This window comes from Astatotilapia calliptera, chromosome 14 (assembly GCF_900246225.1).
Source record: "Astatotilapia calliptera chromosome 14, fAstCal1.2, whole genome shotgun sequence".
In the NCBI taxonomy this organism is placed as follows: Eukaryota; Metazoa; Chordata; class Actinopteri; order Cichliformes; family Cichlidae; genus Astatotilapia; species Astatotilapia calliptera.
The window spans coordinates 12,072,248-12,212,034 of NC_039315.1; the positions used below are offsets into that span (position 1 = coordinate 12,072,248).

Here is a 139,787-nt window from a genome sequence, read left to right on the forward strand (position 1 = left end):
TTATACTATCAGATAAGAAATGTTTCTAATGATATTTGGAGTATTCACCAAAAATTAAGCATTCCAGTTTCCAGTTTAGGTGAGGCAGTTGGAGGTGTGGTGTACTCAGAATATAGCTATCCACCCACAGTGAATATTTTAGTGGTATATTTCTAGTGATAGACATTAAATATTCCAATGTGTTCCAATGTTATTTTGGGCAGAAAAGGAAAGAGATGAACAGGACTTGTACAACCCTGAATTGTACAAGCAGGAGAACATGGATGGCATCTTATTTTTGTGCACTGGACATTTAAAAAACTCTGCTCCTCTGTCTTTCCTACCTGGAATATTTTTACCCTATTATGTACTGTCATCTAGGTATAAATTATGCTGTGAAAGAGGGTCCTTTACACTCCTATGCAGATTTCATGTATTCATATTTATTATTCTTTTAAACTTAATTATTGCCATTTTGCATAAGTGGTTCCAGTTCATTCAAGACTTCTTGATGCTTTAATTAGCTATCGTGGTATTAAATTCTTTCTTATTACACAGAAACTGCCACAGGTGTTTCTTAGTAATAATCATGGCCTTTTAAACTTTGCTTTAATAGGTTATTAATATGTTTTTAAATAAAAACAGGCTGCTTTGCATTTCGCAGCTCTGTTTCCTGTTTATTACACAGAAACTACAAAAGGTAACTGAGTGGTAATAACTTAGAAATTAGTAGTAATAAGGTAACAAGTAGTAATTGTTACCTTATTACTACTTTATTACTGATCTGTACTTCCATATTATTAACCCTAGTTTTGAGGCTTTTAGTAGCCAATTACTTAAATTTTAGTGTAATATTGCTCAACTGTTACCACTGTTGGCACCACGATAATACTTGGACTTTAAGTGGTTATTACTTTTATAATTAAGTAGTAATAACTTTGAAATTACCACATTATTACTTGTTTCTGCCTTGTTACGATACTATTATCACTTTATTAACAAGCTTTAATAGAAAATGCTACCCACGTTTTATGTTGTCATGGGCTAAGAGGGCGCAGGTGAAGACAGAAGCCTCTGTTCCAGAATTTATACCTTCAAGCTCGACTGAAATTTGCAGCTGCCCACGTAGACAAGACAAATGCTCTCTGGAGAAAAGTTTTCAGGTGACACAACAGTTTATCCGTTTGACCACAGTGACAAGAGGAATGTTTGGAGGAGTAAAGGTGGGGTTTTCAAACTGAAGAACATTGCACCAACTGTGAAGCATGGTTGTGGTAGCATTATGCTTCAGAGCTGGTTGGAATAAAGAAGAGGTAAGAAAACATTTATGGTCCTGCGCTTGTAACCCAGCATCTTCAGTTATGGACTTTCTGGTTTTGTATTCTTTCATGTTTTTGGTGATTTTGACATGTTGCCTGGGTCTAGAGTAATTTGAGTTTTAAATCCTCTCAGTATTTTTTGATGGGCTTTCATTGTATTCTGGGTTTTGGTTCTTGTCTATTCAGGCCCTGGTATTCATTTATCCTTCAATCAGTCCCCTTCAATTCTGGACTCCCTTTGTTCCCATAGCTGTCTTGTCGTCTGGTCTGCGTGTTTTTTTACCTTTCTATCTCCATGTCAAATCCATGTTTCTGTGTCCATGTCTAGTTCATGTATGCTAGCCTGTCACCTGTTCTGTTACTTCCTGTCCTATTTTGGGGGCCCCTTGTCTCTGTGCATCGTCTGTGGAAGTTTGTCTTGTCTCCGTGTCTATTTATCTCTGGTCCCTGTGTCAAGTTCATTTGTCTTAGTCTCGGTCTCAGTCTGTGTTTGTCCTGTCAGTCGTGTGTCTTGTGTGCTTGGGTTCAGTTCTACTTCCCCTGTTTCATTATTCTGCGCTTGGTGTTAGCTGTGCTCCCACCTTTTTCCTCTTCCCTCATTACTTGGAGTGTGTATATATTGTCTGGGTCTCTCCATTCTTGGTTGTGATCTACCTCTAGCTGTGTGTGCCCCCGTTCTGTCTTTTTGCCACTAGTTCTTTTGCAGTTCTCACTCAGCCCTTCTTTTTTATTTGGTTTTCCTGAGGCATTCCAGCCATAACGTTGCCTTTAAGTTGAGCTCTGTTTCCAAGTCCTGCATTTAGGTCCCCACTCTGCCTACCACATAGCAATAGATAACGAATAGTGCCAAATTATTAAAGATGTATGCTGTACAATCATTCCACCATGCAATGTCTCTGGTGTGTCTGTCCACCTTTACTGTTTGACTGTTTTTGCTAACATTTGAAATAAGTGCTCATAAGTGAAAATAAGTGAAAGTCATGACAACAGAAAGATCCTTTGCAGTCTTACATACCGTACATTGTTTTCCAAAACCTCTGTTTTCCCTGTTCAAAGATGAAAAGCCACTGAATACACATATGTCTATTTACTTTCTTTCCTCACTTATCCCAACTCATCCCCCCTTTTCCCCAGGCCTAACCCATAGAAGTAGTTTGGAGCGGTTAGGCAAAAGCAGGTCGAAGTTCTTCCTGTACAGCCAATGGACAGAAGGAACCACTGCTGGCCCTCGGCCTTCAGGGGTGGAAAATATGTCGTAGGCTGTGCTCCCACCTCCACCTCCCTGCCTGGGAACGGAAGCTGGGAGCCACCAGGGAAAACAAGCAGACAATCAGGTAGGGCCCGATCTGGGAGAGAGAAAGAGAGAATAGAAGAGGAGGCGGACCTGCTGGATACGTCAGGTCGTGAAAGCCTCAACTGAAGCTCTAGGAAAAGCACACAAATGTAATGGGGTTTGGGATGGAGGTTTTGTATATTTGTTTGTGTGAGCATTTCCTCATCTATCAAAGAAAGTGAAAGGATGTATGTGTTTTCAGAAGAACCAGCACGCGGGGCGTGTGCGTGTGTTTGTATGTCACACACATGTGCATCATTTAATCCGATATTAAACTTCAGAGAGTGTTTGTGTAGTGTGTGTGTGTGTGTGTGTGTGTGTGTGTGAGTGAATGAGTGCATCCTTGTGTGCATGTTTGTGTTGTGTGTTTGGTTAAGGACAGTGGCCAGCAGGGGACAGGGTGGGTTCAGAGCAGGAGAGAGGAAGATTATGGTGTTCAGTTTCTACTGGGGGGGTCTTGTTGGCCTGCACGTAACACATTGTGTGTGCATACGTGTGTGTGTGTGTGTGTGTTAGTGGGTGGGGGTCATGGACTATCTCTGACTCTCATAGGCACACACACAGAGTCATGTTTTGCTTCCATCACTTCGGAGGACATTGCATTGACTTGCATTCATTTCCTGGACGCTTGCCTTCTAATAATTTCCCTGCTCCAGACCCAGACCAAGACTTCATACTAAAATTTATTGAGTGATTGAGAAAATTTTTTGTTCCCAAAACACAAATGGGTCCCCATAACGTGACTGTTTAGAAAGATTTATGTCCTTGCAGTGTTTACTCTTATACCGTAGAAGTACACACCCACATAAACAACAGCTAATTGAAGCAGAGTTCTGCGTTTCACAAAAAATGAGCAGAATGAAAATGTCCCTCTAATGGTACTTTGAATGCCTTTGGAAGTGGCAGTAAAGGACAAGACTGTCATTGTCATTTTAGTGTTATTGTGACAGAATGGTTTAGAATTGACCTTGTATTGAACTTGAACTTGACCTTGTAATTATTCGTCATAGTGAGGTGTTGCATCAGTTCGCAGCACAAATTTTAATCACGATGTTAAATAGCTATGCAAATGTTGTCATTCACATACTTGACTTCCACTCATCGATCTTTAACATTATTGCAGACCTTTCCTTTTTAGCGAGTGTGACAGAAAAAGTAAACATCTCCAGGTCAAACACCAACCCTGAGGAAGAAGTGTCAGCCGCTCACCACCACACCTCACTAATGAGTTTAAAAAGCTTGTCAGTTTTAATAACTCTCCACTCTGAGTCAAATGTATTACAGGAATGACACATGATATCCAAGTTAGGTTACAAAAAACATGACAGTTTTATATGTTGAAAAAAGAAAGAAACTGATGCTCGCCTCTCTGTTCCTCTGTATCAGCAATTCACAGCAATTTTATTAGTTTGAGGTGGCCCAAAGAGGTTGAACGTGTTCGAGACCTCTTTATGGTCACACTGGGCCGTAAATCTGTCATTTACTTCCTCCCAGTAGTCACACTGTTTTTAAGACTGTATTGAATACTGTTAATAGACTAACTCTTGACCAGAAATCTGGCTATTTTTTCCTAAAAAGGCTTATAAATGAGTAGCTTATGATCCAAATGGAGTTGTAAGCAGTGATGACTGATATAAGCAAGCACAGGTTAACTCTCTTAGGTTTTCAGTTACTCCACTCTTGTTATTGTGAGAGCGTATTATTATCAGATCAGCAGTTGTGGATGGTTAGGATATTCTGTGCAGTGAGGTACAGAGTTTTAAGAAGTGGTGAGGTCACTGGATCCAAGAAGAGTTTTCTTCTTGTGCTCCTTATAAACACCCCCCCCCCCTTTTTTTTTTCCCTTTAATGTAAAGTGTGTGGAGAAAAAATGAATTACATAAAACAATAAACAGTTTATACAGTGCTATGGGTTTTATTAAGAATACGTATGAGTATGTGGTGTGTCCGCATAGTTGCCTTTTTGTCTGTGTTTGGTACGTGCTCCATTGACTGTCCTGGGTCACAGTGGGACACCAGTGATTGAAGCCGCATTGAGAAAGGGGAGAGAGGGGACAGACAGAGGGGAGCTGGGGGTGTGGACGTGACATCTCCAGCTGGCCTGTGACATCACTCCAGCACGGACAGGAAGTAGGGGAATTGGGAGGGTATGGTACAGTAGGTGACATCAGGGCTCTGTCTTGGATCTTTTGGTCTTCCAGCTGAGTAAATTTGACAGAGAGAGACCCCCTCCCACAAGTTCCACCCACTCATCCCCCAGCTTCATCTCTCTTGTCTTCAGCCAGCCACCTTTTCAAATCCTCTTGTGTCTGTGATTACGTTTGTGTTCACATTATTTTCCTTTCTGACCTACACCTGTCTATAATGCCATGTGTTTCCTCATGCTGTCTCGCCTTTATCTCACTCTCTCTTTTAAGTTTGTGTCTGTATTTATGTTTACGTGTGTGTCTGCTCTGCATCCGCTCACTCTGACCTTGCATCCCCATTGAATGTCTTCAAACAGCACTAACTCCCTGCTGACATTCATGTAGGCACACATGAAACCATTGCCCTTTTCTTTAATGACAGTGTAAAAAATAAAAATATAGTTTAAGTAGTTAATGATTTTTGCACAGCCAATATTTTCAAGTCTAGATAGCCAGTCTCTAGCCATTAAACAAGTATACAACTTCATGTGTAAATTAATTCACTTCAGTAACTTTGCAGTCACCTTTTTAAAAAACGCAACACAATTCGTGAACTAATTTACAGACACAAATATTTTAAGATAACATAAAACATTAGCTAGTTTACTAAAGTGAGTAAACTGTATAACCAGCAAGTGTGACTAGTTTTAGATATTTCACTTAGAATGACTGTGCATATGTTGAAACCCAGAAGAGGGGAAAAGCCAACGTAAGACCCCTACAGATCTGACACTGATTAAATCAGACAGAGCATAAAAAGGAGGAACTACAGTCGAGCTGGGCTGCAAAGCAGCTTGCAGAGGCAGAGCAATTGACTAAAGCAGCTCAAATGCCACAGCCTGTCTGGACTAATGCTTAATATTGTTTTGTTGTAACAGAGTGATGACGTGCATTATATTTTCTACAGGTTACAAGGTACATGGCAACAATAACCAAAAAGAACATGATGTTTGCCGAACTGAATGTTCTGAATTAAACAAAGCAATTGAAATCAGCCACAGACACAATTTAAGACTACACTCAAGAAAGTGGTTATGTCACAGTGTTACTGTCAGGTCCATAAGCATTTGGACAACAACACTGTTTTCGTAAATTTTGCCTATTTTAAATAGGCGATTTAAGTGTAAACGTTCAACTAAAATTCTAATTCAACTATTTAGGAATTACACCCATTTTTATGCATAACGACCTGTTTTCAGAGACTTAGAGCTTATTGCAAAATTTACTCACAAGTAGTTTCATGTCCTGGTGAGGTCTGTTCCCTCATTATTCCATGAAACGTAAAGCAGACAGAAAATCTGGAGTCAATTCCAAGTGTTCGACGTGTTTTATAGTCTTTCACCGCAATTCTCAATGTGAGGTCTAAAGAGATATCAGTACAAGTGTAGGAGGAAGTGTCATTAGGCTGAAACCCCAAAATAAAGCTATCAAAAAGATAACAAAAGCAAAAACTTTAGGATTGGCCAAAACAACAATCTGGTACATTCTTACACATAAGGAATGCACCTGTCAGCTCAAGAAGACCAAAAAGCCTGAAAGACTGGAGAAGACAACTACATAGAATGATCACAAATTATTTCATTGGTTAAGAAACACTTTTTCACATCTAGCCAAGACGAGAACACTCTCAAGGAGGTAGACGTTTCATTGTCAAAGTCTGCACACAACTGGTCACACTGGAGAACAAGAAAACCTGATTAGACTTTGGCAGATATAAAAGAAAAACATTCTTTGGACAGATACAATCAACATCAACTTGAACCCAAACGATGTGAAGAGAAAAGTATGAAGAAGAAGGAACACCTCATGATCTAAAATGTACCACATCATCTGTCAAACGTGCTGGAAGCATTGCTATGGCATTGCCTCCACCATGTTTGGTCGCCAGCAGAACTGTGTCGCTAAAGTTTATTGATGATGTGACTGCTGACAGAAGTAGCAGGATGAATTCTGAAGTATACGAAGCGATACTTTCTGCTCAGATTCAGCCAAATGCTCCAAAACTGATCGGACAGGACTTCATTGTACAAATGGATAATGACCAGAGCATACTGCAAAAACAACCCAAGAGTTTCTCAAGGCAAAGAAATTGAATGTTCTTCAATGGCCAACACAGTCACCTGATCTCAGCCCAACACAGTGTGCTTTTCACTTACTGAAGACAGAACTAAATGCAGAAAGAACCACAAACAAGTAGCAACTGAAGGTGAACTGAATTAAGCGGTAAGGAGAGTATCTCAAGGAAACTTCAGTTCAGACAGTTACTGACTGCAAAGAAATTTCATCCAAGTATTTAAAGCAAAACTGCCATTTAAAATTTGTGTTAGTTTTTCCGATTACTTGTAAACTTCTGAAGATTGGAGGTTTGTATTTAAAAGGACTGAATAATTTACCAACAGGATTTTTTTTTTTTTTTTTTTTTAATGTCTGGACATTCACGATATTCATCAGTTGAGACTGGTCCACTCTTTTTGTTACAGAAGTGTGCCGGTTGGTCTCTTTTCTTGTAATACAAAATGCAAACACAAAGGCATGATCCTGTTTTGTGGGTTCATTTCTATGACTACACAGAGAGAGAGAGCGAGTGAGAGAGTGGGCTGCCAGTCACACAGAGTGGTTGGCCGTTGGTTTGCACATCTCCGCATTGAATGTGAAACACATGTTAATGTGTGGGTGGGAGTCAAGAGAATAGAGGAGAGGGTATCCATGTCTCAATATGAAAACACCCTGTCTGTCCATCTGCAGGAACATTTAATAAGACTTGCACACCAGCAGACCTTTTTTCCACCCTCCTTCTCTCTCTCTCCCTCTCTTCCTTAATCTCTCCAGTCTCAAACTCTCGTTATCTTTGATCTCCAACCTCAAATTCTTTTCTATGCAAACTAATTTTTCTGGAAACTGAAAGAAAGTGTGTTTTGGTAAAGTTGTGAATGTTTGCACCTGTATAATGTTTCACTTTTCACTGTGCTTTCTGTTTGTTTAGGTGTATAAATGTTTGTGATATGAACTCTGTCATATGGTAGAAGATTTCCTGTGTGTGTGTGTGTGTGTGTGTGTGTGTGTGTGTGTGTGTGTGTGTGTGCTTGCGTGCGTGCGTGTGCGTGCGTGTGCGTGCGTGCGTGCGTGTGCGTGCGTGCGTGCGTGTGCGTGCGTGCGTGCGTGCACTATCTACAGCATGTTTCACCATATGTGTTTGCTTGAAGAATGTGATATTGTGAGGCTGAATGTACAAGAGGGACCTGAGTGCATGGCAGCCCCCTGCCTGCCCCCCTCAGTGGTCTGGTGTGTCTCAGTGCTCTGCCGTGGGTTTATGATGTCTGGCAGAGAATGTAGAGAGTGCAGATGGCAAGAGTGAGAGAGAAAAGGAGGAGGGAGGGAGGGAGAGGTGTGTGGCTGCATTAATATGGTCTGCAATTCTCATTAGTGCTAATCAGGGGCTTCCTGTACCGAGAGTAGCATAAGTTCACCTTCCCCAGTACCCTAGCACCACACACTTATATACAAATAGAGACACATGCAGGCACACCTTCAGAAAATCTGATATACACCAACGCACAAAGGCAAGTACATGCACCCACACCTGCAAACTCTCTGTCAATCCTAATGGCTCAGTCACAACGTACTCCCTCTTGTTGAATGCGGTATAGAAGGCCCATCTCTGTCTTTGTGTTTCAGATCCCTCTCCCTGACCATTTATTCCTCTCTGTTTGTTTGGCTCCTCACGCTCTGAAACTGGCCATAAAATGAGTTGGAAAGAAGTCCAAGCAAAAGTGGAGTTTTTCCACTCTCGGGGTGACTTACCATATGCTAGAGTCACGTGAGACCGCAGCGAAGAGTTCATTCTCCCTGAGTAAGGGCCTGTCCCAACATGAACTATGAGGGGTCATGAACTTCAGCTGGAGTGCAGGGGGAACTGGCACTGAGGGCGGAGATCCACAAAGAGAGGCTAGTTGGCATAAAGGTAGCACAGTCGACATCCTGGAATGTGGCAACACAATGACACACTCATAAGCGGTAAATCACATGCTGACATTGGCATTTTACAGAAAAAAAGCATCTAAGCCTGACAGAAATCAAGTCATCTGCATGCGCACAAAGTGTGTAATACCATCTGTGACCGTTTAGCAGCTTGGAGCTTGTGTGGCCATGATGGCATGTGGAATCTTTGGGCAATATGTTGACCATAGAAACAATAGAAACAAGATTCCACAATGAAAATGTCATAAGTACCCTCGCTCCTTTTCCTCTCCCTCCTCCCATCCCTTCCCTTCCTTTCTCTTGACTTTAAAAGAGCCTCAGGGTAAGATAAATTAATGTATTTAAGATGTGGAAATCAGATATTGAAATCTTTGCCCTCACCATCCTCCCCCTTCTTCCCCTGCTTCTCCCCAAACCCCCAGCCTCCCGTACCCCTTCTCTCTGCACTGCTGCTCTCTTTAATAGAGTTTAATAGTGCACAGGGAGACAGTGTGATAGATAGACTGAGAGAAACAGAAGAAATTCAGTTCAAACTAAATTCTTTTTTTTCACAGTGCACTTTTTGTGTCAAATCTTTTTTTTTCTTTTACTGTGCCCTGGGCTTTGCAATTGATAGCCTCCTTGAAACCACCTCCCCTTCCCCTTCTCCTACTCCTCTTCTTCCCTCCACACCTTCCCTTCCCAGCCCCACTGAAACCTGGCCAGCCACAGCTGCCTGACCAGATGTGAAAGAGAAAGAAAGAGAGCAGAAGAAGAGATGGAGGACAGGGAGAGGCCATCTCCTGCGGGGAATGAGGATTGAAAAAGAGAGTGGAGAAGAAAGAGATGAAGAAAAGAAGAGAAAAATAGTATATATATATATATGTGTGTGTGTGTGTGTATGCGTATAAAAGTTGCAGTACCGTAGCTGGGAATCTAATGTGAGAGAGCAAGCATAAATTCTCTCTCTTCAGACAGTGACTGGCCTTGTCATTAGAGACCACCTACCCAGACCACACCATGGTCATCAAATAATGGCAAATTCATTATTTCTGCTGCTTCACACCTCTTTTCACAGCTTTAATCACCACGAGGACTGAAACATGATTGAAACCCCCTCAAAAAGTCACCAGAAAGGAATAACACTTTGCAGCTCCATCACTGAGTTAGTGGAGTCCGCATGTATCAAGGTCTCTCTATGGGTAGAGCTGATTTATGAAGCAGCTCAGCACTCTAAGCCCCGAGTCCGCTCTCACACCGTACTCCTGGGGACTGCCTGATTAGAGATGGGGGAGAGAAACCATGCACTCGCACACCCCACCATTTGGTTCTTATTACACACATGTACATGTACACCCAGGACACACACACACACACACACACACACATTCATACATGCACACATAAGCACACTCGCAGCTATGCAGATGCGGACTTGTGCAATTTCTCACAGTGCCATTTCTAATTTACCTGTGTATTGTGAAATTGGACATTGGCAGCTGTAGTGCTGGATACATGGTGCAACAATAAAATCTAGAAGTGGAACGGCAAAAAGAAAATAGCATCCCATTAAGAAAGAATGCAGCAAACTTTCCACACAATATTTATGATGCACATTTGAACCAATTCATGATCTAAAAGCATAAACAGTGTTCTCCTCCACTAAAGTCTGGATTTCATTGGTTCTACATCTCCACTTTGAAAATGTCCTACTTCTCCATTTTCTCAGTTTTCATTTCTCTTTAAAACACTGCTTCATCTGTTTAAAGCAATAAATAAATATAGGCTGAGGTAGTTTATTTAGACATGCTCGTCCTGCCTCACATAAGCAGATACGTGATTTTGGCAGGTACCATCAAGCTGATGGTGTCAACTCTAAGCCCAATTCTGTGCATCTGAAAAAAGCTAGTCCAGGATGGTACCCCATGCTGTTTAACACAAGTGTTAATATGGGAGGATTGTAAACACTTGGCTGTAATCACAGACCACAGCATGAGGTGGCTTTGAGTGCAATACGATGAGGAGATGCATGTAATAGAGGTAGAAATGAGAGAGACTGGGTGGTGCAGAACTAATCTACAGCATGAAATGCTGATTTTAACAGCTGACCAGTGTATGAAAACCCAGACGGGGTCTCTGAGATCCAGTGTAGTCTGTTCTGTTCTGGATCACGGGCCATTTGTAGCATATCATTAAAACCTTGTTAAAACTGTGTTCCCCAAGCACCCCTACCTCTTAAACATACACTGTCTCCTAACTCAACATGAGATATGTCCCTCTCCATGCTCTCCCCATCTTTGTTATGACAGACAGTGCCCACTAGTTTCCACTTCGACTGAATCCCCTTACGGGGTGACATCAGAGCTCAGCAATGGAAGGAAGCACATTAAACACGTAGCTTCACCGGCCTCGATGTGCCCCTCACCAGGTCAAGGATATGACAATGGAGCTGAGATTGGTAAACCAGATGCACACAAAGACAAACACACGCATGCATAGCAGAGACACACACAAAAACATAATAGATCACCATTTCAGAGAAAAGAGGAAGAAGATGGAAGGACAGAATCTGTTGTAAATAATTAACCCTTCTCTCCTCGTCTCTCATCTAACTATTTATTCCAAAGTTTGAACTATAAATCTATTTAAAAGCTACACAGAGGCTGTCTCATATCAGTAAATGCACGATTAGTGCTTAATTAATATTTCAGATAGCCACGACAGTGTATTTTTTTAGGTTTTATAGCACTTATTTATGGAGAAAAACATCTACTTTCACACAGTATCCTAGACATCAAAACATAACAGCCACAGTGACTAAATTAAATGCATTTCTACTCTCTTGGATTACTCAAAGTGCTCTATACAACATGCCACATTCACCCAATCACACACTTTCTCTGGACTGAGTACTTCGTAACTACATTCATTCATCAGTAGGTGACCTGCTCTACCGCCTGAGCTACAAGCACCCAGTGGCAAAGATGTGTAAATTGCCTATAGGTTTTGGATAAAGTGTACACTCACAAACCTGTCAAATATGCATTTGGAACTTTGGCTACGTTGGCAGTATAGTATTGCAACATGGCATTTGGGTCTTTTAACTAAAATAGGAAAATAGGAACATAAACAGTGGCATCATTGCCAGACCTGGCCCACATCTGGTTGACATACACCCTGCCATGACACCAGTCACTCAGAAGTGACAGCTTGATGCCAGATCCGGGCCAGACCTGTTTTCTATGAGCCTGGGCCACATAACCCAAACCACAATCGGGCCAGATGTGGCATGCCATCCCATAGACAGTGCCATCTATGCCAGGTCTGGCCCACATCTGGATGCCATACATCTTATCATGCCAGAAGTCAACTAGCAGTGCCAGCTTGATACCAGATCCGGCCCAGACCTGCTTGCTATGTGGGGTGTCAAGCCACCCTTTTACATTGGTTCCTTATGTGTACCATGTATGATCACTCCTATTTTCCTTTATTATTTCAGATTCCCCCATAATTTCTGAAAGACCATAAGGTACCTCTTTCTACAGGAACATGGATAAATATGTTGGAAACAGACAGTTCATGTAACACTGTCAACCCCCCCTTGAACTTTGCCCCAATAAGACAAACACTCAGACATGGGATGTTCAGGTTCACAGTTTCAAAAGTCCATAAAACCACCATTTTGCTTGAATATTTTTGTAAGAAAGGAGACATTACATTTTATTTGGAATTTGCTGTATGAGCAAATAGGGTACATTTCAATATATCTTTGGTTGCGTTTTGTTTATTTTCGTGTTTAAAATCATTTATTAACTTACTTATTGCTATTAGTTTTAGTTATTTATATGATTATCCATCAGAGTTATTTTTTTACACTGAAAAGGTTATTCTCACAGGAACTTAATGAGATGACATATATTATTTTTAAACTTTCTGACACTTGTGTTATAGCTAACACCTGTAGACGGCTGCCATCTTTTCAGCCATGGTCCCTTGTGACCATATTCAAGTGTGAAAAGAACAATGAGGTGGACAAAACTGCATAAGAGGATTCTGCGGGGGATGTAGTGGAGACATATCACGCTCTCTCTCAAAAGGGGTGTCCCTGCCTGACAGGAAGTGTATAGGTCAGTCCTAGACATGGATGTGTGTGTGCTTGTCTGGGTCTGTGTGTGTGTGGCCCAGTCCACACCAGGAGGTCAAGGCTTTACAGCTAGCCAGGAAATGACTGAAAACATGCACATTAAGACTTAACCCTGTATGTACTGTAATGTCTTCTTAACCTGAGGTTCTTATCCAAACAATAATTATTACCAGAGATTTCAGTTTTTGAGTAAACGTCTCTTTTTGTATCTAAAAACTGATAAGTACTGTGTAAAGTGGGGTAAAGTCTGAATAAATCGAGCAGAAGTTTTAAAATCACTAATCCTGGTCTGGCATAATGATGTAATTCTTGGAAACAGATGAAGTAACAACCTGTATACGTGAGCAACCAAATATACGTAAGAATATTTGGAATACTTGAGCGGAGGTGCTCTAAATTTAGCCTCTCCTTGACTTTCCCTCTCCCCTCCCAACACTTCTGCCTTCCAGTTTGAAACAATGGACCCCCTAATGTCCCTCCTCCATCCTCCCCCTCACCAAACACACACACACACACACACATGCACACACACACAAACACTGCGTGCCATTATTGGACATGCTGCCTCTCCCTACTTAGGTGTGTGTCCACTTGGAGTCCATCTGGCCTCTGGAGTCCCATAAGGAAGAGTACACTGTTTAGCAACTCCTGTAGTCACTTTGCAGTGTTGTTTCCGTGGCGATAGGGACACTATGCCTTGGCGGACAGGAAGTGACTCTAAGGGGCGAAGAAATTCTCAGACAGTAAGCTCTAACGGAAGCACAAAATATGTCACTGGAACCAAGAGTATGAAATTTTTGGACTGGATTTCTCTGCCTGTCAGCAGACACGTTTACATAAGTCCCGTCCAACTCTGATTGACCTATTAACTCATCAGGTTATGTAAGCACCGCTCTGAAAATGAAAAAGGTATTGAGTTTCAGCTTGGAGTGCCTATCTGTGTCTTATCCTGCTGCCACTCTGTAAGGGCATAGTCTACAGCAGCCTACAAACAGGAGTTGGTGGCGTGATCTAAGGTTCATCCTGTTTTGGAGAATGAATGCAACCTTGAGAGTTTTTTTTTCTGGAGTATCTTGGTAAAAAAAAAAGACATTTGTTATCATCCACTATTTGTAAGGAAGCCTTGCTGGCAGCTCATTAGTTTATCCTCCCTCTTGGTCCTTTCTCTTTCCCTCTCTTCTCCGCTCTCCTCCTCCAGTTTTTCTATTCTTACTGACCACTCAAAGCACTTTAGACTACAAGCCACATTTGCCCATGCATTATATATATTATGTACTTTATCCATATCCAATCCAATACCAAACCTAGCGTGCACGTCCATAGACTGCTGAACCCCAATTTCACCAGAGGAAATCCACATAATAAAAAAATGGACAAAATATAAACTCCAGAGAGAAAAATGACCTGTCTAAATAATCAAATCTTCCTAACATTTGCTTAAACATTGTTTATTAATTAATTTATAGATATTGTTTGCTTAATTTAAAAAAAAATAAAGTGAAAAGACACAGTTTGGTGTTTTTGGGTTAGCCGTCTTTCCAGAAATTTCCCTGAATGCCTAAAAGTCTGTTTCGAGCTAAGAAATATTGGAATGACCACACAAGATGACATTTTCAGAGTTTAGTATGAATAAGAAACCTTTTTTCTGTTTTCGTAAATGGAGCATGTTACCATTGTTGTTGAACTGTCTTGGACAGAGCCAGGCCAGCTGTTTCCCTGGACAGACTGAGACTTACAAGCAGCCCCGGAGTTTGACCCAGGGCACATGAAGACAATGCAGTCCCTGGCAGGATTGTCTTATTTCAGTAAAGATAACATTACTTAATTAATATCTCATTGTAATGTTTATCATATCAGGGGCTAGCTACTGTTACTAAACATAGCTAAAGGACTTCCTTTGAACTTTTTCCCTGCTACTTCATCAGCTATCTATGTGGAGCATGGAAACCTACACCTCGTATCTCTTGTCTGACATGAATGTGACCAAGTTAGGCAAAAAACTTGTTGCAGAGAGAAAAAAGGAAAGCTCAAATTTAAAAGCAGTGTTTTTCCTTACCATTGTATGGCTGTGCAAATGTTATCTTAGATCTCTGTCCTTGTCCTGTAGCCATGCTCACCTTGTCCTTGATTTTCACTATCCATCCATCCATCCATTCGCTTCCGCTTATCCTTTTCAGGGTCACGGGGGGCGCTGGAGCCTATCCCAGCTGTCATAGGGCAAGAGGCAGGGTACACCCTGGACAGGTCGCCAGTCTGTTGCAGGGCATTTTCACTACTGTACAAAATTATCTCAGTATGCAATTCAAGTTATAATACTGAAAAATAGTAATGAGCAGTAATGATAGTAGCAATAATTATAATTTTGTTTCGAATAATGTCTAAAAACGAGTTCAAAATGTTAAGAAAATCTAGGAATATGCAGGAATTTGCAATGACAGAATGTCTTAAAAGGCAAGCAGTCATCTACATCATTTTAGCTCTGTACATCACTACAGTGGATTTCAAGTCAAACAGTCAAGATGAGAAACAAGAAATGCTGACATTCAGCTTCAATTCAAAGAGGTTAACAAAAGTACTGCATTAACTGCTCAGTAACATGACAAATACTGGGGTCATGGTCAACTGGTCCTCAGTAGTTCAGAATATTAATAGGATAACTTCCAAGCCAACCATATGCCAACTCCCACTGACATTTCTGCTATGAATGCTTCTATTATTATTTGTACCAGCTTTGTGTATTTCTACTGCATCAGATCTAATTTAATTAAAGGCAAAATGTGCACAATGCAACATGAACTATGTTGCATTACAGACATCATTTTACATTGCTCTTCTCAAATTCTGAAATAGTTGATATCTATGGAAAGTATATCTCCCAGTATAAAGCTAATAAAATAAACTTTTGTAAGCTTTTACTGCATAAGTTTCCTAATGACTGTGCCCACGGAAACCAGCTGCTTGGGTTTTTTAAGAAAGATGCTTCTCAGAACTCTTTGGCCTTGCTTTCCCTCATCCCATACTCTCCAGTAACTCCAGTATCCTTGTTCTGCTCTCACTGTACAAATGTGTGCGCACGTGGTTGTGTGTGTGTGTGTGTGTGTGTGTGTTTGCGTCTAAAGCATGTGAGTCAGTGTCCATCTCTCCATGGCAGCATTCCAGTAAAACTGAGCCAGTGAGGGGTCTCTGTCTCACATCCCTCTTCAATCAAACACAAACACACACGTCCGGCCAGCCTGGCCCACGCTATCTTCCCCTGCCTCCCTGTGCCAGATGCACACACCCTGTGCTCTCCCTCCTCTTTCTCCTCTGCTTGCTTTTCCTCCTTCTCCTCCCCTCCAGTTCAGCACCCCTGTGCATCACATTGTCTCCCGACTCTTCATCTTTCCCCACTTCCTGTGTCCTGCTCCTTGTGCCCCTTACACCCCCTCCTCCTTCCTACCCCGCTTCTCTCTCTCTCCTCGCGACGTGACTTTTTGCACAGACAGTGGGGCCGCTGCCAGTAAACTAGGGCAGAACTGGCTGAAGATGTGCACTCACTTGGTGTGGTGTCCATGAGCACTGAGACATAGTGAATACATCCAGACACCTCAACACAGACATAGATATGTGGTTAGCACCAAATTATATTTGGCACCTTCACTTCTGCCTTTTCAAGGACAGATGGATGATGCAAAGGTAAACATTTCTTGAAGAGACTTTGCACTCATTTACTTGTATGCAATTACTTTTTCATTACTTTAGATTAGCCATGGTTACTTTAGCAGATTTGCAAAGATAAGACAAAAAAAACTAGCAGCTCCTCAAAGCTGGCAGCTGGTTTGCTGACCTTAGAATAAGACTAGAATGTGAAAGTTTACAACTGACCATGTTTTGTTTTGCGTGCAAAGCTGAAATATAAAAATTGAATCATCAGGTCAAGAAGTGGCTCACACTTGATCCAGCTTGAAACCGCAACCTGTAGTTTGTAAAATGTTGTTTTCAGTATGGATTAAGCCAACAAAACATATCCTGTTAATCATTGAGGGCACAGGTTTTTTTTTAAACCTTTAAATGTGTTGAGGTGGGTGTTTCCCCCAGTTTCCAGTCTCTTTATTCTAAGCTCAGCAAACCAGCTGCCAGCTGTACAGCCTCAGATACTGCACAGACCCACAAATGACTTCCTCATCTAACTGTCGGCAAGAGCGCAAATATGCATTTTTCTCAAAAAAAAAGAAAGAAAGAAAAAGAGTGAAAAAAAGTTTTTTAAAAATGTAGATGATTTAACAGATGGAACAAGACCTCCCTCAGTAATTTGATAAGAATGAAAACTTTGTGAATTGCAATGACCAGAACTCAGACCAGCTAAAATCCTATGGGAGCTCAACAACACACCAAATTAAGCAATATTGTTTAGAAGAAATGTGTTTATTCCCATCTGTAGAGCTCCAGAGGCTTGTAGAGTCTGTAAATATTCTTTTGGCTCACGGGCCAACCTTGCTTTATCACTTTATGTTTGTTTTTTTTAATGCATGACTAATTTAAATCAATAGAGCCTCACTGGACAACAACAACATGTTTTGAGTATTTACTATAACTCCTATATTTAGGTGTCTTACAAGAAATGCAGTTATTTTTAATTCTATTCGGTGACTTTTTTTTCCACTTTAAACCACCAACAACTGATAGGAGCATTGTGCTCATGACTCAGCTGACAAACACTTTTTTATGTGATCATGGGAATGAAAGAAAATTCAGATTGCCCTGAAGAGAGCAACAGGGAGAACGAGGCGGGGAGACGAGCTGCAGCTGGTACAGGAAGTGAGGAGGATGATGCCAGTGGAGGGCATGAGAGCAGTCCACAGAGCAGTCTCACTGGAGACCTCTTAGTCCACACACACTCACTATGTGAATAAAGAAAGTCTGGTTGCCCAGACATGTTGTTGTGTGTTTGCAAGTGTTATCGGGAGATTGAGGATGGAGAAACAAGACGTCGAGCCATCCCTCCCTCTGTGTTTATACTCAGTCTAAACAGCAGACCAGCCACTGAGGCTAATGGGGTTCTAATCTACAGCTGGATGACACACACATGTCATCCTCTGCATTTCTCAGACAGACGAGTAACCCCTCCGTGCCACATGTGCATTTACACATACTCTCACTCTTACCTTAATGTACTTTTTATACATTTTACTGGATGCAATGACCCCAGCGTGGAGAAGTGATATGTTTTTCTGGTCTGCTTTTTTTAAATAAGTTATTTACATTCCATTCATTTGGCAGATGCTTTTTCCAGAGTAACTTACATTTTTCACCCACACAGAAAACAATTTGGGGTTTGTGTCTTCCTTGAGGCTATTACCAACATATGGGCAGGAAGAGCAAAAGATTAAACCAGCAAAGTTGCAATTAATAGCAAGCCCAACTGAGCTCCTTCGAGAGCTGCAGTATTCCCCTTAGACCTTTTTGTTAACTGGAAATCAGTGTGACACTTGGAGATAAGATGTTCACACATAAATGAGCAGATACACACAGAGCCAAACTGAAATAACACTTCTGCTATCTTCTCACCTTTCTGCCATCTACGCCCATTTACTCAAGCGCGCGCACACACACACCGCACACACACATACACAAAGTGAAAGTGATGAGGCACTTGATAATTTATTACCCTTGTCAAACTGAATGGAATAGTAATGGACTGCTTTTAAGTGTGTAACTCCATGCTGAGAAGGTAATGGACACTCTGTTCTTAACAGGTCAGTGAATTTCTCTGTTCTGTGACACAAGGAAATACTCACACACACAAACACACACTCACACACACACAAAAACACACACATGCTGGGCCCCAGAGCGTGTCACCATACACAATAGCGTCATAGTTCCAGCAACAGATCCGGTATTCTCACCTTCACACTTTGTGTGATACACAGAGCACATCTTACTGCCAACGCTTTCACATGAAGTAATTCTCAATAAATCAAAGGTCAAAGCCTGTACAGGCAAACACGTAGAACCTATATGTGCCTCTTACAGCAACACTCACGCTTTCTAGTTCACCTTGAACTGCAGTTGTTTGCATGCCAGCTCATTAGTTTGTTAAATTTGTTTCCCTTCAGGCCTACATTATAAAGGCTCTTTCTGCCTTTTCCTTAATAGATAAGGATCTCATTATTGCCTTCAGTGTTTGGGTTGCCTTTATTTATATGCATGTATATGTGTATCACCCAGCCAGGCTGGCCGTCAGCCTCTCTCCCCCAAGGCCAGACAACTTTGTCCTGGCTTGTCTACCCGATGGACCGCTCAGTGCTAGATGTACAAAATTTATGATGTAAAGTTCCTGTTTAGTTTAATGTGTGTGCTTCTCGCTGTAGCTTCCAGCATCTGTGAATGACTAATGCATGAGCCTCTTGTACCAGTTTATATTTTCAGTGGGCTGGTATGAAACACAAAGTTTCAGAAACACTGATCTCATTCTCAAGATCCGCTAATAGATGATATGAGGTCCAGATGCACAAATTTTATGTATGGTTTAAACATCTTTTTGTGTGTGTGTGTGTGTGTGTGTGTGTGTGTGTGTGTGTGTGTGTGTGTGTGTGTGTGTGTGTGTGTGTGTGTGTGTGTAGTTTGTGCTCGCTGCATGTATGTACAGCAGCAAAGAGCAATGCATTGTGAGCTGAAAGAAACAGGATGGGTGGATTTGTCAAGGCAGGTGCCCACATGTTAGTCAATCTGCAGGCAGGAAATTGCACTGGCATAGACACACAAATACACACGTTGCCCACAATATACACCCAATTTGTCACCCAGGCCTCCACGGCAGCTGAAGCAATACTTCCTTCTTGTACTTCTCTTGACCTTGCACTGCTTCGAACACTGTCTTCAGTTCTCTAGAAAATTGATTTCATCTTGTGATGTAAACACCTTAGAGAGAGACCAAGTTTTTAACTACTGCCACCGTAGAAGTGACAGTAGGGACAGAGTGACGACACTTCAAATTTCCCTTTATTTCCTAAGATTATGATTATTATCATGATTCAACTTTAAAAATCTGGCCTTTTAAACACAGCAAATATTTATTTACTTTTAATAAAGAAAGTTTAAAAGCATTCTCTTTGCTGTCACAGCACAGCAATAAAGATCAAAAGGATAGTAACTGACTAGCTGGTCAGCTTAATGGAGCATTTAGCAACTGAAGAGCCAGATATTTCTATCAGGGCTAAAAAGGCAATAGGAACTATAGTAGTCATTTTTTATTCTTTGGCTTAGAATGAGTTCTTTTATTTGTGTTGTTTTACTCAGCTTTCCTCATTTTGTTGTTTTCTGCTATGTTTTTATCTTTTGTGATTATTTTAGACATACGTCACTTTGGTCAAGAGCTGTTGTTTCTAAATGTGCTACATAAATAAATTGGACTCAACTAAATGTGCAAGCAGATAACACCAAGTTGTGTGACAAATTTTTAAAAGAAAATGGACATCAAGTGTCTCACTAAGGCATCAGGTCACATCCTGTCACCAGAACACCTTCAGTGCACTTTAGCGTTTTGCAGGAACAAACGTTGTTCTTCCAAAACACATTGCCTCATTTGGTGTTTTGATGACGGTGGTGGAGATTGCTGTAACACAATGGTTCACATGTTGAAAGATTTCAGGATTTCATCATAGGATGAAGAGGTCAACTAGAACAATTTTGCACTTTGACACTTCTCTCTCAGCTGGGTTCAAAATGCCCTCCGCAGTTAAACAAATCCCTCAGATGACCAACACAGTCAAGAGTTGTCCTTGGCACTGTTTTTCTTGTCACAACAGTAGTGGTCAAAGTTTTTCCTTTAATTTGTCACCCATCCATACTATCATAACAAGCTCACATTAACAACTTCCTATGTACTTTTTGTGTTACCCTGTCCTGAGACTGAATTGCCATCCTGAATTATGTTTTGTCGACAGCAGACAGACACAGTTATCAGCTGGCTATCATTAACAATATGTCCCTGAGGTTTATTGGTTATAGTGTGAGTACTGGAAGTATTACTAGTAACACCGATAGCATCAGAGATGCTAAATTGGTTTTTAGGGATGGTGGTTCAAAAGACCAATGGCCACAGTTAAATTTTTTCAAAGCAAACTTTGATACTTTGAAACAACACGCGCTAACATGCATTTCATCCGAGCATCCCACTAGTCTACAGTGCGGTTTGGTGTAACCTAAAACATATTATTGTTCTTGGGAAATCATAGCAGAGTTTTATGAGTGTTTGTCTTCACACGATTCATCGTCTACCACAGCAGGTGAACTATGGGTATCGGGGCAAACTAATAATTCTGACACATTACTCTGTATTCATACTTGGCCATTCAGCTCAGCTGCATTATATCTTGGTGCTTTTCAGCTTGTCAAAAGCAGAACCAGCCATAACAGCAGAGTATCACCAGGGAGTAGGGTTGGGAAACAAATTCACAGAAAGGAGGAGAGGGAGAAAGTGTACCATATGTGGGTGAGAAACATGTTCTCATGCAGGCTGTTTTTCTTTTGTTTCAGCTGCACAGCCCCACCTTAAATGAGGACAGGGAGCAGGGGAGCGCACTGGACAGAGAGGGGAGAGGTAGATGGGAATTCATTGAAGAATTGGGCATAATGTGCTCTGGGCAGTCCCCGACCCAGCTGTTTTCCATTCAGTGGGAGTCTTAAGCGGTGAAATGTAGCAAGGGTGGGATAGACGGACAAAGAAAGAAGTGAAAAAGAGGATGAGGAGGAGAGAGACAATAAAATATGACGTGAGACACTTCATATCAAGGTCATGATGGGGGCTATTTAAGTGATCTGTTTGTCTCCTTTTTTTCCTTTTTCCCGATGTTGTCGTATTTTTCTCACAAACCTAATTGGAGCATATTTCAGAGTTCGGATCTTGAGTTTGAAATTCCTAGCCCTTGAACGAACGGTTTTCTTTTTTATGTAATATGGGAAAACAATGTACTGCCTTACAATTCCTTCATCCACTTCATGTAATAATGAGAAAGGCAGCAGCGCAAAAAGAGACCGGGGGAGCATTTGTTTTAGTTATTACAGCAGACTAAAGCTTCCTAAGTCAGACGTGTATATATGGTGATAATAAATGCCACTTCAGCAGTGGTTTAAAAGTTATAAGCTACTGCAAAAGTACAATTACCAACACAAACACAGCATTCCCAGTGATAAACTAAAAGCATCAACTAACCACAATAAAATTATAAAATGCGAAGCAGTTAAATAGCCTTTTTAACCTGAGAGTGAATTCAAAAACTGTGGACACATTTCTGAGGTCAAGTAAGAGTCAGACATAACTATTGTGCAAACTTTAGTAACTAAACATGTAAAGAACATACTAAACAAAAGCTTAAGCTCCGCTCCTGATAAACATTAAGCACTGTTTTCATACCATCCTACTCAAGCACATAAATGTCTCACTTGTTTTCTCTGCCATTCATATTTGAAGCCCTCTGCATATAGATGTCACGGGGAGTTACTGGCAGGACTTTCATAATCAGTATCTGGCCATCCTGTTCTGAGTAAAACAAATATCATAGGTCTTTAAAAAAATTCTGTGCTACACTTATAGAAAGGGCATAGTATATACACGATAAATAAATATTTAAACCCATTTGCTAGTTCTCTGGTTTGTTTCAAGTTTGCCAGAATCACTTTACAGCTAATAGGTACTTTATATTGCTGGTACATTCTTTATTTGAACACACACAAAAAAAAATCAGAGAAAGATGTCAATCTTAAACTCATTACTTATTATATGGACAACAACCAACTGAACTATCTTGCTTTGGTTTGATTGCTGGCTCCACTGAGGTGTGACTGACAAAAGAGAATGCCTGTCTGATTGTGGGCTCAAAGGACAGGAGCTATTGAATGAAAATTTAATTTGAAAGAGGAAAAAAGCAGATGTCAGTGAAGCAAGAAATAATCCTATCTCATTTCAGTTTTTTGATTTCTGAGTGATTGCATATTGCTATAAAAGCGGGACTGAAACTTATGTTGACCTTTTGACAGCTCCAGAGCAAACTTTAGATGCAAAAATGTGTCATAATGTTGGAAACCGTATTAGGAGTCCCCAAGCAAATTCCTGGAATTTAAGAGAAGCTGCAGAAGTGTATGCACCTAATTTAAACATAAGTCATTTCTCTGTAATGGTATAGATACTTACTCTCTGGAGCACAACTACAGTTATGATTAAGTCCCTTAATGTGCCCACAGCAGACAGTCCCTGACTGTTTAAATGACTCAGCAGTCAATACCTTTGCCCTTCTCATGTCTCACCTACTGAAGAATGTTTGTGAGAAGGTTACGCAAACTTCCACTGGAAACCTACTGATCATCCACCTTATCTATTTATGTTTTTCCACAATTATCCCAGATCAGGGTGAAAAAGGTCTAGCACTTCTTCCAGTGTACATTTCCCCCCCAAGGAGGGCAAACATCCGTAACATTTCCATCACTTAGATGACACAGAAGGACTGACAATCTCTCACATTTTTTATTAACGTCTGCGAAAATTTCATTGACTATGTTTTGTGGGAGTAAACCAAAGCAAACTTAAGGAGAAGGTGTAAACTCTACACAGACTAGCGTAGAGTTTACAGCCCCTGAGCTTCTGGTAGTTTCTCTGACAGAGGGCACTGAAAGCTCAAAGGGATGGTGGAGTTTCCAGAGCCTGGCACCCAGTTTCTGTCACCAACTGAGGGAAACCAAACACCACAGACCTTTGCCATTTAATATGCAGTGTCTCTGAATGGAAGAGTGGCAAGAGACCAGAGTGGCTGTAGGCCACCTGCCATGAATATCCTGGTTTCTCAGAGTGAGCAGTGGGTACCAACTGCCCTTCAACTTTAGACCTAGTGCACCTATCTTCTTTCTCATGGACACATATAGCTTTCTGACTATGTGTGTCCACACAGAGGAATTTTTGCCAACATAACTATGTTTCAATTTTAGGCTGAAAGCACAAACTCTATCATTGCTTTGAATGAGGCTATCACACTTATTTATCAAGCACGCTAGCACAGGGCCAGACTGAACCAAGCTCAAATTCTGCCGTTCCTCATTATCACAGCTGCTTCATTAGCCAACGTGCATGCAAACACTGCTAAATATATACTATTCATTAAAATAAGTTTTAGAATTATTCTGCATAAAGGTATAACCTGCTATGCATACATTTTTGGCCACAGATAGGTTTTTGAAAAGTCCTAATTTATCACACAGGTTGAACTTCCTGGAAAATATTTCCTGTCTTACTAGTATCTAAGGCAACAAGCCATCACACCGTGTAGTTTTTTGTTTTGTTTTTTTGTATGCAGGGTTGTTCTATTTACACAATTACACTCGAATAAAGCGGTTTAGATAATCTGGTTAAACTGCCGGCAGTCTTTATGACCTGTCTTCTGTTCTGAAAGTTTGTGCCTCATACGACCTACATGTAACAGGGCCATTTGATGACACATCTAAATAATTCACTGAGGAGTTTCAATGCATATTAACAGCTAATAATTGGGAAATGTCTGGGGAGGGGGAAGCTGTTAAGTTAGACATTCTGTTAATATTTTTGCTAAACATGCATACAATGACCGTAACTGATTAAACAGTACGTGGATTGTAATGTGAGGGGATTACCATGAGAGAAAAATGTTCCTGTTCCACGTTTGTGTAGCAGAATTGTGCGAGACTTGTGATAAATGTCATGCTGTTCCTTTTGTTTTCACCCACTGTTCAAGCAGCATAGAGCGGATGATGTCTGTCATTACACCTGGTGAATATGATCTCTCAGGAAGCACCTCCAGCTCATGAATGTTGATTTAATGCACCTGAGAGAAGAAATGCTAATTTCTTTAATGTCAAGAAGTAATTTGTGGCAAGTTGCTTGAATTATATAAAACATCTGGAAGGCACTATGATTTCTTATGTGCTGGTGATAATAAGGTGATTTTCACACAGTGGAAAAGGATGTGTGTGTGTGTGTGTGTGTGTGTGTGTGTGTGTGTGTGTGTGTGTGTGTGTGTGTGTGTGTGTGTGCCTGCCTGGCTGGCTTTGCTCCTGCTGACAGAGTAATGGATCTGTTCATTGTTGCATGTGGACTGTGTGTGATGTATGAGATTCATTTGAAATTCTCTGTCTTAAATGAGGCACTCACATGTCTCCATGTGGGAGAATACAGACCTGAAGGCCAGCGTGTTGTAGGAAAATGAACAGAAGTCGTTCATTTTTGCGGTCATCATTGCTGTGAAATGGTCTCCGCTGTGGTCTTATGTCCCATTCTTTCTTTTAATGTAAAACTCATTTCATGCAAAATAAATTTTCCAAAAACACAAATCATTGCAGTGGTCTACAACAAGTTTTGTTATGAGAGATTTTGCACTGCAGTAATCAAGGGTAATTAAATTAATAAAAATATAAATGTGATCATTTACTGGACTATTTGATTTGGATGTGCAAATTAATTAAATAACTTGACAAACGTCCGTGTAAATCCGTTATGCAATTCATTTTATTGCCAAGTTGATTTCGAGTATAGTAACAAACAAACAAGAAAAGACATTTTTCACATTGGCTTTTAAAAAAAATAAAAGCCTTATCAACATTTTATCGAGACACCATAATCAAATAAAATGATAAAAACCCACAATAAGAATTTACACAAAAGAAATTACCTATAAAACTTTTGACATGCAATAAATACATTCATTTCACTAAAGCAAAGTAAGATCAATATAGACACTGAAATACGCAGAATGCACAAAGAGAAAATACTGTTTTGGTTTAAGTGTATTGCTTTTACTTGTCATTTTGGTATAAAAGGTAAAACCATGTAACAAAAACACCGGACGCTGCTGATGCTTCTGGCACGCCTGGTTCATGCCTGCTGAAATATGATCCTGTCGTCTACTAAAAAAAAAAAAAAAAAAAAAAATCTAATTTCCATTGTAAATTTGTGATGCATGTATTCTGCCATGCATTTTTCCATTTATTCACAGCTACAATTGTCTACGTGGCAGCCTGTGTTCCTGCATAACATATTTGTCCCTGAACCACAGTCGGGCACAACCACCTCAAAATGTCAAAGTGGTCTTCATTAGATCATAATCCATCATTTCTACACTTCTCCTTACCGATTTTCCAAAACCAAAATAGATGCTTGTGCCTTTTTGTACGTAAGTGTGTGTGAGGACCCTGAGGCTCTGTAACATTTTGGCACAGGTTTCAGCGTGTGACGGGTGAAAGCCGTCAGTGGAATAGCCTTTCTTTAAAAATGGGTTTTTCTACAAGAAGCGACACTCCAAACGGAGCAGAGCAAGCTAATTAAATCTGACCTAATCTGGAGCAGCAGTCTGCCATCCAGCTGTGTGTTTATGTGTGCGTGAGCAGGAGTGTGTTAGAGAGATATACAATCGAATATTCTCCCCCGGCTGACTTTCACTGCACCAAATTCCTGCTTGTTTTGTCCTAGCTCTCTGTTTGTCTTCAGATTTAAACTTCTGGAGCAGAAGTTGTGCACTGTAAACTAAGCAATTAAAGCCAAGGTCCACTCAGTGGACTTTGTATGTGTTCAAGGTAGAGAGAGAAAAAGAGATCCAAACAAAACAGATGCAGGAGGATATGGACAGACAGAAGCCCCTTCACTATTTCGCTACAAAGAGCCTACTGTAGGTCATGTGCTGATTTGGTGATAATTGCTAGGCCTGGAAAGAGGGTGTCATTTCCAATGTCACACTGACATGAACGTTAAAATTAAAAACCTGAAATTGACCTGCAGTGATAAAAAAAGAAAAATAAAAATAAACATGTCCTCATAAGATTAAATTGGAAGCGGGTGGAAAAAGAGTGGTGAGCAGACACACACAACGCTGCCAGCTTTCCTTTGTTATTTACTGAAGGTTAAGACTATCAAGCACAAGCTATTTTTCTCTCTGTTTCTGCTTCTTTTCCTCTCAACCCTCTCTCTGTTTGTTCTCTCCATCTCAGCGCATGACTTGGCTGGTGCAGCTGAGGCCCGACTCAATTGTGCAATTTCATACATGTTTACTTTACTGGCATCTTTCTGAGCATATTTTCCCTGAACATTTCCTCTCACATTATTCTGCATTTCCTCTACAACAATAAGATGTCTTTAATCTCTCCTTTGTAAGCCATTCCTTGGCTTGAAGATCACAACACAATAATGATGTCAAATACAGGGTTTTTTTGGGTCCGTCATTTGTTGTATTTTAACACATGCCACAAAGTTCATTTTGGAAATTGATCAGGGCTTAAAGAAAAAGAAAGTAGCTCTTCACATAAACATTTAGACAACTGTCTTCTTCAGCATGAAAAACAGCTGGAAGTAAGTGGATCATGGGAGAGGAGGGGAGGCAGCGGGTGCTGTGGGTCAGCGGTTTGTGTTAAGTGTAAGAAGAGAGAAGGCACAGAGAGAGGTGAAGAGGGAAGCTGTGCTTTGAGGGTACGAGGGCGGTGAACGAGTGTGGCCGAGCTCTGCACTGGAGGGAGGAAGAAAAGGAAGCAAAGTGCCAGAGGAAAGGCAATTGTGGGACTTCTAGGGGATCATAAGAGCAATAAAAAATCACAATACAATGATTTTTCCAGAAAAGTGCAGTTCAGAGAAATAAATCAAAAGCAGCTGCTTGTAATAAAGAGCCTCGAAAGTGTCAGGTATCTCCCTTGTACTTCACCCTGCTACACTGTGGGAAAGGCATTCAGACATGTAGATGGGCAGGTGCATTAAGTAGCCACATCAGAAACCTCCCCATGCTACAGTCGTACAATTTATTGCAGGATAACTTCATACTTTTTATACCGAAGGCACGTTTGAACTGACTGACTTCAGAGTCAGTTTTCCCATTTAAAGGACAAGCTTAGGCTTGAATATCAATATCTGACTCTAGCTTATATTTAAACATAAGTGCTCATAAATAGAAAAATATGTACTGTACACAGGACAATAGTAACTTGTGCTCACGTTCTCACGATTACCCACACTGATAATGACTTTCCTAACAAGGTAAAGATGGTTACAAGCTAAGCTCACCGATGCAAACCTCAACGTTTGTTGCTGAGTTTAGTTTTGTGCATCTGCGATGTCTATCGAAAGCTTCAGTCTTTTGTGGCACACCTTGCAAAATATAATAAATGTCAAACAGTGGTATGATTTCAGACTGTGATGCCGACAGGCGGCACAGAGGTGACCTTGGCCTCCTGCGACTGGAAGAAAGCTTAAAGGCATGCTTTGCATTTTTTAACGTTAAAGCCAAATCCTTTTTTGGTCCACGAGATGCTACTGCAGATCATCCAGAACCCTTTTAACTTCTATAATGTTAGTGTTACAAAAAGTTACAGGACTGGGATGGTTGCCATAAAAAAAGAAAGAAATTAAAAAAGGGGAAATGACATGACAAGTAAAGTACAAAAACAACCCACACCTAATTTTTTGTGGCTTTTGTTAGTGCATTCATTTATATTTGCATTCACTCATTTGATTCTAAAAATTCATTTAACTAATAAACTCTTTAGATGCCTAATTATGTTACGCTCCAAACATCTTCATCAAAACCACTGTGGTGGCAATAAGAGTTTTGCTGGGCTTACTTGTCATATAAATAACATTAACAAAGGCAAAGGGCATAAACCCCATGGGGTGGGTGGCTACATCAGTAAATTGAAACAAGGCTCTTCTAATTAGACTAAGTGAAACAACCACAGAGCAAAGGAAACACTGCCAAGTTTTTCAATTAGGCTCTACAATACACTCACTGGGGTCTTCCTATTATTTAGTCTTGCCTCAAATTTAAATAAAATGTTCAAAATATGGATATATAGCAAATAGAGGGGAAATTTATTTTAAAAAACCACGAGGATGCCAAAAGTATTGAGTCTACAATATCCTCAAATTCTAACAAAGCATCTAAATGTCTCACCATGCAGCCCTTGAAAGCCTTCAATGCAACATCACTGTGATACTGAGCAGAGATTTATTCCCAAAAAGCAACAAGGGGAAGGAAAAGAGAAGATACAGACTACTTGTTTTCTGAATGGAGAGTTTCAGAAGTGTGGACAGGCTTTCATATTAGGACAATGGCTCGCATCCACCCTGCTGTGCTCTCCCTGCTCCTCTCCCTCCCCGTTCTCCGTCTTTCTATCTGCTTCTGAGTAGAAACACACGGCACATCCTGCTCAGCACAACACACCAGCCAAAAGTTCACTTCCTGCTCCTCAGCTCTTCTCCTTCACACCAACCCTATTCCCAGGACATGCATTACCAGGCCTTCATGCGCTTAAATAGCACAGGGACACACAAACAGACAAGCAACTGCTTCCCCTTTCTAAAGACGTGAAACGCTCCCCTCCAGTAACATTCGCACATAAATGAAATTAAGCAGATTTCAAACAGTGCGCTTCCTACAGAAATGCTCGGGCATTATCTTGGTCTTCCCTCTTATACAGATTTGGTGTGACAGTGGAAGCGGTATGTTATTTTAACTAGTGAAGGGGAGTGTGGAAATTCTCACGACTGCCTCTGCCTGTTTTTTAGGTTTTGAACACATACACACACGTTTGTAGATGAAGCCTCTACTGGTTTTATTTTTATTTTTTCTGCTATGTTCTTTTCCTTTTTTTCTTTTTTTGCAGAGCACCAAACAAAACAAGCTGGCTTCCTGTGTGCTTGTGTGCATGAGCGACCTCCGTCTGACTCTTGTCAAAAGTTCACTAACCTCTGAGGAAAAGGGGGCCAAACAATACGAGGCTAGCTTTCATAGTCAACCAGCAAAGCCACTGCGTGTCTGTTTAAGGAAGTACAGATGATGCATCATGTCTTTCACAGAGAGAGCAAGAGAGGGAGAGAGACACAGAGAGAGAGGGAGATATTTCACAACACAAAGCTTGTCAGCTCAACTTTACTGTAATATATTGATCTCGCTGCCTTCATACTTACTAAACTGTGGTTCAGATATCGACAAGCACTTAAGGTACAAGCATAAATGGCTTTGCCTTATGTTACAACAATGGAACTGGTCAGACATAAATGTCATTGAAGAAGACAAAATAGAAAAAATGTATACCACGTACTATAACAAAAATGTTAATACCACCTTATCTCTCCACAACAAAACTGTAACAACAAATGGATAAACAAAGAATTAACCACAGGTTTAACACAGGACAACAATCCTGTTAATAAAAAAAAAAAATACTAAGGTGAGTGTGGGTGAGTGTGTGCATGTATGTGTGTTGATACTGTTGATCTATAGTTTACAAAAGATTAGCATCTCCACGCTGGGTTCAGTCCTGAGGTAAGCACCAATTTCACGTGCGCTGCTTTCAGTTCAAATTAAAATGAAGAAAAGTGACAAGAAACAACATGTTTGATATGATCATATGCTACAGAAAATAAGCCCTTAAATTATCGTTACATTTAAAAAGAAAAAGGAAAAGTAAGTAAGGCACACTGTATGATTTTTTTTTTTTAGCCTTTATGATTCACTACGTCTATCACAGTGTATTTATGGCTTTAATCTTCACATTCACCCTCTGAGGTTGGCATCGGCACTATAGTGGTCAAACATTTCTAATCTGAATTGAGGACTAGTAAAAGTGGACAAAGACCCAAAAAAAGAAGAAAAAAAATGCAACTTCTTTTTTTTTTGGAATAAAGATTTACAAACAAAAATGTGCCTTCAACCCACAATCTTTAAGTGCTCTTTTGTTTTCAGGCTGCTCAGCCAACACACAAATCAGTCATTCATTGTTTCCGCATTTAATACCAGCAGGGCCGAGAGGCAAGGCCAGGACACATTTGCTAGGCTGGGATCTAATGTTAATAAGTGGATCAGAGGGGTACAATGGCAGGCATGAAATGGGACATCACGCCAGCGAGCAGTGTGAATTGTCCAGGAGAAAGTGAGATTTCACAGGGATTACTGAAGCACAGCAGCTGGGAGTGCTACTCACCCGCTGGCTTCCAAGGAAGACCCACAAACCCCTTCTTATGTTCATATCACTGACAGATTAGCAGCTTGCTGTGTGTGAAGGGGGAGCGTATATGCATCCGGTGTTTGGAGTGCTTCTAAGGCAAAGGGCTGAGTAGAGCACTCACTTTGGCCTGTCAACAGTAGCGGGGCTCCCAGACAACAGACTACAGGGGAGGGAGGTCAAATGAGAGGCCGGACGGTGGAACAGAGAAGCATCCAACAAAGCCTCTGACTACTGCTGCTCCACGATTAATCATCAGATTAATGAATGGTTTAACTGCTGATGACAGTAAATGACAGATTTCTGTGTCATTAAGCCCATCCTTACCCCTGCCTCTATGCTCAACTGTATCCATAATTGTAATAATTGCACAATGTCAGCGGCAACACCCATGCTTCATGTACACCATAAGATGAAGCTCCACTGGCCGTGAACGGGGATTAGTGTGTCATCAGTTGGGTATGTGCAATCATGTCCCAGTTATGAGATCACAGGGCTGTGCTTGCTGCATCTCAATAACAACTGAGCGCAAAGGGGTGGTTGTCGAACTGCACAGGAAGTTTCGGCTCATAAGTGGTTGAAAGCTGGGCATAAGGTGGATTCAACTGCTGTCATATAGTACAAGCCCTTTATCCACACAAATATGCAGAGTGGTGAGTGGTGTTACTTTAAAATAAATGGTGATTGGGGAATATATTGCCCTGGTGACTATCAAAATGCTCTTATCATTCAGTCATTTCCCAAGATGGTGAGAAGCTGGAGAGCGAGATACATAAATTGTCCAGTACCCCAAAAACAGGAAATTAAAAAATGAAATAATAGAAAAAAACAGACGAAATGTACTCCCATTCCTTTAAAGTCCAGGTGAGTGGCCTTATTCATATTATAAAAGTTCTGGACAAACCCTGAAATTTGTCCTTATGTGCTTTTTCTTTCTTTCTTTTTTTTTTTTTTTTACAAAGTTGAATAGTACACAGGTTTAGGGTCAGGGATAGTTTTTGTTTTCTTTGGATTCCACCATAATAAAAAATAAATAAAACAATTTTCATTTTGGTTTTCAATTTTTCACTTTGGCTCAATGGCTGTAATCATAGGAAAAAAAGTTTCTTTGCATACACTGTACATAAATACTGTACTTTTTTTTTTAAAGTGAGTGTCCCTTGGTCACGTAATAGCACGAAGCTCCTTTATGAAGGAGGTCTTTAGGATACATTAGATGCATAGAAAGGCACTTACAGTCTACACATTTTGGTGTGCATTAGCAGACCAATTGTTTATGGCCTGAGTCTGAGGTGCAGAGATATTGAGTTGAGGTGAATGGAATAAGGATACTGCAAATTGTGTGTGCACACAGACTTATCGGTGATATCACATGTCTTAACTTGGTGAGTAGCGGTCGATGGTTCGGGCGTCAGAGAGGGCCTGTGGGGGCAGTGATTGGCCCAGGATGTCCATCTTGTCGTGGGTGAGGCCCAGGTGTTCAGAGGCCAGTTTGGAGAGTGGATACAGGCTCTCCATGACCTTTGCATCAGCCACCAGTTGCTGCTGCGCTTGGATGAGAAGCTCACTAGCCTTCTCTTGTTTGAGTCCAAGATGCTCTGCTGTGTATTTACTCAGAGGATAAATGCCCTCTGCAAAGTCCAGCTTCAGTTTCCCATCTGTGGTCAGGCTCCCTGCAGTCCCTCCACTGCTGTGCATCTTCATGTGGCTGATGAGATTGCGCTGCTGAGCGAACTTTCCCCCACACACCTGACATTCATAGGGCTTCTCACCAGAGTGAATGCGCATGTGCTCAGTGAGGCGGTACTGCCGGGTGAAGCGCATGCCACAGGAGTCACAGGCAAAAGGTTTGAGGCCCAGGTGGCTACGCATGTGGCGGGTCATGGTACCGCGCTGTGTAAATTTCTTGCCACAAATACTGCAGGGGTAAGGCCGTGTCAGCCAGTGGGTCTTCTCATGTTGGCGCAAAGTGGCTGGATCTTTGTAAGACTTGTCACAGGTGGAACAGCGGTAGGGTCGAATCATCTCCCCGATGCTCGCTGGATTCAGCTGGCTCGACTTGGTCTCTAGGTGTGACAAACTGTTCAGAGTGTTGCTGCTGTTGAGGCTTCCATAACCGTTTGTGTTACTGCTCATGTTTTTGCTGCTGCTGTTATTGCCGTTTCCTATGTCCCCGCCTGAGTTGCCGTACAGCTCCTCTTCCGTGTGTGTCTCCACATGTGCATTGAGCTGCTCTGAGCTTGGGAAGCCTTTGTCACAGGGAATGCACACATACAGATTGTCCCCGAAGCTCTCCGGCTCGTACGGCATGTGGAACCTCCCCATTGGTCCAGTCGGGGATGGGCGACCCTCACTGCTGCCTGTCTCTTCTGTGCCTGACCCGCTCTTGTCATCTGCTCCTTCACTCTCCTCCCCAGTCTTGTGATGGTTATGATGCTGATCTCCATTTTCACCCCCTTCCTCTTCATCTTCGTCCTCATCTTCATCTTCAGCTGTGTATGACAGCGGTTCGTGTTTTACCCAGCGGTAGATGTTGCCCATTTCTCTGCCTGCCTCTCCGCCTTCCGTGGGGGTGTCCGGACTTGGGGGGCATGGGTAGCGGTCTGTCCCCTGGGAACCTGAGCGATGCAGGTGGGGAAGGTGCGGGGCTATCGGTTGGTTGAGAGGTGGAAAAGGTGGCGGAGTGAGGGAGCCTCCCTGGTCAGTTGATTCCATTTTTTCTGAGGGGAAAGCTCTGCCATTCATCCCATGGATAGGACTTGTGCGGTCACTCAGAGTCCCATCTCGCTCCTCGTCATTATGAGTGTTCCCCAGATGGGTCTGAGAAGGTGTGAGCTGAGACTGAGAGGTGGGGCTTTTCTTAGAGAGATCAAGGCCGAAGCTGGGTGAGCAGTTCCTGTCGGATAGGGCTGCACGCCCAAGCTGAGAAGGCAGAGGTGACTGCAAAGAGGGGAACACCTGAGAGCCCTGGGTGGAGGTGGGAGCATACAACTCTCCTGTATGAACAGCTAGTCGATGTGGAACAAGCTCCTCTGGTGGTAGTGCCCGGGGTCCGTGGCTGTTCAAAATTCCGCCTGGAGGACAGGATTGAATGACAGGAGTAGAAACCCTATACCTGCCACCACTCCCTAAACCCATGCTATTTGGCCCCATCTTTGAGTAGGGTAGAAATGCTGGACTTGGGCGGGGAGGGTACTTGCCATTTCTTCTTAGCTTCTTTTTGCACAAAGCCACTAAGTCAAGCAGTTGAAGGTAGCTGGCTGCTGCCAAGACAGCCCCTAGATTTGGTTCATTTGGAGAAGTGGGGTCTCCATCACTAAGGCGGCCTGTGTAGATGTAGTCCAGAATTACCCTGAAGACCCCTGGACTCACCATCTCGTGATCGAGGTTGATGAGATTGTCATGGACCACCAAAGACTTCAAGTAGAGGCTGCTGGCAGCCAGAATGTTCTTGTGAGCTCTGAAGAGGGCGTTCTGCACCACGATGATAACATCACACAGGAAGCCCTTGGTGCGTTGGCTGTTGAGTTGCAGGAGGAGATCCCTAGCATGACTTGGAACTTCCATGGCATCCAGCATTGTTTTCAGTCCACCACCTGCAACAACAGATATCTGTAAAACGTCATGCAGCAGTCATCATTTCAAGTCACAATAAGCCAATTAATGTGCAATTTTCTGCACCACTAAAAGTATTATTGATGCATTTCATAATCACAATCTATCAAAAGTTACAATAAACACATTACATTAAATAAGAGTATATTTTCAGAAGTTTGAGTGCCAAAAGCTTTAACAGCAAACGGGCTAGTAATGTAAACCATTAAAAAAAAGACCTCGCATATGGATGCACTTATTAAGATGAATTAACCGCTGTCAGATTTTCTTTTAAAACATAAACAATACTTAAATACGTCTTAATGGAAGCTCACAGTTACGCTTTTATGATTCGCTTATTATTTGCGTAACAGCTATTTAAGCAGATTGACCAGCTTTGACAGTAAAGTGCAAAACTTATGTGTGGAAAGTGCACGGAAAGGCCACTCGGTAGAAGTGAACTTTTGCAAAAGGTGAGCAGTTGCAGTGGTTTTCTCATTATAAGAAATTCAAGTCTTTGCATTCACTTCCTCTGCAGCAAGCAAAAAAAGAGAAAGAGCTCAAGAGAGAGAGCCACAAATATATATTTTGTAATTGCTGGCTTCCTGATAAAGTATTCCAGAAGTGCTGCACACAGTTTTAAACAAAGCTTAGGGACAAATGTTTTGCTAATATGACGAAGAGCAGGTATAAACCTGTGGGGGAAGGACACATCCAAAAAAAGATCGAGATTTCAGCTCCCCTTCTTGCCCAGTCATATAAGGAACACTGAGCACACGGGATGTAAATCAACATTAGGTGTTTCAATACGCTACGTTGAGGTAGGTTTCAAAGATCCAGTGTGCGCCTACACACACGCGCACAAACATGCACATCTACACGCTCAAATCCCGACAGTAATTGTTCCACCAATCTTAAACTATATTGGCTGCACGAATGAAATCCCACGTATTGTTCAATCAGTGGCATCTGAGCCTAGTTTACTTACAAGATTAAACGTCTCAAACTGTCCCTAAAGGCTCAGTCTCACTGATGGGAAACAAGCAGCTAAATAAATATCGTGTCATCCATCTGATCGCTGTCTTCCTGACACCAGCTCATTCACTTCTTGTTTATTTCATTAAGTGTACACACTCAGCATAAGAAGGGAGAAGTATGAGTTAAAAAAAAAAAACCTGACAAATGAGTTACTGAGGAATTATGACAATTCCCGAGCAAAATGTGTCAATTTTTTCCTCCAAAAATCTTCCACAGCTAAGACTGAGCATTTTTAAAATGTTGATTGTTCAGCATTAGAGCTGCGAAATCAGACAGAAATGTCATCACTCACAAAATGGAAAATGACAAGTCACAGTCAAGTCCAGCAAGTGATCATCTGATAAGCATCATGCGATAAATATCAAAGGAAATTTCTGTTTTTAACAACAAATGCCATTTTAAAAAAAATAATTCATTTTGAATTTTTTTAAAAGGTCATGTCGTCATTTCCACACGTACAGCTGAACTATTGTATGATCGGAAGTATATCTTTTAAAAAGACAGTTCTAGTAAGGGTAGTACGTGGGCTCACACTCCATCCTGTTTCCAGCTGACATGTGAAGTGCATCCACCGCCGGCTTCTCTTCTTTTCGGCTTTCAGCGGACATAATTTACTAGAAATTTTCATGACATCAAACGAGTTTAAGATCTAAGTAAATATGAAGAATTGACCGAGTAATTTCCATAACTTGCTGAGCTGTTGCAGTCTTCATCGCACTGAGCTGATTACTTGTTACTCTGAACCGTATGTTAACAGACTGTGTACATTCTCTCCTGTATGTGGTTTGTAGTGCACATTTAAGCATTAGAATTTCATCAGAAAGCCTGGCAGAAAACTAAGCCTTCTTTATATCCTGACTTCTGATTAAATACTTCTTCACAGTACATAAAAATCTTTTTCTTAATTGACATATTACAACATCTATGTGCACCTGCAATGTCCTGTGGATACAGCCTAACAATTTTTTTTAGTAATGTTTTGTGATAACAACAGGCACAGTGTTTGTGAGTTTACTATCAAGACAACAAAGACCTCTATGCTTTTGCTCTTTGAGTTGTTTGACAGGCTACAACTTGCCCTTTAAATAAACTCTCGACTTACTATAGCCCCTGACAAAAAGTGAAACATTACAGTAAAAGATGTAATACAAAACGCTTGATCTTGAGGCCATGTGTAAGCTGGCTGCATCCTGTTAGGAAGCTATCGATGATTGCAATATTTAGTCAGAGAACACATCTTAAAGAGAACCTGCTACATGCCGTGAACTTGAAAACACATTTTAAGCCTATAATAAGCCACAAAAACTGCTTGTTTTGTTATGTTAAACATGCGCTGTAATGTTATTCTTCAAGACTGCACATACAGTGCAGTTTCCTGAGGGAAGCTTACAGCTCCCTCGTAGATTGATAGCTTTCTTCTAAAAGACCCCTGAACAGGCTAGAAAATCTCTTATGATTGTTATGTAGTTTATGGCAATGACATTCACCTTTTTGCATTAGATTAATAGTCATTGTTTCTAAGTTTTGTCTGTTTTGTCACTTTTGTGGTTTGGGGTGAAGCAAGACTAAACTTCCTACCTCTGCATACAGCCTCAGTCATATAAACACGCCACACATCTGCTTAAAACGTTGTGCTGATGTTTTATTTTCTTTCTTTTCAATTTGGGACCCATATTCCTATAGCCTTGTTTATTTTAGAATAAATACAAAGTCAGTGTAAATTTTTCGCAAAGACTTTTACCGTACTTTTTTACAACTTCAGCCCACCTAATTTATTTTGTCATTTTTGTGACTCAATGGAGGCTAACTGTTTTAGAGTTTGAAGTTTGGGAAAAAAATGAATAGACTGGGTGTTTGCAGTGATGATTAGTGATTATATTTGACAGTTTGGTTTTTTTTTTCGTCACATCAGTAAACAGGATGGGCAGTTAATCATTTTCCTGTTTGATTTCTATATTTCTATAATCCTAAAAATCATCACAAATTTAGAAATAGACTACTGATAAAGACATGAGGGTGACATCTTCTTCATGTAGATTGTAACTGAGTTAACAATGAGATAACGAGATGGTCATATTAACCATGACATTATAATAATCCAAACTTCTATGCTAGTATTACGGAGGTAACCTGTTTGCTTGTTTTTTAAATGATATACTAAAGTTTTCAAAGCAAGTCGTTCCTTTTTTTAATTTCCTTTTTTCCCCTAAGCAATTATCAAAGACAATATGTATGATAATAATTTCTGCAGCTTGCTTGGATGCAGTTATTATTATTGTTTTCCTGTGCGATTATTAAGGAGTAAATTCTTAACTTCGGTGTTGGCTTTGATTTCACTGTTAAAATATACATGTACATACACATCGGAATACTACATGTCGCAAAACAAAAAGTCGTGTCCCGCCTTCGTGAGTCGCCGAGAGGACCCGACCTCTCGGTTTCTAACGTTTTAATTTGCCCTTCACACACTGAGCAGTAAACCGAGTCACGAGTGAATGCATCTCCTCTGCGCTGCAGCGCCTCATCTACCCTCTGCTTCTCCTTATCTCCGCCAAAGAAGAAGAAGAAGAAAAAGAAATGAAATCATCTCCAGAAACAGGCCGATTTCACCTCATTGCGCTACGAGGTGTATCACACAGCTGTTTCTTATAGCAACTCTTTTTTCCCTTTTCAGACCTGTCAGCAGCATTGAGAGAGCATCTCTTTCCGGGCAGCTGTGTAAAGTCTCCACTTGTACAAAGGAAACCAGAAATTTATACACTGCAAATCACCCCCCACAAAAAAAAAAAAAATTCATATAACGCTCTCCTGCGTTTGTGTCCTCACCTAAGCTCCGCACTGCTGTTGTTACACATAAAGACAGATCCCCAGTGAGGACTTTGCTTAAGGATTTTGTTGCAGCATCCCTGACAAATTTATAAGACATTTATTTTACTAAATACAGCTTTTTAAAAATGTATTTATATTTTTAATTCTGAGTTTTTAACGTTTTTAAAGTTTTTTTCAAATACACTATCAGTCAATATAAAACACGTTAAAATCTCATTTTACAGAGGGATTTTTTTTCTTGTTTTGTACTCGAAGCGTGTCAGATTATTTTTATTTGAAAACCGCCGGTTACATCGGCGTGATCTTGAAGAAATATACAAATTACCAGCTTCCTCTTTACGTGACAATTTTTTATAACGTAAGGAACAAGGTATTAAACAATTCTATGTTTCAACCAATGCGAATTAAATGCGCTATAAAGAACATGTGCAATGTTCCGTGTCCGAATTAAAACAGGATTTAAAAAACAGAGAAAGACGCCATATGTTGTAAAACAAGTTCCACTAATATCTCATCGACTCCAGGAAGTTTCCTTCTGAAAGCACGCACAGAGTTCAGTCATTATTAATAGAAATGTCATCCTTCCCCTCTTCTTGCCTCTGTACATATCAGCTCTTACCTGCATGCCCGATGTCTTCTGCCATCCGATCTAAGTCTCCCTTAATGATCATCTCAGCAGTCTCTAGGAGTCATATCTGACGTTTCAGCTTTGAACTGCCAGCCTCCAAAAAACCATGCCAGTTTTCCGAGCTCGTCTGCCAGCTCTTTTTTTTATGATTATTAATTGATATGAATTTCTTTTCACTCCTTAGGTCCGTCCTCCCACCCACTTTCCTCCCTCTCCCTCTGTCTCTCTGTCTCTCTGTCCCTCCTCTCCCCTCTTTCTCGTCCCCTCCTATAAAAAAAAAAATACGTGCTTAGTACAGCATCATTTTCCTCCCTTTTTTTCCAAGTAATTTCCTTAGCTATTTTTGAGTTGGAGCAATAACGCGCACAGGGATGATAATGGACCCTCTATGCGCCCTAAGTGTTTTAGCGCCCCGTGTGATGTCAGTCTATAATAAAACTAAAAGGTAAAATCGAGGGCAGGAACTTCATGTGACCCCGACTTGAACTTCTCAACACATCGTCTTAAAGAGACAGGCAGCAATTGTATACATATGTGTGTGTTATACCTATGATCCTTAGGTAGCCCACCTTAATTTTAGACAGAAGCGTAATGACGGAAATAGCTTGGACAGCGAATCAATAACATGTCAGGAGCTTAAAGCAGTCAGACTTCTTCCATAACGACGCTGATTTTATTTTTATTTTTTTCTTCAAAACTCAGCTCAAAATTCAATCAAGTTCAATCACAAATCACTAAGGGAATAAATGTGTTGATATTGTATAATTGAAGCCGTTTCATTGAATAAATCAAAAAAACGGTTAAAATAAAAGTGTCCGTGTCCTTTTCTCCAGACTTCCCCTGACAAAAACCTGCCACAATACGAGCCTTAAAGAAAACAATTAGCCTCCCTTACAGGGAAAGTTAAAGCAGGTTAGATAAACTTTGGGCACCTTAAAATTCTCTCTCGCGCGCGCGTGCGCTCTCCCTCACCCGCTCAGGTAAAACACCTGTTGCGCAGTTAAAGCCCTCGATCATGACCCGGATTGGTGACTGAACCAAACACCAGTACGAGTTTGGGATACAAAGGGAAACTAGCAACTCGATGACACGAGGGCCTTTTCTTGGCTACTTAAAAATAATCAAGCTCTTCCTCTGATGTCATATTTTTAAGATAAGTAATGAAGTCAAAGTTGTGCGCCCTCGCAGGTAGTGCCATGATGACGGTTTTTAGATAAACAGAAATTGTATTTCCCTTTTCTGAAGAAGTCCTTTGCAGCTTCTCTATAAAGTATTTAAATTAATTACGTGAAACTTTATCTAATATCTATTACAGTTTCCTATTCTGTGCCAGCACAACGTTTTTTCACCCCGTTTCCAGTTTAGTTGAATAACTTGCATGTTGTTTGCCAAATATCAACAGAAAACCTAAGTCTGAAATATTGCATATCAAATGAGCGGTGGTGCTATAATCCAGATGTTACCGTCTCTGTCAATACGGGTTACATCAATCTGCTCAAAAGGAAAAGACCTGGGGAAGCATACAGTAATTGGATCAACTCATCTCTGTAATTCAATAAAACTGCTCATTCTGACACGTCTGCCTGTGTGCCATCCCCGCCTTTCTACCCGTTTCTCAATCTTACCTCGGACTCATGTCTGGTGCTCTGGCCGTATGTCTTCTCCCCTTTTCGGCATTCCCTCAATAAGATCTCCGCAGTTCCCTCAGTGTCCAGCTTTCTCTCAAAAACTTCTCTTCCGCGTAAATTTGCAGCCCCCTCTCTCCCGGTCTCCCCCTCTTTCACCTTCTTCCACACACTGAATTTCTCACGTGTTAACAAGACTGTCTGACACTTCAGACTGTGTTGAGGTCCGTTCGGACCAAACCTGCCGGCTGAGACTTTACGCGCACAGCGACACCCAATGGCAGTGAGTCCCAAAGGCCTTATCGAGAGTGGGACGCGGGTTGCAGTGATGTTGGGGGGATGAAAAAGTCGGTAAGCGCTGGCCTCTAATTTGTGAACGCCATATGACAAGCGTACAGTAACTTATAAACCAGTTATATTGATAAGATAAGATCAGCCACGTCGTTCGCCAGAATGTCAACGAGAGACGGCTGCATATTAAGGGTAAGCACAGGGAGAGTGCCATAGTCATTGTTCATTTTCACGATAAAATGCGTTGTTATGTAAGAATCATTCAGAAGTACAAACACCCCCCAGCAGCTTCCAGTTAAAAATTACAACAAAAAGCTTTAGGTACTTTTACTTCTAACAACTATATTACATTGTATGATTATCTTGTTGAGTCATTAACACGTTAAAAGGTCTTTAATGATGTAATGACTCGCATTTGAGTCGATTTTAAGTGCTTTATATGCTGCATAACAGAGTATTTATATGTGTGGTGTACTAATGCTTAATTTAAGAAGCGACTGCAGTTGCCAAATGTAGCTGACTACAAGTACAGTATGTCTCTCAGGAGAAGCGTAAAGTAGCAGTAAACGTTTAAGTAAACGCTGTACCTTAGTATCTTTTCACGCAGAGTAGTTGAGCTGAGCATTAGTGAACATTAGCAGTAGACTAATAAAAAGCCTTAGACTCCCTTTGTATCAGTTGCACTCTGAGCTGTTATTACAAATCAAACAAAACATGTGCACAAAAATGCTGTGTTTTTATGGCTCCTAATTAGTTTCAGTACCTTTGAAAAAGTACATTTTGATTCTGCTTGCAAACTATAACAAGCAGGAATCATCACCTTTAACTGCATTTGGACGGATTATGTTATTCAGGCCTCAAGCCTTTCTATAACCATCCAAAAGCTTCTTGTTTTTTTAAGACCGCAGACTGAAATTGATGAAACAAATTATTTTGCCATCATATTGAGAGAGACAGCCGATGTGATTCGGTGAAACACTTACCAAACTGAGGCCGATTCATGTTTGTTTTGATCACAGCAGCAGCATCTGACAATGTCATAAAGCACACAGGGCCTCTTCCTCTTTAAATTATCCAACCTCAAGGTGCTGGTCTTTCACTGAAATGCTCTGCTTCAAAACTTAGTGCCTGGTGAAGTTGGGGAAGGTATTGTCTCTGACTTCCATGTTCCCTTGATGAACTGATGATAACCTCACAGACAGAGAGAGACAGAGTTTTCTGTAGGTGGAGATAAATATCTTCTATCAAGGATATGACAGTGTTTCAATTCATAGTCCAAAATAGTTTCCACCAAAGGAAACGTTGTTGTGATGTCATTTTGTCAGGTAGGCTATATGTAGATTTAAAAAGGAGTATAGGGCTGGCAGCATTTTTACCCATTTAAATCCTAATAGTCTCAATATTTACACGATAACTGTCTCTGATTTTTATTAATTCCAATTATTTGTTGGCAGAAAGCATTTAAGATGACAGATTAGACATATGCAGGCTTTACATTTGCCTAGAAAATTTCAGTTGCTATATGATTTTTTTTATTAAGGAGTTATGACACATCTGTAAAGAACAATGAATAAAGAACAACAATCTAATTGATGCCTTCAAATGTAAACTATTTTTTAAAATGCTCTAATCACAAGGCTAGAATAGGTAAAATCTAAGAGTGAATAACAGCCGTTTAACAATCAGCAAACTGTGATGCTGCCTGTTAAGGAAAAGTCTCCGGTTTTGCAAAATTGATATAAAAAGAGACACAACCTTTTAATCTTAGCAGTATTAAGCAGCCTATCATTCACTACGTGCAATACTCAAAACTAGTCTTTTAAGGACAGGGGAGGGTGGAGGGTGGGAAGAGTAACTATAAATATGCAGTAAATATGTAAATGTAGTAGTTTCATAACCAATAAATGATACAAGAACTTGAATAGTTCCAACAATATGCATTCAATCAACTTTTGACAGGCTTTATTCAAGCCAAACTGGAAGTCTGTCTTCAAAGCCCAGGGTCTGACCAGTTTACGGATGCATCATAACCAATTAATATCATTTTTTTAATATCACATGTTTCTGAGAGCGCTATAACAACACGCATGATCTCGTTTGTTGCTTGCAAACATATTGATACGCTGTCTAATAGTGAGCACCCCAGAACAGCTTGGACAGATGAGATTAAAGGCAAATACAGTGGTTTTGATATGAACAACAGTGGCATGTGCTCAGTCTCTGAGGAAAGAGTCATCACATGACAGCGCGGTCACGATTTCATTTGTAGCTAGGGACTTGTGTTGCTTGTCATCCTCTGTCTTTCCCTCTATGTTTTATGCCTCTTTGTTGCTGACTGTCCAATAAAAGCAAATATGCCATAAATAAACCATTTTTCCCAAATATAAAACTACATAAAAGTTTCTTAATTTCAGTTGTTTTGTGTGTCTCTAGGTACAACTATTGTCTTCCCAGACAGGCGTTATCTCTTTAATCAATCAGCCTCCTGAGGCTTGTGCTGGACATTAAACTTCAGCCTGTCAAAACACAATTTAACATGCCGTAATCTGGAGCACAGCAAACCTGAATGGCTGAACTTTTAATGAACTGAAAAGGCCTCCAAATTGCTGGTTGTAAGCAATGATTCAATTAAAGTTGCAAGCGCAAAGGCCCAGACACAGCCCAGGGAGCACATCCCAAAGCCTGTGCCTGACTACTTTCCCAAAGACCAACACTTGGTCAGGAACCAGAGCTGGAGATAAGGCAGGCTGAACAGCTAAATCCCTTAACATTTTGCTGTCACTCTCTAAATCACACACCTTTCCCACAGTTTCTCCAAGTGTGAGCATTGCAAGTTGTACATGTGACATATCTCACCGAAGATTGGTGGATATGGAAACACAGTGAGGCGTTGAATAGTCTGAACGACTGCAGCCAACTTCTTCAGACATCTTCGATCAGATATGTTGCAGGGTCATCGTGTCTCTAAGGCCCAGTCCACCTTGTTTCAATTAAGACTTTGAGTGACGAATATTGCAATTACCTTATTATTGCTCCATTTCTGTCTGCCAGCACAGACAAAGCAGGTCTGGACAATAGACAGGACAGTCTTAAAGTAATTTTAACACTTTGAAACAGACTATCTGAGTGTAATCTTCCACACTTTTCTCAACTACTAACATCAGGTCTTTTGCGCGCTCTCTTTTCTGTCTTTCATTCTCATCAATCATCTCTCCGTCCGTCCTTACTTTCTTTCCTTCCTTCCTTCCAGTGGACATGGCCACACATATCTCCAGATGCTGGCTGTGGCCGCCTCACCATACCAGACGCACACCCCTCCAGCTTCAGATTCCCTTCACCACCAAAAATTGAATGGTAGGCTCAACATTTACACACAGACCTCTCTTAATTCATTGTAATGAGCAGTTGCACGACAGCTTTAGTACATAGGCGTGCAAGGCATGTCATCTGAATAAGCAGAGTTGTTGTGTGCGTTTGGCCTCTATTCTGGGTTGCCCATCTGATGGTGATGCACAATTATCTTGCCATGATTAGTGCCAGATAAGAAATACTTGAAAGGCAAGAGTGGTGTGGGGGGATGAATAAATGCAAGATAGTTTCTGGGTTGAGAACACTCACACCATAGCATATTTTATTCTCTAAACATTTTCGACTATTTGACCTTCACAGTTTGTTAATGTATCCAGTCAATTAATATAAATTAAATTAAAATATACAAAAATATTGGAGCCACTTAAAATAATAATAATAATAATAAACAAAATTTATTTTGCATTTTAGGAAACTGGATTTTTCACCTATTCTTGCAATCATTGAGATAAGAGCATTAAATAAATAGTATTAATTCTGTATGGTAAACAGACTTCGTTTAAACGTTAATAATGGAAGCAAGGCAGCTTACATGTTGAAATCTTTTTTGATTGTACATATTAGATATTGCAGTGAAATTGTGTTTTAAAGGTGCAAGGAGACATTCTTTGGGCTACCATAGAGGTAAAAGCACAATTTCAAAATGTTCATTTAAGGTCTACTTCTGAGCTTTAACCTGAGCTCTGTGACTCTCCCTCAACTGAGGGAGTTTATCCTGTTGTTTATGTAATTATAATTCAAATTTCCATTTTCTTACACTTGAAGAATCGAGAAAAATCATGTGAAACAAACATAATACTGACACTGATATGGCATCCATCCAGTGCTCACTCTCCGTTTAGCTGCGGTTGGGTTTCCACCGCCTCCTCAGAGATGCATATGTATCTAGCACTTTAGCAGTTAAATGCTCTATTATCACCAGATAGTTGCCAACTTTTTCTACAGTTTGAGGCTGAGCAGGCATGCAGTTGGTTTTTTTCTCTTTTTTTTTAATGAACATTTGCCTTCAGGACAGTAAAGTTGTGGCAAAAAAGAAAAATCCACATCATGAGCTGAAAGATGCTAAAATGCTCTTTAAAGCAGATTAACTGCTTTTAGGTTGTACTTTTCTGCCCGCGTATGACTGCCAGACAGTTATGTGATCTGGTGTTAAAGGGAGATTGAAATGGGAACATATTTTTTCGACTGATACTGAAACTGAGTAAGTAGTGCAACACATATCTGGCCTCCTCCTGAACTGCAGTGTGGGTATCAGTAACTATGTTAAAATCTGTGTATCTGTGTGTGCGCACATGTGTGTAGGCCAATCCAACGGGCGCCTGTGCAGCACATGGCTGTCCGATGCATGGTCTCTGCTCCCTGGTCTCTCCTCATTAGCCTCACACAATGCAAACATTCCCCTTCCCTCCCACTCCGCCACCCCTCCTCTCTCGCTTTCTCTCTCTACCTTCTACTCACAGTGCACACAGGGGGAAGAGCAAACCTTTTGTTTTCTGTGTCCAACCTGTGCACAGCTCCAGCCCTCCTCCTTTTTTCTCCTTCTCCCCTCCACTGACTAAATCTCTTTTCCGGCTTGATACTGCCGAAAACCATATGGTGTGTGACATCATCAGGGCAGGAAGCAGGGAGAAGGGAATGATAGAGCTGGGGAGAGATTGGCTTGCCAGGTCTCTGTGCAGTGATATCAGCAGAAAAGCACTCTTGGAGGCCCGTTGGGGGGTGAAAGCAGAGCAGGTTGGAATTTATTCTTTTCTTTTTTTAAAGATTTCACTCCCACCTGGATAATCAGAGGGTGAAGGAAGGCAAGTAGAGAGGCAGTGTGCACCTTAAAGGGAATATTGATGACATTTGTTAACATCCGAGGTCATGGATTGTTGGCCTTGTGAGCCTATTATAAATTGGTGTGCAGGTGTTGCTGCAGCGCTTTTGTTAAAAAATGCCCCAAACAATCTGGATCAGAGGGATTTCAGATTGTTGCAAACTAGGTTTGGACCATATTTAGATGCTTTGGACTCATCCTGTTATCCTTAAAACTTCTGCAGATCATCTGTCTACCTCTTCCTTTTCGTCGCTGGCAGTCCCAATCTGCTCACCAGGCTTTATGTCTGTCAACCCCCTTCCTCCTCCTTTTGTTCTCTGGGTGAACTCTCCGGCTTTGTTGTGAGATCCTGGTCTCCATACCATCACTCCGGACCCATCCAGCTCTCTATCAACACACACACATAGATACACAGAAACACTCAGTTAGACACTCACACAGTCAGCATCTTTGTCTTTCACACACAAACACACATGCACTAAAATACCCTTTCCCTTCTGATTAATGGAAGAGCTGGGGAGTGTGCCAGGTGAGAGGGTGGGAAAGGAAAGGAACGGAACGGAAAGGAGAGGAGAGGAGAGGAGAGGAGAGGAGAGGAGAGGAGAGGAGAGGAGAGGAGAGGAGAGGAGAGGAGAGGAGAGGAGAGGAGAGGAGGGGCTGCTGCTGCAGCTGTGGTTTTGGAGTCAGTCTCAGCACCCCCTTGCTGCCCCCTCTCCATCTCCTCTCTGGCTCCTCCGGGGACACGAGCCTTGGCCAAGCCCCAGGAACCAGGGAGTCAGGACCAGGCTAAGAGGGAGAAAAAGGGGAACAACAGAGGGAAGGAAGGATAACACAAAAGAAAGAGAAAAACAGAGCTGACCTAATATGCAAGTATTGTCAGGCAGCACCTACAAAAACAGGGGAGCATGTGAGATGTTCATCAAACGTTTATGAAAATGTTACAAAAAGCATAATTTTTCCAAAACATTTGATAAAGTGTGTTTTTTAATTTAATACTGGTGCTGTCATTTGGTTTTACAATGCATCAAAAACATACTCAGCTCTGAGTTGGCACAATATTAATATTACTTAAAAGCCGGATAATCTTTTTTTGTTTTTTGAAAACATATTAACATTTTACTGGAATGTTTTTTTAATCGTTTTTAGGCATCTGCATTGTGTTTTTGATCAACAAAAGCATGCGTGAAAACTCATTTATATTTCATATGTACGGTAAGTGAGCTTCAATTTATTTATTTTTTGTGCTTAATACTTTATAAAAATTAGAACACCTGTGATATGCTTCAGCTTCTCTGCAAGCTGCATTTGGACAAGGGGTTAGGAAAATCGATGGATGGAAAATATTTAAGCAAAAATAAAATAATTAGTCAAATTTAAATATTCAGATGTGCGAGCGATAATACACATAATAACAATAACTTTATACTAAATCTCACTATTACTCAAGCAAATAAGCTCCATAGCACGTAGGCAGCATTGTTTCTAAAGAGTGCCTTAGAAATTTGTGCCAAAATAATTTTTGCCAATATCTACTTGATTACAGAACATTTTTCCCCTGTAAACACGCAAAGGCAGCTAATGACTGCCTCATATCCCACTTTTAAAATTTTGCTGTAAGTAAAGTTTAATTTGCAGTAAACCATATGTACTGTGTGCTGCTCAGAGTGTAAATAGTGCCATATGTATACACAGGTCATCTAAAGATGCTTGCCAATTACTGTACACGTATGATAAACCTAAGGTTACTAATCAAATATATCTGTGCGCAGAGTGTGTCAGCAACACTCTCTGCTCCATTAAAACTTAAATAGGCCTACTTGAGGCAAATTATTGCAGTCATATTGTTCATTCTCAGAACTGTAACTCCAATGAGTTTGGCAAAGAAATAAAATAAAACAAGTACAGTTTCTCATTTTTTTAATAAGCATTTTTGCTTGGACCAGATCCAGTGAGGTTGGCCTGAGGATGGCATGAGAAATGGCAAACTTTACAGGATGAGCCTATGAGAAAAACCACGAGTTGAACACTTTTGGTCTACACTTGGCTAGCTTGCTGCTCCTTTGTACTGTATAAACTAAATTTAGCATTAAGTGCAGAAGTGGAAAGTTTTCTGTCAACAGAAGAGATGGTGTGACTTGTCATAGTTGATGGGTGGGGCAGATAGAGTTTATTTACAGAAAGCTCATCTTTTGTATCTGAGATAAGCTCATCAGCTCCGAGCTTTATTAACATATGACTTGACCCAAGCCTGACTCTTGCTTGGGTCTGCTTGTGTGTGATTGCACCCCAAATGTAATCTGCTCACCCACTCCGCAACGCAGTCCCGGCTTAGTGTGCGTTTGAGGCCTACCTTCTCTTTCTCTCGTTCCCCCCACTAGTCAGTGTTTTATGGGCTGTGTGCTGCGGTGCGGTGACCTCGCTCTCACCCCGGTGCCACCCAGCCGGTGCAGGATTCAGGCGCGCATGGCCCCTGCCAAAACCCCATAGCGCCACATCTGCAATCCATAAACGCCAGCCACTCTCGCTCTCCTTACTCCCTCGCCCACACCGCCTCAGACTCTCACACTCCTCCATTTCACTCTCTCTCTCACTGGCTCTCTCACCCACTAATGTTTTATTTTAATTTCCAAATTCTATGCATCCCCCCTTTTTTTTTTTTTAACATTCCTTTGACTGCTTCCTCCCACCACTTCTGGCTTTATTCAGGCAGAACATCAACTAGTTCTTCCCTTATCTCTCACTCCCTCGCTGCCCCTTTTCTCTCCTTCCGTTTCTTTATCCACATCCAACGGAAAAATCTCTCACCCATTATATCTTCTGTGAGAGCCAACTGAGTGTGGTGGCAGTGAACTGGGAACCACAAGACATTCCTGATCCAAACAGCACTAAGTCACCAGCATTCAAGTCTTCAGAGGGTGGCCTTTGCCAAACACACACTTCACTTATGGGCTGGATTCAGTCTTACCACGTCGCAGTTGGTCCCCAAACAGCTAAATGTTTATCTGTTTCAAATTGATAGTGTCAGGGAAAAATGTAGTGCACGCATCTAAATACAGTTCCATTTTTGTATGTGTTAGTGTAAGAGCGTTCTCCATCATCGGGGTATTGAAGTCCCCCTCCCCTTTAGCGGCAGAGCATACTCTCTGCCTCTCAGCCTGAACAAGATGTGTTCAACACATCACTGTTGCCGTGCCCCTGTAGGAATCCATAGTGAGGTACTAAATATATGAAGTGTTACCTCAAAACTGTCCAGTGCTCCCACCTTCCCTGGCTCCAAAAATAGTAGGGACATTTGTCTTTCTTGCATTGTCTTTTTTTCAATTTATGTAATTTTTTTTCCACTGTTCTCAAACAAAAATGCTCAGGGTGAACTTTTTTGCCTCCCTCCATCTTCTTTTCTTGGATCATGTTCTCCACTTCATCCAAAAGACTTCACCTTCAGGTTTCCCAGACACACTGGCATGCCTTTATGGTGCAATCCCAACAGAGTCCACGGATGAATCATGTTGCTGCAGGCATGCAGGAGCTCAGTTTTTTACGATAAATATTGCAATTCATAAATCAGCGTTCTCCGAAGAAAGAAAGTACGGCGCAGGGGAGGACGCAAAAGTGTAGAGCATTTCAGCTTTAGTTTCAAATTAACAGGGGTTATGATCTGTGTGTATGTGTGTTGACTAGAACTGAAAAGAAGGCTACAGGTCAGGGCAAGACCACCATGAAGAGCCAAACTGCCAGAGTGTGTGTGTGTGTGTGTGTGTGTGTGTGTGTGTGTGGGGGGCTAAACATTGCTGGTAGGAGGCACAGTCTTATCAGTGCTTTTATTTTTGAGTGCTCATACAATGTCATGCACTCGATTCGTAAATTACATCAGGGAATTATCATGTACAGGAAAGTGTAGCAAGAGTGAATTTTGTGGAGATCAATCAACCTTTTGGCTTCTCACTCATGTAATGGTGGCAATTCGTCTTCTATTTTGCACCATTGTTGTTTCACTCTGTGCTAAAATTCAAGTCATTTATTAGTTCTTCAGCCTATATTTTTTAAGTAAACTATACTGAGGCATGTGTATGATAAAAGATAACATAAATAATGCTCAAAGCTGTGATTTTTCCAAATCTTAAACAGCATTTCATTAAGCGATTACAGAAAAGAACGTTTCCTTAAAAGTGCGACTTGGGAGTTCTCTTTCCATGATTAAAGTTCCTCACGTATCTCGGTCATTATCAATACATAATTTCGTCCTAGCTTTCTACATTTTAATGTGCGTAGGCATTAAGCCACACATGCATGACTTCAAAGAGTTGCCCATGTAATGAGCTCGATACATGCCTAATGTTAAATTACTGAACTCACCCAGTCGTCGTGGTACCAGCTCTCAGATTTGTTTAATCATAAAGCACTCAGTGCAACTCAACTATTTGTTTAGAGGCAGTGACTCAAATCTTTTTTACCCATTTAGGAAAAAAGAAAAAGTGAGATGCTCTACAAACACGTAGGAAGCTTTATTAATACTTATCCATTCCTGCCATCTAGTGGTCAAAACAAACTCTGCAGCATGTTTGAGGCTTGGATGCAAAATGGAACAAGAAAGCTTAACTTTGGATCAAAATAGATTTATTTAATACGCATTCCACTCTTTTAAAGTGTCCTGAAACCACTTGGATGTTTCTGTTATTACATGGCTTGTCATTCTGTCCCTCCACTATTCCATATCCAAGTCTTCCATTTCCACAGTGCCTTCTCTCTTCACCCAAGTTAAAGGCGCGGGCACATAGGGGTCATACGTCCACCGAGGATACACTCTCTTGTACAAATTCATCAGCACAGTGTCTTGAGAGCGTAGCTGATTGTCAAACACGCATTTCATGTGACCGTGTGTTCCTGAAAAATAAGAAATGGCAGTGAGAATCCACAGCAAATAAGGCACAGAGACACAGACACAGGGTTTTATTCTTAAATTTTCTCACCTAAGGCCTCCTTGATGTGACCTCTCCGACCCCATTTTGTTCGCAGCTCCACTGGCTTGAACCACATGATATCATCTGTAAAAGAAAGTCAAGAAAATTTTAATGAAAAAATTAGGAATTACAGTGGGGCAAAAAAGTATTTAGTCAGCCACCGATTGTGTAAGTTCCCCCACTTAAAATGATGACAGAGGTCAGTAATTTGCACCAGAGGTACACTTCAACTGTGAGAGACAGAATGTGAAAAAAAAATCCATGAATCCACATGGTAGGATTTGTAAAGAATTTATTCGTAAATTAGGGTGGAAAATAAGTATTTGGTCACCTCAAACATGGAAAATCTCTGGCTCTCACAGACCTGTAACGTCTTCTGTAAGAAGCTTTTCTGTCCCCCACTCATTACCTGTATGAATGGCACCTGTTTGAACTCATCATCTGTATAAAAGACACCTGTCCACAGCCTCAAACAGTCAGACTCCAAACTCCGCCATGGCCAAGACCAAAGAGCTTTCGAAGGACACCAAGAAAAGTATTGTAGACCTGCACCAGACTGGGAAGAGTGAATCTACAATAGGCAAGCAGCTTGGTGTGAAAAAATCAACTGTGGGAGCAATCATCAGAAAATGGAAGACATACAAGACCACTGATAATCTCCCTCGATCTGGGGCTCCACGCAAGATCTCATCCCGTGGGGTCAAAATGATCATGAGAACGGTGAGCAAAGATCCCAGAACCACACGGGGGGACCTGGTGAATGACCTGCAGAGAGCTGGGACCAAAGTAACAAAGGTCACCATCAGTAACACACTACAACGGCAGGGAATCAAATCCCGCAGTGCCAGACGTGTTCCGCTGCTGAAGCCAGTGCATGTCCAGGCCCGTCTGAAGTTTGCCAGAGAGCACATGGATGATACAGCAGAGGATTGGGAGAATGTCATGTGGTCAGATGAAACCAAAGTAGAACTTTTTGGTATAAACTCAACTCGTCGTGTTTGGAGGAAGAAGAATACTGAGTTGCATCCCAAGAACACCATACCTACTGTGAAGCATGGGGGTGGAAACATCATGCTATGGGGCTGTTTTTCTGCCAAGGGGACAGGACGACTGATCCGTGTTAAGGACAGAATGAATGGGGCCATGTATCGTGAGATTTTGAGCCAAAACCTCCTTCCATCAGTGAGAACTTTGAAGATGAAACGAGGCTGGGTCTTCCAACATGACAATGATCCAAAACACACCGCCCGGGCAACAAAGGAGTGGCTCCGTAAGAAGCATTTGAAAGTCCTGGAGTGGCCTAGCCAGTCTCCAGACCTCAACCCCATAGAAAATCTGTGGCGGGAGTTGAAAGTCCGTGTTGCTCGGCGACAGCCCCAAAACATCACTGCTCTCGAGAAGATCTGCATGGAGGAATGGGCCAAAATACCAGCTACTGTGTGTGCAAACCTGGTAAAGACCTATAGTAAACGTTTGACCTCTGTTATTGCCAACAAAGGTTATGTTACAAAGTATTGAGTTGTATTTTTGTTATTGACCAAATACTTATTTTCCACCCTGATTTACCAATAAATTCTTTACAAATCCTACCATGTGGATTCATGGATTTTTTTTTCACATTCTGTCTCTCACAGTTGGAGTGTACCTCTGGTGCAAATTACTGACCTCTGTCATCATTTTAAGTGGGGGAACTTGCACAATCGGTGGCTGACTAAATACTTTTTTGCCCCACTGTATGTCTGCAGTGACAGTAATAACAGTATGAGAACGTCCTCTCACCCCTGTTAAAGAACATGTAACGAACAACAGCAGAGCGCCTGTTAATTTTGAATGGGTGTCCACTCAGAACAATCCTCTTCAGCACAACACGCTGAGGGTCACAACTGAGCAGACTGCCTGTAGCCACAAGGTCCTGGATGCCTAGAAAGACACAGTAAGAAGAACACGTGCTCAAAGGCCAGTACAGAATTTGCTTAAGTGGATAATTAATCAAAACCACCAACAGGATGAATGGTCTAAAGTTTAACTTGAGGGCAGCCAGGCCACTAATTCAATTTACTCGTGTTGACGTAAACAGGACTTTCCATCTCACCATCATTCCTTTGCTTAAAAAGCAGGACTCCTGAAGGGGGGAAGGTGATGGGGGCATACAGTGACACTACAATGGGGGCATCTGGTCTGAGGAAGCGCTCCATCTTATGCTTGTCAGCTAGAAAAAAAGGTGGAGGGGAAAAAAAAAGATTTTATTAATAATAATAATAATAATAATAATAATAATAGTAATAATAATAATATATCCAACAGATATCTTGTTTCCAGAAGTAGCTTTTAAGATCATTATACTAATAAAGTAACTTGATTAACAGTTCTTGTTTTGTAAAGAACCGAAAGTCGACCTTACATGGTGGAAAGACATTTTTCAGTTTCTGACTTTTTCAGCTTAAGATCGACACATCTTAATTAAAATGTCAATAATAATAATAATAATAATAATGAAAAGGTTATTTTAATAATAAAAAGGTTACGTTTATGTTTTTTACTGGATGATACCTTTTTATACATTTTTTTTCAAAAGAACACAGCATAGCATTATAACAACAAATATTACAGTAATAGCACTCCCGTAATGCAAATGCATAGAGGTGGTTCTGTTTAAGGACACCGTCTCAACATCATAAAAAATAAAAAAAAATCAAGTGGTACAATGAACCCACCGAGTTCCAGGTGACCCATCATAACTAAATTCGTGGAATAATAGATACTAGATTAGCACCAGGTGTGTTTCAATATTACAAGATTTACTTGTAATATGAACCAGATGTTAAAACACTGCATTTAGTCTGCATGTTGGCTGGTTATGATATCTGATTTTTTTTGTTGTTGTATTTTTTAACCGATTTTTGCCCTCAACTGCAGTAAGTTACAGGAACTTCTCTCAGTGAAACAAGTGAAAATAAAGTGCTCTGCTTTTGCAAAGAGGCAAAACGACCTGCTGTACATCCACCTTTATCTGACATATTTTACCTTGGCAAACAGAAGCAGGTACAACATATTTATATAACAAAGCAAATGTCAGGTTCTTGTATAATTTTCAAGTGTTTATAAACTCACCAGATAACAGGATATCCTTTTCTCTCATCTCCATAATTTTCGTCATAACTGGTTGGATCTTTTGCTCATACCGAGGCTGCTAGCTTGCGGCTAGCTCTAAACTCTGGATAGTTTTCGCTTTAACCACGTTACTTTGTTAGCTTATTTAAAATGCCCATGTTCAGCTCGGTGAGGGCGATTTAACTGTTTGATTTGGTTTGTTGTTACAAACATTATGGCGGTTTGTGACTTAGTTTGGCAAGCTTTATCTCTTCTTGATAGCTATAGCCAAACAATAAACGATATGTTAGTTAGACTGATCAGTCAGTTACCGGTCAGTCAAGAATGCAGGAAGTTGGACGTTACAAGCCCTTAGCCCTGAATTGATACATCTCTGGCAATGCGTTTGATTTAAGTTTGTTTATGTAGGATCACTACTGCCGTTTGTTCTGATGAATGTACTGGATGAATTCAGCAGGTTTTCTACCTGATGTGTGTTGAGAGAAGATGGGAGAGGCTCGGAATCTCCGAAATCCACAATGGAACACAAGCTCCTCTTTAGATTTGATCGGTTCTGTGTTACTGGGGTGTCTCTGCACCAAAACATGCATGACTGACATCTATGCACAGAAGAAAAAAACATGAGGTCAGCAAAAATTATTCTGTGTAGCTGGTGCAGCTTTTCTTACGAAAAGGAAACATTTTCAGATGTGAATACCTTCTGTTCATGGGGCAAGAGAGACACGAGAACCAGAGGTTTGCCTGACTGGACACTCTCCATCACAGAAAAAGGCACATCAATGATGTGCAGGGTCACATACCAGCCATCCTGAAACGTGGAGGACAGCAGAGTGAGTGAAGCCAAAAATCATGGTTAAACATGAGAGCATTTACAGCTGAAGACAACTACTGTTGTCTACTTTACCATGGCTCCATCCTCCTCAGCTGCAGCCTCAGCCAATATGCGGCGGCGAGTGCGTTCAAAGCTCTGGAACTGGAATATACGCGAATAGTCGAGGGGCAAGTTTTCCATGGGGTCCCAAGGTGACGAGCGGAAACTTTTTAACCCCCTGTAACGCTGGAACCTGCGAGAACAGGACGGCAACCCAAACAAACAGGAAACAATAAATATTCCATCCCAAAAGGAAATGTAAAAGAAACAAAAAGCATAAAAGAAACGCTACTGACCTGATTCTAGCTGGAGTGTCGAGGGGCGTGTCCACCTCATCGGGGAACATTTCATTGGCTCGAGCGTCACGGTAGCGTTTTAGGCCTTCTTCTTCGGCAGCTTCATCCATATGTTCATCATAGCGCTGATCTGCACCCGCTCGCTCTGTGGAGCACACCTCTTCCTCCTCCTCCTCTTCTGAATCACAGCATGAACCTGGGTCCTGGGCAGAGAGGACACAGGACAAATTTAGTACAAGAGGTTTGAACAAAGAATGCAAGCTGCTCTCTGACCATAAACACAACAATCATTGTACTCATTTTTAGTGATCAGTGAAGAAGCTTTGATGCTTTGGCATTTACTAACAGCAAATGCAGTGACAGAGATAACACTATTGGTTAATTCAAGGAAGGAAGGAAGGTCATGGGCCACAAGGGGAATACGGCTAGCCTCACAGTAGTTTTAGTTTGGTTGGCCTTGACTTTAAGACATCTGTCTCTGACATTTTTGCCACCCAAACAAAATTTTATATGGAATTTTCTGTGCCAAGGCCAAATTTCAGCATTATATAGTAGATATAACTCAGATAACAAACAAACTATATTTTCAAATTACAAGACCACTGAAAACATGTTTAAATAACCTTTTACCAGCTGTGAGTCTGGCTCCCTCTTTTTAAAACCCTGAGCTTCTAATCCTAATATACTGAGTTAAACAAGTGTCCTGGGTAGGCATGGGCGATATATTGAATATACTTCATGTATCAAAAGTTTTTCCACGTACGATGGTTAAAATGGGTCTATCGGAACCATTGAGTATGAACTGCCCTGGCAATATTAAGCTTTTCAGAGGTTTTTTTGGAGCGACTGCATGACTAATCCTCCCTCCAAAGCAGAAGGTTTTCTGCACGGCACACTGCGCTGAGCATGCGTGTTTATATTCTACCTTATAAGAAAAAAAATATGGTGACAGCCGGAGTTTCAGACGAGGAAATGAATGAGACTGTAACTGAAGACGAGTCGGACAAGCTAGTTCCAAAGAGAAACATTTACTGGCAGTGGTTTGGTTTTCAAAAGGAGCATGTCAAACAAAATGCCATAATTTGCAAAACATGGCATAAAACCATTGCCACAAAAGGTCGCAGCACCACAAATTTATTCCACCACCTGAGAAGTCATCCATTGCAAAATGAAGAATGTTTTAAAGTCCGCATGTCAACATCTCCCCACACACCACAGAAAACTCTAAATAAACCGACCATGACGCAGATGACACTGGCGTCTTCGTTTGCCAAAGTGATCCCATACGACAAAAAAAAAGGTCTGTGTTGACCACAGACAGTGACTGTATGAATGATATATATGGTTGAATATAACATTTGTTTTTGGAGGCTAGTTAAACATATCGTGGTATATATCATATATCATGATATAGCCAAAAAACAAAATCGCCCAGCCTTACTCCTGGATAATGTTCTCTTGCTGTAATGTAATGTACTATATTGTTGTCCTACTGTTACCAAACACTTACTTTGTTAGTTGCTGCCAGTATTAACAATAACCAGACACAAATGGCAGGAAAACAAATGACATCAAAACGATCCTAATTATAGAAAATATTTATGTAACATAACCAACAACTCCGCCACAATAAACAAACAGCACCGAGGGGCCTTGTATGTGTGAATGGGATAAGCAATTGCCCGAATTCAAACTATGGGAATCCCTGCTTTGCATACATTTGAATTCAGTGTGTTACGTAAAGACACTCTCCAGTGCAAGACATCCACTCTTAAAACAATATCTAGAAATTGAGCATCCAAGGGCAACATATTTGGATAAGGAAATGAATCATCAAAGAAGACATGCTTTGCTGTGCTCCCTTGGCTGGCAAATTACAGGAGAAGCCAGACGCAAGAGCGGAAAGCTCTCAGCATGCGGCTGATACACAACCTTTCCAACATCCTTGCTGCAATAGTAATAATAATCATTATCATTTGAAGTACCCTTTCCACTATTGTTACCTTCGTCTAGATACGTATGCCTGTGCGCTAACCTTGACATCAAATGCATGCTAATAACAATCACAGATCGTAATGAACCTGTTGCATAAGGAAAGTTTCCCTGACTTCTTTTCAAGCGGAGTGGGAAATAAATAAATGGCCAACCCCTCCCTTCGTCCAGACAGGAAGTTCTGTTCACAAGACAGGAAGACAGGAGGCTTCTCTTGGGATTCCTGCTCCAAACACTATTGTTGTGGTGAGCAGCCTGGCACTACACGCCAGAGTCAGACACTGAGAAAATAAACAGTGCCTCTCAGCAGTGAGGTGCACTGCCTGTGGGTCACGTATGCACCGCTTCAGCCCCGGAACCGCCAACACTTTATTGCTTCTTCACAAATTACCATCCTCATCATCCTCCACAGGACTGCACCGCCTGACCTTAGCTACCGGTACACTGTTGCTATGACAACACGACCCCGCGCAACAAAATAACCATAAAAGGTATGTTCTGGCTGAACTTCTGGTCAAACTACTAAATGAGAAATGAAAGAAAAATTCCAAATATAACAACATTTGTACAATCACTGACACACAAACCCTCTACATCATCCATACTAGAATGAAAAACCTGTCGTAATCAAGTCATCTGAATCCTGTAGTGAGTCTCTGGTATTTTCCATGGAAAGCGTTGTTATCTAAGTAATTGGTAACTTACTGTACCTTGTTTTGCAGTAAAATGCTGTTAAACGTTTTATTAAATATGATACTACGGACTAAGGGCTTCTCTGAATTATTCAATTTTAGCATGTAAGCACGCTTTATTATTCTTACCACAGTGGTAAATTATCCAGCTTTAATTTTTGGTGGTGCGCCCACAGGTAGGCAAACTCGTGTGTTGTTTTTTTTTTAGTCTGAGCCTACTCAGGCCTCATGGCTTGAAACAGAGCACTTCTTCAATCATGGCGTGTCCACCCCAAGTTAGGAACCTGCCCCATTGAGAGCAAGTATCTTTAAATCTTGCTCACAAGTCAGGGAAGAATTGAGCAACAGGTTGAAAGATGATTAGTGCAGTGTCTGCACTGAAACAGACTGCTGTTACGAAGAGAGCTAAGCAGGAAGGCAAAGCTGTAGTTACTGAAACAGTAAGAACAGGGATACAGGCACGGGAAATTAGTTTCCTCCAAAGGGGGTCTCAGCCTTAAAGGTAGGGTGAAAAGCAGAGTCACTCACAGTCGTGCTGCTTCTCCCCTCCATTGAAAAGAGCTAGCTGACATGGTGAGGGCATGAGCCTAGGATATCTCCTGCATGCTTCCTAGGTGAGTTGAATGTCCAACCCAGGAAGAGACCAAGGTAGACTAAGGACAAGCTGGACAGACTACATCTTGGCTGGCTTGGGAACGCCTCGTTAACAAACCAGTAGACCTCAAGACCTAGCTAGACAGACGAGCTGGCTAAACAAAGAGATGTCTGAGCATCTCTGCTTAGATTATATCCTGACCTGAGCTTTATTTTAAAAAAAAAATACACTATTTATGTCCATTTCAATTAATGCCCACTTTTCAGTGTATCGCATTTTACAAGGCTAGGCTGTCATATCATTATAAACTTTATACCCGTCTTTTTTGTGAAAAGTTTTAAAAAAAGGAAAATTTAAACTGATACTTGCATTTTATTTATCTTCTGCTTCACTGTGTCATTAAAGACTTATGTCAAAATTACTTTAAATGTGTACCTGAGAGTCAATCTCCCCATCTTCTTTATCCATGGCTTCATCCATCATGTCATCATCATCATCGTTGTCACTACTTTCTTCATCCATGTCGCCATTCTCCTCCTCACCTTCATCAACAATCCACGTGGCCTGATAGTCTGATGTTCCTTTAGGGACCTTCATTACACGTTTTTTCTTCCTGGCTTCTAAAGAGAGAAACATCAAAAAACAACTTTGAATCCTGTGTTTTCCTGGCACGATAAACTGTATACTCTTGCATCAAGAAAAGCACATTACTCATTTCTATTTACTAGAAATGACTGAATTGCTTCAGCTATGTGTAACCATCCAAATTTTTACTGTACATCAATAACATTATAGCAAAGTCTTTGTTTAACTGGTTTGTTGTGTCTATTAAAACTGTCAATTAAGTTACATATATTTACATCAGTCAGACAGTTTCCCACTACTTGAAAGTATAAAGTGATATAGTTGTAACTTCAAATCAAGTGTGACTGTTCTAACACAAGATCTGTCATTTTGTATCTTAGTCATCATCATTTTCTGAGAGCATTATCTATAAATTCTGTTTCTTCACCTTCAGCTTCCAGCAGTTCTGATTCTGTTGGCCATGTCTGCTCTCCGTCCATGGGATCCACCTCAGCCTCTGCCTGCAGACTCTCCCTGTTGGATGGGTCCGCTTTCATGAGCACCCTCACAGGGGCCTCATTTTCCTGTGGGAAATGCAAATGAGCAGGTAAATGTGACCCATATCAACTAACACTCCAAAACAGTTAAAGGTGTTAAAGTTTCACTTCGCATTTAAACCAACTGACCACCATTCATTATATTCACTTTGAATTAGTTTTAATGGTTAAAAACAGCGTGGGGAAAATGCACAGAGTTTTAGCAGGGGTACATTCCAATTGTTATGCAACAGTAATATTACATTGATAAAAACAGATGCTGACAGTTGTAATGGATTACCTAACTTAAACAGGTTTCCATGCTTCAAGTTTGGAGCTATGCTTTGTATAGTGTGGAAAATGCATGCCTGAGTCCACAAGTGAGAAACAAATATCCATAATACAACTTATCAAAAAAGTCCAAAGCTAGGTAAAACTCCCCCAAAAATTTTAATTTTGGTGATGCAGTAGAGCAATAAATGAAGTCATTTATATAATTTATTGTTTAATAAAGTGTACGCTATCAGGTCTGCATGTACATTTGCAAAGTTAAAGTATTAAAAAAAAGCAGCAACAACTACCTGCATGTCAACATCTCCTCCTTTGCTCGGCTTCAGTGGTCTGGACACTGTTAAGTTCAGAGGAAGAGGGTCTACTGGGGCATCAATCTGGCTGAGCTGAAAATCACCATGACCACTGATGTGTACCAGTCTGTCAACCCGCAGAGGGCGGCCACGGACATACCCGGACACACAGAGTGTGCCCAGGCCAGTGGCTCCACTTGTACTATCAACAGGGTTGTTGGGTGTAAAAGTGACATGTTGAGCAATGAGATGTGACCGTTTGGAGCGGAAACCCAACTTTCTCTGTCTCTGAGTCCCCAGGTGTCTGAGAAGTAGTGTGGTATCTTGCTCGGAGTCCAGCGGGAAGAGACGAGCATCAGGAAAACGGGCCTCTGTGATCTTTGACAAAGCTCTTCTGGACTCAACCCTCTTCTTCACAGGGAGCTCAGACACACCCTGACACACCAGTGCTATGTAGGTTGAATATGGGAGAGAGACAAGGGCTTAGTAGAGGCACATCAGAAACGAAGTCAATTAAATTAAAAAAGAAAAAAGAAAGAAAGATTTATAATTACCATAGCTGGGGAGACCCTGAGCAAAGACGCAAGAGAGACAATAGTCTCCATAGGTGTCCCAGCCTTCAGTAGAATCCAACACAAATACAAGGCTATCTGCAATCTTTGTCACATCCAGTAGGGAGTGCATGTCAGCTATAAAAAGAGATTACAGAAGTGTTAAAGACACACACACACACAAAAAACAGAGTACATTTTTAAAATATTTGTTTTAGAATGTCATTTACTGAACACAACATCAATTTTACAACACAAAATATAAATAGATAAAAAAAATCGTATCTAAAGTACAGTAACATATCTGACTTAACTTCTTATTCTTCTATGGTATTCTACAGTATGTCACAAGTGTGTCAGCATTACCAGGGATGTTTACTTATTCTATGAACAAAATTCTCAAATTGTAATGTCTTTTACATTTGATAAACTAAAATTACATCAATAGATATCACAGAAGCAACACTACTTGTGCTTCTGGCTCACTTTTTTTTCCCCAAAGGAAATCTCTTTTCTAATGCTTACCTGTACTCTGACTTAGAAAGGTGAACCTCTGTTTAAAACGAGGCAGAATCAGCCCAAAACTGTCACTGACACCACTGATGCACCGGTCGTGATGTACAATGCCCCCAGCGCCTTCTCCACGAAGCAGCTTAGTGATGGCTCCAGCATCGGCTTGAGCATGTAGGGACACCACAACAACCAAATGAGGAGGACCATCCCTGCTGCCAAGACGTCGCTTTTCTGTCAGGACCTGGGAAGAGAGAAAGAAACTCAAGCAACTCCAGATTCGTTACATTAAGAATTTAAGAACAGCGATCCATCATGTGATATTTTAAATTACCATGTCTTTCTTATTCTTGCGCAGCTGGTTGGCTTTGTGCCTTCTGTCCATCTTCTTTTGCTCCTTCCTCTGTTTTTTGGTAAGGACTGTCACCGACACTCTGCCTGTGAGACATTGCAACACAAGTTATTTATTAATTTATACAATGTGTATAGTATTCTTTTAATATAGGCCTTACTACAACCCACAACCTTGCTGCTTAGAAAGAACTTCTATTCTAACACACACATATGGATCATGCTCCACTCTGCTGCACAATGTTAAAGCAGCTGAAGTCTAAGATGTCAGTAAATCTCGGCAAATACAAAAACAGTGTGTGAACATCGGCCGTTTGATTTTTACAATATCTTTGCTGCTTTAAAACATATGCTGGCAAGACAACCAATCAAAAACACCTGCAGAATGAAGTTCAAGTCAACACAACAGCGCAGCTGTTGCAGCAGACAAAGCTTCCCCACCCCCAGAGGGTCATGCTGATATAAATAAAGTAAGCAAAAGACCACACATTAGACAACTGGACTAAATTTTATATGCACAGTACTGATTTGTTTCATAGTCAATGAATTCAGTAGAAATGGCACTATACTTTGTTAGAATATTTTATTTTTTACAGCTATGTGTCAAACCTTATATAACAAGAGATAAAGCAGACTCTATAGACAAGAAACAGTCATTTTTCTTCCAAGAGTTTTCTGGTTTTCATTTGTATCCCACTTGTAGTTGAAACTGATATGCTGGTTTCACCAGGAGCCCCCAGAAAATTGCTGTTGTCCCCGCTGGCTAAAGTCTGCAGACAAGACTGTAGTGCTATACTCTGATAATCCAATAAAAAGATTACTTACATTAAACAGTCCACTTAAATTCTTGTTTAGCTTTTAAAGCCAATTGCCTACTGTCAATTATGCATTACTGCAGATGTAACTGATAAAACATATTACAATACAGACTGTACAATGACTGACATTTACCATTTAGTATTAGTACACATGTGCATCAGTGAATGAATAATAATGAATTTCATATTGAAGACAAATTATGAACAAATCCATACTCATAATAATCATAAATATCAATTAACTGAAATAATTTTTCATTATGTTGTTCTGTTTATGTTAAACTATTTTTACTAACCAACTTTGATACCACTGCAATACATACAAGCATCAATGAACAACAATGAGACGAACATTCCTTTGTTGTTTTTAACTACCACACTGCCTTATATGTAAATATATTTTTCCAGTTTGAGACTGGGGTTTATTTATACCTGATATATTGATGAATGACACATCACTGCTAAGGTCTGACAGCATATATGATGTTGAATAACAGCACAAGCCGGCTGGATGATTATCCATCAGCCATAATACATAATACATTTATTCTCACACATTAGTGGAGCGCCCTCTGTTGGAATCCAGTTTAACTGCAGTGCAGACACTTCAGTCATTTAAATCAACATTCCTGGCTTTTATTGAGCAGTGGGGGTTATTGTGTGTACTCTTTAGGGCACGATTGCGTCATCTGGCTGTATGTTAATCACGTGTGCTCAAATAATTTTTTATTAAAGTGTCCACGTTACTTTGTATCTCAGACATTCCAATAAATGTAAAATGCCGACAAATTCACTAATCCACAAAATTTAGGTTTGTTTACAGATATAAGACTTTTGCCTGAATATATTTGTTTAAGCTACAAGGTGTCCAAATGTGTTTGTGTACTGCTTTACGCTGAATGAAATGAAATGAACATTAAATTATAGCATAAACTATCATTGCTGTACTGCTTGACATGTAGTGTTACTATCTGACGATCATTCAAATCAGGTGTAAAACGTGTACAAGTCGGAATGTGAGCTTGAATTTAAATAGAACAAAAATGTTTTTAATGATAAACTTTCTCGGTGTAATACAGAGTGTTAAGTCCTCTGATTTTCCAGTAACTGGATATCTGGAAGACCCCCGGACCACGTTTAAATAGCTGAAGCTCATTGGCAATCTCCAGTTAAACACCAAACGAGGCTCGCAAGCGAATACAGACTTTCACTAAATACCTTTAAAAGAAAAGTGCTACGATATAAGATACTGTACTGAAAGGATTGAGCACTTAAAGCCCAACACGTGTACTTGCAGAAGCAACCGCTACATGCTAACAACACACATGTAAGCCCCAGGTTTAACGCTGTGCAGCTGGACGCGACTTGCCTTTGTTTTCCCTTTCAATTTCTCCTTTCGTCCGGTGCTTGCCATGTTTGTGTCCTTTATTTTTTTGTTTGTATATGCCGGGTCTGTGGCCCTGTTGTTTTTCCCCATCAGCAGCCATTTCCACCATGTGGGTATGTCAGCTAATTTACTTCCGCACTTGCAGCAACGTCACGATAGGGACGTGTCTTCCGGAAAGCTTTTCTTCAAAATAAAAGCTTGGATAAGCATTATTTGAACTTGCTTTGATAGTCTTGATGAAGAGGTGTAAATGAGGTCAAAAGGAGCTGCTCTGTGCCTCGGTGGAGGCACAGAGGCTCTGAGCACCTTCTTGTGTGCAGTGGTGATGGACAGGTTGATATATGAGGTCAGGCAGGAGTTTCTGTGGACTGCAGTGTTTACAGATGATGTTGTGATCTCTTGTGAGAGTAGTGAGGAAGAGAAAGAAAGCCTAAGAGGTGGAGGTATGCTCTGAAGAGAAGTGGAGTGAAAAGTAGAAGCAAGACAGAGTACATGTGGAATGAGGAATGAGGGGGAGACGGGTGTAACAGTGAAAGTGCAAGAAATAGATGTTATGAAGGTGGATAAATTTAATTATCTGGGATCAACCACCAAAAGCAACAGATGGTCCACAAAGAGTGGTGAAAAAGTGAGTGCAGGCAGTGTCAGGGGTGATTTGTGACAGAAGGATGGCAGCAAAAGAGGGAAAGTTTACAAGATGGTATTGAGATCTGCTATGATGTATGGTCTGGAGAGAGTGGGACTAACAAAAAGACAGGAGGCCAAGCTGGAAGTGGCAGAGCTGAAGATATTAAGATTTTTAACGAGAGTGAGCAGGATGGAGTGGCAAGGATTAGAAATGAGCATATGAATCTTTCCTTTTTAAGAAAGCTGGGCTGGATCATGTCCCTTAGCTATTGTGCTATAGCCTCAGGCTTGCAGGGGATTTCCTATGATACAATGAGCATTCCTTCTCTATTTCCTTCTTGTCACACCCAATACATTTACATGTCAAATGCATGTCATTAACTCCAGTTGTAGCATGTGGCTGCTCCTCCTTGAGCTTGGTTCTGCCAAATGTCTCTTCCTGTTAAAAGGGAGTTTTTCCTCCCCACTGTAGTCATGTGGCTGCTCATGGCCACAGTGTGATTATGTGATTGCTGTTAGATACATACCCTCTGTTGCATTGTACAATCTACCGAAATTACCTTGAGATCACTTGTTTTCTGTTAACTTGCGTTTGTGATAGATAAACTGCTACAACCTATCTTACATGTCTGTGTTAACATTCCCCCTGGGTGGCTTTGTATATCCATTCATTTATTGTATTTTTCTGTTAGTTTTCATGTTCTTATTATTTAAGAAAACAAAACAAAAGCAACAAAAGGTGATGTGGAGCAATGAGTTGTTGCTTACAGACAGTTAACAATGGTGACCCTATTAGGAAAGAAGTATTCCACTTCTGAATGGATGAACAAATAGATAAATTTAATATACAGTAAACTGCATACAATGCTTCCCTTACTCACAAGGGGTCGCCACAGCGGGTAGCTGCTTTGCATATTTGAGTTGCCGGAGTTTAACGCCGGATGCCCTTCCTGACGCAACTCCCAAGAGAGTTGTGTCTCCTCACGGAATCGAAACAGCGTTCCCTTGTTAGGCAAATGTGTAATAAGCCAAAGATGTTTTACTGCCTCATGAATATACAGTACTACTGTGAAATACAGCTACTATCCACCTTTGGGCTCTCTAACAGTCTGTCTCAGTTCTATAATGTTCTTGTATTTCCTCATCATCGATAACCAAGTCCTTTCATTTAAAATACATATTACATTTATAAAGTCCCCCCCCCCCCCCCCCCACTCACATCTTATGCCAGAAATGTCAAAAGTGAAATTATTAAAAGTAACTTCGATAAAAATATGAACGTGATCGCAGGTCCAGTGTTCTTTAATGATGTTCCAGTGTCTCCGCCTCTGGATGTACATGGGTCAGGGAGAGTTTACAGCAAATTCAACAGGCAGGGCGGAACTGCTGTTTGCACTGAGGAGCACAGACAGCCTGGCACATACACACGTCTAAACGGCTGCGGTTAGTCTGCCAGTGTGAGAGGTTAAATCCCGAGGTTTTTTTCCCCCAACGATAAGGCGGACATTATCGCGGCTTGTTTAATGCGGTTCTGGAGGTGTTTGAACTTCCCTCACATTTCCCCCGACGCATTTCCACGAAGGGAGGCGGCAGCGGATCGCTCGGCAGCCATCTTTGGACCTGTCTGGGAGTGGGATCTCTGGCACCCCAGTTACTTGAAGGGTGGGGATTTTAACCTGTAACAATTCACAAATGTGCGCGTTATAATCGACTGACAGCGTGAAGAACCACAAGGATTTGGCGCACGAAGTTGCCTCACTGGCGATGAAACTGAGGGGATACTTTTCAAATCCCAAACTGTTTTGAATTAGCGACATTCTCCACAGCGCTGAAGCCTGGCCTGTCAAAAGAGGGTGAGTTTCAGCTAACTGGCTAAGCTAACTTAGCAAACATAACAAACGTTAGCCAGCTAATTTAGCTTTTTCTGATAAGCGAGTTCTTACAGGTCGCTTAATTCCACATTATCCATGTTTATGTTCAGCTGTTCACGTCGTAAACACGACGCCAATTATGCTTGGGCTGTTTCGCCATATGACACGTAACTTGGCTAACGTTAAGTTTGGTGTGTGTAGATGACATCACACTCCCAAGCTGCTGTCTTTTTATATTTCCGTCTTTTTGATGTGATTTTTTTTTTAACACGACGCTTAAAACCGCTGTGGGAAAGTGTTAACTTTTAATGAATCCCAACCAAATAATCTGTGAAATTCCGGTTGTTTTGAAACTCTAGGAGGAGGAGACAGGTAAAAACGCAGCAGGTAATGCTGCGCTGCTGTTTGCCTCACCAATCTTAGTTTGGGCAAACGTTGGATATTTTAAAGGTTTTCAGATCTATCGCCCTCATTCCTCTTGGGTAACTGGTGCCTAGTTACCAACTAACTTAATATACTTGAAGGCATAAAGATACACTGGCTACAATGTTACAGTGCCGTTTCTGTTTGTTTTTGGGTGAAACAGACGTAAACCCTGTGCTATGTTGTGCCATAGATTGGCGTGCCAAACGGAGGTGTCTTAAATGACCTCCATTACGCTTACATTTGTTTAATGGATTCTTCAAAGTAATGAAAACTACCTGTATTTTTTTTAAGTTACTTCTAGGACATGGAAAGAAAAAATGTTTTACTTTATTAAATTGCGGCGCACTTAAGAAGGCGTGCCATTGCTGCAATACCAAGATAGACAGATAATCACTAGTGAAAATGCTCAGCAAGGCCCATTCCTACCTCCCTATAGCTGCACGAACAGGAAATGCTGAGAAATGCAGCGCAGTGAGGGCATACATTGAGAATTCCAGCCCTCCAGTTCTGTTGTCCTGTCCTGCTGCATTCTTGTGCATGCATTTGTGCAAGTTGGAACACCAGGGTATTTATATTGTTGTTGATCTTGTTGTTTGTGTTTGTTGTTTTCTTCTTTTGTTTAATGAAAGTATCAGTTATCATCATTCTCTTTTGTGCTCACATGTTCACAAGTTGAAAATGCTATCATGAGATATGACAACAAAGCTCATTCATGAGAAACAATGTAGTGAAGAACAATGGCAATAAAGAGCCACAGTCCCACATGGTAATGGGGCTTTATTTCAGAGCTGTGGCTACAACTGTGTAGTATAGTGAGTTGTTCAGTGTTGTTGTGAGACAAAAGATGTCTGCTTGGAACTGGGGGCTGTTTCTCCCAGGCTGGGAAAGAAGTCTTGTGACTCTAGCGTCAGCCTTGCATCTGTTTGCAACTGATCATCTGAGCCGAATGGACTCAGTAAACTTTTCTCGGTGATCTTTTACAGTCTACATTAGTATTAGTGAAGCTGTTTCAAAGTAATAATGGAAATTAACGTATTGAGCGTGGTGTTGCGGGCTTAGTAATAATCTTTTATTAATTTCTGTATTTTTAAAAGGCAGAGACATCATGATAACCTGAAATTTAGTAGTTGATATCAATATCAGTAGAATTGCACGAGTCTCAATACCCAATTTGATGTACTTGGACATAAAATACCTTTAATTGCACAAAAGTCATTTTAAATCACTGTCATGGTGGTTTAAAACATTTAAAATGTTAACATTTTATTGATAGTTAGCCACTGCAAACATTTAGGTGCATGAGTGATTTCACAATGGCAGTGCCAGGTGTCTCCAAAAAGAAAAGGTTAGTGTATTTCAGGATAATAACACAAAGTAGTTCCACACGCTACTCATACTGCCTTTTATATCAATGAGTAGAGCCTGCGCTATAGTGGCCGCTATAGTCGTAGCCATCTTCCATGTGTAGTTTTTCCTGGGCTCATGGGCATCCTCCTCCTCCTCCTTCATCATGTAAAGATAGACTGGAACACTTGTAGGCGTTTTTGCCCCCATCACTTCCAGAAGAGTCAATACATACTCTGCCAGTGACTTTTGGCTGCTCCATTATTTCCTAAGGGTCGCCACAGCAGATGGATCGGTATGTTTGTTTTGGCACAGATTTTACACTACATTCCCTTCCTGACACAACCTCTCCATTTATCTTTGCTTGGCACTAGGCTTATACTAGCTTGTGACTCCTTAAACTAAGTTTAGTGTCTCCACTCAGTCTCAAACCGGGTATCTATTGCGTATGAGGTGAATGTGTTACTACACGATGGAGCAGTTATTGTGATGTACTGAAAAAAACGAACTAACAAAATGACTGTTGTTGGGGTTTTTTTTCATAATTTTGGTATTGGCTTTGCTGACAATGAAGAGCTAACCATGTTAACCCCCATAACCCCAGTGAAATTATATTGAGCTTTTGATATATTATGTTAATCCACACACGCTACTGTGATTATTTTTTGGTTATTTTGATCTATTTATTTGTTTGTTTGTTTAATTTGTTTACATTCACGAGAAGGCGGCACACTTGACTGCTTCCAGTAAGACACCACTTATGAAAAGGCACGCTGCTTTTCAGATGTCATTTTCCCACATGGTGTGAATCACAAACAAGTAATTTATTTTAATTCTAATGAGTGTTTCTGTTGTGGATATTCCAAAGTCAGGGCAAAGGAAAACTAAGCCGTTACTGTGGTATGACACCACTTTGAATAAGTGGTTTCAAACAATACTTTTAATAAACTAATAAATATAACCTTTGAATAAACTTTTTTTTTTTGCTGAACAAACCCTTTGATCACTTTTAGGAAGATGCATGTACGCTGTTTGCTGCGTTTGAGAATGTTTTCCATGTACCTGCAGGTTTAACCAGTCATCCCGTCACTGGAATACTGAGTTTTCCTTCAGTCATTAACACTGTGAAGGTGCTCAATTTCTCTTCCACGTTCAGGCTGGAGATGGGCAGCTCTCAGGCACGTCTTTGTATCCTCCTCACATCTTTTTGTGTACACACCAGTCACTGAAGGTGTGAGGCCAGTTTTGTTGGCCTGATTTCATTGCTGTGGTTACTATGGAAACAGGAGACTTATCTCTTGCTACCTCAGGATTTCTGACATCATGGTTAAGTTCATGCTTTGTTTAGCCTTCTCATGCCCACATTATTAGGCATGTCTGTTGCTCATCCGAACAACTAAGAGCTTTCTCACTTATATAGCCTTCTAATATGATATAATCAGTGTTAAGAAGTATTATTAGTAATTCAGCATTTAAGTGAATCTTACTTCATAACATCCAGCTTTCCTTTTCTTGTAGTGTGCTGTGCTTCACAGTCCATACAGTGTTGCTGTAGCTTTCTAATTTAGAATAGCAATGCATGTGTACATCTCTGCTAGTGTGTTTACTCTTGTTTTTTTTTCTTGTACTTTCAGTTCTGAACACATATGAAACCACTGTCCTGCAGATGAGTCATCAGTGGGGGCTTTCACGTCGCTGTCGCAGACCCAGATAGTTCCTGGCGGCAGCGGCATTGCCCCCAACCCCTAATTATGCCCAATAACAGTCGGGCGGGGAACCTCAAAGACCCCGAAATTGCTGAACTCTTCTTCAAGGAGGACCCAGAAAAGCTCTTTACGGATCTTCATGAAATTGGACATGGCAGCTTTGGTGCTGTATATTTTGTGAGTATTTAACAACACATGCATACAGACATACCCACAAATCAATTAGATGCGTGTAATGGATTTAGAAGGTTTTAATACAGATATTACGCCTAAACTTTGCTTATGTTAGTCAGCTTAGAGAGAACTGATTACCATAATGTTGTTCCCATGTTGCCCCAACATGTCTGCTTGTAGCTGTTGTGCATGTGACTTAATACCGATTAGCTCAGGTATCATGATATCACAATGGGGCTTTTTAATGTTGATTCAAAGCACATAGATATAATTTAATCTTTACAGTTTCATAATGCAAAGTTAATTAAGCTATATGGAAGTAGGACCTTTATTGCCTTATTTATCTCGCCGTAGCTTAAATCACAAAAATCTTGACAATCAGTTTTATGTAATGTGTTTTTTATTCAGGCACGGGACGTGCAGACAAATGATGTGGTGGCCATCAAGAAGATGTCATATAGTGGGAAGCAATCGAGTGAGGTATGATGACCTCAAATGTTCTATATTAGGTTAATAAACTGTTTATTCATGAATAAACTTGTTCTTGCTGTAACAGTCCTTTTGTTGTTTTACTGTTGTCCCAGAAATGGCAAGACATAATCAAAGAAGTGAAATTCCTGCAACGAATACAACACCCAAACACCATAGAGTACAAAGGATGCTACCTACGAGAGCACACTGCATGGGTGAGGTTCTACAACATTGTGTTAATGATGATGATCTTGATGTAAGACTAATATTTATTAATTATTTAAGGGCCAAATATAAATTCACACAAAGCACTTCTGATTTCCTTACAGCTGGTAATGGAGTATTGCCTTGGCTCTGCTTCCGATTTGTTAGAAGGTGAGTGGAAAACCTTGGAAGAAATTACATTCCTGTATTTGCCATTTTTATCCCCATCACCTTTTTTCTTGATTTACATCACTTATTATACATCTTCTTCAGTTCACAAGAAACCTCTGCAGGAAGTTGAAATAGCTGCAATTACACATGGTGCTCTTCAAGGTTTGGCTTATCTTCACTCCCAAACTATGATTCACCGGTGAGTGTTTCAAGTTTTTTTTAGGAGCATGCTGTGCACAGATTGCTTTAGCCCTCATGCACTGTGTCTTCTACGTCTTGCTATAACCATTTCCTCTCATGTGTTTGACAGAGATATCAAGGCAGGAAACATCTTGCTGACAGAGCCAGGGCAGGTAAAACTAGCAGATTTTGGCTCTGCTTCCATCGCCTGTCCTGCGAACTCCTTCGTTGGGACTCCATATTGGTAAAATTCAAAACATCTTACTATAATAATTTATCTATATATGTCTGTATATACCCTGTCTCCTTCTTAACAGATGGGCAATCTGTTTACAAGAACATTGTCACATATTAAACATAATTAACATCTATATGTGAAAAAACCTTCTAAATCCCCATTCTTTTCACTAAATATGGAAAGAAATGCCGCCAGACTAATGTTATTGCTACTTTCACACTGCGAGCAGCCAAGTTACCAGTGACCAATCATGGCCAGCGACATTTTCACAGCGTCATGGATAAAGTGCATTGCCTGAACAGAGTTGAGGCCAACTCAATTTTTACTTGTTGAGATTCAGATCCGTCACGTAGCGACAGCTGTCAGGTGCCCATTTGCAGCTTCACATCCCTGCCTTCCACTGGAATATGAAGTTAGCATTGTGAATGTGATGCCTTCTTTGTTTTTTGTTATTTTTTTCAGGATGGCCCCAGAAGTAATTTTAGCCATGGATGAAGGTGAATATGATGGAAAGGTGGATATTTGGTCTATGGGTATAACCTGCATTGAATTAGGTATGTCCTAGCTCCTTTGCTGTTGCATTGTTAGAATTCACACATCTGCTTTTATACTTCAGTTAACTGCTCACAGTCAGCAACAGTGTTTCTCACACCATTAGGTTCATTCAATTACTGATGTGGCTTTTTCTTCTTTCATCCTCACTTTCCTTGTATGCATTTCTTAATGTAACCTGTTTCTTGGTTCATAGCTGAGAGGAAGCCGCCACTCTTTAACATGAATGCAATGAGTGCCTTATACCATATAGCACAGAATGACAGCCCCACACTGCAGTCGAGTGAATGGTGAGTTTAGAATTGGATCCATATTTTGTTTTTCAAATTGAATAATGTCTATTTATTATTTATGTTGTTCTTCTACATTCTAAACTTTGTTCATATATGATCTCCCAACTGTAGGACGGATTATTTCCGAAACTTTGTAGATTCTTGCCTTCAGAAATTACCCCAGGATAGGCCAAACTCTGAGGAGCTTCTAAAGGTAATCAACCAAAAATGATTGTGACCGATTTGTTATTGTGATGAATCCTTATAGACAAATTCATGAATTTAACGCAAAATGGCTTTTCTGTTGCTCGTCCAGCATGCATTTGTCCAGCGTGAGCGACCTGAATCGGTTTTAATAGACTTGATAAGCCGGACAAAGGATGCAGTACGGGAGCTAGACAATCTGCAGTATCGCAAGATGAAGAAGATCTTGTTTCAGGAAGTCCACAATGGCCCAACAACACAAGATGAAGAGGAGGTCTGTTTGAAATTGTGTTAACCCCTCCTTGCTTGCCTCTCTGCCTTTCATAGTATTGTGTCCTCTGACACAAGATGTGTTGTAATCTTGTTACTTTCTACTTTCTTTTACTTTTAGGAGCCAGAACCAAGTGTGAGTAGGACCGGTACAGTGAACAGTGTAGGGAGCAACCAATCCATCCCCAGTATGTCAATCAGTGCCAGTTCGCAGAGCAGCTCTGTTAATAGTTTAACAGATGCAGGCGATGACAAAAGTGAGGCAGACATCGAAGGGGACCACACAGTAATGTCCAACAGCTCTGTCATACATGTCAAACAAGTAAGACATCTTTCTTTCACTTTTCATTGAGTAAAGTGTTATTAGTATTATTCTCACTGGAGTATTGTTTAGATTGGTTCTAAATAGCCTGCAATGTCTGTATTGTTGTGCACCTTTTAGGGAGAAGAGACGTGTAACCAAGATTTACAGACTCACAACCAGCCAACTGAGCAGCAGTCCCCTCCTCCACACACGCCACGGCCAAGAAGAAACCGTGAACACTTTGCCACAATACGCACAGCTTCAGTGGTAATGATGCTGTCATTTCATTTGTACATCATTGCTAACGAACTGTTTAATATCTCAGATAACCATGCATATACCTGCTGGGTGTTTCTGTGATTGTAAAAAGGCAAAAATATTTTCACCCAGTGTCCTCGTGATTATTAGAAGCGTTTACCTTAAGGCAAGCAATATATTTTTTCATGTAATCATCAGAAGTGTTTTGAACAAGCTTGCAATTAAATCTATTCACAATACTTGTGTGCCTTATAAACTTCATGTCTAAAGATAAGTATTTTGTCTTGTGTTTGCTAGCTCACTCGCCAGATTAAGGAGCATGAGCAAGATTCTGAGTTAAGAGAGCAGATATTAGGCTACAAGCGCATGAGGCGACAGCATCAAAAACAGCTGATGGCTCTGGAAAACAAGCTGAAGACTGAAATGGACGAGAACAGACTCCGTCTGGACAAGGAACTGGAGAATCAGAGGAATAGCTTCGCCCAAGAGATGGAGAAACTGATCAAGAAACACCAAGCGTCAATGGAGAAAGATGTATGCTTTCAGCTTCTAAGTGTTCATTAAGTGTGTTGTCAGTGTTATCATTCACTCACTGTTATTGTGCATAGAAAAAACTGATTATATTTGTTTCTTTATCAGGCAAAAACCTTTAGCAATGATGAAAAGAAGTTCCAGCAACACATCCAGAGTCAACAGAAAAAAGAGCTCAACAGCTTTCTTGAAAACCAGAAACGGGAATACAAACTTCGCAAGGAGCAACTTAAAGAGGCAGGCAGATTGGTGTTACAGACACAGAAATACATACAGATTTCTTTTTTCTTTTTAAACTAGCAGTTAGTAAACATTAATCAGTATAAATTAAGTGCTGGTAGTGACCTTCAGTCTGTTATTACTTTAGGAATTGAATGAAAACCAGTCAACTCCCAAGAAAGAAAAGCAGGAGTGGTTGTCCAAACAGAAGGAGAACTTCCAAAACTATCAAGCAGAAGAAGAGGCCAATTTACAGCGCAGACAGAGGCAGTATCTGGAGCTAGAGTGCCGCAGGTTCAAAAGGAGGATTTTGACTACTCGCCACAGAATCGAAAAGGATCTATTGCGAGAGGTCTGTACCTTTCTCTACCACTATACTGTTGAACAGTATGTTACAAATATTAAGTAATCCACAAACTAAAAATGGTCTGTTGTTCTGGAAGTAATCTTATCTTGTAAATGTTATTTATCTCCATTTGGACATCATTAGGAGCTAAGTAAGCGTCAAACCCAGAAGGACTTGGAACATGCTATGCTTCTCCGGCACCACGAGTCCATGCAAGAGTTGGAGTTCCGCCAGCTAAACAACATCCAAAAGACGAGGGCTGAGCTGACCCGACTACAGCACCAGACGGAGCTTACCAATCAGCAGGAGTACAACAAGCGAAGGGAGAGAGAACTTAGACGCAAACATGCTATGGAGGTTCGCCAGCAACCCAAAAGTCTCAAGGTCAGGAGAAGTTTCTGAACATGGGTGTATATTAAATATTCAGACGCTGATTTTAGTAAAAGTGCTTGTCTAGGCACTATTTGAATTATACTTCATCATGCTTGGGTCAGGACTAGCTGGAAAAAAAAGATGCACAGATTTAGGAATAAAATGTCAGCCTCAGAATTAGGAGTGCCCAGCTTTATACCTCTTGATATTTTACTGTTTTAATGAAAACAAACAGCAACAAACTGAATAGACCGTAACCCAGAATTACTTTAATGTAATGCTTTGTTTTCTGGTTGTACTTCCTCACTTCTAAGCATGCTAGCTATTATCTGTAGATAATAGTTGGGAAGTATAGTGCATATAGTATTTACTCCTTTCTCTACAATCTAGTCCAAAGAGCTACAGATCAAGAAGCAGTTCCAGGACACTTGCAAGATCCAAACTAGGCAGTATAAAGCACTGAGGAACCATCTGCTGGAGACGACACCAAAGTCGGAGCACAAAGCTGTCCTTAAACGGCTGAAGCAAGAGCAGCACCGCAAACTTGCCATTTTGGCCGAGCAGTATGACCACTCTATCAATGAAATGCTTTCTACTCAGGCGGTGAGTCTGGTAAAACTGTAAGACTGTTAGTCTCTTACCTGTAATGGATATGGCCACATCAGTAATAGTTGAGTATATGTTTTACTGCTTGGACCCTGAATGTGATCTTCTCGCTGGTCTTAGCTTCGTCTGGATGAGACTCAGGAGGCTCAGTACCAAGCCCTACGAATGCAGCTACAGCAAGAGCTGGAGCTTCTCAACGCCTACCAGAGCAAGATCAAGATGCAGACAGATGCCCAGCATGAGCGTGAAAAGAAAGATCTGGAGCAGAGGGTGTCACTCCGAAGGGCCCTGCTGGAAACAAAGGTTCTCCGCCATAAATTATGTTCATGTTAAGATTTACATTTATATTTTCTTAAGCTATTGAGTCTCAGAGTTTGGATGTAAAGGGGCAAAATGCTCCTACCTTCAGTTAATCCAGTTTGTTTTACATGCAATGTGGGTGAAGTGCTGATGGGATTTACATTAGGTCAGTGGCCTTCTCATCGTTATACTGATAAAGAGTTAATTCGTCCTGCCATACGAGCTGCAACATGATTAAAATGAGAGAAAGGGAAAGCAATAATGTCCACTGTGTACATGTTTACTATTTACCTTTAAGCAGGTTTAAAAAAGGGGGGGAAACTATGGCATAGTAGAGAGCGTCCTGGGATTTTAAGAGTCCTGAACATTACTTTAGTTGCCATGTTTGTAAGCCATAACAATATTGCAAACAGTTTAATATGAATTTCATTTTTTTCCCTCCTTTTCTGCTATAGATTGAGGAAGAAATGCAGTCCTTGCAGAATGAATGCTCAGCGCGAATCCAGAGCGTGCTGGAACGCCAAGCCAGAGAAGTTGAGGCTTTTGACTCTGAGAGTATGCGCCTAGGCTTTAGCAACATGGTGCTATCAAACATCTCTCCAGAGGCCATGGGCAATAACTTTCCCGGGGCTCAAGTAAGTTGGTGTCAACATCAGCAGCAGCACCCATCTGGAAGCTCTCAAGGTGCACACTGGGGCAGCAGCAGCTCAGGTGCAGGGTTCAGTCACCAAGGCAGTTACCATCGATATCACTCCAGTCCAGGAGGGGCATCTATGCAACATGGCTGGGGACAGGGCATACAGGGAGGAGGGGATTCGACACCATGGGGCCACCCATCAGCTGGAGTTCTGGGCGCACGCACTAGTGGTATTCAGAACAGCCCCCAGGGGATGGGAAGGACACCCTCGGGAGGGCACAGTGAGCAGGGAATGAGCAGGAGCACCAGTGTGACCTCTCAAATATCTAACGGGTCCCACCTCTCCTACACATAGATCCCTCATCAGCCATGGAATCAAGAATCCAAGTGCGGGGAATCTAAAAACACATCAAGGCAGAGCTCTATTGCTCCGTCTTTCTCAGACACTACCCCACCATTTACCATTTCTCCCATGTACAGATGTGGATGTGTGATGAAATAAATGTTGCTCAGGTCAAAAGGGCTGGAAAAAGCACAGCCCGCCCTCACGGCAGTTTATCGGCACACATACAGATCCTTAAAATTTATGTTGCATAAGCAGTTTGAGTGTCAATATGTTACTTTCATTTGTGTTTAGTTACAGTTCTCTCCTAAGGAGGATTTAAAAGAATAAAATAAAGAAACAAAAAAAACATAAGTTTGTGCTACTCACAGCCATTGCTCTCATTTTGCACATGAAACACTGTTAAAAGCCTTTGACATGTGTTAATTTTGTCCTTTTTTTTAAATGTATCAAACAATCACAGAACTGATTTTATTCAGGACCTCCCTTCTTCACTCTCCCCATTCGTATTCAGTAATACACTGGGCAATTGTTTGATGGTGGTTACGAACGCAGCAGAGTGAGTGAAGATGCTTGTGATGCCAGCCTGCTGTAATGGTCGTCATAATGACTTCGATTCCTCTTATCTTAGTTAGTTTTCTTTCCTCTACCAAAACGAAACATTACAGATTCAGAGCCAAATAATCTAGTCTTAACTGTTTCACACATGCTACAACTATCCTACAGTGCCTTTTTAACCTATGATAACTGAAATTAGTCTCAGATCTTTATAGTTTAAATTTCCTTCTTCCATTTCTTATCAGTGTTAGCTTCTTTTGTTTAGCCTATTTTAGCAGGTTTTCAGACATTTTCCTCAGATTCTCATATTCAGTACAGTTTAAGTCCTATGTATGTCGAGAAACAGAACATTGCTGGTGCATATCTGCAACCAGTTCTCATGCCTTCACATGGTACTTGAGGGGGAAACCCTTGCGTTACAGAGAATGTCACTGTACATGTTCTCAGAAGGAATTGTGACTTATTGGCCTTCATAAAGAATCCTAATAGACATCTGTTTATTTTTATTAGTGCCTTTTAAAACTGCTGCCTTGTTCAAAGCACTTTATACAACTAAATGTGTGTGAGATTTAATAGTTGACTTCTTTTCGCAAAACACCTGGTGAGTGATCATTGGTACGCATATTGTTAAGTTTAGGAGGCAGACTTAGATGTGCTGTGATCCATTTTCTTTTTTTCTTTAGAGCAATTTCCCAAGTACAGAGTACAACTACACCCAATACAATTGTAACTAAGGAGATTGCCAGTCAGTGAAGCTATGGCTGTTGTTGCTCTCAGTTGTGTTTATGTTAAATTCAGAGTGAAGAGAATATGTGAGGATGGTGCTTTTTTTTTTTGTGTGTGTGCGCGTATGTTTTGGCTAGAGTTTCTATGAACTGAAGCGAGTAAACTGGAGAGTTTATTATGGCAGGCAGGAAGTTAGAGTTAATTGTCATGACCATAACAGCAGGCTTGGCACAACTAAATATGAAAACACTGGGCCCAAGTAAGCAACACTAATAATTTAAAAGGTGCTAAGTTAATAATGTTACACCAAGTCATTGAACCCCAAAACTTGGGTGACTGAATTGAGCACATGCTTGCATTTTGACGTTGTAGCATGTAAAACTTAGTCAGTGCACAGTTTAAAAAAAAAAAAAAAAAAAAAAAACACAAGCCAAGTGCAAAATACATGTGGCAAAAACACTTCCTTTCCTCCTCTGAATTATATTCATGTCTGCATTCTTTCTCTCTCTTCAGTTTGTAGTTAATGAACTATCGCTGGAGAAGTATGTTCCCATTTTACCTTTTAACAGCCTCTCCATTCAAGTGAGACTTGGCATTTTGACACTGAGAATATAAAACACTTTAAAGATAATTCTCTGGAGTTGGCAAAAGTGACTGCTCCTCCTCACAAAGCTGGAATTTATGTGTGTGTATGCGTGTGTATGGGTTTTTTTTTTTTTTTTTTTTTTTTTTAATTACAGGAATTTTAAATGTAAACCCACATTTTAAGAAAATGATTTCTAAAAACTGACAGACTACAGTGACATGTGTAAACCTTTCACGCTCAGAGTTTAGGTGTTAAGTTGTGTGGACATATCTCAATGTTACGCTTGGTTTGTGTACACTGACAAATTGCCTTTACTATCATCTTTAAATACCACTCGTTTAGTCACCATCTCTGAGTATTACCACTGCGGAGTTAGTTCTCTGTCGCTGCACACATTCGACCATTTGTCTCCATTCCACTCTGATTCAGAGCCGCCCTTTCTGGCTGGCTCTTTCTGAATGTTGTTTGTTGCTCTATTCCTATCATATTTGAGGACACACAAAAATGCTGGGATATTTTTCTTTCTAGGTGGGATTTTAACTTTCATTATGTATATATTCTGCCTAGAAAGTATGCATTGTATCAAGTTACATATGGTTTGAACCCGAAACTTTTTTTTTCTGTTATGCCAACTGATTAGTTCCAGCTACTGTAACAAAACAGGTTGTAGTCATCATTTTTTTTCTTTTGAGTTATTCATGTTGTAAAGAAGATGAGAATGTATTTATCTTTATTGGATTGTTACTATATTCATAGGCCACGGCCAAGAGTTTGAATGTTAGGTCGATCAGACCTCACATAGATGCCAACTTTGTTTATGCGGACACATTTTGTTCACTTTTGTGTCATAGTTTTGTGTGAGGGAACCTGGATTTTGTTATCAGTCGAAAGACTTCTCCACCAGCCTGGATTAGATTTTGTTTTGTTTTATTTGTTTGACTTTAACTTTCAGATATTTCTCCTACTGACTGAAAGCATGTAGGATACTGAATGAGAATCAGCGACAGAAAATAGCGATCCTTTTTATGGTCCAACACTGTGCCATACCTTAGTTGCCAAGCCCAGATACCACTGCATTTGTTTCATCTCCATGGTTGTAACCTATCATTGGGCTGACCACATGTAATGTATGAAACAAAACAACAAGGTTCTGGTGTAGTGGCCAAAGTAAAAAGGCTTGAAAAGATGATGGGGTGACAGGCAAATTCTGAAAAAGATATTGCATTTCTTTGAAGATGTCAGTATTGTTTGCCACATTACCACTACAACTTATAACCTATAATAAAATGTATAGATGGTGGAACTTGTTATTGAATGTCAGAGAGATTATGAAGATACTACATAAGATATGGTAAAGTACAAAAAGTGGATTTAAATTGTGTACAAATATTGAGCAGAATTTAAAAAAATAGGATCAAATTTACTATATTGTTTGTATTGTATTTACTATTGTGTGGGCAGAGGGATATTGAACAGAAATCAGCTGTAATAAAGTAATTTTAGTATGGCTTACTTTGTGGTTGTGTATTTTTTTTTTAATGTATTTTGCTTCAATGATCACATTAAACACATTTATTTAAAAAAAAAAAAGGCATGATTAAGTGGAAATGAATAAGGCTGAGTCCATGAACAGAAACTGTTTAAAAGTACCCAGGTTGGAACCCTATTGACTGTCTTAATTGAACCAAAGATTCAACAAGGTGCTGGAAACATTCCTCAGAGATTTTGGTCTTGATAGCATCACAATGTTGCCTCTGATTTGTCGACTACACACATCCGTATTGCAAGTCTCCTGTTCCGTCACATTGCAAAGGTGCCCTGATCGTGTTTGGCTGGAGGTCATATGAGTACAGTAATCCCTTTGTCATGGTCATTGATCTAGATTTTTGATATGGAACATTATCTTGCTAGCAGAAGCTATTAGAAAATGGATTCACTTGCTATAAAGAGATGGACATGGTCACCAATAATACTCATTGTTCCAAAGTGTGACAAGAAAACGTTTCTGACATCATTACACAACCTGCACCAACATATGATACAAGGCAGGATGGATACACAATGTCATGTTGTTTGTACCAAATTTTGTCCCTCACTGAATATGAACTCTTTCCTAGACCGTTCTTTGTGAACCCTAGACATGGTTGTGTGGCAGGAGACCATCAATTTCTGAAACAGACCAGCCTGTCTGCCACCTCACAGTGTTCAAAATCACCTTCCTTTCTTGTTCTGATCCTCAGTTTGACCTTTAGGCAAGCTTGACCAAGTTAACACGTCTGAGTAGTTACTGTGTGATTGGTTGATTAGAAATTTACCTTGAGCAGTTGAACAGGTGTAACTAATAAAGTGGCTGGTCAGTTGTTGTTTTTGTTTTTATTTTTAATCTATTGTTAAATTAATTGGCAAAACCTTTAAATTTAATTAAAGTACATTTTAAATTGGTAGAAGAAAATAATTTCGGGAATATTTTATGATTCTGTTTTATGTATGAAAAATATAAACCGAAAATTACAGTACAGCAGAATATGTCGTTCCCCCCCCCCCCCCCCATTAACAAAACATTGTTTCTACATATAGAAGCTACTGGTATTGATAATTTTATAATTGAATTACATTATCCAGAATAGAATATGTATTGTGAGAAAGATACGTAGTTTAATTTGGAGGCCTGACAGGACCTATCAGCGTCCGCGGACCACGGCTTAAATGAACCGATGTTGTAATTGGTTCTGAAAGCGGAACTGCGCTTGACGCGTAATGTGACGAGCATTGTAAACAAAACTATGGTAAATGTTTCCTTAGCCTAGAGAAGAAGGAATGCTGTCTCAGGAGTCTTTTCCTTGAGTAAGGTAAGAGGCCTAAAACACGAATTCCCCTATTTAGATACCGCTTTCTTGTTAACAGTATGGGTGTGTGCGGCAAATGAAACGTTAGCTAAAAGCCAGTGGCTCTAGTTTTTTCATCTCTTGTAGCTAACATAACTCGATTTCTGCACCGAAACTCGCGTAAACAGCTCATTACTCTAACGTTATCGTTAAGGTAAAAGTCAAATCCAATGGTTAGCTCAAGCACCCATGCACTCTCAATGCTCGAAAGTGTCTAGGTAGATGGCTAGCGGGACTGTTTATAGCTTGACATTAGATGCCACGCTAGCTAGCTACTCTCACTGTCTGTGTCACGCTGAACGATAATCGTGGACATTAAATAAAATATGACTCTGCACAGGTTTTGTGCGGTCAATGTCGATGAGTTTGGCAAAACTAGCTTTCATTTCATTGTTCATAATTAATGATTTTTTTTAAACGTATCTTTTCTAAAAGATGAAAGATTAGCGGCACCAGGTATTTAACATCAGTTAATGAGTTTCTGTTCTTGTTGTCAATGACTCTCAAACATTGACTCAAATCTTTTCCACAACCAATTAATTAAACGTGAAACATGCACGGAAATTAAATGTATAGGGCAAAACACACAGGCTATACAATATTAATGAACCTGAAGGTCAATATTATTATTATTTTCTGGACCCCCGTGGCCTCCCTCTTCCCCCTGGCAAGACTGTGCTGGTAATGAAATAAATAAAATAAAGGTGAGCACGAAGTAGAAAGACTCCTTAGAATGAGTTGAAAAAAATAAATTGTCCTTTATTCCTGCATATACATTTTTTACTTTTGTGTGTGTCATTTGTATTGTCTCACTTTGTATGTTCCTCAACTTTATCTGTTTTTGGTGTGCCACCCCAAATATTTTAGTGGCCCACATTTGGCCACCCTTATGAAAAAATTGTGGAGGTGCCCCTGCTTCAGTAATGTTGAGGCCTAAGCTCTGGAAAGGCCAATCATGACTCTGTGTTTTTGTTTTGTCCCCCCCCCCCATGCATTCACAGAAACTGGTTGCTTTTCAACCAGTTTCTGTGAATGCAAACTGGTTGAAAAGCAACCAGTTTCCAGAGGAAAAAGTTGAAAGACCTTCAAATTGTATTGTTTGGCATTTTCCATAGAATCAACTACAGAAATGGAAGTAAATTGTGTATTTAGTTGCTACTAATAACAAAGTGCCTAAAGATACAGTTTAAAATCACTTCTTTGCCAAGGTGTCACTTGTGTGTCGATAAAACACTAATTAATCCTGTAACTTGGGTGCTTGAATTATTTCTTGGTCAGCCTTAAGTGGTTAACAGAGAAACATTCCTATGAAAATGGTCAGGTACAATGACCGAATTTAAAAACTCGTGAAAAAGCAGCCACTGTCCAAACGAAAACACGGAAAGACCTTCAGAAAGGCTGAGGAACTACTGCTCAAGACAACTTTAAAAAGTTACCAAAAAGCCTGAGTACAAAATCTAATACCTTGAGGAGAGGCTCAAGACTTTTGGACTGCATGTTGTATGTGCTACAGACATAATTTGATTGTTATTTAGCAACAACATGGTGCCCACTACCTTCATAAAACTGAAGACATCACTTATTTATGACGCATGTGTCGTCCTCACAGAGCTCCAGGATGTTGTGTGAAATCCTGCTCACATCGCTATGGCTCCTGTTTGTTATCTTCTGGCTGGAGTTGATAAGCCTGTGGTTGTTCCTGTCCATGTTCTTCCAAGACCGTGCATTTTACCACTGGGGGGATGGGTAAGAGATTGTTCTATGGTGTCTTTTTTTTTTTTTTTTTTTTAATATTTTTATTTCTTGAGTGATTAAGTTGTATCTACATATCTCACAATATCCGAATTAAATGTAGTCATTCTTCATCTAAGTACCTGATTTATTCTACTGCTTTTCCCATTGAATTGGTTTAAGGCTGCGCCATCCTCTTGTCGCCTTATTAGCTAGGATCCATAGACAACTTCTGCTATTAATTTATTTAAAAAGTTGTCTCTGACAATGAGAGCTTCGTGTCAAGAGCAACTAACCTATCAGGACTACGTTGAATGCATTGCTTTGGAACAAACACTTGTTCAGAAATTCCTCAGTTTTCTATGCAAATAAAATACAGTTTCTTCTGCTGCATATGTTTTGATTCAACACACACCAATAACAGACCAATCTGGGAACAGTTAGATGTGTGCAAGATGGCACAGTTGTGCTGAGCAAATTCAATGCTCTTTCAAATTTGAGTTTTTCAAGGGCAGTTAAGTATGTGTCAGTGTGTTGTTACTAAGTCAGATTGATTTGTACTGTCACCCATAATTATAAACAAGTTTGACTTCACATGACTCATGTTTTGCTCACTGAAATGTCTTTGAACTAACTTGGACAAAGTTTGTGGAAAAAAGAGAGACTGTAGACTCACAAGGATTGAAAGTAAAGATGTCACAATTTTAAACTATGGCTGTAATTTGATCTTAACCCTCAAGCCCTGTTTTGAACTCCTTACCTGTCTGAGCTCCTCTCTGCCTATGCTCCAGGAAAAACCACGAGGTCTAGCTCAAAACTAATGCTGTCCATCCCACGGACTAACCTCAAATCCCGTGGTGATAGACCCTTCTCTGTGGCAGGTCCCAGACTTTGGAATAGTCTCCCCTTAAATATTAGATCAGCACAAACACTTGAGCAATTTAAATCTTTACTAAAGACACATTTCTATGCCCTGGCTTTTAACACACTATGACCCAAGCATTTTGGTCTTATTTGAATTAGTTTAGCTATTGTTTTAATTATTTTACTGTCCTATTATTGTTTTTTTTTTATTGTTATTATTGTATTACATTGTTGCTTTTTAATACCATTTTTATATTGTTAAGCACTTTGTGCAGCATCGGCTGTTTGAAATTTGCTATATAAATAAATTTGACCTTGAACTAGTAGATGGGAAAAATATTTTAAAGCCATTCGCTTGTCATTGCAGGATGTTTGCAGATGATCCTGGACAGATGATCTACATGTTAAGCCGGTATGAATTATGTCTTGATTCAGTGTGTTGTGGGTTTTTGTTTGTTTGTGTGGTGTTTTTTAAAATATGAGCTGTTTGTTTATACCTGTATGCAAATCTGATCTCTTGTCCCTTTCCACAGCGCTGATGCCCAGACAGAGACGCAAACCTGAGATGGAGAAAAGAAAAAAGAAAACAAGAAGTCCACTAAAGACTCTGAATGGAGAGCTGTTGAAGTAATGTGACTGAAGAATATAAAAAAAAGGCAGGAGCCTTTTTTTTTTTTTTTTTTTTTTTTTTGTCTTTTTTTTTTGTCCTGCCTGGCGCACCCTTGTGCACAGTCCACTTTCAATAACAGATGGTAGAGAGGTACAGCATGAGTGAAGGGCCAAGCTGAGATGCAGAGGGGTGTGTGCAACATTTATGATTTTTACTCTCAAATTTTGGTGAAACAGAATGAATGTAAAGGAACTGTTGATTCACAAGAGACTATGCTTTTTTTTTTTTTTTTTCTTTTTAAATGTTGAGTGTTTTGATCATGTGATTCTATGCAACTACATTTGTTGCTTTTTACAGCTTATATTCATGGTTTCAGAAAGCTGATGACTGTAAATCTGTTACCAGATTAATAAATATATATATATATATATATATATATATATATATATATATATATATATATATATATATATATATATATATATATATATATGAATAAAAAAAATCTTTTTATTATTTGTTCCAGTCAATTATCAGGTGTTTGTATGTTTGATGCTACAGCTTTTAACAATGAGCTACTTTTGAATGTTGGATTTGATGGAACACATGTGATGAGTGTAGAATAGGTAATTAATAATTTGATCAAATATTTTTATACACTTAACACTAAGCGTTTCACCTACAGTACATAAAGCATTATTTGAGCTTGAAGGAGGTATCTAGTATTACAAATTTCAGCCTTTATCTGATTTTTGATCAACTGTATTACCACTCTTATAAAATAAATCTTATACCAGGTCAGAAGATGGCAAGGGAAATGTATTCATTTGTAAAAGGGGATCAAGAAATGTATCGGGGGAATGGTAGCAAGTGTATAAAGCAACTTTTTTTTTTTTTTTTTTTTAATAAATATATAGATATATCCAGTACATAAAAGGAAAAGTCCACTTTTCAAACATATTAGTCTCAGCTAGCCTGTGAGATTATTTGTCTGCCAGCCATTTTTGTGTTATCTTTAGGTGTCTGTTGATTAAATGGTTTCCCCTGAAACAGCATATTTGGGTTTTCTTCGTTTCAATAAATTTTTCTCCCAGAGAGCCAAATGTTGTCACTTTTAAACTGGTCTTAAACAATAGTTCTACAAGCTTTCTGAAGAGCTTTTTTGAGGGTATTTCAATTTTATTGGAAAATGTATTTCTTTAGTCAAATATATGGAAAAAATGCCAAAGATAAGTTTGGAAGAAACTAGTGTTGGGTTTTTTGTTCTGTTTTTGCACCAACAAGTTGATTCCCAAAGATCTATTAAATGAAAGCTTGTATTGGGTCAAGGTGAGGACAAGAAGTAGGAGACCTACAGCAGATGAGCAGTGTGTGTGTGTGAAAGCCATGTGCTTAAGAAGTTGGAATCCAGCAAAGACCTGATACAGGAGCTGCAGTTGATCCATCTACCGTCGATGCTCACTTCAACCTCATCAGAAATGGTGTGATAGGAGGGGTCTCTGTTACACCTGTTTGAATCTATTAAGCAAGGTAAACTGGGAGAAAAGGCTGAGGTATGCCAAATTCCAGGAGAACTGGATGAAACATCAGTGGCAACAAGTCTTCTATAGTAATTTATCCAAATCATCACTGTATGTATGGAGGAAGTCAGAAAAGGCACAACAGTCAATGTCTACATCAGCTGTAAAACATGGAGTCTAAGTCAGTAGTGTGACTTACTGACATCATTACAGTATCAGATTTTGATCCACCATGCAATACCATCCAGCAGAGGCTTAATTTTTCATGTCAATGATCCCAAACACATTGCAGTAAAAGCATACATAGATTTAAAAAATAAATAAATATTAGTCATGGACTGGCTTCCCCAGAGCATACACCTTGATGCTATTCAAGCAGTGCTGGATCATTTCAACAAAGAACAGGAAAAAAAGCCAGTCAGTATTCAAAGAGCTTTGAATGTCCTTAGAAACCTGAAGCAGATTTCTGAAAACTACTTATAGGAAAGCTTGCCTAACAGAGTTTAGGTTGTGTTGAAGAATAAAGGTTGTCATACCAAATACTCTGTTTCAAAAATCGCCAATGTCCCCTTTTCCTGTGAAATAAAATTTTAAAAAAAAGGACAACGGGTTGTTCAAGTACTTCAAATTCCAGAACACTAGGAGGCGCTCACAATAAAGAAAGTCCACTTAAGAACTGGAGATGTGGATACACTACCGGGTCATCATCCCATCCTGCTAATAAAAGATGAAAACGCACTCAGGCCATGAACTCGATAGGAGTTAATGTTTTTTGTTGACTTCGGACGTATTTGTGCAAACAAACGGTTTTGTTTTTAATTTTAAGCGTTTTTTCATAAACATGGCTCCAACGATTCAGACACAATCTCAACGAGAAGACGGCCACAGGTACGTTCAACAGTGCCTTTACAAGTTCGCGTACCTGAGTGGTTTCTGCACGTTTTGTGTCAGTTTACGACACGGAATTAAGTGTAATGCAGAAACAAGTGGTCAGCGGGTCCCAGGGTGCTTTTGTGATGTGTGTAGCATTAGTCGGAAGTGTTAGCAAACAAACAATCAAGCTTAACGTTCGGCTAATTTACGAGAAGCTTACAGAAATCAGCGTAGGGATTTCCATAAGCTTAGTGTCAGTAGTTTGTGCCGGTCAACAATTTATTATTATTATTTTTTTTTTAGCAGCACTAATGTAAAGTTCAGGCAAATCAAAAGCTGACTTTATGTTGGCTACAAGAATGCTAACAACAATGTGGCGGAAAAAAGGCGCCTGAAAGATTAGTTATTAAGTACTAAAAAATTGTGGTTTTAAGTTTGTCATATGTGTAGGGTAGCTTTTGTTCCTTTTAAACATGATAACGCACAAATACCCCTTCCAGTGTTGCCATTGCCAATATTTGTTTTGAATTTTTGGTCGTTCGTTTGTAATCTTGCAAAATACAATAAAACAAATAAAATGAGAGTTAGCTTGTAATTAGTTTAAGCTGTACATTTCAGACCACAGTGAAAAGTATGTATAGACAACATAAGGAATGCCCTATTTTTGCCCAAAAGGAGAGGTTCTCTGTTTTCCAAGTTGAAGACATTTGGATTATTAATATAAAATTAAATTGTGTAGTAAAGGGATTGTGCACTCTTTACTACTAACCAATGGCTGTTTTGTTGTTTTTTTTTTTCTTCCAGCAGGCCATCCTCTCACAGAACCGTCCCAGAGAGGTCAGTAGATTAAAAACATATTTGTATGTACTTAGTTTCTGTCAGGTACAGAAACTGCTTCTGTATGTGAAGATTGCTGGCTTACCATTGGTGTATTCTTTACTTTGGTGCTCTTGACAGGTCTGGAGTTGTCTGCAGAGTGAAATACTGCAACACCTTGCCTGACATACCCTTTGATCCTAAATTCATCACTTATCCATTTGATCAGCACAGGTATTCATTTTTCACTCCACTGAATGGAGTGAATACAAGTATTCACTTCCCATCAAGTAAACATGTTTAAACACACACCCATATATAACCTGTGGTTTTCTTTATTGGCAGGTTTGTACAGTATAAAGCCACTTCTCTTGAGAAGCAGCACAAGCATGAACTCCTGACTGAACCAGACCTTGGGGTCACCATTGATCTTATCAACCCAGACACATACCGCATAGACCCCAACAGTAAGTCTCCATCAAGGTTGATCCTGTTCTTAATTTACATTGTGAATTATTTAAATGTCTGCACAGACTAAGTTAATCTTTCACATTTTCAGTTCTGTTGGATCCCGCTGATGAAAAACTGTTGGAGGAGGACATCCAGGCTCCATCCAGTTCAAAGAGGTATGACTACTAAATAGGCTGGTTTGTGTTATGCATTCAGCAATATTTTTTTATTTTGAGCAATTTTCCCCTTCCCTATAAGGTCGCAGCAGCATGCCAAAGTTGTCCCATGGATGAGGAAGACGGAATACATTTCCACAGAGTTTAACCGATACGGTGTTTCCAATGAGAAAGTGGAAGTCAAGTAAGTTGGATCAGTGAACTCCACCTTTACATTTCACACATCAGAATCAGAATACTTTATTGATCCCTGGGGGAAATTATTTTTTTTGTTACAGTGCTCCATTATAAACCAACATTAACAAGACCCACACATGTACAGATGCATGTTCTAGGTGTTCATGTAATCGAGACGTTTTTGTTTTTGCGTTTAGGATTGGAGTGTCTGTCAAACAGCAGTTTACAGAAGAAGAGATCTACAAGGACCGAGACAGTCAGATTTCTGCGATTGAGAAGACGTTTGAGGATGCACAGAAATCTGTGAGTGAGCATATTAATATGCTGCTTGATTATGGCTAAAATAATAATCACGATTATTTTTACTGAAATTGAGATCTCAATTATTTGACGATATTTATTTAACAATGTACTGAATATTGGCTTTAAAGATTGTCAAAAAATAATATAAAATAGTGTGCAAATACTGATAACAGTGCAAATTTTGCAATACAAAAAATAACTGAAAAGTGTTGATTATCACTGAGCAGTGGTCTTTGGCGAGGAAAAACATTACCACGTTTGTTATCTCCTTATATCTCTGGGAGCTGGTGGGATATTTAGTCGCGTTGTACAGGGTATTGTGAATGCAGGTCTGTGAGGATGAAGCAGGTGTTGTCGAGAGTTTTTCTCTGTGCTCCTTCATTGTTTGATCGTATGTCACTTTGTGAGCGGTCCTCAAATGATTGAATAAATTTGTAGTGTTGCTCTGTGGTGCAGCTACGACACCGTAGCAAAGCTGACACACTACGCGAACCCATAATGTTTCCACACCACTGAAGTCGTTTTACCTCTCTTTTCAACCAACGGCATTCTTTCTTCAGCAGCCATTATCCTCTCCTCTCCAAATAACTTCTGCTTACCTTTTCGAGCTTTCCGAGCGTCCCTCGGGTTCTCTTGTTGTGACGGGTGTTCGAAACCCAGAGAGGTGCGCTTGATTTGCCACACAGAGCAACGCGAGAGTAAAGCACGAGGGAGGTGCTAATAATCGGCTCAGTCATTTTTAATGATCATTGAAAGCCCAGATCGTAATTTAGATTAAAATTCGATTAATTGAGCAGCCCTAGCTCAAATCCTTCTCTCCTTACACCAACAAAATGATATAATATGTAAAAGAAATTAGTTCAATTTAAACCTTGTATTGGATGTGCAACTCTTGTTCCGGCAATTTAAAAATAAATAAATAAATTGTTCTGTTTGTCAACTGATTTCTTTTATTTTGATACGTGTTTGTGTTGGTAAGCTACAAACTAGCTAAAATGCAGTTGTTCTTGATCTCCAGATTACACAGCATTACAGCAAACCCAGAGTTACTCCTGTGGAGGTACTACCTGTGTTCCCTGACTTTAAGGTGAGCTAAGTCCTTAACTGAATTCATTTGTATTAACCCATGGAACCTTAATGATTGAAACATGCATGCAACAACAACAAAAGAAATCCACTTTTGTTGCGCTGGTAGTTAAAAATAATAAATACATTTTCTCTTTGCCCCAGATGTGGATCAATCCATGTGCTCAAGTCATATTTGACTCCGATCCTGCACCTAAAGACATGTCTGGACCAGCAGCTGTGGAAATGATGTCTCAGGCCATGATCAGGTATGATCAGATGTGTTTTCTCTGTTCTCCTCTTCAACCGCTTTTATTTTTGTTTTTGTTGTTGTTTTGTTTTTTTTGTTTTTGTTAAATGTCACTTGTTGTTTGTGAAATATAGAGGTATGATGGATGAAGAAGGAAATCAGTTTGTGGCCTACTTCCTGCCCAATGAGGAAACGCTCCGAAAGCGCAAGAGAGACTTTGAAGAGGGGATTGATTACATGCCTGAGGATCTGTAAGTAAAATAATGCATCACAAACATGTATCTGTGGAATTTACTGCATTAAATAAACATTAATTGGGTGTTATTTATTTTACTTTATTTTATTTTTTTTGAGTGTGTTTGGTGAAAGTGTACTGTACACAAGTATAATGGAATTTTGTATGGTATGTTTCAGCTATGATTACAAGATAGCAAGGGAATACAACTGGAACGTTAAGAACAAAGCCAGCAAAGGCTATGAAGAGAACTACTTCTTTATCTTCAGAGATGGAGACGGTGTTTACTACAATGAGCTGGAGACAAGGTGACACCTTAGAAATGATTTGTATATGTTGACACTTGGATGGAAAATATTTTTAACTACTTCAACATTGTACATGTTGGTTTGTTGCACAAGTTTTGGTATTGGTGGTATTGATGTTGTTGCACAAACCGTCATGACAAATAACTGGCTGGCCAAGACCTTTTACAACTGTTATTCTGGCCTGTAGGGTGCGCTTGAGCAAGAGAAGAGCCAAGGCTGGAGCACAGTCTACAACAAATGCTGTGCTGGTGTGTAAGCACAGAGACATGAATGAGAAGGAGCTTGAAGCTCAGGTGAGTGCATTTCATTGTTTTTCAGAGCTTTCAATCAAGAGTTTAGCTTTCCATCCTATAGTTTGCTGATGAAGCTAGAAACGTATGTTGTTGTTACTGAAAATTTTTTTTTGTTTGTTTGTTTTGTTTTTCTTGGAAGAAGGTTGGGATTGATACAATGTCTTTAAAGACAAAGAAAACTATTTAGAAGTTTAGAACTGTATGATTGATCTAATAGAAGTAGTTCTGCTGCAACACATTTGATAAACAAAGTAGTTGCTATACAAAAGAAGTGCCGGTATGGGAGGTGTCTTTTATTGCTTTAAGCAAAAAAACCAAAAACTAACGGGGTCAATGATGGTTTGCATTATTATATATATTTAGCCCCCTGCTTCCAGCGTTTTCCACGTCACTCGACAGACTACACTAGATTACAAATTCTTTCTAGGAATGGCCGTATACTTTGATTTTTGTCATTCCTCTGTTACTGTGTATTTATAACTGACTGCCTTCACTGTGATTTTTCAGGAGGCACGTAAAGCTCAGTTGGAGAACCATGAGCCAGAAGATGAGGAAGAAGATATGGACAAAGAGACTCAAGATTCTGGTTAGTTGTTGACATATAATTTTTACTGACTTTTCTACCCTCTACCCAGAATTGTCTGGGGAAGGACTCTGATGATTTGATTTGATTGTTTTTGTCGAATTAAGCAACAAACTGTTTTAGAAATACGTGACAGTCTGGGCGGTGAGCTACCAGAGCATTTTCTGTAATTTTACACATTTATGATGTATGGAAACTGTCATGTGCTGTTGAAATTGCACGTCTTTAGCTTATATCTAGGTAACTGGAACGATTCTTATATAGTGCTTTTTTTTTTTTTTTTTTTTTAAACCTGAGCACTTATTGCACTTTATCTAAATCTAATTAATATTTTGGGGATTAAATCTGTAGTGAAATGTCTTTAAAGTGCAGTCTCATTTGTCCGTATGTGCCCTCAATGTAAAATGAGTTTGAGCGATTGTCAGTAACTATGCTAAATCAACGAACTGCTATTTTCTCCAGGTGATGAGAAGAAGGGCAGTGGCAGCGAGGCAGAAAACTCTGGCAGTGAATCTGAGAGAGACGATGAAGAACAGGAACAAAGGGGAGAAGATGAGGACGAGGATGAAGACAGAGGGAAGAGGAGGCGGAAGGCAAGCGGCAGTGGTAGCGAGAGCGGCGAGGAGAGGACCAGAGAAATGCGAGATGAGGAAGAGATCTTTGGCAGTGATGACGACAGCGACGACAATGAGCCAAAGAATTCAGCCAGGAGCAGCGGGGAGGAGGGCAGCGACAGTGAGGATGAAGGAGGGAACAGAAGAGGCAGCCGGAGTCGCAGCGCCTCTCCTGCAGGCAGCGACCGCAGCAGCGACCATTCAGAGACTCGGGCTCAGAGTGGGAGTGGAAGTGACAGAGGCTCAGATTCCAGTGACGCCAGCGACAGTGAATAAGACCAGTGAGCCGGTGACCTGTCTTATCTATATATTGAGCTCCAAACATTGGCGCTCTTACACTGTCATTGAGTATAATATTGGCCTGATGTGGGGCTGAAATTTCTTGCTGATTACAAATTGTTTATGAAATGCTGGTAACCTTTCACCTGGATACAACTCTGTTTAATCCAGTTTTTATTTGTAGATTTAACTCTAGTTGCTATTTGTACGCCATTCCTCTATGTTGTTTGCCAGATGGTCATTAAAGGATCATGTTTAAAAAAAAAAAAGAAAAAATGAAAGAAGTTTTCCACTCTTGAAATGCCTTTGGAGTGGGAATAGTGTAAAGCATGTGGGCTCTCAAAGCAGGTAATAAATTGTAGACGACATTTTGTAAAACAAACCTCTGACCAGAGTTTGTTCTTTTTCTGCGTCTTTTTCTGATTTGGGAACCTCTTGAGTATTTTCATGAATTTAACCTGTGCTGTAATTAGTACAGCTGATCTTATAGTATTGTATTTGTTCATCTGAAAAAAAACAACAACCCTAAAATGACTGATTTAAATGCAGAACTGACAAAGCTGTTTGGGTTAAAATGTTTATTAACAATTCCATACACACCAGATGGACATTAAACTGACAGCCTCGTAAAGGAACCTTTGGAGGTGCAGAAGATGTACATTCAGCGAAAAAATGACAGGTGGCTCTTCAGCCATTCTTCTGTCAAGTCATCGGGGTTTCTTGTTTCAAACACCTTAGAGAGTAAAGCAAAGAAATTATAAAATGAGCAATAGCTCATACACAGGAGAATTAACATGTAAGAAAAGGCATGTTTATAAGAAAACATTACATTAAAATATGAATAACCTGCTAAATAAATTGGCAGTAAACAAAAGTATGTCTGTCAACTACATAACTAAAAACAACTGAGTAGATTTCAGAGAAAAGTAAATCTGAGACTTTCAATTAAAATCTACAAATTTACAGATTTTCAATTTCTCTGAATAAAAAGTAGAAATATTATATTGTTATTATATTGTTACATTAAATACTAGTGTATTTACTCAACATACCACTGTATATTATAAACTCATAATTTTGTGATAATTACCTTTGTGAGCTCTGCAGTTTGGACCAGTCGATTCTTGCTTCCTGCATACATCATCTGCTGCTCTGGCTTGCACCCTATTAAAATGAAAGTGACATTTTTTGGGGGGTAATTTTAATACTCGCCCAAACATATCTTTAGAATTCTAATTCAACCTTCATCACCATAAAAACATTTAAAAGTGTATTTTAGATTAGTTTACTTTGCCATTGTTGCTACAATGCTTTAAGAATCTAGATTACTGTAACTGCTTACCCACAGGACTGGAGAATATGAAACACAGCGGGTAAGACACTCTGCCATCATCATGGACATATTTGTAGCTGTAGACAATGAATGTACGTTTCTGTCAAGGAACTTTTCTGTGTATATAACCATATCAGTAGAATCTGCACAGGAGCAAGCAGAAAGGAGTCTGAAGAGGTGTAGGTATGAATTGGAGAGAAGAGGAATGAAAGTCAGTAAAAGCAAGACAGAATACATATGTGTGAATAAGAAGGAGACATGTAAAGGTGATGCTGGAAAAGTAGTGGCAGCAAAGGTGGATGAGTTTAAATACCTGGGGTCAACCAATCCAGTGCACAAGAGAGGTGAAGAAGAGTGCAGCCAGGGTAGAGTGGGTGCGAAAAAGTATCGGGGATGATTTATAAGGGTTTACAAGATGGCAATGAGACCTCTTATGATGTACGGTTTGGAGACCGTGACACTGGCAAAAAGACAGGTGGCAAAGCTGAATATGTTAATATTCTTTAATTTGATTGACAGGATTAGAGATGAAGACATCAGAGGGACAGCTCAGGTTGAGACAAAATTATAGCGGCAACCCTGAGACTGGACGTGTGCAGAAGGGATATGGAGCAATCAGGCAGGAGAAAAAGAGGACCGCAGAGGAGATTCATGGCTGTTGTGAAAAAGGACATGCAGAGGGTTGGTGTGACAGAAGAGGATAATAGGATAGAATGAGATGGAGGCAGATGATCAACTCCGGTGACCCAGAAGGGGAGCAGCCAACAGAAGATCACTTGATTTTGCAAAAAGACAATTTTTTTTTTTAAATTAATAATTTTGCTTTTCATGATATGATGTAAGGATATCTGGGCTGCCGCTCTGGAAGTTCATTTCTTAAGTCATCCATTGAGATGTCCTAGAAGACAAGACAGAGTGCGAGAGACTTTTTAAATCAAAACAAACAGAGTAAATAAAGAGAGAAAGAAAAAATTGACTTACGTCATATTCCTCCTCAAGAATAACGAGCTGTTTCGCCATGTCTATTTTCACTAAGAAATTTCAAAGAGAAATCTTTTGTGCTTTGATTTTATTTTATATTAGTTGGTCTGCAGCTATTCATATGCGATGAAAATGTTTGATAATGGTTTTACAAATGTGAAGTACGTGTGTAAGGAACGGATAAACGTTACTTACTTAGTATGGCAGCATTGCTGGTCTCTTTTCGAAATCGAAACTTTTTCAGTTTATCTTTCAGACTTTCATCCACTTCACACACAACTAAAGAGCTTGACTGTAAAAACAGGCCATGAAAACATTAGTTAAATTGTGTCACTCTATTAAATGCTCAATATCTCCAGATAATACTGTGATAAATAGTTAAGTGGGCTGGTCTACAGACCAAAAATAGAAACAAAAAAACGGGGTGAAGGACATCTACTAGATCTGTAAAGGGCTCTATCCACCTTGCATGGGTATATTAAACATCCATGACACTCTTTGACATTTTGAGGGCAGGAAATGTGTTGCAGCAATATGCAAGATTGTAGTTTCCTGTTTTATAGAGCAAGGGGGATGGTCGCAATGGTTAAGTAGAACAAATATCTTTATGCGCACAGACAAATACGTAGTATTACGGTTCATCGAATGCAGTGAACTTCAATTGAAAAGCTAAGTCTTTCAAGAAATTGCATCAGTTTCACCTACCATTCTCAAAGGATCCTTCTCTGCTTTTAAGTCCTGAGGGTAACACCGCCTTGCTTAAACTGTTTGCGATAGACTGACAGTTACTTTCAAACTGTTAAAGATGGCAGGGGAGGGCAGACACAATGCTAGATCGCCTCTCAGTCATGCTTCCTCCTTTCAGCAGGAAAACATGACAGCAGTGGTGAAGCGGAGCAACGTATCTCAGTCTTTTATTGCATAGGGGATAAATTATGGAAAACATTTACACACTAAACTCACACATTTTACCGTAGCAGAAGAAGCTGGAGTTGAAATTGAATAATTTTAGGCCATTTAAACCTGAAGATGATCAGGTTAATCATTTTGTGTTGTCTTTTACTGTCACTTAGTATCTGCGACTTTCACTTCCCTTTATAATGTGAACGTGAATATCAAAGTGAAACTTGCAGATGTAGAAGACGTCTTCATATCCTTAAACAATAGCAAAACAGAATGTTGTTTAGGAGTTGAAGTATTTTATTTATACAATTTAAGTCATAATAATAAAAAATAAGAAAGCTATTATGTTTAAGCAGCCAAAAGTGTGGGAAGAATAATTTATTTAAAAAAAATTCTTACTGTTTTACATTCCGGTTACATTATGGAAGGGCAACCTATAAATCACAAGTGACAGCACATTGTAATATTAGAGTTGATACTGGATTTTTTGGTCAATATTGGAATTTGTAAGGCACTGGTCACTTACACATGCTCTGTGTTGCCTTATAGGGCCTTTTCCCACCACGCCTGAAACTAAAAGGCTTAAGTCAGATCTCACACTCTGCACGACTGCCGTGCATTCAAGAATCTGCAGCCTGAAAGAAATCAGTTTCCTTTCTTTATGAATAAATTACATTACACTTACACAGCAACCTACCCCGGTGCCCAGGAATATTGTCAAATTAGAAGTGTAAATTAATTGTGTATCTGATAGGAAAGAAATTTATTGCCATGCTGCTCTCTACTGGTGGAAATTGTAGGTATGTTGCACCTCTGGCCAAACACACTTTGCTGTTTCCTAGACCATTTTGTTTTAAATAAAAATAATTAGGTGCAGTGACCCTTTTTATCTGTACTGATAAGTACCAATTGTGTTCTTCATGATTCAAAATTGGTATTAATAAAATAATGGAAAGGAAGTAATGAATAATAAATGCCAATGAAATTGTAACAGCAAAGGAATGTTAACAATAAGCAAGACAACTGATAGACAATACCCAGACAGTAAAAGCTACCATATGCAGTTTAATTTAGTAGATAAAATCTTTTAGTCTTGTGTTTTAAAAAGTGAATTTTTAAAAAGATGCTACAGAGTCTGCAAGTGGCAAAAGCCACCTTTAGATGTAGTCACTACTTTGAAAGGGCAGAAGGGTCACATCCTAGGATGTAAGTGTATGAACTGAGCAATATGGTCAACGTTTCCGCTATTTAACTAGGGCCAGCATTAATTTAACAGTGGTTAGTAACATTTGAAATCAATTCTAAAATATACAGGAAGCCCATGGAGAGATGCCATGATTATGGTGATGTGATAAAGTCTACTAAAACCATTGAAAAGGCTTTCTGCTATGTTCTAAACTAGCTGAAGGTGGAAGAGTGACTTTTCATTTATATCAAAGAGAATAAATTGCAGTATTAGGATGCACGTGTGGAGGACTTCTTTCACGTCTGAGTATGAGGATACTGGTTTTATTCTGGGGGTGCTTTTTTATTTCAAGGAAGAAAGACTGGAGAACTGAACAACCCAAACCTGAATAAACTGGAACTCCTGTATCTCTTTATATTTGTAAAAAAAAAAAAAAAGAGCCAAGAGAACTCTTATTGCTATTCATGCCGTTCGGGGGACTGAACAATAACAATTTTTATTCTGATCTATAAAGTGGAAGAAAATGCAGCGTCTTCTAATATTCAGCATCAATATCACAGCAATAGCTAGGTCTCTGGCCCACTGTGTCTATGGTGACCAACAAACTTCTTTCTAAAAGATAAGAATGCAACAATCAACTGCAGAATCCTTGATAAGACCCTTAGTTTTACTTTATACACCCTTTCCTTCCAAATGCAGTCCAAATTTATTCATAAAGCACATTTAAAAACAACAAAGTTGACAAACATGCTGTACATGAAACAAAGGGTTACACAAAAAAATAAGAGATACCATATGCACCATATACACGCACACACTGAAAGAATTGCCAAAAAAGAAAAGATCGCATACACTTTCATTAATATGAAGATGATAGGTCATTATATTTATTCATGTAGGCCGAAGACCCAATTAGTTAAACTACAGGCATGTCTTAAAAACATAAAGACCGGATGTCCCATAATCATCTTCTCCTAAATACCAACTATATTCTAACAGAGCAATTATAACAGAGCACTTCACCTTTTTCAGACTGTAGGCTTTCTTGTGGTTCCTAGGGTATCTAAAAGTAGAATGTGGCACAGAGCCTTTAGTTAGAAAGCCCCTCTATTGCAGGATCAGCTACCAACTTGGATTTAGGAGACATACACCCTCTCTAGTTTTAAGATTAAACTCAGAACTTTCCTTTGTGATAAAGCTCATAAATTAGTTGGGGCGGGTACAATTGAACTTGAACCATGCCGTTTACTGCTGCAGGACTTCCTGTGATACACTGTGGTGTGTTGAGCACTTCTTCTTCACCCACCACTTTTCCCTCATTACGTGTTTATATATTACTGCAGCATGTCATTCAAATGTTGTCTTCTCTCTACCTTAGTCTATGTTCTGTCCTATCTCCTTATGCTCTGGTTTGCTTTTCTCTTCTCTTTCTTCTTTTCTCTTTCCCCTCACCTCCCAACCACTTGTGGCAGATAGCTGTTCCTCCCTGAGCCTGATTCGGTTAGTTTCTACCAGTTAAAAGGGAGTGTTTCTTTCCCTCCCATGCAAAATGCTTGCTCATAGGGGTTTGTATGATTGTTGGGTTTTTCCCAGAATAGTGAAGGGGGTTTTCTACCTTGTAATATAAGGTGTTCTAAGGCCTATATTATTCTAATTTGGTACTATATAAATAAAGCTTAATTGAACTGAAAACATTTTTTAAGATGATCTAAAGGATCATCATCTAAAGATCTGTCGAACCTCGTGAAACTCTGACATGTCTTAAAGACCTCAAAGTCTTCTCTGTGGACTGCTAAAAAGATAGTCACTGGTTAAACTGAGGAGGAAAAATAAAAGCTAAAAGCTTGTGGAAAAAACTTTAAATAAAAAAAAACAACTTATAAATATGTAAGAACAGAAGGATGAAAGTTTGCTTTCTTTAAAAACGGTTCAATGACAGCACATCAAAAAATAGAATGGAAAATGATTCTGATAAAGAGATGAAAGAAAGTTTTACATTGTTGTGAGGCATCAGTGAAATGACACTGGACAGATGTGATAATGGAGTCTATATCTACTGTATTTTATATTCAGGTTAAGTTGCTGTTTCTTGTCTATTGCACATTTTTAACTGTATAGCACCTGCCATTTATATCTTACACAGTACTGTCCATACACTCAGGATGGTGGGTCAATTCAAGCATGATCATATGTTATCTTTGAATATTACATTTATAGTTTAGTTTAATTTTGCCAGAATATTGCCTACTTTTTGGCATTTTTGTATTTTGTATTTCGACTGTTCTCTATGTCGAAGCACAATGTGTGGTCTTTTTTGCACTATGTATATGTGCACACTGTGGAACCTGAGCTTCACAATTTTGTCTCTTTGCATACAGGTGATATAACAATAAAATTCACATTGGCTTCATCTGTATAAGTACAGTGAGAGAAGATGACAGAATAGCATACACTACTCAGCTACGACATTAGAAACAGTGGCAAGTGAAAGAATACCATTAGTCATTTTGTTAATAATGCAGTGTTCTGCTGGGAATCATTTGGTATTGACATTTATGTTGATGAGAAAACTGATTTCAGCAACCACACACATAAGTGCAATACAGGAGCTTAGAAAGGCTCATCGAACAAGCACGTTAGGTTAATTTAATGGTTCTTAAACTCTGGTGGTGGCCACACTGGTGGGACATAGAGCCACAGCAAGTGGGATTTGGACGACCAGAAGCTAAATATAGAATAAAACTACGTTGAATTAATAAAAACACAAGTTTTTTCTTCTGTCTTTAATAACTGGTACAAATGTGGGGAGTGGGCTGTGTGGGCTGTGTGGGCGAGTGTGGTGTGAGGTTGTCTGTCTCTGTGATCAACTAGAGACCTGTTCAGGACGCTATGGGATAAGCAACATTTCCCTCGCAGAGAAAACGTAAGAAAATGTATATATCTATCAGATATATCAGATAGATAATCCACCTCAGCCAGGGTCTTCTTCATATTTATAAGATTGTGGGCGGACATTAATATTGCGTGCGTCGTGTAGACGTATGACGTTGTGCCCACGTCTTACGTCAACTTAAAATCGAAGTAGATTTCTCCAGGCGTACACTCCTTATTTCTGTATTGTAACTAACATTTTTGTACATAAATTCTTTAACATAGTATGCTTAAAGCCACAGAGGCTCACCACTGTACAGGAACCTCCTTAAGGAGTACTACGCATGGGACCGAAAGCTACGCTTCTCAGCTAAGCTAACGTTGCTGCATCTTTTAGCAAAACTTGCTAGCTACGAAGCTAACGCTACCGTCGAGCTAGCAATGCATTACTACTAGCCTAGCCCGCTAACCAGTGACAACTGACAAAGGTAAACAACAAATCTTTTGAGTCTCTTCAGTTTAAATCGTCACTTGAGTAACTTAATCTTGCTATCTGGCTAAAACCTCTGGCCGATCAGAATAGCGTTTTAACATTCTCGTTTTTACCGCTAAGACTGAAGTACGAGGCGGAGAAAAGGGGCAGCAACAGCGTCAACGAAAAACAATACAAATCTCGATCCCTCATCACAGACTAGGCCAACCGAGCTAACTCAGCTAACCGCTATTTAATGCTTAGCTGCCGGGTGTAATATTCGTCTGTTTTAGTCTAAGAAACCCTCGCAGCAAGGTGAGAACCGGAGCTTTCAGCCGAGCACCCAGCTTTGTTCATAAAATCAACATTATAGCTCATACTGTTACAGGTGATAGCGTTTGCAGTGCTGGGAGTTAGCAGTTTTGACATGTAACCGAAGTTACCCTTGCTCGTTAGTGATTACATGTCTGCGATTCATTTTCTCTGTAAGAGAAAGCAGTATTAGTTTCTGTTAAAAAGAGGTATTATTCACTTGTGTTTTTTGAATAGCGGACTTTTTTTGCTCTACGTTTTACTGACCCAGTGTCTTATTGATAACTGTGTTGACACACCTTTTGTGAATGGCTCGCCTGTATAATGATGCTGTGACTTAAGAAGCATAGACCTGGGAGAGGTCTTTATAATGCCTATAATATAGCAGTAGTCTGTTTTATTTGCACTTTGTGCCATAATCTCTGATTAATGATCATGATATAAGATTAGACCCTCATTGTCAGTTATTATTTCCTCTCCCTGAAGTTGATGATCCATTGGCATGATCTAACAGAGTCATTACTGTTACCTTGTTTGCAAGGTTGAGGCAATAGATTGCTCAACTGCCTTATTCTAACATAAGCTACTTCTGGCTGCTCCCTTGCAGTGATGTTACATTTAAGAAGTTTTTCCTTGTATGCGATTTTAGAATTAATGTGACAGTTCACCGAATGTCTAGTTTAAGTATGCAATGTGGTTTGCTTTCTGTGTTTGTTTTGTAATAGGGTGCAGATGATCCAGAACACGCCGGAATGAAAAAAATATTTTCCTGTTTGTGTGATTAGCCACTACAGTTGACACTCACTTTCAGCCTAAAGACATCCTGTGAAAAATCCACGCCACATCCCTCGCTGAAGTTTCTCCTGCATCTGAACCATGTGAGGGTCCCTCGGTCCAGTCTGAGGGGAATCCCAAGACTGTTGAAAATACAACCCCGCTGTGCGGGGCTGGACTCAACCCATCTGTGTCTGAGCGAGCAGCCTTTCCTGTAGCCCGCTCCCTGTTGGCACATTCTTTTTCTCCTTACCAAGGAGACGCGCCATGATGTTCCGAGACCAGGTAGGTATCCTCACAGATTGGTTCAAAGGCTGGAATGAGTGTGAACAGACAGTGGCGCTGCTGTCCCTCCTGAAAAGGGCATCCCGCACCCAGGCTCGCTTTCTACACATCTGCCTTGAACACTGGCTGGCAGACTGCACTGACATCCACATCCTTGAAGCTGAGGCCAACAATGCAGGTAGCTGAGAGCTTAAGTGTTATTTATTATTAATTACTTTATCATTACAGCCATATTAATTGTTTTTCTAAAATGAAAGACAGCATATATTAAATAATAAAATGTTAATCACATGTAAAAATCTATTTGTCGTTAGCAATTGTCAGCCAATGGCACCAGGAACCAAAAGAGAAAGTGGTCTCCTTGCTGTTGTCCCATCTGCCTCTGCTGCAACCACGTAATAGTGAGGCCAAATGTGAGTACATGAAGCTGCTGCAGAAGGTTTTGAGTCACACTATTGAGAGTAGCCTGTTTGTGGAAGAAAGCAGGCAGCTGCTATCTTATGCCCTCATCCACCCTGCCACCACACTGGATGACCGCACATCTCTCGCCATGTGGCTGAACCACCTGGAGGAGCACCTTTCCAGTGGGTATACACCACGTGCTCCATCCAGCCCCTACCACCCACGCCAAGGCTCAGATGAGTGGCCCAGTTCTGCAGAGTCTCTGGACCCCGGCCTTGTTTGGCACGACAAGTCTCCTTCATCCAGCACACCTTCAGCAGGCCAGAACGGACACATGTCATTCCCAGGCGGGATGTCCTCACCTATTAACAGCAATAATACAGGTAATATTTGTCATTCAACTCTCATTTTTCATCTTTTGGGAAAACATAAGAAGTGGTTTAGTAAAAGCATGAGTTATCAGTCATAAGCATATCGACTGTTTTACAAACAGTTTTTTTTGTTGTTGCTCATATCTGAAATGTTTCCCTTTCCAGGCCTTTGTGGGCAGATGCAGCCCAGCCCTCAGAAGAAGTCCATGTCCATTATTTCTTCCAGTTCCCAGGCTTGTGGGTCTGAGTGGGTTAGCCAGGATGACGCAGTGGGCCGGCAGAACTTTATTCCGACAGATCACGCACCCCTTTCGCCCCAGAGCAGCGTAGCTTCTTCAGGCAGTGAGCAGACAGAAGAACAAGGCTCTGTTCGCAACACCTTCCAGGAGGATGGTAGTGGCATGAAAGGTCAGAGTTCTTTACCTAACCAGTCCAAGAGCACTCCAAGCTCTGGTAAAAGCCATGCACAGCCAACAGCTGGGGTGATTTTAAGCCAAAATATAATGTGACTTTTTTTGTAACTTTTCCCCCCCCCCTTTTTGTTCTAGATGTTCCTGCATGGTTGAAGAGTCTCCGCCTTCATAAATATGCATCACTTTTCTCCCAGATGACCTATGAGGAGATGATGATTCTCACAGAGCAGCACCTGGAGTCACAGGTTTTTAAGCCTCCTTTTTGCATATGCTGGCGCCAGGCTTTGATTATTCTACACTCCTTATCAATTGTGAACATTATTGTCCTCAAACCTGATGATACATCAGCTCTCAATGAGGCATGAAATTAAACAACGCACCCTACAGTTATATCGACCCAGTCGCACATACAAATGGTGCGATTTTGCCTCTGCCCCTTGGCTTTAATGAAACAGATGGTGATTAGGTCTGTTATTTAGTAACTGTATAAATTGCCCAGTGTTCCCTCAAGAAATGACTTTCCTGCTTCTTATGCCATCTTGCTATTTTCTCTCTCTCCTTTTTAGAACGTCACTAAAGGAGCACGACATAAGATTGCCTTGAGTATCCAAAAACTGCGAGAGAGGCAGAGTGTGCTCAAGTCTTTAGAAAAGGTAATTCAAATCGGATAATATTTTTCTCAAGCTAAAAAAAAAAAATAGCAGTGGTGCTTTGTCTTGATGAATTTTCAATTGCACTGATCAAAATTGCACTTGAGTATGTACTTGGTGACAGTCATGTGATTTAGCTCCATTGGGAAATTCCCAGTCTGCTTGTTGGCATAGAAACATGGAGGAGGGCTGGTAGGAATTCAGTGTCTTCCTGTAAGACATTTCAGTGGAGCAAACGTTTGCTTGGCTACAGTCTCAATCTGGATTTCCAACTTGGAAATCAATCTTTCCGCTCACAACAGCACCCGTAAAACTTAAGCTATCATATGACAATGATGTCGTCATCTCTTGTCAGGATATTTTGGAAGGGGGAAACCTACGCAATGCCCTCCAGGAGCTGCAGCAGATCATCATCACACCTATTAAGGCCTACAGTCCACCCACTGCAGCACAGACTGCTTCAGACACCACCACCTCACCTTCAGATTCTACAAAAACAGGAACGGATAAAGAGCCGGCCCCAGAGGGCTTCCAATCCAACAATCCACCTCCCTGTGATGGAGATTCCTCAGGTGCACCCATCTCAGATGGTGACATTGCTGGACAGTTCACTCGTGTTATGGGTAAAGGTAAGAATACAGTAGAGGTTTTACGGAGTAGATGAAGGTTGCTAATTAGATTGGTGGCCAAGTCCTTATTGGAATCTCTCTTACAACTTTCTTATAAAAGCTATGAATTTAGATTTCATACCCAGGTCAGGATATTGTATAAAACAAAAATACTTAGAATAATCCATTTTCACCAACCCCCATTAACAGAGATCAGCAGGTATCACTCATACTGAAGGGTACTGTGGCTTTTTCCCCCCCTCAGTTTGCACCCAGTTGCTGGTGTCAAGGCCAGATGAAGAAAATATCAGCTGTTACCTTCAGCTAATTGAGAAGTGTCTGATACATGAGGTAAGAAACTGAAGATGAAGCTTTTTCTCTGTTTGCTCATATGTGTGGATGCAGTTGTAAATGGAACTTGTGACAACCTTAAAACACAAATATAATGCCTTTAAAAAGATCTTTTTAAAAAAGCTTGCCTGTTTCTTTCTTGAACTGAAAAATAAATACAGATTCCAAATGCATTTCCAGAAATCCTGCTAATACTTTGTTCATTATTTCACTCCTTTTTGCTGTCTTGTTTTGACAGGCTTTCACAGAAACTCACAAGAAAAGGCTGGTCTCCTGGAAGCAGCAGGTCCTCAAACTGCTCCGCCTGTTCCCTCGGAAAGCTATGCTGGACATGCCTGGGTACCGTCAGAAAGGGTGAGAGTGCTGGCCTTCTTTTACCTTTGATCTTCCTCTTTAGCAGAAGAGCTGTCACATCAGTTTATTGTGATTCTGGATTCGTCTCTGTTATCTGTTAGCTTGATTTTCTTTCCCTTCTTTTTAGTTTCCTCTTTTCCTAATTGAAATTGCTGCTGTCATTTCTTAAGAAATGGCTGTAATAGTTCAACAATCCTTATAATTTCTAAGGAATGTTTCTCTGGTGTTTGTTTTGCTACTCCAGCTGGACCTATGGGTCCAACTCCCTCCCCACAGCAGGTTCTGTAAGTGGAGGTGTAGGGCGGCGCGGCCAAAGGCAGTTCCAGATGACCCCTCGTGGACTTCCAGCTGGACGCATGTGTCTCCCAGCTGGTATTGGGGGAGCTTCTCCACGGCACACTCTCACTAGTCCTGCGCTGACAGGACAGGGTAGACAAGTCAGTATTTTAAATGTTATAATTATATTATGACATCAAGTTGTAACATGCATTACTAATTTTAACTTCTATACAGATTAGATAGCCTACGAAAAAATCAAATATTAAAAGATTTAATGACTTAAAACCAGTTGTTCTCAAACTGTAAACCCCGCTGGTGACAAATGGTGAGCTAAGTGGTGTAGAAATGACCCAGAAAAAAATAGTTGAACAAAGTTCAATTAATATGAACTCTGTGTAGGGTAAATTTGAATAGTTTTGTGAGAAGGTATTGGTCAGTATGAAGCACGTTAAAACAGTCATAATACATCTTTGTTCTGAAAGCAAAAAAACTGCCCCCAAAAAGAGGTTTAATCAGTACAGATTTGACAGTAAAACTGGTTTCATAGTTTTATATAATTTGAGTGTTTTTATTTGAGAACCTAGCTGAAGGTTTAAGAAACTTTGCCAGTTTTCCTGGATAAGTGATGTTTGTGTAAGGAGAACTTGTGTTTTCCAATATATAGAGCCTGTGGTTTGCCAACCCTGGAGGCAGTAACAGCATGCCAAGTCAGAGTCGCAGCTCTGTACAGCGGACCCACTCGCTCCCTGTCCACACTTCCCCACAAACCATGCTCATGTTCCAGCAGCAAGGTATATATATATATATATATATATATGCACTAACCCACAAACTGTCATAGTGCTTGTTTAATGTACCACATTCTGTGCCAACATGTAAACACAACCTTCTTGACATCTTGGGATTCCTGTTTACACTTTATAACACCTAGTTTTACCTACATGTTCTGAAAGTATTTTTTTTAATGCCTAACTGGAAATGGCTATTGGAATATTTGAAAGCTCTGGATCTCAGTCTGAGTTTTGCAAGTAGAACAAGCTACACAACCTCTGTGAAAAAAAAAAAAAAGCAAAAAAAAAAAAAGCTATGAATTGGTCAGATGCCAGAATGGAGAGTGTCTCTCCCTCTGTGCCAAGGACAAACTAACAAGACGGCTTAGCAGCATGTTGCAGAAAACAATCTGTCGCCTTGTATAGTATACATAACCTTTGGTTGCCTTGTTTTGTGTGCCAGATGCCAGACGTGAGCATTGCAAATTTACCTGTAATGGATCTGTCGTGTTTTAGCAGAGTCAGCTTCGGATATTTCCATAAAGGAGTGTGTGAAAGCCAGAAATGTATAGTTCCACAGACATGAACTCAGTATGGTTATAGTTTCAGTGTCTACACTACACAAGAAACAAAAACCTGAAAAATACAGCATTTCTAATTGACTGAGTCCAAATCTGAATCTGCTTTAAGATTGTGTTGCATTTTTTAAACGATCGATTGAATAAATGTTGGAAATATTTAATTGCAAACTAAAGCTTGGTCCTGCACAACAGACCATGTTTCCTAATTTACTGCACTTCAGGCAGCTTACTGCTTATGAACAGAAGCGTTCCTGAACTGCTGACCTTGTTATGTTTGTGATTCAATGCTTAAATCTGTATTTTCAATATAGTGGCATCTACAGTGATCTGCCTCTGACTTTCCTCTTATAGCATTGTGTTTTTTGTTGCACGCTCTTCCTACACTTCATTTAGTGTAACAACATGCCTGCATCCATACATCATACACCTTATTTTTCATTTCTAGCTTTAGCATAGAAATTTCAACAACAAATTTCCCTAACAAATTTCCCACGTGTGGGACTAATAAAGGTTATCTTATCTTATCTTATAACCAGTCAAAGCAAAATAAGGTGTTAAAACATATATGCAAGTAAAAAGGGTGTGTGACAGCAGCCAGAATTATACAGCATGATGTAGGACTCTCAGATATAAACCTTTTTATTATTTTGGAAGTTTTGTTCCTCAGTACAGAGACAAAACAAAACTATTGTAGCATAATATGTTCTTTGAGTATCCCAGAGGATTCCTTATAAAGCTGTCTAGACATCACTGTCAGCCAAACACCTAAATGCCTTTGTGGAAGTTCAACTTTCAAGCTCCGTTTTACTTCTGCTTCTCAGACCAGTGTTGTACTATCGATCATGTCTTTATTCTCTTGAAACTGATTGAAATTTACATCAGAACTTACATCAGAATACATCTAAAGCTTTGCAGTCACAGTCTGCTTTTTTAAGTAAGTGAAATGCTAACTGATGTAAGAAAGAAAAGAGGATTGCAAAGGCAGACCTATATCTCACTCTTGAGTTAAACCCCCCCCCCCCCTCAACTATTTGTAAGTATAAATTACATTTCATTAAACACTTTTAAAAATACAGTAAAATGATGTTAAACCTTAGACTTTTACACCATTTATACAAATTCTTGTGCCAGTTACCTCCATTTTTCGTAATGTTCATAGTCGTTTCAACCGAATTAAACACTATCTGTAGATATGCCTTATGTTGTTTGTTTAGAAAACAGAACTACTCCCTTTATTAGTGTTACTCACTTCAATTTTAGATTACAGCACCAAGGTGAGCTGAGCATAAGCAACCTTGTGATGATGATTCTTTTGCACACTGTGTTTTTGCACATTGTGTTTCAATAATGTAATCTAAATGTGAGTCAGGCAGATTAATCTGCGTTAATGCAGATTTTATATATAAATGTTTTTTTTGTTTGTTTGTTTTCTAAATTTAGTGTAGTGACAGTATGTCATTTCCTAACATTCCTGTGGACTAATAGTTTTATTCATTTCCTCAGAATGCCAAGTTCCAGGTGCTGACCTGGAGATCAACCCTACGCTGGAATCACTGTGCCTCAGTATGACAGAGCATGCCTTAGGGGGTAAGTGTCAGCAACTTTAAATGGGACACTGGTTGGCAAACGTGTACACAGCTTTCAGTTAGAGCAGAAGAGCAGGGGTGGACAGCCCACGATCCCCTTAACTGTCACTCCTGCAAGCTTTAAAAAACAAAATAAAACAAAAAAGATGTAATCCTGTAATCCTTCTTAATCTGCAGCTTTTTTTCTTTTATTGTTTGGTAGGAAGAGCTTAAATAGATCTTTTGATATTGAAGGTTGCTGACCCAAGAACTAGTCAAATGGGAGAAAAAGAGCCCTTTAAACAAAAGACAGTGTAAAAAATGGATATACCCAGAGAAGTTTTTACTATTGTTTTTTCAGCCACAAGCTACCTTACATGCTTCACAGGGTCAAATTTTACTTTATCCGCTAATGCTAGCAGGCTTGATTAGAATGTTGCATCTATAAACTGTATGGGTGCATCTCATTTGAGGTAATTAGTGCCAAGTAAGACTAATAAAAACTAGAATTTCACTCACCAAAACTGAAATAAAAGAAGCCATAACATTAGTCAGATAATCCACTGAAAAGGCTCCAACAGCATAGACACAATGAACAGTAGTGGATGAGGCCTAGCAGACTTGATCAGCTCCAGCTGCCTGTGGCAGGACACCTGTCTGTCAGAGTGGCCACACCCCTGACTCAGTTATTCAGGTGGATGAGTTACAAAAGAATTCACCCCATTTAGAGTGGGATCAAAGCCAGATTGTTTTATGGTTATTAATTCTGTTTGACATTTTAACACGGGGGGGTCTGTGCAGTGCTCTATTTGGAAGAGAAACTCGAGTAGCAATTAGAGGAACTGCACTGCCACTTCTATGTTGGCTTAATTTTTAAGCTCTGGAGGTTGCACCTGTGTTTCAACATCAGTAGCTCTGTATAATTGTCCAGTATTGTGGTTGTAAATAATTTATGAGATGCATGACTTTTGGAAAATTTTATATTTTCATTCCTTTAACTGATGCGGCTAAAGTTATGTTCTGTTTTGGCTTTGTATATCTTAAAACAAGGATGCATAAAGGGCCTGAGGGCCAGAAGCAGCATAAATCTTAATAGAAATCTGCAGATTGTCTGTATACTGGATAGTATGTGTTAAATCAGTGATACTGCAAGACAGAAGCCAATTTAAATTTCATAGGATTTAGTGTTTTTAATTTTCTTAATGTTACTAATATATGTATCTAACAGTAAGTTTAGCAGCAGGACAGTGACATGCCCCTTCAGCGATGCCATGCTTATCACATTGTGATTATAAATGTAATGTACCTTAACGTGTCTCTGTTCTACCCCTCAGATGGAACAGACCGGACTTCAACAATATGAAAAGAAGAAAGGAAAAATACACTTCATTTGAGGCCTATTCAGTTCCTCATCACCCAGCACAAAGATAAACGTATGCTTCAGAAAACCAGGCAAAGCAGTCACTACAAAATGACAAAAAAACTGTGTATATGTTCTCTAATATTTTTGTACGTTATTATATACAACTAAGTTTATTAAAAATGGAATACAGATGATTATTATATTGCAGGACAGAGAAAAAAAAGGTTAACTGTGCAAACTGCTCCGTGTCACCTGCAGGACTGTGGCATGATCTGCAGAGGCTCAGTTTGCCGTTGTGAGAGAAAAACAGTAGATTGGTGCTTTCATAAAGGGGTTCCGCCCTATGAGTTACTCTTCTTTTCCTTCTGCCTTGGAATAAGGCTTTCTATCCAAAACACACTGACAGCAACAGCCTCTGCACCATATAATGTGTAGATTCTGAAGATTTCCAGCCAGAGTTAAGGCACTTTTAATAAATGAACTTTGATATTAGGCACTAAATGGTATTTGGCTCAATTACACACTTACTGAGGTTCCCCTTGTAGTCAGGTGCTGATATACAGACACCAGTATGCTTTCTAGCCACCGTAATCATTCTTTAACCTGTGATAGCTGGGGCTTTTGTTGGTTGAAACTTGGTCAGCTTTCCTTGGTTCTTTTTGTCGTCTCTAACGAGCATGTTTTTGTGTCAAAGGAAGGAGAGAGATGACCAAAAGGCTTGAAGAACAGCTTGTAATTCAACCACAGGTTTATCCTTTCTCTTGGTTGTTTTTCCCCTGAACATGTAGTCAAAATAGAAGTGACTCTCCTCCTCTAAACTTCTACCAAGCCAAAGAGAAGGGTTGTGTGACTGTCAATTTGAGAAAGACATTTATAGTGAAATGGTATACTATTTTTTAAAAAAGAACAGCGGTTTAAAGAATTTATACCAGCTGCAATTTGTCTCTGTTATTTTATGCCCTACTACATAAATGATGATGAATCTCATTTTGTGCCGAGGAATCCCCAGAGGGGTGAGTAAGGGCTGTGAGGTTTGTACTGTGTGAGAGCTGATTTGATATTGAATTGATAAAAGCAAGGAGCGCAGAGTGTTTTCAATTTACAGTCTAATGCCAGGCGAGAAAACTAAATGAAACCCATCTCAACCCTCTGGCCCCCTTATAATTGGCTTTGGAAAATGAAGCTTGATCTCATAATAAATGCTATGGAGCACAGCGCCTCACCCTCGCAGTGCCCTCTTCCTCAAATGGCCAATGTGATGATTTGATGAATCATACTTTTCAAGGTGCTTGACGATGTCCATCTTTTTTCTGTTTGTGTCTCAATGTGTTTCAGTCTCAGAACCCTAACATTATCATGTGGTATCAGTGTTGAATCAAAAACTGTCTTATACAGCCTCTGTCTGTGAATGTGGCAGAGCCGGAGGTGCATGTATGTGTAATATGGTCTTAACTTTTGGATCACTTTTGGTTGCAACATAAGACAGGGATAACCATTCAAATTATTATTTCATCAAAAATAGGAGGTCTGTCTAGTAAAGATGGTTATTTACAGATATCTTTTTTTCAATTGTATTTTTTACTCTCCCTTGATATTGATAACTTATGCTTATTTTCTATAATCGCATGTTTTGCCACACTAATACCGCACTGTTGTAGATAGAGGGCATGGTGGTTGATGGTGCCCAGTGTCACCGGAGAACAGAAATCTTGCAACTAATGTTGTATGTTTATATCGCCTAAATGTCACTGTTTACATCTCTCTGGGATGATGCCAGATTCATGTTCTGTGATGTCATGCATAATCCATTGTCTCACAATCTAACACATTAAAGAACTGAAGCCTTCTCACACCTGAGCAGGCTGGGTAGATCCCAAAAGCAAGTCTTCTACCCCCCAATCCATGGACTCCATATGAGTTGCAGTAGTGGGTTTTTTGTTTGTTTGTTTGTTTGTTTGTTTGTTTGTTTGTTTTCAAAGGTATAACTATATGAGGCACTTAACGGCTCTTTTTTTGTTTTTGTTTGTTTTTTTGTTTTTTGGTCATGTGGTGGTGAGAAAGAATTGTTTCTCAAACCTTGTGATTAAACTGTTTAGCTGTCATGTTCTCATAAACTGTTTATGTGGTGCCTGAAATTCTCGCTCCAGCATCCTCAGCTTTTGTTTTAATAATGGTCATGAGAAGCATTCTAGTCATAGATTTCTTCAGAGCAGGCTCTTGGGATTATCTGACTTGTTAAAAGCATCACACTCATGCCCGCAAAGGACTTTAGTGAGTTAGCAATGGTGGCTTTAAGACTTCTTTCTTTTATTTTTAACTCTTCACTATCCTGTATACCAACTACGTTGTTGCAGATGGCTCAGATTATCCTTCTCATGGCCTCTGTTGCTTTGGACAGCCTACTTGTTACTTCAAATAGACACAGAGGTACAGTGCGGCAGATTTCTACAAGAGTGTGTGTGCGTGTGTGTTTATAAAGATGATGCAGCAGGGGGGTGACAATGCTTTTCTGAGCCACATAATCATGATGTGATTATGAGTAAACTGAACACTAATAACTGGCCAAGGAATATGTTTACTCCATGTTTACATTCCAAGATGCGTGATATTAGTTGAGAAGTGCATGTATTAGTTTCAGGCTGGTGTATTTTAACATGCCACGCACCCACTACGGAGGTACAGAGCCTGTGTCGCATGGAGACGTCTACCAAGTGGTCCTGAGACCATGTTCATGTCCCAGCATGGCTTTATTATTGAATTAATGTAGCCCACCAGCTGCATATATCTATCTTGTACCAGTTATATTTAATTCTAAAACTCTCCCCCAACTTTTTCTAATGTTTTATGAACCTTTTTGCATCACATGCTTACACTCTACTTTTTTACTGTCACTCATATGTGAATGGTCTGAAATGCAACATCCGTCGGATCATTGACAGTCCAAATAAAGAGGTTCAGTTCTTTTGCAAATTAACTTGTGGTCTGTGTTTGTGTCTGGTTTTTTTTTTATTATATGAGGCTTCGGGAAACTCGTGAGTCGCTTTTAAGATGCTCTTGTGTTGAAAGAGTCGCCGCATTGATACCGCAGAGTACGTTTTTACTTCCGGGTTGCGCGGTTCTCGCAGTTCATCAAGCTAATGCGAGCTAGTCATCTCGCTGTTAATAACGGCTTTAGTTTAAATAAGAAGAAACAACGTCTGTTTGGTCTGGGAACTTGATTACAACTTCTTAGGTATGTTCAACATGTGTGTTGTGGCCGTATAAGCCCGATGTAAATGTCTGTAGGCAAGGCAAAGACCTTCCTACCGCAGAAAAGTAGAGTTAGCGGATGGCTAGCTGTGCTTAGCATGTATCAACACTGAACAGCTGTCGGCTAACAATGTTAGCTTGTTAGTTCTTGCTTAGTGTATTTCACGCTGCATAAATGATTAAGTACTTAATTTGGCTGGTAAATTTACATATTTAACGACGATTGAGGTCGGCTCAGTTGTAGAGTTACAAGTTCGTAAATCTTTACTTTTAAGTCGATCATCCCCGGTGTCTCGATAATAGCGGGTGGTGTGATTTGTGAGGACAGAGCTCGATCCCAGATAATACTGCTGCCCCTGGTCGGTTTGTTAAAACTGAAACAGTTTTAACATTTCTATAAGTTGCCGAGACACTAACGTTAAAAAAAAGTTTATTGCTGTTTAAGAATGGTATAAAGCTTTGTTCATAAAACATTTTCAGAAGTTGTGTCACAGAGTGCTTTTCAAGACACCTAATCAAATAAAAGGAAGCCTAACGCAGGGAAGAAAAAGTGGGTGTTTTTACCATTTGTCAACCTTCATGTGAAGTTTAATATCTAAATGTTTCTAAAAGCCAGCTCCTCTAACAAGACAGGACATAAGACATGGGGGCAACAGCTGGAGCCTAATTGAATTAAACATAAGAAAATCTAAACATGGGTGTAAAAATGAAAGCATGAATTACAATCCGAAATAATCACTAATATTATTAAAATGATTTATCTGTCATTCTTTGTTTAATTTATCTTGTCTATGCTGTACATAGCGGGACAGCCACAGAAGTACATTCACAAAGCCCCTGGAAAGCATTGCTAACCGTGGCCAACAAACGAACTTTTTCTGCACCACTTCAGATGTCAAAACAATCTTAATATCGCAAGCCCTGTAATTTAAAAAAAAAAAAAAAAAAAAGAAGTATATTATTATTACCTTTTGGATTTCTAGCAAAAAAGGGAGCCACTTTGAATTTTGCTCGAAGCTGTGAGCAACAAATAAATAATTAAATAACTTTAGGTTTGTGTGATATTTTTCACCTTGTTGACCACTCAAAGTCTTAAGAATTGCCGCAACTCTGTTATTGGAAACAATGCAATGGATTTTGCCTTGTGTTGCTGTACAAACTGCATAACAACATAATTTCTAGTTTACCTTCAGGCATCTCTTTCTCCACTATGTTCTGCAAAGGGACTGCACTTGTTCGACAACAGTCCATTATCAGCCAACCGATTCATTGGCTCTATTTAGATGATCTCTGATATCAGTTCTGCTGAAAGCTGTGATATGCTAAAATTCACTCTGGACATAACATTTTTACAGAAAAATCAGAGGTCACAAAACTTAGAAAGCAGTTTAGTTCTTCAAAATTAGTTGTTAGTACTTCTCCTTTAGTTCCTAAATCATGTGTTGTTATGTGTTATTTGTATATTCTTTTGTAATAAAGTTTTGTAATATGTATTCTACTCCCAGTACAGACAACTCTGTGTACTCATCTGATGTCATAGAAACTCAAGATTTCTTAATGTTAAAAAGACTCTCTTGTGCAGTCTAACAATACCATAAACCAACATTTGGCCTGTATAGTTTTTTTCCTCCTCTTTTCTCTACCTAAGATTCAAGTCTGAGTTAAAAAAAAAAAAAGAAAAGGAAAAAAAAAGAACTGTAGATTAATCAATAATGAAAATGTCAGTCTCGGCTCTAGGGTCAACACCTTTCTAAAACAATTTAAACAAAAATAAACCTTAGATTTCAACACAGTGAAATTCTGAGAAGTGCTATTGTGTTGGATTGCATCAGTTTTATATGAGCATTTGAAATAAACTGGCAACAAAGTGTGCGCCACCAGAATTTTGACATTATGTTATCTATAAATATTCCATAAGGTTGAAGCTGAGCTTTGAACAGAGTTTTCTTTTTTGTTTTTCAGGCATTGTAAAGTCTGTATGGCCACTATACATGGATGGTGAGAGTGACATGTCAGGATGTGGATGGAAATCATTTGCTGAAAGATAACTGTAATTAGCTGTTCCTTGGAAATTTCCTGGATTGGTGAAACTGTCTCCACATATTCCGTCATGTCATTACCAAAGGAGTCAGGGAACCGAGGAAAAGATCGAGAGAGGGGGGCTCGTCCCAAGGTGAGACAGAGCCGGTCAGAGGAGAGACGAGATGCAGGCGGTGGAAGGAAAGGTGGAAAGGGGAAGAAAAAAGGCCTTTCCTCCCACGACGCTGCGGCTGAGCGACCTGTCAGTGATGGCTTTGAGTATGGTGAGCTGTTGAGTGAACTGGAGACCAGAGACCAATCTTCCCCTTCCCCTCTGAGGGATAGTTGGAGATGGCAGGGCTTTGAAGTAGCTGCCTCATTACTAGGACAGGAACGAGTAACAGCAAGACCAACTCTGGGAGCGACTGGCTCTGCTGCAGAGTTACCCACATCTAGTGAAGGTGAGGGGAGAGGGTCAAGCAGCAGTCGCACTCTCAGGCAAAAAATCCAAGATGCAATGGGGCAGTGTTTCCCAATAAAGACACACACTGCAGCGGCACCAGCTCCATTGCCGCAGGCTCTTTCATCATCAAGTGCCTGTGGCTCCTCGAGGCGCAAGATCCATCTCAGTGAGTTGATGTTGGATGACTGCCCTTTCCCTGTAGGATCAGAGCTGGCTCAGAAATGGTATCTCATTAAACAACACACGGCCCCCATTACCCAGCCTCCCCTGCTAGATTCTACAGTAGTGTGCACTGCCCCAACTTCAACCATGGCAGTTGCAGTGGAGGATGTGGATGACCGATTACGAGAGCGCAGGCGCATCAGCATTGAACAAGGGGTTGAGCCACCTCCCAATGCAGAGATCCACACATTTGAGGTTACAGCCCAAATTAACCCTCTCTACAAGCACGGCCCAAAGCTGGCTCATGGTATGAATGACTTAGCTGAGACTGACAGAACCTCCGTCCATCAGCAACAGCAGCTTCTTCTCCAAAGACAGCAGCAACACCAACTCCTCTTACAGAGCTGTTTGGACACTCTGGATGAAGTTGCAGCCTCTGCATCAGCCTCCGTCCACACCTGCGACGCTGTCTCCGACGCTTTGGTTGACCCAGACATAACTGCGACCAGCATGACCTCTGGAGAAATTCTTCCTCAGACTGAGCATCACAAATCTCACGATAGCTATCGCATTCACACTCAGATTGATTACATTCACTGTTTAGTTCCAGACCTGCTGCAGATCACAAACCTCCCATGTTACTGGGGAGTCATGGACCGCTACGAGGCAGAGACATTGCTGGAGGGAAAGCCTGAAGGCACCTTTCTACTGCGGGACTCTGCCCAGGAAGACTACCTCTTTTCAGTTAGCTTCCGCCGCTATGGCCGCTCACTACATGCACGTATTGAACAGTGGAATCACAACTTTAGCTTCGATGTTCATGACCCCAGTGTCTTCCACGCGCCCACAGTTACAGGACTGCTAGAGCACTACAAGGATCCCAACTCCTGCATGTTCTTCGAGCCCCTCCTGTCCAACCCCATCCACCGCACACAGCCCTTCAGCTTGCAGCACATCTGTCGAGCGGTCATTAGCAGCTGCACCACCTATGATGGCATTAATATGCTTCCCATTCCAAATGCTTTAAAAAAGCACCTGAAAGAATACCACTATAAACAAAGAGTACGTGTACGGCGAATGGATACCTGGTGGGAATGAAAAACAACAAAACACTGACTTAGAGAAACTTCCAAATACATTTTTAATGCAAGTCTCACTAAACTGAACTGAGAAGTGAGTCTTATTCTTCACCCCGTTTGGCTGTATTAACCTACACCACACTGTACTTATTTATTATATTCCTGCTGTACAGGTCTTAACAAATTGTACTAAACAACACTGATGAGGCAATATGTAATCTCACTGTTCTTGCACATTCAGTTCTTTATCCTCAAATTAAACAGACTTATTTAGATGTGTGTTGTTCACGGCTATCCTCACATATCATCTGTGTTTTCAAGTGTGACTAAATCAGCTTAATTATCTAACGATGGGGGGGGGGGAAGAGTCCTAGAGTGAAAGGAGATGATTATAATCAAGTTGTTCATCAGTCACGTGCTGAGAAGGTGAAACACGCACTGACAAGGTTTCTTTCTTGTAAGTGAGGTGCTGAAGTACAGCACGTCTGTGGGATTAATCATAATTGCCTACATAGCCCAGGGCTGATCATAAGGGATGACAGTTAGGTGCATATGCTACGTGGTCCTATTAAAGATGCAAAGGCTTGTCACTCACTGGATTTGATAATGTGCTCACATTAGTTTTGAGTTTAATTTTTACTTTTAACTGCAATTAAAGACTAACTAACATCCTGTGGTATCAGTCCTGTCTTTGCTGCAGTTATGTACAAGTATGCTTTCGCTGGTGGGTGTAACTCCCGGTGCTTCTAGTGGAGACACTGGACGCGGTGAAACTAATTTGAAAATGTCCTTCTTCCAGGGAGTGAAGTAAAACACTCCATTTTCTTTTATACCATACCTATATATATATATATATATATATATATATATATAATATTTATTTATTTTTTTCCCCAAGTTTATTTTAAGTGTGCAAGTCTTATACTCAGATTCTAAACCTTTCAGCTTCAATCCTAAGCTGTTGGTTTCCCGTACAGTTAAATTGCTGCAGTCAGTGCTGGCAGTCTTCATTAGTTTAGTCAGGATTACATGTGGCTCGCATGAACCTGTCAGCCGCATTGTGATCAGAATGTAATTATAAAGCCCTGCGGTTTATGTACCTTATTTTGCCCAAACTCTGACTTTTGTGCATTTCCATAAGTCTGGAAGTTGAATCTGTTTTATACATTTTTTCCCTATGCATCTAATTGTGATGTGAAGGGAGAAAATTGATCTTGTTGCTATACTTCCTGCTGGGTGTATTTGAAAGAGGTAGGGTGTCTCCACACTAATCTTCCATTCCAGCAGTTCAATGACAAAATTACCATAATGAAGTAGCACTGGTGAATCTTAATTAACAGGGAGAATGATGGGAGATGGAATGAATTTGAGCTTTTTTCTGGGCTGACGTGAAGTCAGTTACCAAGACAAAAATCAGTACGCTCTAAAAGCTCTGCAAAGACAAATCAGTCCTAAACTAAAACCCTTAAGGTGCTCAAAAAGGGAACAGTTTACAGTGTGTAAATCTACATGCTGGGGAAGAGTAGGGTCGTAAAGGCTATAGTGTAATAAATAAAATACAATGCTATGTGATGCATCTGTGTTGAATGCTCAGAAACACTGAAGTTTAAACATAAAAACAAATCACCAAAAAATGTCTTGTCTTCTCATCAGACTGTAAAATCTTGCTTTATGTGTGTTGAGTTGAACATACACAATCCGTACTATCTGTTTTATTAATATTACCTGACTAAAATAAACACATTTATGTATAATTCTGTCCTGAGTTTGCATATGAGCACTGCAAATCTCGCAAATGAAGTGTTTACATATTTACGTGTTTAAACTTCCAATTACCAAAGCAACGCAGAAAGACTGAAGCTTTTCACGCAGGTCAGACTTATGTGGTCAGTGACATATTTATGACTTATTTTGAGAGTAATTCCAAATTCTTACCCCTGCAGGGGAGTTATTCACTCTTATGTGTGAACAGCATTTTGTATTAATGAATACACAGAAGAGACACCCCCACTGCTAATTGTTGTGTGCACTAAGTAATGGTAGTCACAAAAGCCAACCATCCCAGTGTTAATGGGAAACCATGGAGATGGGACCTAGTTCGTCCTCTGAGCCACTGTGATGTTGTTTTCTCCCCGAGATGGCTCATTTGACATGCAGAATGTAAATCATCCATGACAAGCACTCATCCAATAATGAGGCTGCTATTATTTAAGCAGCAGTTCCAATGCATCATTAAAGTCTGCATTCAAAATGCAAAGTCAGAGCCTTTGACCTTTGTGTACTTAATTAAGTCACCATAAAAACTCAACAATAAAATGAGTGATGGAAGACATTTGACCTGTCATGCATACACAAGTGTGGGCTACACCAGCAATTTGAGTCCCTGAACAGCTCGAGGTTTGTGCATCTTCCACCAGTATGCAAGACTCTGCAATCAGGTATTCATGGCAGAAATAATCCAATAATAAGATGGGTTTTTTGTGTCTGTGCAACATATTCCCATAGATTTGCGTAGCTATAAAGAACTGTAACCAAATTCATATATGCATTCCTGGAAAGCAATTTTTAACAGCGTGCTAATTATTACTTATGCTGGCACCCTTTCAGTCAGCATTTACAATGAGTTTCCAGCAGAGCAGATCAGCTAAAGATGCTAAATTTTTAAAATTTGTTTACAAGCAAGCATACAATTCAGCATGCATTGTTTGAATATGTAAGTTGTCAATGCGATACCATTTAATTGTCATTAAATACAGCTAAGCAAGCTCTTTATTTACCCAATAAATGCAATAATTCTATGTAGATATTATTAGGAAATTACAGACCTGCAAAATAAAGAGTTGCCATTTTATTTTATAATTGCTATTAAAGAAAAAAAAAAAAACCAAAGATAATTTCAGTTAGTTCAAAATGCTGTATTACTGCAAGCACAGCAGGTGGCTGTAAAGAGCTTCAGTGTGTTCCCCCCTGGCTCCTCAGTACCGTGTGATTTGTGTGTGGTGCATTGAGATGGAGGGATTGAGTTAGTTTTTTTTTTCAGCTGGCAGCACGGTGGCACTCATCATGCAGGTATTACAGGTCCTGGGGTAAAAAGAGGACTTTTCTTTCCCTGGATCATGAGGCCCAGAGGGATGGGATGCTCAAGCAAATCAGAAAGCTCATTGGCTACACATACTTAGTGTGTTTGTGCCTGTTTGGACCCGTTTTCCTCTGAGCCTAATCTCTACAGTTGAAAATCACGAGGGTGGAGAATAAGCTTGGGATGTTCATAACACCTGGGGACAATTACTTTCCCAAATAATCTGCCTGTCATAATCTAACAAAAGCTCAAAAAAGAGCTTGATATGGCACAGACTTGGCTTATTCAGCTAAAAACCTGTAGCAACCTTAGGTTCCAGGGGTTGTTTTTGATGTGTTTGTTTTAGCGTGCAGTATGTAAACCCATAGATTTAAAACTCAACTACCATGAGATGCGGCGTGATCTGCGCCATTAATTCAGGGGAGGGCGTATCAAACTGATTTGGAATTCTTGCAAGATGCAAACAGCTAGACATGATCCTCCTTATCCACCCAGAGAGGAAGAATATCTTTCTGTGACTGAGAAACACCGCGGTTGCGAGAGTTATTTTTGGTCAGTAAACGAATCCAGCTGAATCTCAACCTTGAACATGAATCAGTACATTCCTGTCTATTCTTGTCAAAACCAAGTAAGTAATTTGTGAGTTATTAAAGTGTCAGTTCTTAAAAGTCTTGCAATTCCCCCTCAGGAGGTACATTGTCACACAGTGACATGCGTACATTTGATGTTTGTTTCCCTGGAAGCAAACCTTTGACAGCACATTATTTTCTTTCCTACTTATTTAAAATCCAAATGCACTCCTGCTTCTCTCATGCATGTATTGGAACTCTTGTGAGGCCTTTGCTGCAGAAAAACATCAATATTCTAATTTAGAGCTGTTTGTGTTCTTACTGCTCAGTCTCTTGCCATTTTTATTCTCCTTTGCGCTGTCAGATTGTTGATGGAATAATAGGGGTGTAGGGCATTCCACGACTAAGCCCAGAGAGATACTACACAGATTGATGAGATTGCAGGGTAAGTGACACCTGACAGTCTACATCCCAGCCTCCAACCTGTGAAGCTCATAACTAACACCCTGGCATGTTCTAAGGATGTTCCGAAGTTTTAATCAACAGCTTGTAAATTAACATATTATTTAATTTAGCATCAAAATATAGTTGTAATGTGTATCATAATGTGTTTGTACAAACTGTAATTGACACAAAGATAAGGCAAATATAATTATAGATAAGCATTGTTTGTTCTCAGAAGATGGTTAATTACAATAAGCCTTCACAATCACTGTGAAAAGGCCCATGCATCATTGATAGAACGTAGAGAAAAAATTATAATTGCATAAATGATACATTACATTGCATAACACCTGCTCTGTGACTAATTATGCTGTCGCACAGTGGCTGCAATGACCAGTAGAAAAAGTTCAAGCGATAAAAGGAATGTGTAGACCTCAGTAGCTGGTTGTTATTTTATTTTTTTCAAAGTCATTTCTCACATCGGGCTCCTTTTGGACCCAGTGATATCCAGCCTGTTAATGTACTGTCAGTGAACGGACAAGATTAATTTACAGGAAAATACATTTGTGGAGGACAGAAACCTAAAGTATATGGCCTTTGTGCTAATCATTCAAACTAATAAACACCACACTACTGTGCTAAAGTTATTAAAGAACCTTTCTTCATTTTATATAACATTTCTAAGTAAGTTTATGTTAATTATGCATTGTAAGAATAAGTCATTTGTCACTGTCTCTGTCATGGTTCCTCTAGTTTTGGTTTTACTTGTTGCAACCCCTTCCCCCACCTTTTGACTTTGTTTGTCCGTTTGGCTCTTGTTTCTCTGTCCTGTTCCCTGTGCTCCTTTGTCTATTCCATAACTTTTATATTTCCATTTTTACTGCTTTAAATGCAGTGGGGTGTGTCACCTGTTGTATGTCTTCATTGGCTATTGAGACTTTAATTGTCCTGCATTTGGTTGATGTCCAGCATAACTCTAAATACACTGTATGTTAGACATCTGTTGTAAGTATTACAATACTATTGGTAAAGTATTACTAAATCAAATTTCCTTGAGTTCTGGCATGCTCTGCTCTTAATATCATTGCATAGAGTACTAGAATAAGAAAAGCAGCTATGTACAGTTCAGGGATCATTACTCTTTGTTAATGTATTCATTCAGTTCATCTACTTTCTTGCTTAATTGAGTACTATTTGACCTTCTGCCTGTAGCTGCAATATGGTTTTATTTATCACAAGAGATCTAGCCTACATATCAGCCACATATTATAAAGGAGAAAAAAAAGGCTTCAAAAATATTTCCATTTCACCCACATGCATCACTTCTGTCTGTTGCATTTATAAGAGCAGAGGATGAACTGTGCCTGGCTTTACAGTTAGAATTTGTTCACTGTAATCATGTAGCAAATATGACTTATGACCAATAATTAGACATAAGCTAATCAAACAAGAACTTGACACATTAACTGCTAAATGGGCCCGAAAATGAGACAGATTTTGATAAATGACAGATCAAGACATGTGGTCACTGAGCCTTGATATGGCACTTCCGGCTGCCATCTTTCTTTGGTTAGAAATAAGATGCATCACAGGGAGTTTTTGTACAAAGTCCACAGGGGACCGTTTGAGATGTCTGGAAATGTGTTCAACGCAGTGGTAACCTAACTGTTGTCAAACCCCTACTGGGGTTTTGAAATTTTGAATTGGAGCTTGCTAATTATCATTGTGAAAAACAGATGCTCAATGCTCTGTGCCATTAAGTGCCAGAAATATCTCAAGCAGAAGCCAGGAGAGGCATAAATAGTGCAGCTAAAAAAAAAAAAGAGGCATTAACAACATTTTATTTTGTTATTTTTTTAAACCTTTTTTTTTATTGAAGGAAAAAAAAACTTAACACATGTTACAATAAGCTATAAGCAGGATAAGAGCATTAGAACCAACTTTGGAGCAGGTAGATGTCGCACACGAGCTTTGTCCCTGCATGTTTGCTCATCCAATGGATTCAATTTTCAGGCTTTAGGAGTCAAACCTATATAGTTATAGTTCTCAGGAAAAGAAATTACAAGCACAAGCAAGTGCTCACGATGCTGAAAAGCATTATGGACAATAATGGACAATTTAAAATAATGATACTCTAAAGAAGGTGGGTTATATGAAATCAGATGAACAGGAGCCCACTTAGATCAGCCTGGACTCCTTTTGGTAATATGCGTGCAGGATTCTCAGACAAAAGTAAGTAATTTTTTTCCGATAATGTATATTGCATTGCTGAGCTGGAGTGAAAGTTAGCTTGGCCGTATGATGCTCTCCTCTAATAACTGTGCAGCGTGCTACTGTGCTGTCTGCAGCATCTGCAGCCACTTGTTCTAGTTTGTTGCTCAGTATTATAGTTGTGGTTATTGATTGCTGAACAGCGGCTTGAGTTCACTTTGCCTGATTATTGTTTGGGATCCGTTTTAGTTGATAAAACACCTGCCTTATGCGTGTACTGAGCTGTGTACGCCTGCCAAAAATGTGTAAAATTAAGCTCTTATCACAGAAAAGCTCAACTTTCATTCCAATATGTAAAAATGTCTTTTCTCCATAAAGCAATTTTTACAAAAAATAAATAAATACTGAATAATAAAGTCATTAGACCCCTTTTAATGGCTTCCCTGGTGCCATACAGCAGACATGACTATCTCAAATATAGCAGCTCTTTTAAATTATGCTTCTATTGCCTATCTGCTTCTTCAGTTCCAGTGGAGGCCTCGTCAAAATGAGTGACACTTGTAAGGAAATGAGTTTGAACCACTGTAGGGGAGCTGGAAAGTTAACAAAAAAGTTATTTACTGCAGTTTTGACCAAACTGTATCCTAACAGCTGACATAACAGTTTGAGTTGTTTTTCATTTTGGTGATTGATGTTTTTTTGTATCACATGCAACTCAGAGGTTTTTTAACACCTCTGAGTTCCTCTGTGTACCAGTTAATATATTCTCAAGCTCATTTAATCAGACCTGTAAAAAACGCAGTTCAAAATGCCACGTGATGAGTAAACAGATTCGAGAGCTGAATTTGCCAACTCAATGAATTTCAGTTTGACTATAGTGAAAAACACTGCAGATGAACAGGAACTGCTTTGCTCAGTAAATCTTGTAGATGGATACCTGATGGTCCTATCATAATACTGAGACTGGGTTTTCATTTACTTTAACATCTCATTTTTACTTCCTACCAAAAACAGCAACATAACTTCATGTAGGAAAAGGACAATTAAACAGATGTTTTTCCACAAATACAATGACATGAATATTGCGTGTAGCTAAGAATACTTTCAGTTATAATTTTTTTCAGTGGGCATAGCATGATGTGAAATATAAGGACAATAGAATATAAGTACTGGGCCAGGAACACAGAAGAGCTGCAGGAAACTCATGCCATGAAGCTCCTGGTGCGCAGCTTCTGTGCTGATGTTAATGTAAGAGGAGTTTTGGAACTCTGCAGTTACTGAGTCAGCGACCTTTATGAACTATGCACCTCAGCACTAAGTGACTGTGCACTGTAACTGTACATTGTCTCACACTGATTGCTGTGGTTCCTAAATGCTTCCATTTTGTAATAACGGCGGTTAATAAGACCCCTTCTTCCACAAATGTTTGTAAAAGCAGACTGGATGGTAGACTCAAAGCACACTGGACTTGTCAGTTGTTATATAATTATGAGTAATGATAAGATGTGCAGTAGATGTTGAAATTCTAAAATTCTATTTTTCATTAAGAAAAACCCAATTTGCATTTTCACAGAACGATGAACCGCTCCCTATCTTTACTTCCCTCTCCGTCTCTTCTCTTTTTACATCCAATCATGTTGCTAATTAACCTGATTAGCTGTGAGATGTTCTGCCAGGTGTTTTTTGTTTTGTTTTCATTTCTTTAAGCATTACAGCAACATTTTCATTCTTTTGTTGCTTCTGAGTTGACAGAATTCAGTTAATTTATTCATTATGATCATTTCTTGTCAGACTCTGTTAGGCATGTTTTAACCAAAAAAACTGATAATTCGCTGACACAAGCCAATGTAGTAATAAAAGCTAAATGAGGTTTGGAATTGTGTAGTAAAGAGTCAAACACATAATTTAGGACAGTGAAGTTGTAATAACTGGGTGTGTTTCTTCGTACGTTTTCTAGACAGGCATCACTCAATATTTTCAGCTGATAAAAAAGTTCTAGTGTGGATTTCAGTGCAGTGTTTAGAAGACCAAATACGCTCTTTGTTTATTGACAGAGCAAATCTTTAGAGGTTTTTACTGCCTCTACTTGGTTTTAGTGTTCTCTACTACACTCAATTCAAAGCACCGGGGTTGAGTGCAGGCATGACCACAGCTGTAATGGCTTCTTTGAATTCTGTTTAGAGAGAAAGTTCATTCATTCAGTTTTTTTCCCCCCATGAGGTAAAATTATAATACTAACCACGGGTGGGCAAGTGCAGGGTATATTGTATTTCAGGTAAGAATAAAACAAATATATTAAATTCTGTAAATTCTTGGCAGTGATAAGGAAATAGTCCTTAAAGCTTTTTAAAATTCTCCATGGTGCCTTTGAGCTTTTATGATCTCCTTTTAACAAAGCACTGGGTCTTTTCATTGGGAAGAAAAAAGCTGTTTCCCTATACTCTCTTTTAGTAGGTTTATGATAGACCCATTTTGTTCAGGAGCTTAGAGTACTTGTCTTGGTTTTTACATCAGATGTTTTAACAAATTAATAATTTCCCAAGCATTAACACATTTTAAAGGGAAATTTGGCTGTCACTTTACATCTCATACACAAAGGTGATCCGCTGGGTTCAGTTTAGTTGTGCTGACTTTTAAAAAATTCATTTTACAGCAAAAAACATCCCCCAAAAATAATAAAAAATATGTGTTTAAAATGCATGGAGAGCCAAATCCTGCATGCACTGAATGCCAAGTTTGATAAGTTTTTTTCTTTTTAAAGAAATTTTGAATTTACAAGCACAAAACAGCACTGTTACTACCAGGTGGGAAGATCTTGACAGTTATGAAGTATTGAGTTGTTTACCAAATTAAGGTGTGATTTTTTTCTGCCTGCGAGCTTCCCATTAGGCAAATGGGAAAAGACCCCTATGACTCAAGTGCATCTTCTGCTTTTAGACAGCAGTAAACCTGTTCATAGCTGAGCAGCTGGAAGGTTTTCATACTCAATCTGTTTTTTCCCCTTGCCAGATTAGAAAAAATGAAAAATTGTTCACTCTCCTTTGGTGTCTTACTCTGGATTTATAGGCAACATCTGTGAATACAGCAGTTAGATTAATAGATATCAAGTCTTTTCTACCAACCCTTAAAATTGGCAAGTAGAGGATCATGAGGATTCTTCTTCTCGACACTGTCAAGTGCTTTTGATTATTAGAACTTTTTCTTAAATGGTCTCCAATATTTTTTCTTCTAAGTAAGGGGACGTTTATGTAGAAAAGCGAAGGGGAGGTCAGGGAGATTAAATCCAACTGGCAGATCTATTGATTTTTCTAAATTTCTTACATATCATCGCAAGGATATGCAAACTAAAAGCAGATACGACTGGTAAGTGTTCCTCTGGTTTTCAAATAAACATCATCCTGTATAAAGTGTGGCATGATGGTGAAGTGGATAATGCTGTGGCATCATAGCAACAGTTCAAACACTGGCTGTGGCCTTTCCATGTGGAGTTTACATGTTTCCCCTGTCCTTAAATGGGCCTCCTCTGGCTTCCTTCTACAGGTCGAAGACAGGTGAATTGAATTGAACTGATGAAATGGCCACGGATGTGAGGAGTGATGTGAAGTATTTAGAGTAAAGCACAGTGGGAATGTAGTTAAAATGTGGCTTGTAGCAAAAAGGCAGAAACAATCGATAAGTTAAAAAATATTACTCACTATATGCTCGCTCATCTTGTGTAGGGCTAGCTAAATGCTGAAGTATTGCAACCACGACCTGCAGCCATTCCAATGTTGTGGGGAAAAAAATAAAATAAAATAAAAACACTGGCCCACTTTAACCTCTGACTATGGCACACTGTTTTGGCTCTTTCATATATTTTCATGTGACATCACGTGGTGATTAATAGGCGAACAGGACTGCCTTTCCTGTGTTACTGTCTACGGTCTAATTGGTTTGATGTTAAATGGCCCACAGTGACGAAATAATAACTTCCCTCAAATGCCTTAAAAGCAAAAGTAACAAGCCCATTTTGAGAATGTAAGTAAAAGTTAAAAGTTTTCAGAAAAATTAATACTTAAATACCTGAAATTTCTACTTAAGCACTGTAATGGAGTATTTGTACTTTGTTACTTCCCACCTCTGCCTAGGGGTGGCTCAGGTTCGCAGTATCAGTTTCTCAATGACAAGAAGAAAAACAAACCTCAGCCGAAACTGGTGTTGGTAACATTAACCCTTCTTACTAGCACTGCCTAAAACATCTGCACAGTAAGGATGTTCCTGGCAATTCATTTCTTAGTTGACCAAATGAGAGGGAGAAAAAACTAGACTAACCAACTAGTCTAAAACTAAGAAACATACAAATGTTAAGTTAATTTTGAAAACCGCTTAATGGAAAATGTCAAAAACTGATAAGAAAACCGCTTTAAACTGTTTATGAGATTTTTCAATAATGAATCTTGCCACTTAACTGTGCGGCACCTTTAATTGTGCATTATCAACATAACATGTTATATTCCAGACAACGCAGAAGAAAAACACTTAAAACAAACGGATGTTATATATTATCTCAAAACATGTAACTATATCTGTTGTTCATGTATTACTAAAGTATGACAAGTTAACATCTGGAAAAGGAATATGAAAATGAAAATAAATTCATCATCTCCCATCTTTAAGTGGTCAGTAAAATGGGAAAAAGCGTGTGAGTACATTACATTAGATACAAATCAAAGGCTGCTATATACGCAGTGCTTAACAATTTTACCAACCAATGTAAGTCTTATCCCACAGCTACTGTAAATTAACACTAAATAAACAATATTGGTAATTGCTAAATTAGTTTTTTATGTTTCTGTTAAAGTTAATCTACCAGTCTATGCACACGCCTTTTAATCAAAATCTGATTGCTATGCTAAAATATAATTATTGTTGTTTTCTGTGAATTTTCAAATGTAATTTCTTACAAAAAAAAGCTGAAAAAACAGTTAAGCACAATATTATTTTTTGATTAAGATGCCAAATAAATTCCTATTTCATCTAAATATATCATCTAAATATCATTTGCTTGAATTCCCGATTGGAAAATTAGTTTTACTGGTTAAATGTTATGCTTGATTAATTGATTAAAAATAATTTATTTGTCTTTCTTTGTTTTTGACAGGTGGTCAACTGAATTTGTTAATTTTCATGCAGATGTCATTGTTTAAATGGTTGCCATTACTTTATCCCAGGGTCAATATTATTAGTAATATGGGTCAGTTACTTACTGATAACACCAAGATCAAATCCATGACACAGAAATTCACTGTATCATGTTGCAGGTTCTCCTTCCCATGTTGCGATAGAAACACCACATTTCTGAATTGGTGTAACCAGCTCTGTGTAAATGTAGGTTAAGAAATAGCCTCAGTAAGATGTATTTGCAGGGATATGCTACATTATTTAACCATGTGCTCATGTTGCTTAAGCTATTCCAGATAGCCATATGGACCCATGGTTGTTAACTGTTTGTGATTTAAGGAGTACGGATATTTTGATTTTGATTAAGGCAATGAGGGGGACATTTTTAATACCTGATCAAATAAAACTTAAATACATAACAAAGGTCAAAGAGTGTTTTCTCTCTGTAGGTAGATTGTTGCTCCTATGATCTCTGCTCACAAGAGTTTTTAGTCCACCAACTGATGGAACAATTAGACTTTACAAAAAAGCTTTCTCTAGAGTTCATGTTTAAGGTAAATGTTCATAGAGGTCTGTTCATCATTTCTACTAAAGTTTCTCTCAGAGTATTTTAGAGAAAAAAAATTGCTGAGTATACATTTACCCACTCCGAAATGAGGTTGTTCCTTAAGTGGCTCCTTTTTTCCTGGCTGTACGATGGAAAATAATGGCTCCCCTCACATTTGCCTTAAGTGCATCCAAGGCTGTCTACCTTTGTTGTTTAATAGTAGTTTTCCATTTTAGATTACAGCCTACTTTGCAAGAATTAGAAAGCGGCTGATTTATTTGTGACGCCCAGGATTGCAACATTTTGTGATTACTTGGACTAAAAATTAAAATAGGCAACTGTTATTACGAATGGCCAAGACTGATGGAGATGGGTGGTGCAGTGCTTCACGTGGAGTAGGTGTGCAAGCAAAGGAAGGCAGATCTGATCATATTGTTGCTTGGCATGATAGCACATCTGGCACGCCATGTGTCCAGTCCAGCTGCCTTTTCTTGTTCTGTGTGCGGAGGGAGGGGCGCGCGGGCTACATGCTTCTGTGGTCAGACATAACCAGTGGGAACAAATTTTCCTTGCACAAAACATTTATTATGTTTGCACAGTTATGTGCACAACGATGAAAACTGTGCATTTTTTGTTGATATTACTATTGTAGTATAGAATTGCTGTCACAGCTTGCCTTGTTATCGTCACCTGTTTAAACATAGATTTTGGATCAGCAGGCTTATACAGCGGGCCGAAATAAAAACAGTTTCTTAAATTTTCACTGCATTTCTACATCTTATGTATGGCAAGATGTGGCCATGTGCCTGAAGGTTTGCCATGTGCTGGAGATTGTATGTTGTAGGAAAGCTATTGTTGAGTTGAGGCTGTATCAGGAATGTAGAAAATATCAACTCTATCTCAAGGCATTGACTTTAATATCAGAGTATCAGGAGGAAACTGCAATTTACCCTACAGCTTTTACAAACACCACATCCAGACTGTGCAAGATCACGTAAAAGATAGCAGTAAATATGAAGTGACAAGTTGAAATCTGCATTTTATCCTCTATTAGAAATGTGAGCCTGTCTAGTTTTTATTTCATTTCATTTCTTACCAAAAAATGATGATGTTGGCAGACTTGGGAGTTGACAGCCTGTATTTAAAAAGTCTAGGAGTCCAAAAGTGCACTGTACTGTAGAAATTTTTGGGTCAGACATAGGTCAGTATGTCTGCTGATTTAAGAAGTTGGCTTTACACATTAATAACTTAGCCCCCTGTTTCCTGGTATTCAAGATTAAGAGGTTTTGCTCTTTGTCTCCCAAAAGTGGTTTCCAAGTTTGAGGAACTCATGCCTCATCTTCAGTAAGAACATTTGAATGACTGTAATTACTTTATGATCTATTTTAAATTATTTAAACTAATTCCTCAGCTGCCACTTGTAACTTGAGTTGACCTGACAGCATTCAGCTAAAGAGAAGGTTTTGATTTTTTTTTTGTCAGTGAGGGAACAATCATCCTCTACACTCACTTGGCATTTACACTCGGCCAATAAAATGACAGCGGTTCAGTGCATTCGATCATGTAGACATGGTCAAGATAACCTGATGCTTGATAAATTCAAATTGAGCATCAGAATGTGGAAGAAAGGTGATTTAAGTAACTTTAAACGTGGTCTGGTTGTTGGTGATAGATAGACTGAGTATCTCAGTAACTGGTGGGATTACTGGGATTTTTCCATGCAACCAGCGTTCACATCTAGGGTTTACAGAGAATAGTCTGAAAAAGAGAAAATATCCAGTGAAAGGCAGTTCTGTGGGTGAAAATAACTTTTGATATCAGATAGATCACACTGCTTTGAGCAGGTAACAGTAACTCAAATAACTACTTGTTAAAACCAAGGTATGCAGAAGTCAATTTCTGAACGTGCAACATATTGAACCTTGAAGCAAATAGGGTACAACTTTAGACGACCACATATGCTGCAACTCCTGTCAGCTAAGAACGGGAAACTGAGGTTACAGTTTGCATGAACTAAACAATACTGGACAATAGAAGATCAGAAAAGCATTGCCTTGTCTGATGAGTCTTGAGTTCTCCTGTGGTGTTCGGAGGATAACCTCAGATTTTTGGCATAAACACCACAGATCCATCCATCCTGTCTTGGATCCATGGTTCAGGCAGGTGGTGCTGTAACAGGTGTAGGGGATATTTTGTTGGCAAAATTTGGACCCTTTTTGTACCGACTGACCATCATTTAAAAGCCATAACCTACCTTAGAATAGCTGCTGACCATGTCTATCCTGTCATGGCCACAGTGTACCTGTCTTTGTATGGCTGCTGCCAGCAGGATAATGTGCCGTGTCACAAAACTTAAATGATCTCACACTGGTTTCTTGAACATGACAGTGAGTTCAGTGTGCTCAAATGGCATCAACAGTCACCAGATCTGAGTCCAAAAAAGCACCTTTGGGATGTGGTGGAAAAGGAGAGTTGCATCATGGACCAAAATCTCAGAGGAATGTTTCCAGCACCTTGTTGAATCTGTGCCATAAAGAATTAAAGCAGTTGTGAAGGCAAAAGAGTATTCAACGCAGTGTAGCAAGGAATACCTAATAAGGTGTCTGGTGTGTGCACACTTGTAGCGTATGTTTCTGTTATACCCATGCTGATTAGATAATATGTAACATGCAGCTTTATGTGGTCCATGACTTCATCTTTTGTCCATTATAGCATTATTTTTGCACATTGAATTGCCTTTCTAACAATTGCAGAGCAACTGCATCAAAGGATTTTTCCTCACAGCAGTCAGTTGTATCTAAAAGTATAGTGTATCAGCATTTAGGCCATTTATTTAAGTGATAAATATTAGTTCACTATAAGTTAGTTTAACAACAGTTCTGTTTGAAATGAAATGGAGACATGAGAGAGATCAGTGAACAAGGTGTTGCCTGCCCAGTGGCATGCTGAGAGCAAATGTGCCCATTGTCTGCTTATGAAAATCCATATTGAAATATATTCAAATATAAATTGGTCTGAAAAATGGTTTACCTGCTGAGAAGACTAGAAATTCATTTGCATGCTCTACTCAACCATGGCAAGACCCAATCATAAAAGACTGAATGATACTCTGCTGCACATATGTTGGAAATCCTGCCCTCAAGAGCAAAATTAAAGCAAAGTCAGCACACTGTGCAAGCCACTGGTAACTACCAGGAAACCTTTGAATATCCTGTAGTTAGGAAGCTGAAATAGTTCCATATTTGTGTGGATGGATGGGGGTACCAATGCATGTATTTTTCTATTATTGTGATTGTACATCCAGTCTTAATTCATAAAGGTGGGCTTGTTATCTGTGACAGTGGCTGGATCTTTGGAGCAAATTTAATATATTCAGTTCTGTGTTTATTTCTTCACATATTGCTACCAGCTGCTAGCAGGAAAAGCTACCCTAGCATGGAGGAAGATAACAGCAAATTTTTATTTTTGACAACTAAAAACTGTCAAGTGAGTTAACAGGACCGAGAAAGTCAGATGACAATGCTTCCCAGTTTACTGTCTTTTTCTCAAGCTCTTGGTAGACTAGTTTAGGGTATCAGGAGATATCTGAAGTCAAAGTGTTACTTTAAAAATCTCCGACAGACCACCATCAATCAACTGAGGAATGCTGTCGCTGATGTTTTCAAATGTGTGAAGTGTGAAAGAAAGAAAAAGAAAAGAAGAAAAAGAAGCATGTCTTTTATCCTGTCTTCCCTCCCTGAGCCTGGTTCTGCCGGAGGTTTCTTCCTGTTAAAGGGTTTTTCCTTCCCACTGTCGCCAAAGTGCTTGCTCATAGGGGGGTCATATGATGATATGTTTCTCTGTATGTATTATTGTAAGGTCTACCTTACAATATAAAGCATTTGGCAGTGATTTGGCGCTGTATAAATGAAATTGAATTGAATTGAAATCATTCCAGAACTATGCAGAAAAGACTGTGTTCCCTGTGAATAAAAATGGTTTCATAAAACTAACCATCTTGATATTGTTTGGAATCTCTACACCCAGACCAGAAATGCTTTATTAGACAGTAAAGGTGAATTTGTAGATGGGTGATTCCAACCACTGCACTCTCACAGCACTGAAAGAGCTTTTTGCATGCTGATGTGCAGAACAGTTTGGATTTTTCTCAATGCACATTGCTTGCGTCTTGGTAGATGATGGAAAAGAAAGCTACAGATCTCAGAGGAAGATGGCGCTCTACTCTCCTGCACAATGCAAATCCCACTTCAGGCTCTTACACTAGAGTACATATACAAGATGTTGTAGCCACTGTGACATATTGGTTGTTGGACAGCTGCTATGAAGTCATCAATTTGTGCATTTTAACTGTTGCAGTATGGGTGGATCTGACTTGGAGCCAATGGGTAATGCATGCCCAGGTGGTAAAGAGTTGTCAGTCACAATGCTGTATTAAAGAAGATCTAAGACTAGCAATTGAGGCCCTAAACTGACTTGTAAAAAATTTTTTTTTCTGAGGTGATAAATCTAGTGGGGCTTTTTCCCCCACTGACTTCCAAACAATCAGACTTTTGCAATCAGAGGAGTTGCTCTTTGAGGGTCATTCAGGTTTAAGGCTCGGGTCCTTAAAGGATTTTAGTGAAGTTAGAAAAATAAAGTTGTACTGTGATTTTGGTGTGGCTATAGACTGAAACGGCTCGTATCCTTTGAATTTAATTGAGTTGGATTTGAAGATGTGTCTGAAAGAAAAAAAAAAGGAAATAGGAGCAAAAGAGAGGAGCTTTTATCCACTGTAACTCATCACTGTGGAAAACAGCTCATTGCACTGAACATCAGTCAAACTGTTTTTGAGGACTGTTTATTTTCTGTGATATTTTCATGCATTTACTATATTGTGACGTGACAACAAAAATATTCTGAAATTGGTATCAGGCGCATTACCCATTCGCCTTTTCCATCGGCTCCAAGGAAAACAGTTCAGCTGATGGACATCTTCAGTTTATTGACCTTTTGTGTAGGTGAGAGACGGAAAAAGAAATGTTTTTTTTTCTTCCCCTTGGTATATCAAAGCTCGAAATCAGCTGTTGGCTGAATTAAGCAAGTCATGTGGAATTATGGGGGATATTGGAAACCAAGAGCACTCTTTGATCTCGAGTTGTCACAAGACAAGAATGACAAATTATGTGGGTTGTCTTTAGTCAGCTTTCCTTCATGATCAGGCTGACTTGGACAGAGAGTGAAGGGTTTATAAAACACAACATCCTCTTTAGTAGTAATATGGTGATGAAATACAGTGGACGTTTATGCATTTTTGTACCTAATAAATTATTGAGTAGATTTTTGTGCAATACAAAGCAAACTCTGCATATAGCATTTTGGTTAGGTTACTGTGTTCATGTTCACGGCTCGCCTAATTAATAATAATAATAATAATAATCATCATCATCATCGTTTTGTACAAAAAATTACCCACTTTTAACATTTAAATAGGCTAAAAGTTGCAGATTCTCTGCTAATATGCTGGGAATATTTCTCAGAACATCAGTAGCTTATCATTTAAGTAGTCAAATATGCTAACAGACTCTGTCCCATTGAGTTTTGTTTGCTAACACCTAATACTGTTGTCTCTGGGCTCCAAACTGCAGATAATTATGGGGACAGGGTGTTTTCAGATAAAAGGTAGCTTTTAATGGGATAGTGGCAGTGTGACTCAATATTTAGCTGCCTCAAGGCATGTTTGCTGCTTATCTTTGACCTCTTGTGCAGAATTTGCATGTTGCAGTGTCCCACCAAAACTGTCATCCAGTGGTTTGGATGGTTTAAAAGTGCTCAACAACGATATATATTTGAATGCTTGTTTGTTGCAGCTTCATAAGTGATTCTTTGCATCTTGCAATTGTTTTATCGGGGATTTAATGAGAAGGATATGTTCTTATCTGAAAGGAAAATGAATGTTAAAGGACATTTGATTGTCTTTTGTAAAGATTTCTTGCATTTTTTTCTGTTTAAAAATGTTTTGAATACACGTTGTACGCAGATCTCTAGACAGCTTCTATTATTATAACAGTTTTTTACCAAAAGGAAGTGAGTTCTTACATGATTCAAAGAAATAATTCCTAAATGATGTGCTGTCAGCAAAGCAAATTTTTGTCATCCATGTCTTAGTATTTGAATATACAGCTGCAACCAATACAAAGTCTATACCTCAAGTAAAAAACAAAAAAACCTGTCACAGTTAGCTGCCAGATGGCTGGAATTATTTCCGCGTTACACATCAAATGCACTGAATGATTCCATGGAAGATGACAAAATCTGTGAGTTGGCGGAAGGTGGATAAATTTGTTGCGTGGCGAGAACCACAACTTGTGCACATGCCAACGTGGTGCTATGCTGTTTGAAGAGGGACTTGGAAATAAAACATCCCTACAGAAAGATACTTGATCTAATTCACAAGAAAGCTTGCTCTAAAGTAGAACGTTTGTTGGACTGTGTGAAAATGTCTAATATGGTGATGGAGGCAGTATATATGCTAGTTGAGCTTATTGCAAAGTGCCAGGTCCAGATGCCACAAATGAACTATTAAAAGTGATCTAATAATGCAGTGAAGGGAGGATTGTTAATATGATAGACCCTATTTAGCACTGATATGAATCCAGGATTGCCTGAAGCTCAAAGGAAAGGCAATAACCCACGTTGCAAGGTGTTATCCTTTAATAGTGCTTTAATATTTTTCAATTAAATAGTTAAATTAAACAAAAAATGAAAGGCTTAAAACAAGGAGTGCACATGAAAAAGGTGAATTATGAATTATGCGTTTCATAATTCCAGGAACACTTTAAAGAAAAAGTCATATTTCCCATGGCGTACAGACACCCAGTGCTTCGAAGTAAACTGTGTGTGGTGTCACAGTATCCCAACCAGACTTAATGTAGTGAAAATTTGAAGAGTTGGGGACTGATTACATCTATTGAAAAACTTTGTGCATCATCTTATCTGATTAAGTTTTAACACATCAGATTGATATCTGTATCTTCAAGCTTTTATCAGGAATTGCCTTTGAAATTCCTCCTTTAAGAATAGTTTTTGAAGACAGGGAAATATATGAAGTGGCTCTGTTGGGCTGATTTGCTTTGATAGTGTGATTAAAAATGCGAGTTTAATCACAAAGATATTAAAGAAGTTTCAAAAGTGTATAGTTCTTCTCTCAATCAAAAAAAAAAAACACTACAATTCTCAGTATCATCAGTGGCCCTCTGTAACAGCACTGCAAGGTACGACATGTGTGGTGTAAAGTATCACTGCTCTTCAGTGACAAACTGATAAAAACATATTTTATTTAATGAAACTCCAGCCATGACCCTGAATTGGATAAGCTAAAGAAAATGGATGGATGGTTGGAAACTTTCATTGGTGAGGACTTTAGAGATCACGGTATTTATCTAGTACATGATTGCGTAGGCTGTTAGCCTGCAAGCAGTGATGGTCTCATTAAAGCAGACCTTTAATTAACAACACTGTCTTTTTATCACGAGTGTCATGAAGTGCATAAGCACAGCCACATCCAACTCCTACACATTTACACACTGTCAACATGACAATACACCTGGATGGCTTCAGCTGTGATCTAAGAACCAAGACAGTGTTTAATTCAGTCTAAACTTAGAGCCACCGCAAAGCCCTATTCTTCCTTCAGAAATACTGAGTGCCAGAGGGCCTGGTCACTTTCATTATAATAGACAGCTGAGAAGATTTGGTGTCTGCTGCAGTCACCAGGCAGCTGCAATCAGTAGCGCGGCCTTCTCACACGCTTGCTCAGTAATTAGAAACAGGGAGGATGGAGGAAAGAGCTTGCATTTAACCTTCACGTCTCCTTGTTTTATAGGAAGTGAATTTCCACTTCTATTTGGGCAGTACGCCTTAACACTCATGTCTTTTTTACTGCTTTTATCTGCCTCAGGTCTTTCTTCATATAGACACGAGAAAGATTTGTGTTAAAAGCATTTACTAATATTTGTTGTTCTCTCTATTAATACACATCTAATATTATAGGTTATTGATCTCTGAGCATTTAAAAGATTAAAAGATTAAAAAAATATATATATATAAACACTTTAAAAGAGTTCATCTTAATGAGTCGTGAGGTGTTTGCTTCTTATACACACCACAACTAATTGAGTATGCCAACTGGGATGTTTGGCTTGCTGCCCTCCACTGTGTGCACAGAGGGAATCCCAAATTCCTGTCGTAAAAGCACAGGAAGCCGTGACCTCTTTTGAAAGACTATGAATCATCCTGTTATCTCCATCGCTTCAGCGGCAGGGACTCTCGTTCCAGCGTATCACTGTCGACTCAGGGCTTGGTAAATGAAATGGGAAGGCAGTAGTAATGACATTGAAATGGCATTCTCAGAATTGTATTGAGGAATCAGATTTGCATGGCTTCAGGTATTTGAAAGCAATATTACACACCAAACTTAAGAGAAAGTCAATGCAGGAGGGAGCTTAAGTCACACAAAAGGTAGAATGATGGAAAGATCTGTTCAGTAATACCCTTTTCAACACTGTAGTCCCTGGCTGGAGTAATGAAGCGCAGGCAGTCATTAGTATGCCCTATGTGTGTCTAGTCAAATTACCTCTTTGCTTTGCTGCTGTGACTCAAAACAACCAGCTCTTCAAACCATCTGATTAAATGCAGCAAATCCCTGCATTGGCTTATTCTTTTTTTCCCTCTTAATTGGTGGTGAAACCTCAAGCCAAGTTCACATACAAAATATTATTGTTTAAATTCCCTTTTAATATGCTCCATATTTAAACCTCGCCAGGGATCTAATTTATCAAGAAACTCTGGCTGTTAAATGGTGAATTTGAGGTTGCAAATGAAAAAGTTCAACTATTTTCAGGGCCACACAACGTTTCACTTACATTTATTTGATTTAGCATATGCACGCTGCAGCCTCATGCAGAGATTTGACTGTTTCACTTTGATCGGTTTTATTCTTCCCGGCATGCACATTAGGTCTGAATTGTCCCTCACATTCCTCTGAATAGAATGTGATTTAGACCCGTGCATATCTATGAAATGGAAAACAGTCACTGGCAAAAGTAGTTATTTGAGGCATGATAATGGGCATATTGCAATGCAAATTTTGCTTTTTTTGCTAATTACTTATGTTTTTGAGGCCTCAAAACAGGGCCATTTGTGATAAAAGGATGAATTTATGATCCTTCTTCTAATCCGTGTGCAGAAACAGAATGGATTTCAAAGGTCATTTCCCTGCCTCAGACAGACATAATGGATATGTCACTTCGGTCCGTTTGTCGTAGCTATGACCTGAATGCATACACGCATCACACCACACATAATACTTGCATCCTGAAGCATGAAATTATTTAACTACCTTAAGTAAAACACTGTCACATGTTAAACTTGATGGTTTTGTTACGCTACCTAAATTGCAGTTTTACCACCCAGAGACAATGTAGTTGATGGCCAATATTTTTGTTTGCCTTACAAAAGCAAACTGAGACATAAGCACAAAATCGCACAAAATCACGGTCAGAAATGTGTCACCAGCAAGCCATTTGCAGGTATAAATCACCGTGTTCATACATGCACCTCAGGGAAGGACATAGTAAATCACAGGCAGTGTTCACAAGTGGCATAATTCCAAATTGAATTCTCCTGCAAAAAATAGGTTGAGACTGGCCCTCTGCCAAAACACTAAGTAAATCTTGCTTGTGCCAAATTATGGTGTTATCCAAGCTAGATTTGATGGCTTATGCTGTGTAAAGATGGCTTATAATGGTTGTTATAGATGAATTACAGGATAGATTAAGAATTTGTTGAATAATGTACCATAAAAGCTATAATATCACTTCATGCATACCAGCCTCTCTTTCTCCACCCCAAAGATAGGTTAGGTTAGGGTTTTCTGCTGTTAATGACTGTGACATTTCTAAATGTCTTGCAAAATGGGCCACATTGCCTGTCTTTGAAAGGGGAGCTGGGACACCTGGTGGTCCAGAGCTGGCCAGGGGCCCGAGAGATGGAGAAAAGGCTAACCTTTTAAAATAAAATGAGATTAGGTCATTCATCCTTGTCTCAGCATTCGCATTGTACTGCTTTGTGCAGGGAAAAGATGAAATCACAGCAATCTCAAGGCCTCTCACACAAAGCCTAAACTGTAAGATTAGGTTTCATGCTACGACATAGAGCACAATACATATAGAATAGCACAATATTTGTTTAGCTCCTTTCTGGTATGACTTATGGCCTGGTCATCACCTGCAGTGCAAAGTCAATCCTTATCTCAGTTAGATATTGATTCTGTAAATTCAATTCAGTGTAAAGACTAGAATTATGACTTCCCTTTAAGTCCACTTCCAGGATTATTGTTGCTGTATGCGCAGAATGTTGCATACCACTTTATTGCCTTACTATCTGCTGGGTGGGAAATGTGTAGAAATGGTTGTCATCATCGCAAATCACTAATGGTTATAGATTGGATTGCTCAGAAAAATGTGGATGATTTCCAGAAGTGATGAATAATTCTCCATGAGGCTCAAGAAGCTTCCCCATCATGGCGCATAACCACCAGAACCGTTTTGTGTTCCTTTGACTTAATATTCATGTCTTTACTTTGATCAGCTTGCTGTCAGTGAGGTCTCTTGAAGTTAATATTCATAAAATTTAAATTCATGGCTCCACTGTGCTGAAATAAAGCACCTGACATCAGTGCAGAACTAGACTACAAATTTATGATTTTTTTTGTCCTGGCTTGCTTTTAATTCCCAAACGTGTCGCTTGGTGACTGCGGCAGTAATTATCACCTGACTAAATATCCCACAGTGTTGAGCTAATACTGAAATTTATAATATTACCTGGAAAAACAATGCCACCGTGTAGCAGAGATAAAACAATTCTCTCCACATCAACACCCTTGTTATTCCCCAATATTATTGCTCATCATGGATACTGAGGTCGCATGTTCCGTTGTATATATCGGTTGTTGCTCAACTGAAATCCTGTTTCTTTTGACATTATTATCGCTTATTAACTACTTTTTGATTCTGCAGTTGTTCGGGGGGTAGCAATTAGAGTAAATTGCTGCGTGAGAGGGAACCAAATATAGCTGGTATATTATGCATAATTTAAGAGAAAAAAATAAATGAAAACTTTCTAAATTTTAAACTTGCAGCTCTGCTTTTATTCTTCAAGTTGCAGCAAAAAGTTACAGATTAAGACCAAGTTTGAGCTTTAATGCGCAAATGAAAATCTAAAGAGGAAGAAAATGGTTTTTTCCTAAATCTTCTACTTTGAGAAACCAAAACAGCTGCAGGGAGTAAGAGCCCTGGTCTGCATGGGTGAGTCAGAAGCATCAGAGCCTGCAGTCTTAGACCTTATGTCATTCCCATTTAATATTTCCATTACAGTGATTACACACACACTAACACACACACACACCTTTATAAAACGCATGTCATTGTTGTAGCAAATCTACTTCTTTGCCCTCAGGAAATTAACTTTGTGATGTTAACCTTTGGTGTGATGAAGATAAATCCC

The 139,787-nt window shown here is 39.7% G+C and overlaps 7 protein-coding genes and 1 long non-coding RNA gene across 11 annotated transcripts; 5 read left to right on the top strand and 3 right to left on the bottom strand.

Annotated features, from left to right (window-relative positions):
- Positions 1 to 31,843: 31,843 nt before the first annotated feature.
- On the bottom strand, positions 31,844 to 40,962 carry hic1 (hypermethylated in cancer 1). 3 transcript variants are annotated; one of them, XM_026193042.1, is made up of 2 exons: positions 40,618 to 40,962; positions 31,844 to 34,499 (listed from the first exon to the last, which is right to left on the bottom strand). In XM_026193042.1, the coding sequence occupies exon 2, from the start codon at positions 34,480 to 34,482 to the stop codon at positions 32,281 to 32,283; it is 2,202 nt and encodes a 733-aa protein (XP_026048827.1). In that variant the 5' UTR covers positions 34,483 to 34,499; positions 40,618 to 40,962; the 3' UTR covers positions 31,844 to 32,280. The 3 variants fall into 3 exon arrangements, with proteins under 3 accessions (XP_026048827.1, XP_026048828.1, XP_026048825.1); XM_026193043.1 differs by having other exon boundaries at positions 31,844 to 34,515; XM_026193040.1 differs by lacking the exon at positions 40,618 to 40,962 and adding an exon at positions 38,984 to 39,177.
- Positions 40,963 to 50,693: 9,731 nt separating this feature from the next.
- tsr1 (TSR1 ribosome maturation factor) lies at positions 50,694 to 64,098 on the bottom strand. The gene is made up of 15 exons (XM_026193144.1): positions 63,895 to 64,098; positions 61,691 to 61,794; positions 61,372 to 61,600; positions 60,850 to 60,984; positions 60,293 to 60,744; positions 59,624 to 59,759; positions 59,047 to 59,231; positions 55,333 to 55,535; positions 55,070 to 55,229; positions 54,863 to 54,973; positions 54,632 to 54,764; positions 53,147 to 53,263; positions 52,834 to 52,974; positions 51,064 to 51,138; positions 50,694 to 50,977 (listed from the first exon to the last, which is right to left on the bottom strand). Exons 1-15 carry the CDS (start codon positions 64,019 to 64,021, stop codon positions 50,799 to 50,801), a joined length of 2,487 nt encoding a protein of 828 aa, XP_026048929.1. The 5' UTR covers positions 64,022 to 64,098; the 3' UTR covers positions 50,694 to 50,798.
- Positions 64,099 to 65,876: 1,778 nt separating this feature from the next.
- taok1a (TAO kinase 1a) lies at positions 65,877 to 79,915 on the top strand. The gene is made up of 20 exons (XM_026192088.1): positions 65,877 to 66,392; positions 69,815 to 70,063; positions 70,469 to 70,540; positions 70,645 to 70,746; positions 70,861 to 70,906; positions 71,009 to 71,105; positions 71,217 to 71,330; positions 71,787 to 71,878; positions 72,073 to 72,166; positions 72,281 to 72,362; positions 72,465 to 72,626; positions 72,744 to 72,944; positions 73,065 to 73,193; positions 73,482 to 73,718; positions 73,824 to 73,952; positions 74,083 to 74,286; positions 74,425 to 74,664; positions 75,043 to 75,255; positions 75,379 to 75,561; positions 76,014 to 79,915. Exons 2-20 carry the CDS (start codon positions 69,932 to 69,934, stop codon positions 76,548 to 76,550), a joined length of 3,066 nt encoding a protein of 1,021 aa, XP_026047873.1. The 5' UTR covers positions 65,877 to 66,392; positions 69,815 to 69,931; the 3' UTR covers positions 76,551 to 79,915.
- A 1,209-nt stretch (positions 79,916 to 81,124) lies between these two features.
- Positions 81,125 to 84,463, top strand: LOC113036399 (uncharacterized). The gene is made up of 4 exons (XR_003274451.1): positions 81,125 to 81,257; positions 82,903 to 83,039; positions 84,256 to 84,300; positions 84,422 to 84,463. It is a non-coding gene; the product is annotated as an uncharacterized LOC113036399 (long non-coding RNA).
- Positions 84,464 to 86,684: 2,221 nt separating this feature from the next.
- Positions 86,685 to 92,822, top strand: paf1 (PAF1 homolog, Paf1/RNA polymerase II complex component). Of its 2 annotated transcripts, none has more exons than XM_026193170.1 (14): positions 86,685 to 86,906; positions 87,699 to 87,728; positions 87,849 to 87,941; positions 88,053 to 88,174; positions 88,267 to 88,333; positions 88,416 to 88,517; positions 88,708 to 88,813; positions 89,832 to 89,900; positions 90,044 to 90,147; positions 90,263 to 90,379; positions 90,543 to 90,671; positions 90,859 to 90,964; positions 91,472 to 91,550; positions 92,010 to 92,822. In XM_026193170.1, exons 1-14 carry the CDS (start codon positions 86,860 to 86,862, stop codon positions 92,435 to 92,437), a joined length of 1,599 nt encoding a protein of 532 aa, XP_026048955.1. In that variant the 5' UTR covers positions 86,685 to 86,859; the 3' UTR covers positions 92,438 to 92,822. The 2 variants fall into 2 exon arrangements, with proteins under 2 accessions (XP_026048955.1, XP_026048954.1); XM_026193169.1 differs by having other exon boundaries at positions 86,686 to 86,906; positions 87,696 to 87,728.
- A 181-nt stretch (positions 92,823 to 93,003) lies between these two features.
- On the bottom strand, positions 93,004 to 95,585 carry gmfg (glia maturation factor, gamma). Its single transcript, XM_026193171.1, has 7 exons — positions 95,460 to 95,585; positions 94,950 to 95,046; positions 94,755 to 94,804; positions 94,622 to 94,671; positions 93,783 to 93,865; positions 93,531 to 93,604; positions 93,004 to 93,173 (listed from the first exon to the last, which is right to left on the bottom strand). The coding sequence occupies exons 1-7, from the start codon at positions 95,460 to 95,462 to the stop codon at positions 93,102 to 93,104; spliced, it is 429 nt and encodes a 142-aa protein (XP_026048956.1). The 5' UTR covers positions 95,463 to 95,585; the 3' UTR covers positions 93,004 to 93,101.
- Positions 95,586 to 99,878: 4,293 nt separating this feature from the next.
- On the top strand, positions 99,879 to 111,364 carry samd4b (sterile alpha motif domain containing 4B). The gene is made up of 13 exons (XM_026192063.1): positions 99,879 to 100,202; positions 101,224 to 101,735; positions 101,872 to 102,342; positions 102,496 to 102,738; positions 102,879 to 102,988; positions 103,310 to 103,396; positions 103,749 to 104,022; positions 104,267 to 104,352; positions 104,591 to 104,706; positions 104,951 to 105,143; positions 105,650 to 105,776; positions 107,840 to 107,923; positions 109,236 to 111,364. The coding sequence occupies exons 2-13, from the start codon at positions 101,540 to 101,542 to the stop codon at positions 109,262 to 109,264; spliced, it is 2,016 nt and encodes a 671-aa protein (XP_026047848.1). The 5' UTR covers positions 99,879 to 100,202; positions 101,224 to 101,539; the 3' UTR covers positions 109,265 to 111,364.
- A 960-nt stretch (positions 111,365 to 112,324) lies between these two features.
- On the top strand, positions 112,325 to 116,905 carry socs9 (suppressor of cytokine signaling 9). Its single transcript, XM_026192064.1, has 2 exons — positions 112,325 to 112,496; positions 114,476 to 116,905. The coding sequence occupies exon 2, from the start codon at positions 114,624 to 114,626 to the stop codon at positions 116,253 to 116,255; it is 1,632 nt and encodes a 543-aa protein (XP_026047849.1). The 5' UTR covers positions 112,325 to 112,496; positions 114,476 to 114,623; the 3' UTR covers positions 116,256 to 116,905.
- Positions 116,906 to 139,787: the final 22,882 nt, after the last annotated feature.

Excerpts from the sequence above, each read along its gene's own strand:
- hic1 (XM_026193040.1), bottom strand. The coding sequence starts at position 39,035 with ATGATCATTAAGGGAGACTTAGATCGGATGGCAGAAGACATCGGGCAT. Across the intron at positions 34,500-38,983 it reads AGAAGACATCGGGCATGCAG|GTGGTGGACTGAAAACAATG; the intron begins GTAAGAGCTGAT and ends CTGTTGTTGCAG.
- paf1 (XM_026193169.1), top strand. The coding sequence starts at position 86,860 with ATGGCTCCAACGATTCAGACACAATCTCAACGAGAAGACGGCCACAG. Across the intron at positions 86,907-87,695 it reads CAACGAGAAGACGGCCACAG|CAGGCCATCCTCTCACAGAA; the intron begins GTACGTTCAACA and ends TTTTTCTTCCAG. Across the intron at positions 87,942-88,052 it reads TATCCATTTGATCAGCACAG|GTTTGTACAGTATAAAGCCA; the intron begins GTATTCATTTTT and ends CTTTATTGGCAG.
- samd4b (XM_026192063.1), top strand. The coding sequence starts at position 101,540 with ATGATGTTCCGAGACCAGGTAGGTATCCTCACAGATTGGTTCAAAGGC. Across the intron at positions 101,736-101,871 it reads AGCTGAGGCCAACAATGCAG|CAATTGTCAGCCAATGGCAC; the intron begins GTAGCTGAGAGC and ends ATTTGTCGTTAG. Across the intron at positions 104,707-104,950 it reads CCTGGGTACCGTCAGAAAGG|CTGGACCTATGGGTCCAACT; the intron begins GTGAGAGTGCTG and ends TTGCTACTCCAG.
- socs9 (XM_026192064.1), top strand. The coding sequence starts at position 114,624 with ATGTCATTACCAAAGGAGTCAGGGAACCGAGGAAAAGATCGAGAGAGG.
- gmfg (XM_026193171.1), bottom strand. Across the intron at positions 93,866-94,621 it reads CTTCCAGAGCGGCAGCCCAG|ATTCATTGTCTACAGCTACA; the intron begins ATATCCTTACAT and ends ACAGAAACGTAC. Across the intron at positions 93,174-93,530 it reads AAACTGCAGAGCTCACAAAG|GTGTTTGAAACAAGAAACCC; the intron begins GTAATTATCACA and ends TTACTCTCTAAG.
- tsr1 (XM_026193144.1), bottom strand. The coding sequence starts at position 64,021 with ATGGTGGAAATGGCTGCTGATGGGGAAAAACAACAGGGCCACAGACCC. Across the intron at positions 59,760-60,292 it reads GAGGAGATGTTGACATGCAG|GAAAATGAGGCCCCTGTGAG; the intron begins GTAGTTGTTGCT and ends CATTTCCCACAG. Across the intron at positions 50,978-51,063 it reads TCACATCAAGGAGGCCTTAG|GAACACACGGTCACATGAAA; the intron begins GTGAGAAAATTT and ends CTTATTTTTCAG.
- taok1a (XM_026192088.1), top strand. The coding sequence starts at position 69,932 with ATGCCCAATAACAGTCGGGCGGGGAACCTCAAAGACCCCGAAATTGCT. Across the intron at positions 71,331-71,786 it reads TTCGTTGGGACTCCATATTG|GATGGCCCCAGAAGTAATTT; the intron begins GTAAAATTCAAA and ends TATTTTTTTCAG. Across the intron at positions 74,287-74,424 it reads AAAAGGATCTATTGCGAGAG|GAGCTAAGTAAGCGTCAAAC; the intron begins GTCTGTACCTTT and ends GGACATCATTAG.